Consider the following 116,369-nt stretch of genomic DNA (forward strand, 5'->3'; position numbering starts at 1 on the left):
AAATAAAAATACCAAGTGAGCCGCTGCACTTGGGAGGCAGAGACAGGAGGATCCTACAGGTTGGAAGCCAGCCTCAGCTGGCTTAAGAGACCTTGTTTCCAAATAAAATATAAAATAGGTCTGAGAGTGTAACCTGGAGATAGAAGGCCCCTGGGTTCCATCCCCAGTACCACCCCCCCAAAAAAATTATAATCTCCACACTTGAGAGGCTGAGACAGGAGGATTGCACAGGTTTAAAGCCAGGCTCAGCTACTTAGTGAGGCTGTCAGCAATTTAGTGAGACCCTGTTTCCAAATAAAATAGGTCTTGGGAGTATAGCCCGGAGGTAGAAAGCCTCTGGGTTCCACCCTCTGTATCATTAAAAAAAAAAAAATTACCAAGTGGCTGGGTGTGTTGACCCACACTTGTAATCCCAGCATTCGGGAGGCTGAGACTGGAGGATCGCGGTTCACAGACAGCCTCAGCTACTTAGTGAGGCCCTTTGTGTACCAGTATTGGGTAGAGGCTTCAAAATGTATTAATGTACCAGTACTGGAAAAGATTTTAAATATTTTAAATATATCTTTTGGAGTAAAGATGCCAGGAGCTTCTGAAAAAGAAGCTGCAGGATTCCAGGGACCAAGGGAGATTAGCAAGACAGTAGAGATAGTTTCAGGGCCTTTTCCATTATAAAGATAAGATTTCTCAAGGAAGTGGAAGGATGCCATAAACCTTCAGGTGGAAGGATGCCATAAACCTTCAGGAGATCCCAGACTTTGATAATCATGGGAGGAGGCCCGAAGCCTTCAAGAAAGACCAGAATCCCATGATCAAATAACACATTTGGGGGTCTGTGCTGAAAACAGGAAAGACTGGCAGGAAAGAATGCCCCCACATCAAAAGGGCGGGCCCTAGAGGGGACGGGTTTGGTTAAGGACTGACTATAAAATACTGTGTATCCAGGAATTATCGGTGATTTCATTCGAAGCACCCCCTCAAGTTACCCCTTACTTAGCTCAGGACAAGAACCTGCGGCTTTAGGGGAATAGTCTTGGGGAGCCTAACGAAGGTCCCCAGGGACAGTTTCCCAAATCCTAACAGTCCAGAAACCGTAACACTTTGCAATTCAGTGAGACCCTGCTTCAAAGAAAAGAATAAAAAATAGGGCTGGGGGGTGTAACTGGGAGATAGAATGCCCCTGGGTTCCATCCCCAGTACCGCAAAATAGATAAATAAAAATAAATTACCAAGTGCCAAGCACTGTGCTAGGGGCCACGTGACGGTGGGAATGGCTTTAAATCTCCTTAAAAGGAGGGTGCCGCGGCCCGCAAAGGTGTTGCTGAGGGGTTCCCGGCGCGGGAGGAGTCTGTGCAGACGCAGCACTCAGCGCCCGCCCCTCTGACAGATCCTTCTCCGAGGAGACTCTGCGGCGAGCTAAACTACAGTCAAGATGGCCGCGCCGGCCCCGGCTCGGCGCCCCGCCCCCGGCTCGAAGCCCCGCCCCGGCTCGGCGCCCCGCCCCCGGCTCGGCGCCCCGCCCCCGGCTCGGCGGCGCGTGCGCAGTGCGCGAGCGGCCCCGGCGTCCTCAGCGCGCCTGCGCGGCCGCAGCGCCCCCCGTCCCCCGCGCCCCAGCCGCCGCCGCCGCTCCTGCCGCACTGACGGCCGGCGCTCGCGCCTCAGGTGAGTGAACGCCCGGCCGGGCGGCGCGAGCGCCCTCGGCTCCCTGCCCTCCGCCCCCTGCCCTCCCGCGGGCCGCCGCGCCGCAGCGCCGGGGTCTGCGTGCCGTCCCCCACTGGGCCCCTGCGCGCTCCGCTCTCCCGGTCACCCCGGCCTCCCGGCGCTCAGCCTGCAGCGACAGCGTGCGGTCGGGGGTCGAGCCCCCTCGGGGCGCCCCCTGCTGGCACCACCCCTGCTGCTGCGGCCGCTGCCCTGCGGGCTGCGGAGCCCCGCGGCCCTCGGGCTGGGCATCCCTTCCACCGGCCGCCCCGGAGCCCACGGGGCGTGAGGAGGGGCCTGCGCTCGCCCTGGGCCCGTGCGGTCCTGAAGCAGCCGCTGTTGGAGCCCCACGACCACCCTGCGGGGAGACCGCGTCTTAGCCCCGCTTCACAGTGGGGCGGAGGAAACTGAGGCACGGGTTGGTGAAGAGCAGTGCCCAAGGATTGTGAAGTGCGGTGCCCAAGGTCACGGGGTTGACAAGTGGTGGCTGATGGCTGTCGAACTTAGGGACTTGGGCTGTCAAGGCCAGTGTAGTTGGGATTGATCTCGTACCTTTACATCTTTTGAAATACACTTGTGAGGTGTTTAAGAGAGTTGTTCTTATACGTCATCGGAGTGGGCTGCAGACTGGAATGTCTTCTTGATGGGGTACAATTGAAGTGTTGCTGTAATACTAAATAGTAATGATATTAATAAGAGCTGACGTTCATCCAGCTCTTGCTGTGTGCTAGAAGATCCTGCTAAGCATTTTTATTAAGATCATCTCAGTACCTCAGCGCTCCCCAATCCAGTGCTTCCCCTTCCTTTTCATGAAACCTTTATCCCCCTGCCCCTGCAGTGCTGACCTCCCTGTCGCAGGTATACTAGAAGCCTCAGGGCTTATAAGGCAGGGAAGCTCTCCCATGGTGGCTTAGTGGCAGAACCAGGTAAGCCTTGCCTGCTGTCTGCACATTTCCCCTCATACTGGCCCTCAGAGGGTATAATTAGCCTTCCTAGCTGCCAGGAGAGCAGGATTGGGCTGGTTACAGTTGGAGGTGACAGAGCAGATTTGGCCAACTCTCACCTCATCAGGGACTTTCTGGTTCTATTCCAACATTGAACTGGAATATTTCAGTATTTAAGATAAAGTAAGAAAGAGAAAGAGCATTGACCCAGTGGTGCTGAATCTAAGAAGCCTCCTTTGATTTGAAGTCCCAAATGAGCAGCTATAAAAATATGTGAATGTTTTGCCTCTAAAATAACTAGCTCAAATTGCCTTTTTCTCCCTTAACAAATCCTCCTCCACACTTCAAAGGCTCCACTAAATCACCCCCTTCTGTGTGGAGCCTTCCCTCCTTGATTTTCCCAATTAGAATTAAACACACACAACAGGGTAGATGCCTCTGTCTTAACCTTAGGAGTCTTAGCCCCTTGAGGCGGGGGACTGTCTTTGCAGCTCCAAATGCCTGGCTCATAGTAGACTCTTGGTAAAGACTCAGTGAATTTCCACTGCTCCTTTTCATTACTCAAAAGGTGATGTTCAGCCGGGTGTAGTGGTTCACACTTGTAATCCCAATACTTCAGAGGCAGAGACAGGAGTATGGCAGGTCTGTGCCCAGCCTCAGCTACAGAGTGATGCCCTCCACAACTTAGTAAGACCCTGTTTCAAAAAAAATTAGTAAATAAGGTGATGTTCTCTTGCTGCCTTTTGTTTTTTCTTTTACCCTTCAGTTTTGTTCTCTCTCTTTTTGTGTGTGTGTCCTCTTATATTTTTTATTTTTGTCTTTTTTTTTTCTTTTTTGGTACTAGGGGTGGAACTCAGGGGCTTTCTACCTCTGGGCTGTACCCCTAGCCCTGTTTTCCTGTTTTATTTTTTATTTAAATACCACACCCGGTTTTGTCTTTTTTTTTTTTTTTCCCCCAGTATTGAGGATGGAACCCAGGGGCATTCTACCTCCAAGCTACATCCCCAGTCCTATTTATTTTTGATTCTTTATTTTGAAACAAGGTCTCACTAAGTTGCAGATGACCTCATTAAGTAGCTCAGGCTGTCTGTGAACCCTTGATCCTCCTCTTACAGCCTCTCAAGTACTGGGTTTACAAGTGTGTCACCATGCCCGGCTTGTTTTTTTTCTATTTAAAAAATTTATTGGTGCTATACTACACATGATAGTGAGATTTATATTGATACTTTCATAAAGGTACGTAACATTATTTGATGTTTTCTTCCCCATAACTCCTTTTTCCCTTCCCTGAACCCCATCCACTATTCTCCAGTTTCTCTTCATTTTTACAAGGTCCCTTTTTTCTTTTTTCTCTCTGGCTTCCACATATGAGGGAAAACTGTAGCCTTTGGCTTTCTGAGTCTGGCTTATCTCATTTAGTCTGATGTTCTCCACGTCCATCCATTTTCCTACAGATGACATAATATTGCTTTTCATTATTTGCCCTTCAGTTTCTCTTTGCTGTATCTCCTATTGGATTAAACTTCTCTCTGTGTGTGGTACTGGGGTTGGAACCCAGGGGCATTCAACCTCTGAGCTATACCTCAGTCCTATTTTTAATTTTTTTTATTTTTTATTTTTTTTTGGTGGTACTGGGGGTGGAACCCAGGGGCTTTCTACCTCCGGGCTATACTCCCAGACCTATTTTTTATATATTTTTTAGAAACAGGGTCTCATTAAGTTACTGAGAGCCTCACTAAGTAGCTGAGGCTGGCTTCGAACCTGTGCGATCCTCCTGTCTCAGCCTGCCAAGCGCGGGGATTACAAGCGTGCGCCACCACGTCCGGCTTTATTCTTTATTTTGAAACAGGATCTCACTGAGTTGCAGAGGGCCTCACTAAGTAGCTGAGGTTGTCCGCGAACTATGGTCTTCCTGTCTCAGCCTCCCAAATGTTGGGATTACAAGTGTGCGCCACCACGTCTGGCTCTCATTTTCTTTTTTTTCTTTCTTTTTCTCTATTTTATTTTCTTTTTTTGTACTGGGGATGTAACCCAGGGGCCTTCAACCTCCGGGCTATACTCCCAGACCTAGTCTATATTTTTATTTGGAAACAAGGTCTCACTAAGAGCCTCACTAAGTAGCTGAGGCTGGCATTGAACCTGGGCGATTCACCTGTCTCAGCCTCCCAAGTACTGGGGTTACAAGCGTGTGCCACCACGCTGGCTAGATTCATTTTCTTACATTCCTTTGCCTTATATAGCTGACTACCCCTGATGATATCAGTAATCACAGTTTTTACTTTATATCAATGCATGGTATTTATAATAAATATTTAGAAGGGCCCTTTGGGAGGCAGCGGTTATGTGCATAGGTTCTCCACATAAATGAATCCTCTGAGTGTTTTGTATTTTGGTACTCGAGATTGAACCCAGGGGCATTCTACCTCCAAGCTACACCCCCAGCCCTTTATATCTTTTGTTTTGAAACAGTCTCACTAGGCTGCTGAGGACCTTGCTATGTGCTGAAGCTGTCCTCAAACCTGAGATCCTCCTGTCCCAGCCTCCTAAAGTACTGGAATTACAAGCATGTGCCACCATGTCCAGCAAATGAAACATCTTAGAGAGTTTTTTCAAATAATTTTCTGCCACTATATTAAACTATTTTGTTTGTTTTTGCAATATTGAGGGTTGAAATCAGTGTCTCACACATTGCAAGCACTCCACCACTGGCCTATACCCTCCCACACCTTTTTAATTTCGGAGACAAGGTCTAAATTGCCCAGGATGACCTCGAACTTGTGATCTTCCTGTCTTAGCATTTCTAGTACCTGGCATTGAAGGTGTGAACCACCATGTTTGGCTTTGAGCTGTTATTAGGGTGCTGGGTATGGTGGAAGATTCAGAGTTGAATAAAACATGATTTCTTTTGAATTTATTAGCTAACTGGGAAATGCTGTATCTAACTATCTCCCATCAAGTCTAAAAAGTGCCATATTAGTATTATAAGGAAAGCAATATGAGAGTATAATGGAATAAGGAACTTTTTTTTTTTTTTGTCTATAGAGACTTTTCTCCACATAAATGAATCTTCTGAGTGTTTTGGTTTTTAGTACTCGAGATTGAACCCAGGGCATTCTACCTCCAAGCTACACCCCCAGCCTTTTTTTTTTTTTTTTTTTTTTGGTGGTACTGGGGTTCCTGGAAACTCTTCTACTTCAGGGCTACACTCCCAGACCTGTTTTATGCTTTTTAATTTGGAAGCAGGGTCTCTTAAGCCAGTGCGGCTGGCTTCGAACCTGCACGATCCTCCTGTCTTCGCCTCCCAAGCGAGGGGATTACAAGCGTGCGCCACCACGCCCAGCTATATCTTTTGTTTTCAAAAGATATAAAACAGTTTCAAACAGTTTCATATCCCTAGAAAAAGAATCCCAAGATTTTCCCTCCTTTGTGTTTTTGTCTTGTTTCTTCGTGGTCCATGATGCCAGCTGAGGTTGTCAATACAGTGAAACCAAACTGACAGGATGGGAGTACATTATTCTGCCATTTTTCTAGGTCTTTGAGCTGCACGTCAAATCTAAAGCTGATCAGGCCACACTTGTGTAACCTGCCTGTGAGGGTCACAACAGTTTTCCCAGCCCTGTGGTCATCGATGATTTCAGATTCGCTAGTGTAACCATGCTTCATTATTATAGTTAGAAACCGGTTGATAGGCCGGGCATGGTGGCACACGCTTGTAATCCCTGCACTTGGGAGGCTGAGACAGGAGGATCGCACAGGTTCGAAGCCAGCCTCAGCTATTTAGTGAGGCTCTCAGCAACCTAGTGAGACCCTGTTTCCAAATAAAATATAAAAAATAGGTCTGGGAGTATAGCCCGGAGGTAGAAAGCCTCTGGGTTCTACCCCCAGTACCACCACCACAAAAAAAAAAAAAGAAAAAGAAAAAGAAACCGGTTGATGACTTTGGAGTATGGCCTAATAAGGACCTGGTGTTTGCCTCTCTTCTCAGAATTGTTGATGTTCTTGAGAGCATCAGTCAGGACATTCATACACCAATATGGTGGCACAGAAAGATGGTGGGAAGAGGAGTAAGGGACATTTTATAAAACCTTGTATTATTCAAGTATGAGTCACAGAGCCCAACCTTCTGACTTTTATAGCCTTCATCTTATGAGGTCCAAGGTCATAGAACTGTGGCTTACTGCCTAAAATTTCAGGCTTTATCCATTAAATATTTGCCAGGGATAGGAAGCCGGGCGTGGTGGTGCATGCTTGTAATTCCAGCATTTGGGGAGAATCACGGTTTCCGGACAGCCTCAGCTACTTAGTGAGGTCCTTTGCAACTCAGTAAGACCCTGTTTCAAAATAAAGAATAAAAAATAGGGCTTGGTTGTAACTCAGAGGTAGAATGTCCCTGGGTTCCATCCCCAGTACCACACACACACACACACAAAAATGTCCGTTTATGAGCCAGGCACGGTGGCACACCTAAAAAGTAGAACTAGGGGTCTAGTTTGGAGGTAGGATGTCCTTGGATTTAATCCCCATTTAAAAAAAAAAAAAAAGAGGAAGAAGAAGGAGATGAAGCTCAATGGTAGAATGCCCTGGATTCAATTCCCTGTACCAAACCCCCTTTAAAAAGAAAAGGAAGAGGAAAGCACTTTGAAGCAGAATGATAAAACAGAGAGGGTAACAATTCCTGCAACATTTAGGGACAGGAAAAATGGTTTCATTATATTAGAACAGAGGTTCTCAACCTTTATTGTGCACCAGTTACTTGGACAGCTTACTAGCACTCATGTTGTTGGGCCCCTCATCCAGAGTTTCTGATTCAGGAGGTATGGAGTGGGACCTGAGAATGTGCAATTCTAACCAATTTCCAGATGATGCTGATGGTACTTGTCCAAGTACCACACTTTGAGAACCATTGGGTTAGAAGACTGTTGGGAGGCTGAAACAGGAGAATTGCAGGTTCAAAACCAGCCTCAGCAATTTAGCAAAGATCTCAGTAATCTCCTGAGACCCTGTTTCCAAAAATATATAGAATTAGGTTGGGGGAAAGCTTGGAGGTAGAATGCCTTTGGGTTCAATCCCTAGTACCAAAAAACACAGACAACTTGTTTAAAAAAAAAGGAAGAAAGAAAGAAAGAAAGAGTTTGAGCAAGGTGTGGTGGCACATGCTTGTAATCTCAGTACTTTGGAGACTGAGACAGGAAGAACACAGGTTCAAAGCCAGCCTAGGCAACTTAGTGAGGCTCTCAATAACCTAGTGAGACCCTATTCCCTAATAAGAAATAAAAATCGGGCAGGGATGCAGCTTGGAGGTAGAACGCCTCTGGGTTCAGTCCTCAGAACAACAAAAAAGTGTGTGTGCATCAGGCGTGGTGGCGCACACTTGTAATCCCCGCGCTTGGGAGGCCGAGACAGGAGGATCACACAGGTTCAAAGCCAGCCTCAGCTACTTAGTGAGGCTCTCAGCAACTCAGACCCTGTTTCCAAATAAAATATAAAATAGGTCTGGGAGTATAGCCTGGAGGTAGAAAGCCTCTGGGTTCCACCCCCAGTACCAACACACACACACACACACACACACACACACACACACACACACAAAGTGTGTGTGTTTTATGCTAATATGGGAGAGTTCTAGAACATTGCATACCAAATCATAATAGTAATTATTTCTAGAAATGGGATTTAGGAGGTTGTGGGATTCACTTTTTACCTTATACCTTTCTGTGTTATTTTTGCATCATGCACATAAGGCTTTTCTGTTTTAAAAAGAAAAATAAGTCCATTTTGAAGTTACATACTAAAATATTTATGGATTTAAAAAAAGAGCTTGCTAAAGTAATCTAGTCACACACAAACATTTTTAGGGTATTTCTATATGCCAGATGCTGCTAGCTTCTGGAAACACAAAGCCTTTGCTAAAACTTGCAGGCTGGCGATCAAGCTCTGCAGATAACAGCTCTGGTTTGTGTCTGTGAGCTTCCTAGGAGCAGGGACCAAGATGTAGCTCTGTGCTTTGCTGATAATAGATAGGCACTTGGGTAAGTGGTGAGTGAATGAGCAAATCCAGGCAAAAGGTGAGGACATGAAACAAGAAAAGGACAAATTGGAGATTCTGAAGGGAAAAAAATTGACAAGTTAGTGGGGCGTGGTGGCACACACCTGCAGTCCCAGTACTTGGGAAGCTGAGACTGGAGCACTGCAGGTTTAAGGCCAGCCCCAGCAATTTAGTGAGATCCTGTTTCAAAACAAAATAGGGCTGGGGAGCCAGCCATCATGGCGCACGCTTGTTATTCCAGCATTTGGGGGGCTGAGACAGGAGGATCCTGGCTCAAAGACAGCCTCGGCTACTACTTAGTGAGGCCCTTTGGAACTCAATGAGACCCTGTTTCAAAAGAATAAAACAGGGCCAGGGGTGTAGCTCGGAGGAATGCCCCTGGGTTCCATCCCTGATAACACACACACACACACACACACACACACACACACACACACACACACACACACAATAGGGCTGGGGGTGTAGCTTAGAGGTATTAACCTCCAAGTGCCCCTTGGTTTAATCCCCAGTAATGCTTACATGCGTGCGCACGTGCACACACACACAGACACACAAGATAGACATGATGAAAGGAAGGCATTCGTCAGAAAGGACTCTAAAGTTCGAAGATTGATAACATTTTCGGTTTAATGCAAAACAGGGTGTCAAATCCATTCAGAAAGACAGTTCCACCTGTCTTTGGCATACCCCTGTAATCCCAATACATAGGAGATTGAGACAGAAGCATCACAGGTTTGACCCCAGTGTTCCATAATTTAGCAAGACCTTATTTCAAAATAAAATATAAAATAAAAGCTGGGTGTGGTGGTACATGTTTATAATCCCAGTGGGAGGCTGAAACAGGATGATGCAGGTTCTTGGCCAGCCTCAGCAACTTGTGAGGCCCTCTGCAACTTAGTGAGACCCTGTTTCCAAATAAAGAATAAAGTAAGGCTGAGGTGTACTTCAGAGGTAAACAGTTGTTTTTTTTTTTCTCAATAGTAGGGATTGAACTCAGGAGCATTTTACACCCCCAGGCCTTTTTTTTTTTTTTTTTTTTTTTTTTTTTTTTTTGCGGGTCTGGGGATGAAACCCAGGGGCATTCGACCTCCGAGCTATACCCCCTACCCTATTTTTTTTTTTTGAAACCGGGTCTCACTGAGTTGCAGAGGGCCTCACTTAGTAGCTGAGGCTATCCGCGAACCGCGATCCTCCGGTCAGCCTCCCAAATGCTGGGATTACAAGCGTGCACCACCACGCCCGGCTCCCAGGCCTAATTTTTTTTTTTTTTTTTTTTTTTTTGGTGGTACTGGGGTTCCTGGAAGCCCTTCTACCTCCGGGCTACACTCCCAGACCTATTTTATATTTTTGAAACAAGGTCTCTGATGCCAGCGCGTCAAGGTTTCTGAAGCCAGGGTCTCTGGCTTCGAACCTGCGCAATCTTCCTGTGTCCGCCTCCCAAGCACGGGGATTACAAGCGTGCGCCACCACGCCCAGCTCCCAGGCCTATTTTTTTATCCTTTATTTTGAAACACGATCTCACTGAGTTGTGGAGGGCCTCACTAAGTAGCTGAGGCTGGCAGCGAACCTGTGATCCTCCTGTCTAGGCGTCCCAAGTACAGGGATTACAAGTGTGCACCAGCCATGCCCAGCTAACAGTTTGCTTCTCCTTCATTACAGAGCTAATTCTGTTGAGTTTGTAAAACTTACCTGCCATTTTGCTGTTAGTTGTTCTCTTTATGTGCAATGACTGATATATGGATGATGTTTTTTATTTTATTTTATTTTTTGCGGGTTTGGGGATGGAACCTAGGGGCATACGACCTCTGAGCTACACCCCCTGTCCTATTTTGTATTCTTTATTTTGAAACAGGGTCTCACTAAGTTGTGGAGGGCCTCACTAAGTATGCTGTCCACGAACCGTGATCCTCCGGTCTCAGCCTCCTGAATGCTGGGATTACAAGCGTGCGCCACCATGCCTGGCACGGATGATGTTTTACATGCTACACCAAAGTGGGTGCTCTTGAGCTGGACGTGTAGCTTGATAGTACAGCATGTGCTTAGCATGCACAAAGCCCTGAGTTTGATCTGTAGCATCACACACAAAAAAGTGGTATTATGTCTTTTGATCTTACCTCTCCATTGAGAGGGATGATAGAGTTGGTTCAAAATTCTGTGATGTTTCCCATAATGCTTGACAAGAGTTTGACATGTTATTAACTCTGAATAAATATTTGTTGTTAATGGCTGAATGGGAATGGGATGCACTTTGGGAGGATATATGGCTTCTATGCATGCTGAGTTTAATTCTATATAAACACTAATTATAGTACCAAACAGGCTATTTGTTTTATTTTTACTTTTTGGGCACCAAGGATGGATCCCAGGATCATTCAACCTCTGAGCTATACCCCTAGCCCTGTTTTTTGTTTTTTTGGGAACAAGGTCTTGCTAAGTTGCTGACGGTCTCACTAAATTTCTGAGGCTGGTCTTGAACCTACGGTCCTTTTGTCTGAGCCTTTCAAATACTGGGATTACAGGTGTGCACCAACACATCTGGCTCAGATTATGCTATTTAATTTGATATGGAGCTTTGTATTATGGAGCCTGTGTTCTTCTTGGATATGGGAAGAGCATATGATACAGGGCCATCATTCTCCCCAACTTTTTGCACAATGGTGCTATTTTCTGTCTTCCCCAGAGACTTAATATAGGGAGCATACAGGGTGGCTTTCTTCAGGTTTTTTATTGATCAAGAATAAATTCTAAGCTGGGCATAGTGGCACACGCTTGTAATTCCAGCATTCGGAGGTGGAGAGCTGAGGATAGCGGTTCAGGGACAGCCTCAGCTACTTAGTGAGGCCCTTCGCAACTCAGTGAGACCGTTTCAAAAAATAAAATAAAAAATAGGACCGGGGGTATAGCTTGAGATAGAATCCCCCTGGGTTCCATCCCCAGTCCCGCAAGGGAAAAAAAAAAAATTTGAACTGGGCATGGTGGCTCACAGTACGTAGGAGACTGAAATGGGAGAACCACAGGTTTGAGGACATACTCAGCAGATAGTGAGACTCGCATCAACCTAGGGAGACCCTTTCTCAAAATAAAAATAGAGTAGGGTTGGGGGTGTTGCTCAGAGGTAAAATGTCCCTGTGTACAACCTCTAGTGCCATAAAAATAAATAAAATTTCAAAAGGACTGGGAGCTGGGCATGGTGGGACATGCCTATAATCCCAGTACTTGGGAGGCTGAGACAGGAGGATCTCAGGTTCAAGACCAGCCTTGACAATTCAGCAAGACCCTGTTTCAAGATAAAAAATAGCCAGGCGTGGTGGCACACCTTTGTATTCCTAGCATTCAGGAGACTGAAACAGGAGGATTGTGGTTTGCGAACAGCCTCAGCTACTACTTAGGCCCTTTGCACTCAGTGAGACCCTATTTCAAAATAAAGAATAAAAAATAGGGATGGGGGTATAGCTCAGAGGTAGAATGCTTCTCAGTTTCATCCCCAGTACCACAATAAATAAATAAATAAACAAGTAAATAAAATAAGGCTTGCGGGTATAGCTTGGAGGTAGACACTCCTGGCTTCAATGCCCAATACCAATACCACATACACAAAAGGGAGCAGGGTATATATATAGAGAGAGAGATATATCTCAGTGGTAGAGTGCTTGCTTAGCATGCATAAGGCCCTGGGTTGAATCTCCAGTAGCTCCATAAAAAAGACTTTGCTACTTCAAGTTTTAGGGTAATAGCAATCACTTTTAGGGAACTTTTAGTAAGATGTCCTACAAAATCATAAATCCAACATAGTATGAAATAGTTTCTTATTTCTAAGGATAGTTTAAGATGTGAAATCATGTCAGCCATTTAAATTTGTAATTGTCATGTGGTAATCTTTCCAGAAATATTCTTTCAAAACAGACACAATTTATTTAAAATTACATTTTTATTCTTCTAGTACTTATAGGTGTTTAGGTCTAAAGTTTTTCACCTGTGGATAAAAGTTGAGTGGGGTTAGGGTGTAGCTCAGTAGCTTAGCATGCTTGAGGCCCTGGGTTTACTCCCTACCACCACACAAAAAAAAGTTGAATGACTTTTTTTTTTTTTTTGTGTGTGTGTGTGTGTGTGTGTGTGTGTGTGTGTGTGTGTGTGTATGGTGCTAAGAATTGAGACCAGGGTCGTTCTACCTCCTATTTACACCCTCAGCCCTCTTTTTTTTTTTTTTTTTCCTGTTAATGAGAGTTGCTAAGGCTGTCTTTGAACCTGCTACACTCCTATCTCAGTCTTCCAAGTACTGTAATTACAGGTGAATAACACCAAGCCCAGCTGAATACCTTTTAAAATCATGGGATCTTAGCTTCAGAAGTGTTATATGTTAAACTAAACCCATAATACTTGGCAGAGAGGAGAAATAAGAAGAATCAGGTTATTATCTATCTCTGTGGTCAGAAAACTTTGGGGGCAGGGCTCCCACAGTTAAATTTTTTATTAAAAAAAAAAAATATATATATATATATTTTTGGAAACAGGGTCTCTTAAGCCAGCTGAGTCTGGCTTCAAACCTGCGCCATCCTCCTGTCTCAGCCTCCCAAGCATGGGGATTACAAGCATGTGCCACCATACCCAGCTATAGTTAAACTTTTGAAGTCAGTCTGTCTTTCTTTCTTTCTTTCTTTCTTTCTTTCTTTCTTTCTTTCTTTCTTTCTTTCTTTCTTTCTTTCTTATTTGCGGTACTGGAGACAGAACCTAGGGGCATTCTACTTCTGAGCTACACTCCCAGCCCTATTTTTTTTTTTTTAAACTAAGTCTCACTGAGTTGCAAAGGACCTCACTAAGTAGCTGAGGCTGTGCATGAACCATGATCCTTGGGTCTCAGCCTCCCAAATGCTGGGATTACAAGTGTGTGCCACTACTGCCAGCATTTTTTCTTTTTTAGATACTGGGAGTTGAACTTAGAGGCATTATACCTCCAAGCTATACCCCTAGCCCTATTGTATTGATTTTTTATTTATTTTTATTTTTATTTTTTGGGGGGTACTGAGGATGGATCCCAGGGGCTTTTCTACCTCTGGGCTATACTCCAAGACCTATTTTATACTTTAGTTGGAAACAGGGTCTCACTAAGTTGCTGAGAGCCTCACTCAGTAGCTGAGGCTGGCTTTGAACCTGTGTGATCCTCCTGTGTCAGCTTCCCAACCTCTGAGATTGCAAACCATACCCGGCCTGATTTTTTTTTTTTTAAACAGGATCTTGGTAGGTTGATGAGAGTCTCACTACTTGCTAGGCTGTCCTCAAACCTGTGATCCTCTTGTCTCAGCCTCCCAAGTATTCCCAAGTACCCACAGCGGGCACCACCACACCTGGCTGTGTTTCTTCTTTTAAGTCATTGGGTTGGGATGATTTTTATCAGTGTTGACTAACCTGTAACTGTGGGTGATTAGACTGTTCACAGCTAGATTGCCTTTCCAATCTGCATGGGTGCTTTTCAGGTTTTTTATTTTGTTTTGTTTTGTTTTTGTGGCACTGGGAATTGAACCCAGGGGAATTTTACCTCTGAACTACAGCCCCAGCCCTATTTTTTTTTTTTTTTTCTTTTGGTGGTACTGGGGTTCCTGGAAGCCCTTCTACCTCCAGGCTACATTCCCAGACCAATTTTACTTTTTTTTTTTTTTTTTTTTTTTAATTTGGAAACAGCGTCTCTTAAGCCAGAGAGACTGGCTCTGAACCTGTGTGGTGATCCTCCTGTCTCTGCCTCCCAAGCGTGGGGATTACAAGTGTGCATCACCACGCCTGGCTATTCTTTTTTTTTTTTTTTAAGCAGGCTCTCACTAAGTTGCGGAGGGCTTCACTAAGTAGCTGAAGCTATCCACAAACTGCAGTCGTCCTGTTTCAGCCTCCCAAGAACTGGGATTACAAGTGTGGGCAACCACACCTGGCTTTACTTTTCAGTTTTCAAAATTCTTTGATTTTAAGATCCTGGTAAAGTTCAGAGACCAAACCTAAGAACACAAGTAAAAGAATTTTATTTCTTTGGTCAGTTGGCAGCAAGTGGGAAGTCTCATTATAGAGGTCTGTCCAAGCTCTGAGTGCCAACCATTCAGGCTCAGATTCTTGCTCTGCTTCTTGTAGCTCTGTGGCCTTTGGTAAATTGCAAAACCTTCCTAAGCCTCAGTTTCTCTGTTTGTAAAACGGGGACGATCACAGTAACTAGCTTATGAGTATATTGGGAAATAAAAGGAAATAATAAATGGATAAAGGGCTTACCGTGGTTCCTGGCGTAGTGTGAGCACTCAATAAATCTGGCAGGGATGAGTATATTAAGTACTGCATTTTAGGGCGCTTGTTTGTCCTTTACCTCATTTAGATTGTCTCAAAGAACAAATTGTTTTCAGGGATTCTGCCTTACAGCTCATGGGAACCCGGAGGCCATCCAAGAGCCTGTCCCAGGGCCTCGCCAGCAGTACTTTCCTAATGTCCTGCGCTGCATCCTTCAAGGGTGGAAGGCAGAAGATGTGTTTCTGCTTCCAGAGTTACTTAACTGTGACCTCCATGTTAAAACTTCAGCTGGTTGCCGGTCTGGGATTAACAAGAGAGCTCCTGTATGGGAATTGCTTTGTTGTAGCAGTTATCCATATGAGGACCTTCGAATGAGGAAAATGAATATATAGGCCAGATTCAGATTCCTTTCTGGCAGAGCCTGCAAACCTCCCATTTACTACTGGCTAGAACTCAGGAGTGATGGAATAGGGGAGTGTGGGCCTGTAGTAGGGGTTGTGGGTGGCCTTTATTCAGAGCTGAGGAAGAGCAGGGCTGTTTCCTGTTAGAATGAGGATCTGGGAGTGTGCCTGGCAGCCGCCTTTGACCACTCCCACCTCACTTCCTTGCCTGCACCTTTTGCTTATGTTGGTTAGGGGGATAGCATCCCTAAGTATTTGTTTGTTAAAGAGGTACCCAGACTTTCCTTTCTGCAGTGAAAAATCTGAGTGAGCTTTATTTTAAAATCATTGTTTCTTTCATGGAACTGGGTGGTTTGTTTTGTTTATTTGGCTTCCTGGTGAGTCACCTGAGATCTTTTGCTTTCCTACGGGCTCCCAGGAGACAGCAATGAAACCAACATCCATTACCCTAGACACTTGAAGGGATGCTTAAGTCAATATCTTTATGACTAGATTAATTCAGTCTTTAGCCCTGACAAAACTTAAGAGCCAAGTCATCAGATAATTATGTTTCTTATGGACTGAAGTATGGAATCTAGCCTAGTACTCTGGAATATCTTCCACAATACTGAGCTAGGAGTCCAGATGTTAGTCTCAGCCCCACACCCAACCAGCGGTGTGAATTTAAGCAAATGACTTAAATTTTCTGAGTCTTTTTCCTAATCAAGAGGACAAGGGCATTATCGTAGACCAGTGTATACTTTCTAAGTTCTTAAGCTCTCAACAAGATGATCACGTTGTATACAACTGAAAAAGTTAAGTTTTTATGTCATTCTCCCCAGAACCATCAACGGTGGTGCATACAGTACAAAAAGCATACATGTGTGCTTTTTGTGGTACTGGGGATCTAACCCAAGGGTGCTCTACCACTGAACTGCACCCTCAGCCCCCTTTTTTTGAAATAGGGATTGAGGGGAAATTCTCCCTCCAAACTATACCCAGTACCCCCTTTTTAAATTTTTTACTTTGAAACATGGTCTCATTTTGTTGCTGAGGGTCTTGCTAAATTGCTTAGGCTCACCTTGAACCTGTGGTTCTTCTGTCTCAGTCTCCCAAGTACTGGGATTATAAGTGTGTGCCACTAGGCTCAGCTCCCTTTTTATTTTGAAACAAAGTCTCACTAAATTGTTGAAGGTCCCACTATGTTGCCCAGGCTTGCCTGGAACCTGGAATCTTCCTGTCACAGCCTCCCAAATACTGAGATTACAGGAATATGCCACCATATCTGCCTTTATGTGCTTATGTTGTGATTCAACCTACTTTTGTAGCTTTTTTTTTGGGGGGGGCAGGTCTGGGAATTTAACCCAGGGGCATTTGACCTCCGAGCTACACCCTCTGCCCTAGTTTTTAATTCTTTATTTTGAAACAGGGTCTCACTAAGTTATGGAGGGCCTCACTAAGTAGCTGAGGCTGGCCACGAACTGGGATCCTCCGGTCTCAGCCTCCCGAATGCTGGGATTACAAGAGTGCGCCACCACGCTCGGCTGCAGCTTGCCGTCTTTCCTGGTTACATTGCTCCTGGTGTCTCCAGGCTATCTTGTGTACATTTATTTCTTTCCCACCCTGAGTATCCTCACTTGGAATGTTCTTTCCTTCCTTCTAGCTATCTAAAACATCCTTCCTGGGTCCATCATCCTCACCTCCTTTGGGAAACACCTCATTATCCTCTCCCTTAGTTCTCCTTCCCCTCTGCACTGGGTCCAAGCTTTTCAGTTCTGAGAATGTGTTCTGAACACTAGATTTGTATAAGACAGGATAATTCAAGCATACCTCTGTCTTCTTGGGAAAGTGGGATGTCTTTGACATCTTGTATTGTTGGCTATCTCATTCTGTGTATATATATCTTGTGAGTTAGTTGATGGATCAGCTACCCATGACCTGCCTCCAGCTGTCATTTGTAGCCTTATTTCCTTTTCCTTTTCCTTTTTCTTTTTCTTTCCTTTTTTTCTTTTTTCTTTTTTTGCGATACTAGGACTGGAACCCAGGGGCAGTCTACCTACAAGCTATGCCTCCATCCCTATTTTTTATTCTTTATTTTGAAACAGGGTCTCACTGAACTGCAAAGGGCCTCACTAAGTAGCTGAGGCTGGCTGTGAACCCGGATCCTCCTGTCTCAGCCTCCTGAATGCTGGGGTTACACGAGTGCGCCACCACGCCCGGCTCTTATCTCCTTTTTCTAATAGGAATCCTATGCTTTTGCCAAAGTGGAACATCTTCTGGCAGACCTTGTACTTTATCTCCTTGTCTTTGAATTTTGTCCTCTCTCCCCAGAATTCCTTTTTTTATTCATCCTCACATGTAGAAATTGTGACTATTCTTCATGTTACAGTTCAAACATTACCTCTTTCATAAAACTTTCTGCATTGACTGACTTTTGCCCTACATCTCTGTAACCAGGAGAGCAGTGGTTCTCAGTGGGGTGATTTTGCCCCACAGAGGACATTTGGTATCATCTGGAGATATTTTTGATTGTCACAGCTATTGGGGGAGAGTGCTGCTGACATCTAATTGTGAAGGCCAGGAGCACTGCTAAACATTCTCCAGTGCACGCACTCTCTCCCCACCCAAAAAGAGAATGATCTGGTTAGGTATGAACTTGCATACCTGCTGTAATCCCAGCCACTCAGGAGCCAGGCAAGTTCAAGGCCAGTCTCAGCAACTTAGCAAGACTCTGATTCAAAATAAAAAGGGCTGGGGGTATAACTCATTGCTTGCCTAGCATGTGCCAAGCCCTGGGTCCAATTCCCAGTAGGGAGTGAAGGAAGATCTAGCCTAAATCAACAGGGTGCTGAGGTTAAGAAATTGCCTTTGAGCCAGCTCACACTTGTAATCCCAGTACTTGGGAGGCTGAGACAGGAGGATCGCGGGTTCATGGCCAGCCTCGGCTACTTAGTGAGGCCCTCCGCAACTTAATGAGAAGTTGTTTCAAAATAAAGAGTTCACATAGAATTGGAGGTGTAGCTCAGAGATAGAACACTCCTGAGTTCAATCCTTAGTATCGCAAACAAGCAAAAAAAGAAACTGCCTTTGAATTCGTCCAGTTCATAAGTTTATGTGTATACTGAGTTATAGTGATTTGTTCATACTCTGTCTCCCCCACTCAGTCAAACCAGTGGGTGAAGACGGACTCTAATCCCAAGTCCGTACTTTCCCTTCCCTCCCTTCCTTCCTTCCTTCTTTCCGTCTTTTTCTTTCAAGATAGGGCATCACATATGTTGCGTGATGCCACAGGATGGTCTTAAATTCATGGGCTCAAGTGATCCTCCTACCATAGTGATAAGTAAAATAAAAAATTAAATGCGAGTAAAATAAAAATAAGTGAGTACGGCGGAGTGTGAAAAACACGAGAGAGGTCCGGTACACGTGGCATGTAAAGTTTTAATGGCACGGCTCTCCCGGGGATCAGGGCGAGGCACCATGGGGCCCGCACGCCTGTCCGAAGCTTGAGGACGCGGGCTCTCCTTTTAAAGGCATGCATCTCGCGAGATGGGGGTTTACTCGCGGGAATGCCCAATTCTCGCGGGGTTTTCAGCCCCTCCCTTGCCCTGCAGAGGTCATGTGACACAAAGTCACATGAGTGCAGGACCCAACTTAACATTCCGGCCTTTTGATGGTAGGGATAATGGATGACGATTGGACCCTCTAGCTTCTTCCTGCTGTCAAGGGGCGTCGTCAGGGGCCCCAGGCCGGGAGGAGTCGGGAGTTCAGTCCCCCAGAAGGGGGTGCAGGTGGGTGCATAGCTGCAGTGCGAATTGGAGGTTACCCTGGACAGCTTAGTGATGTGCGCTTGAGGAGGCTTGAACAGGCAAGGGCCTGAGCTGGCAAAGAGGATGGAGGTTGAGGGATCCAGGAGCTGTCAGTCTTCAGCCAGGCTGAGTAGAGCCAGCGGCAGGGCCTGGTCTGGAAAGGTGCTCCCCCTGTGTTGAGGCACCTGGGGCTCAACGTTTTCCTAGGGCACTGTTCCAGTGGCCCTCCTGGCCACACGCCGGGCACAGTCTGATTGGTGGGCGTGGCTTCGCCCCACTTCAGGCAGGCTCCTGGAAGTAGTTGTTGTTGCAGTCCTCCACACCTAGGTGGCGCTCCAGAGGGCTGAGCCGCCACCGCCAGCTGAAGGGCAGCTACCAGGGATCTGCTTTTTGGCAAAGTCGGAGTGTATGCTCCATTTCCGCCTGTTTCTCTCTGGAATTAAAACTTAGATACTATGTTAAGGTTCTGTCAGCTGTGACGGACCTATACTCACAAAGAGCACTTCCAGGGGCTGGTGTCTGGCAAGAATGGCAACGCATACTCCCCACGGGCAGAGGGTGTCGCCCCAGCCCCGGCGTTTCCCACAGCACCTAGGGCGCGCCCACGCGGGCCGCCCAGCAAAATTGCAGTCTGGCGCGGGCCAAGATGGCGACTGTGACATCACCAGGCAGCGACTACGCGCCATCACAAAATGGCAGCTGGCGGGAAAATAAATGGAAGCTGATGGGGGAGAGCATTTGGAGGGATACCAGACCGCTTATAAAAGTTCCTAACTATTCCTGGGCCACCGCAACCTATTTCCCAACTCGTATCAAGGCAGACAGGCTCTCAGGGCATCTGCTAGTATAAAGGTTCGACTCCTCATAATTGGTTCGCGGGCGGAAACGAAGAACAGGAAATGGGCGTCCCCGATTTCCCTGCTCAATCGTTCGGAAACAGAGGTTAAGAGATAGGGAAGAACGTCTTCATTCCTTCTCAAAACCGGAGGATGACCTGGTCATCCGCAGGGTGGTCCCAGTGGACCGGGGGACAATGGGTCACCAAGCGCTTGGATTTTTGGGTCCCAGTGGACTGGAAGACCCAAGTCCGGAACCCGCTAACCAAGGGAAGGAGGCAGTTTACCGGAGTGAAGTGTTGCCAGCCAGCGCTGGCTGCGACAGAAGCGCTGAGAAGCTGCTGGGAGCGTGGTGGAGCTGGGGCGCGTGGATGCCGGTGGCTGGTGTGGACGGCACTGGCGGCTGGTGGGATCAGTGGGGGCGCGCAGGCGGCGTGGCTTGCCGGGCCCGCGGCGTGGAGACAAAATGGCTTCCAGGCACGCGCCAGACGCTGAGGCTGGGCCCCGAGGAGCACCGCCAGTGAGCCTGGCTCGGGGCGGGTGGGGCAAACCGGCCAGAGGTCCCGGCGGTGACCGGAGAACCAAGCTGGAACGGTGCTTTAGGAGGTCCAAGCGGCAGGCAGAGGTCCTGGCCCGCGCAGGCAGTTGGCAGGCAGAGCAAGTGCCAAGCTGCCTGGCTCGGGCCGGAAAGATGGCCACCGACTCCTAGGATTGGTTAGGAGTGGAAAGTGGGAGGGATTAAAGATTGTGAGGCCTCCAGTGAGGCCATGAGGTGGGAGAGGTTAAAGATGGCGAGGCCTCCAGTGAGGCCATGAGGTGGGAGGGGTTAAGGATGGCGAGGCCTCCAGTGAGGCCATGAGGTGGGAGGGGTTAAGGATGGCGAGGCCTCCAGTGAGGCCATGAGGTGGGAGGGGTTAAGGATGGGGGGCCTCCAGTGAGGCCATGAGGTGGGAGGGGTTAAGGATGGCGAGGCCTCCAGTGAGGCCATGAGGTGGGAGGGGTTAAGGATGGGGGCCTCCAGTGAGGCCATGAGGTGGGAGGGGTTAAGGATGGCGAGGCCTCCAGTGAGGCCATGAGGTGGGAGGGGTTAAAGATGGTGGGGCCAAGATGGCGGCCCCCCAGTGATTCCACGTGTCCAAGATGGCGGGCCAAAGCTGGCGACCCCCCCCCCCAGTAATTCCATGTGGCTGCTTACCGGAATGGCCAGGCCCAGGCAGCAGGGGTGGGCAGGCACAGGGTGAAGGGCGCCAGGGCGCGAGTCCGAGTGGAGGAACCAGCTGGAGCGCGGGCTGGACTTGGCGGGCTGGGGGCTGTTTAGCAGAGTGGCGGCCGCCTAGATGGAGGAGGCAGGCGGCCTCGGCAGGCGGGTCTAAGCAACGCCAGGCGCGGAGAAGACATAGGCGCGCAGTGTGGCGCAGTCCGCGGGCGGCATGGTCCCATTCCAGCGGCGGGCGGCGTGGGCAGGCGGGAACGGCGGTTTTAGGAGGTCCAAGCAGCAGGCAGAGGTCCTGGCCCGTGCAGGAGGTCAGCAAGTAGAACAGGTGCCAGCATCACCCAAGGAGCCTGGCTCCGGGCGGGTGGAACTAGCAGCCTGGCGGCCGGTGGAGCCTGCACGCCCCGGCGGTGGTGGCCGCGGAAGATGGCCGCCGGCGCTCCGGAAGAGAGCACATGGGCGGGAAAAGATGGCCACCGGCTCTCAGCAGAGCGCGGGGCTGAAAAGATGGCTGCGGGCTCTCAGCAGAGCTCGGGGCTGGAAAGATGGCCACCGGCTCTCAGCAGAGCTTGGGGCCGAAAAGATGGCCGTGAGCTCTCAGCAGAGCTCGTGGCTGGAAAGATGGCCGCGAGCTCTCAGCAGAGCCCGGGGCGGGAAGAAGGCCGCCGGCTCTCCCGGAGAGCGCGGGGCCGGAAAGACGGCCTTGAGCTCTCAGCAGAGCGCGGGGCCGAAAAAATGGCCGTGAGCTCTCAGCAGAGCTCGGGGCTGGAAGAAGGCCGCCGGCTCTCCCGGAGAGCGCGGGGCTGAAAAGATGGCTTACGGTCCGGGCAGGCACGGGGCAGCAGCGGCGGCAGTGGTGGGAGCAACGCCTGCAAGCGGAGCGCTGGTGTGGGACCTCACAGTCGAGCTGCTGGCGGGTCAGAGAGTCCGGGGCTCAAAAAGAGAGTAAAAATAAAAAGAGAAAACAGAAAAAAAAAAAAAAAAGGAAAAAAAAATGCGGAGGGACCCAAGAGTTCTCCCGGTTCGGCACCAAATGATAAGTAAAATAAAAAATTAAATGCGAGTAAAATAAAAATAAGTGAGTACGGCGGAGTGTGAAAAACACGAGAGAGGTCCGGTACACGTGGCATGTAAAGTTTTAATGGCACGGCTCTCCCGGGGATCAGGGCGAGGCACCATGGGGCCCGCACGCCTGTCCGAAGCTTGAGGACGCGGGCTCTCCTTTTAAAGGCATGCATCTCGCGAGATGGGGGTTTACTCGCGGGAATGCCCAATTCTCGCGGGGTTTTCAGCCCCTCCCTTGCCCTGCAGAGGTCATGTGACACAAAGTCACATGAGTGCAGGACCCAACTTAACACATAGCTTCCCGCATAGCTCGGACTACAGGCCTGGCCCAATCCATGCTTTTTGTGTGTGTGTGGTACTAGGATTCCTGGAAATCCTTCTACTTCCGGCCTACACTCCCAGACCTATTTTTTTACACTTTTTTGATTTGGAAACAGGGTCTCTTAAGCCAGCAGGGCTGGCTCCCAACCTACGCAATCCTCCTATCTTCGCCTTCCATGCTTTTTTGTTACTCACTTTGTGTCAGGATTTACTCCTGAACTTGTGGCTTGATAGTAACTGTTTAGTGTAATTTAGAATCAGGGATAAGCTGGGTGTGGTGGCACAGGCTGGTAATCTCAGTACTTGGGAGGCTGAGACAGGAGGATCTCATGTTTGAGGACAGCCTCAACAAGTAGTGAGACTTACCAGCCTAGTGAGACCCTGTTTCCAAATTAAAATAAGTCTGGGGTTGTAGCTCAGAGGTAAAATGCCCCTGGCTTAAAACCCCAGTATTACTAAACACACACACACACACACACACACACACACACACACTCACAAATAAAGAAGTCCTCATCCTGTGTGGGTGTGATAATCCCGGGAGCTGTTAGATGTGACAGTCAGAATTCTGGGTTCTCAAGTGCTGTTACGATTACTCTTTATCAGTGTTCATAGTTTTGTAGGTATGGTGTTCATAGGAGAGCATGGGTCTGCTTGCTGTGGGGTCTCCTGGCCGCTTCTGCTGCTTTAGCCATGAAGGTTCAGAAGCAGCAAGCTGACCTCCAGCCTGTTCTCCCTGGTAGCATCCCCCGTGCATGCTGCCTTTATTCTCTTGGGTAGTCTGTTTGCAGTCTTGCTGGAACCCACAGTTCTGCCTCTGTCCCTTGAATAGGAACTGGTGCCTGGTGTCAGTACATCCTGCCAAAGCCAAAGGTAACAAATCCCCTTCCTCATGGGAGAAAGCTACAAAATAAGACAGCTCGTGGTTTAGGAAACCAGTGCTTACTGTCCTTTTGAAAAGCAGTGCTACTCAGCACTGAAAATGTGCAGAGTGGAATAAAAGCCTGAAGCCGGGCGTGGTGGCACACACTTGTAATCCTGGTACTTGGGAGGCTGAGACAGGAGGATTACAGGTTCTTGGCCAGCCTTTGCTACTTAGCGAGATCCTGTTCCAAAATAAAGAATAAAAATAGAGCTAGGGTGTAGCTCAGAAGTAGAACCTGAGTTCAAAACCAATACCGCAACAAAAAAAAGAAAAATAAGATAAAAGCCTGAGACTCAAACGTGCCTGGTCAGGCCCAGTGATCTGCTTAGTGAGTGAGTGAGTGACCTTCGGCAAGTCATCGAACTTACCAGGTTGGAACCGGGTGACCTCTTAGGATTGGAATGAGGGCCATATGAGGCAACAAACAAGAGGAAGCACTCAGCCTGGGGAAGAATTAAAGTATTCGTTCATTTATTTACTTATGGCACTGGGGATAGAACTCAGGGACATGCTACCTCCGAGCTATACGCCAGCCCTGTTTTATTTTTTTATTTTTTAATTAATTAATTAATTTAATTAATTTATTTGGTGGTACTGGGGTTCCTGGAAGCCCTTCTACCTCCGAGCTACACTCCCAGACCTATTTTTACATTTTTATCTGGAAACAGGGTCTCCCAAGGGCATTCGACCTCCAAGCTACACCCCCTGCCCTATTTTTTATTCTTTATTTTGAAACAGCGGCACACTAAGTTGCGGAGGGCCTCACTAAGTAGCTGAGGCTGTGCACAAACCGCGATCCTCAAGTCTCAGCCTCTCGAATGCTCAGATTACAAGCGTGCACCACCATGCCCAGCCAGAGTCCATTTCTGATATACTTAGGGGCTCCTCCATAGAGTCCAGGCATCTCTGGACACCCATTTTCTCTAATGCAGGGTTTGCTTTGCCTTCTGTATCATTGGATCTTGTTTGTTCTGTGGTGGTGGTGGGGGGGGGGAGGTGCAGGAGATCAAACCTGGGCAAGGGCCAAGCAAGGGCTCCACCACTCCTCCCCTAGTCCTGTATCATTAGACTCTATTCTGCAGGGCCTTATTGATCTCACCACCACTTCAACAGAGCCATAGTGCTTTTTTCTGTTTTCTATTCCAAAGGTTGGTTGTAAAACTTAAAAGTTGTTGGTCTTGATTATGTTTAAAAGCTCTCGCAGTACTGACCCTTTGTATATCAAAGATCACTGTTGGCCGGGCGTGGTGGCTCACGCTTGTAATCCCAGTATTTGGGAGGTTGAGACAGGAGGATCGAGGTTCGCAGATAACCTCAGCTACTTAGTGAGGCCCTCTGCAACTTAGTAAGACCCAACTTCAAAATAAAGAATAGATGACCGTGGTGGCACATGCTTTGTAATCCCAGCATTTGAGAGGCTGAGACCAGAGGATCAGGGTTCACAGACAGCCTCAGCTACTTAGAGGCCCTCTGCAACTTAGTGAGACCTTGTTTCTAAATAAAAATATAAGCCGGGCATGGTGGTGCACGCTTGTAATCCCCGTGCTTGGGAGGCTGAGACAGGAGGATTGCACGGGTTCGAAGCCAGCCTCAGCTACTTAGGCTCTCAGCAACTTAGTGAGACCCTGTTTCCAAATAAAAATATAAAATAGGTCGCCGGGCGTGGTAGCGCACGCTTGTAATCCCAGCATGTGGGAGGCTGAGACAGGAGGATCACACAGGTTCAAAGCCAGCCTCAGCTACTTAGTGAGACCCTGTTTCCAAATAAAATATAAAATGGATCTGGGAGTATAGCCCGGAGGTAGAAAGCCTCTGGGTTCCACCCCCAATACCACCAAAAAAATAAAAATAAATAAAAAATAAAAATAAATATATATATGTGTGTGTGTGTGTGTGTGTGTGTGTGTGTGTGTGTATGTATATGTATATATATACATACATATATATATATATATATATATATATATAATAGGTCTGGGAGCCGAGCGTGGTGTCACACACTTGTAATCCCCGTGCTTGGGAGGCAGAGACAGGAGGATCGCGCAGGTTTGAAGCCAGCAGCACTGGCTTAAGAGACCCTGTTTTCAAATAAAAAAGTATAAAAAATAGGTCTGGGAGTGTAGTCCAGAGGTAGAAGGGCTTCCAGGAACCCCAGTACACCAAAAATAAATAAATAAATATAAATAAATAAATAAATAAATAAATAAATAAATAAAATAAGGTCTGGGAGTAGAGCCCAGAGGTAGAAGGCCTCTGGGTTCCACCCCCAGTATCACAATCAATCAATCAATCAATCAATCAATAAGATAAAATAAATAAATAAAATACAAAATAGGGCAGGGGGTGTAGCTCAGAGGTCAAATGCCCCTGGGTTACATCCCCAGACCCACAAAAAAACAAGAGAGAGAGAAAAATAAATAAATAAAAATAGGGGCAGGGGTGTAGCTTGGAGGTCGAATGTCCCTGAGTTTCATCCCTAGACCGGCAAAAAAAAGAAAAAAAATTATTGTTACAAGGCATAGTGACCCATTCCTGTGATTCTGGTACTTGGGAGGCTAAGACAGTAGAATCGCAAGTTCTTGGCCAGCCTCATCTAGTTTACTGAAACTCTTTTTGGAAGAGGGAAGGGTGAAAATTAATATAATTTTTCTCTATGTCATCTTCACTCTCTATAAAAGATAGGTATGGCTAGGTGTGGTAGCGCATACCTATGACCCTGGTAGGTGAGATGCTGAAACAGAAGGATCAGAGGTTCAGGCCAGTCTCAGCAACTTAATAAGACCTTGTTTGAAAAATAAAAAATAACAAGGGCTGTAGCTGTAGCTTGGAGATAGAATGTCCCTGGCTTCAATCCCCAATATAAAAAATAAATAAGATGGTTGCTAATGATCAAGGCTTTCAGCTCTTCACTTTCTCATCTCAGATGATCTCTAGTCCTCCTCAGCGACTAGGTAACATAGTGGACTGTCATCATCAGTAGTGCTAAGAGCCCTGGAAGTTGTCTGTACACACACATTTGAACCACACTGTTCTGACTAAGTGAAAGCTAGCCATTGCTTCTGAGATTGGACACCAAGTCAGCTGGAATTCCATTTCTCTTTTCTCTACTCATCCCAACTACCTACTGAGATACATCTGGTGTGATGGCTCAGACCTTCATTTCTAAGAAGTCTGAGTCATGGTTAGTATGTGTAGGATTGGTTTAGGTGGCCACAGCCTTTACCCCAGGGGCTGCCATGGAAAGGAAGGAACTTGCTCAGGTTTACATAACCAGCAGGTGGGGCTGGCACAGACTTTTCGTTATATGGGGGAAAACAAAGGTGTTTAAATCTTTGCTTGATTCCTTAGATGGTGGATTTTGGAAAAGCTTTTTTTTTTTTTTTTTTTTTTTTTTTTTTTAATGGTACTGGAGATGGAACCCAGGGGCATTCTACCTTCAAGCTACATCCTCAGCCCTATTTTTTATTCTTTATTTTGAAACAGGGGCTCACTAAGTAGCTGAGGCTGGCTTTGAACCTACACAATCTTCCTGTCTCAGCCTCTCAAGCACGGGGATTACAAGCGTGGGCCACCACGCCTGACTCCCAGCCCTATTTTTTTTTTCTTTATTTTGAAACAGGTCTCACTAAGTTGCAGAGGGCCTCACTAAGTAGCTGAGGCTTCCTGAAAACCTACAATCCTTGTGTCTCAGCCTCCCAAGTACTGGGATTACAAGTGTGTGCCACTACACCCAGGTCCCCCGTCCCTCAGTACTGGGATGAACCCAAGGCCTTGCTTGTAGCTAGGGAAGCACTGAGCTACATCCACAGCTGTATTTTTACCCTTTACTCTGAAACAGGGTCTCGCTAAGTTATTGAGAGTCTCTCATTAAATACTGAGATAGCCTTGATCCTGCTGTCTCAAACTCCCAAGTACTGGGATTACAGGTATGTGCCACCATGCCTGACTAGTCTTTGAAAATATTAATAGCCCTCCATGCCCGAGTGAGACATGACAGCCATTTGTGGAGATGCCAAAACTGCAGGCTGCAGATTCCCCAGGAGGGAGCCTGTCTGTGCAGCTAAGAGATTTGGAGATGGAGTTTTCCACCATGTAATATTCGTTTTCTTATAGAGGTTATAAAACTCTTCTTTGACAAGGGCTCAAGACTGAAAACTGGGGGAAAATTGTGTCTCCAGAAGAATGCATTAGGTCCCCTAAAATGTGGAAGGTGAGTGACTGCTGTCTTGCTGCCAATTCCCAAGTCACCCTGGAGCTGTTTACTGTCCTACCCAGCATTGAGCCTAGCTGGCAGAGACAGCTTTCTCATTTAATTTGTGGTTTAAGTGCTTGCTAGCACAAACATCACGTGTTTTTTTTTTTTTTTCTCCTCATCTTTTATGTGTGGGGAGTGCTGGGAATTGAACCTAAGGTCATTCTACCTCTGAGCTACACCCCCGGCCCTATTTTTTATTCTTTATTTTAATACAAGGTCTCACTAAGTTGTGGAGGGCCTAAGTAGCTGAGGCTGTTCGTGAACCGCAATTTTCAGCCTCCTGAATATTGGGATTACAGGCGTGTGCTACCACGCCCGGCTTTTTTTTAACTTTTTATTGGTACATTGTAGTTATACATCTTAATGTAGTACAAGATGATGGAGACATACATGCACTTGAAGACTTTCTCGATTCCCACCAATTATAAGTAATTTCTCCAGATGTGGTAACACATGCTTATTTTCCCAGTACTTGGGAGGCCATGGCATGAGAATCCCAGGCTCCAGGCCAGCCTCAGCATCTTAGCAAGACCCTGTCTCAAAATAAAAGGTAAGAAGGGCAGTGGGTATAATTCAGTTGTAGAAGACCCCTAGGTTCCATCGTTAGTACCACACGCGTGTGTGCGCGTGAATACACACACGCACACATACACACACCCCTGCGCGCACACATAGTAGTTGCTTTTTTAAATTTTTTTTTGCAGTACTGGGGGTGGAACCCAGGGGCATTCTGCCTCCAAGCTACACCCCCAGCCCTATTTTTTTTTTCTTTATTTTGAAACAGGGTCTCACTGAGTTGCAAAGGGCCTCACTAAGTAGCTGAGGCTGTCCACAAGCCGAGTTCCCCTGACTCAGCCTCCCAAATGCTGGGTTTATAAGCATGCACTACCATGCCCAGCTTGTAATTGCTTCTTATTTGAACTCTTCGGCTCTTTTTATCATTTTTAGATCACATCATCTCTACTGTTTAGTAAGCTCCTGGAAAGAAGGGACCATCATTGTATCTCCCATACTGCTTTGCACAGCAGGTCTCCAATAAAGTTGATTATTGAATGGCTAAATCCTCAACTCATTGAATGAGCATTTTCCCTGACATATGTGGTTCTGGGCCCAGGCAAAAGGAATAAAGCCTGAAGTCTGGGTGGGAATCATTTACCTGCAGTTAGGTTTGCAGCGTAGCCCCATAGCTTCTTCTACAGTAGGGTGGAGGAAGGATTTCTGGTTAATTACCTTGTCCATCTCCCTTTAACTTCCGTCGTCTCTCATTCTCTGATCTGTTCCCTCTCTGTATTGGCTATTGATTTATATGTAATAAATTACTCCCAAACAAAATTCTTTGTCCTCCTATGGTTTCTGTGGGCCCTAAATTTGGAAGTAGGCTTGATAGGGTGATTCTGGTTTAGAGTCTCTTGTGTGGTCACAGTCATATATCTCTGGGGCTGCAGTCATCTGAACTCTTACCTAGGGCTGGAAGATCCATTTATAAGGTGGCCTGTGCATGTGCTGGGCAGGTTGGTAGTGGCATGTGCTTCCTCTCCTCATGGACTTCCAGAGGGCTATTTCAGTGTCCTGATAATACGTCGACTACCTTCCTGTAGAGGTAGTAGTTCAAGACCACAGCACCTGGAGGCAGAAATTATAATGCCTTTGTAATGCAGCTTCAGAAGTTATGGATTATGCCTGGTGTGGTGGCACACACATTTGTAATCCCAGTACTTGGGAGGCTGAGACAGGAGGATCATTGAAGCCAGCCCCAACAACTTTCCAAATAAAAAAAATAAAATGGAGCCTAGGTATGGTGGCACATGCCTGTAATCTCAGTATTTGGGAGGCAGAGACAGGAGGATCACAGATTTGAAGCCAACCTCAGCAATTTAGGCTCTCAGCAACCTAATGAGACCCTGTTTCCAAAGGGGGGGGAAAAAAATAGGTCTGGGAGTGTAGCCTAGAGGGAGGTATAAGTCCCCTGGTTCCATCTTCAATAAAAAAAGAAGTAGTCACAGATTTTTGCTTACTCCATATTCTGTTAGTTTTACAGGCCATTCTGATTTACTTGGGTGAGAATAATGAATATCAGGAGTCAAAGACCACTGGACTCAGGAGGCCATCGTAGAGGCTGGCTTCCATACTCTTTATCCCTGTTGGGATTCCCCAGAGAGTGTCACTGAGCTTAGCCTTGGTTTATTTCCTTCTTCATTGCTATTGTCTTTCCTAACTGAAGGCTTTATCCCATAACTTTAACCTTCAGCTTTTGGCCCCCCTTAACCCTTTCTCCAAATTGTTGCTTCCAGAAGCATAGGTCTGAGCATATTGTTCCCTTACTTACCCATCTTCAGTAACTAACATGTATACTCCATGAGGGCAAAGACTATTGTATTAATTATATTACTCCATAAAAGTAAAGCCTCAAGTCAGCCATGGTGGTGCACACTTTTAATCCTAGTATGTAGGAGATCGAGACAGGAAGATTTCAGGTTCATGGCCAGCTTCAGCAAATTAGCGAGGCCCTCCACAACTACATGAAACCTAGTACGACACATACAAAAATAAGAATCTCAAACTTAAGGCCGGACGTGGTGGCGCACGCTTGTAATCCCCGCGCTTGGGAGGCAGAGACAGGAGGATTGCACAGGTTCGAAGCCAGGCGCGTGTGCTGGCTTAAGAGACCCTGTTTCCAAATAAAAATACAAAATAGGTGTCTGGGAGTGGAGCCCGGAGGTAGAAGGGCTTCCAAGAACCCCAGTACCACAAAAAAAAAAAAAAAAAAAAAAAAAAAATCTCAAACTTAATGGCCTAAAACAGCACACATATTATCTCAGTGTCTGTGGATAAGGGTCTGGCACAGGTTGGCTGGGTGCTCCCAAGGCTGCATCACAATGTCAGGGCTGTCCTCTTATCTGAGGCATGACTGGGAAAGGGCCCATTTCAGGCTCATACAGTTGTTGACATACAGTTCCTTGCAGACTGTTGGGTTGAGGGTCTCAGTTTGTCGTCTCAGTAGGAGGCTACCTTCAGTTCCCTACTATGTGGCCCTCTCATGACATGTCATCTTCTTCAAAGCTAGCAGTTTGAAGTGTCCTTTAGCAAGACAGATTTTAAAATAGTATGCATCCTGGCACGTTGGTACACAACTATAATCCCAGTACTTGGGAGGCTGAGATAGGAAAATCACAGGTTTTAGACCAGTCTCAGCAATTTAGTGAGACTCTCAGCAATCTAATGAGACTCTGTTTTAAAACAAAAAATAAGCCAGGCATGGTGGCACATGCCTGTAATCCCTGCACTTGGGAGGCTGAGACAGGAGGATCACACAGGTTCAAAGCCAGCCTCAGCTACTTAGTGAGGCTCTCAGCAACTTAGACCCTGTTTCCAAATAAAATATATATATAAGCCGGGCGTGGTGGCGCACACTTGTAATCCCCGCGCTTGGGAGGCAGAGACAGGAGGATCGCGCAGGTTCGAAGCCAGCCGCGCGCGCTGGTTTAGGAGACCCTGTTTCCAAATAAAAATGTAAAAATAGGTCTGGGAGTGTAGCCCGGAGGTAGAAGGGCTTCCAGGAACCCCGGTACCACACACACACACACACACACACACACACACACACACACACACACAAATATATATATATATATATATATATATATATATATATGTCTCAGAGTATAGCCCAGAAGTAGAAAGCCCCTGGGTTCCACCCCCAGTACCACCACACACACACACACACACACACACACACAAAAAAAAAAAGTAAAAAGGACTGGGGGTATAGCTCTGAGGCAGAAGGCCTTGGGTTAAATCACCAGTAAAGCATACACACACACACACACACACACACACATATATACAGACATAATTATATATGTGCTAGGTGTGTTGGCACATGCCTGAAATCACAGTAATTAGGAGCCTGAGGCAGGAAGGATTGCAGGTTTGAGGTCCGCTTCAGCAATTTATCAAGACCCTCTGCAACTTAGCCCTGTTTTTTTTTTTTTTTTTTTTTTTTTTTTTTTTTTTGGTGGTAGTACTGGGGTTCTTGGAAGCCCTTCTACTGCCGGGCTACACTCCCAGACCTATTTTATATTTTTAAATTTGGAAACAGGGTCTCTTAAGCCAGTGAGGCTGGCTCCGAACCAGCGCGATCCTCCTGTCTCTGCCTCTCAAGTGCGGGGATTACAAGCATGCGCCACCACGCCTGGCTGGCCCTGTTTTAAAATAAAAAAAGGTGCCACGCATGGTGCCGCACGCTTGTAATCTCCACACTTGGGAGGTGAAGACAGGAGAATCACGCAGGTTCGAAGCCAGCTGTGTTGGCTTAAAAGACCCTGTTTCCAAATAAAAAGTATAAAAATAGGTCTTGGAGTGTAGCCCGGTGGTAGAAGGGTTTCCAGGAACCCCAGTACCACATACATACATACATACATACATACATACATACATACATAAAATAAAGGCTGGGACTGTAGCTTGGAGATAGAAAGCTCTGGGTTCAATCCCTAATAACAAAAAAAGGTAATATGACCATGTATAGGTACTCTATGTTCTATTCATAGTCTGTTGATTAAAAGCAAGCCAAACTGAGCTTGGTGGTGCATGCTTATAATCCCAGCATTTGGGAGGCTGAGACTAGAGGATCATGGTTCTGGGACAGCCTCAGCTACTTAGCAAGGCCCTTTGCAAGTCAGAGAGACCCTGTTTCAAAATTAAAAAGACTAAAAAAATAGGGCTGGGAGTGTAGCTCTGAGGTACAATGCCCCTGGGTTCCATCCCCAGTACCGAAAAAAAATAACCATATATATATATAAGCAAGCCATAGGTCTCTCCCACATGCAGTGGGGACATTGTACAAGGGTGTGAATATCAGGAGGCAAGGACCATGGAGGCCACTTCAGAGTGTGTCTGCCTTCACCACATGTCTGCAGCACCCTGAGTAGTATGTGCTACATAAAGACTAAGTTCTAACATTTGAATGGGTGTAGTGTGAATAATATTATGTTTGCAACTCCTGGCTTAAGCCTTTTTTGTCTCTTTCTTTGTTTCAGAGTTACTGATTTATTCTTGAGGCTCATCTACCCTCATCTGTCATGGATGAACTCCAGGATGTTCAACTCACAGAGATCAAACCACTTCTAAATGATAAGGTAAAGACTACTCTATATTCACAAAAATATGCATGTCTTTTTGTCTTCTATTAGTTCATTTTCTATGTCATTTGAATTATAACTCAAAATATTTAGCTTGACTTTCATGGGGGGATACTTTGTTTTCAGTACTGGGGATGGAACCCAAGGGCATTCTACCTCTGAGCTACACCCCCAGCCCTATTTTTTTTATTCTTTATTTTGAAACAGGGTCTCACTGAGTTTCAACGGGCCTCACTAAGTAGCATGGGGGGTACTTTTTAAAAATATATTTCTTAAGCCAGGTGTGGTGATGCACACTTGTAATCCCAGTACTTGGGAGGCTGAGATAGGAGGATCTGGGTTCTCGGCCACCCTCAGCTACTTAGTGAGGCACTCCACAACTTAGTGAGAATTTGTTTCAAAATAAAGAATAAAAAAATCAGGCTAGGATGTAGCTCAGAGGTAGAATGCCACTGGGTTCAATCCCCAGCACCACACACACACACACACACACACACACACAAACATACACACACACAAAACATACACACACACACACAAAAACATACACACACACATATACATATATGTATATACACACACACAGACACACATTTACATATATATAACTTACTCTTGGATGTCTTCCCTTTTTTCTTTCTTATGTCTGTAATTGGGCAAATTACAGTCAGTTTCCTTTGAGATTCTTCCATTTTACAGATAGAGAGTCAAAGGAAAAAGCAATATGACAAAGTTAAGTAGACCGTATGAGGGTGATGTTTGACTTAGAATCCAAGTGCCTGGACTTTCAATTTCTATAAGGGAAATTTAACATGCGTGGCTGGTAAGATACAGGCTGCAACACTCTCCTTAAAGTTTGTCAAGTCTGCGATGTCAGTAATATACTTCATTTTTATGATATTTAATGCTAGAGGACTTCATGACAAGCAGCGTAGAGGACAGCCACCCCGACTCTGAAGTAGAATGCTAAATGTTAAGACAGGCTGATCTCTCTTGTGCCTCTGTGTTCAGTAACTGTGTTTGAGATTCCTGCTCTTTCATCCTGTTCTTTGGGCTTATTGTCATTGTCATTGTCCCCCATTAAAGTAACCTTGTCGCATTGTGTGAATGGGCCCATGGCATCCTTTTGAGGGAAGAATTGACGGATGTGTGGGGGCACAGGGTCACCAGAAGATGCTGTTGCTTATTATCTTTTTTTGCCCAAAGCAAGGCCTCTCACAACTTCCAGGGATGCTTATTATGGGTTGACTGTTTTGCCATTTAATCCTGCCATCCCTGTTTCCATCCCCTTGACTTCTTCCTATCCCTGTTGCTACCTCTTCCATTATCTTTTTAAACCTCTTCCATCACCAGGCATGGTGGCCCACGCTTGTAATCCCCGTGTTTGGGAGGCGGAGACAGGAGGATCGCGCAGGTTCAAAGCCAGACATGCTGGCTTAATAGACCCTGTTTCAAAAAATAAAATCGGTCTGAGAGTGTAGCCCAGAGGTAGACGGGCTTCCAGGAACCCCAGTACCACACACACACACACACACACACACACACACACACACACAAAAGTTAAACCTCTTCCATAAACTTTTTAAACCTCAATATGGCTTCTCCTGCTGATTTCCCTCATGTTTCCAGAAAACACTCTCCTTTAAATAACATCTTTTTGTGAAGGGCTATCCCCAAAAAATGATGTGACATGAAGAGGAGGAAGAAAATAAAATATGCATCTTTAAAGCATATATATAGCTAGAGACAAGAATACTTACAAAGCAGGTGAAAATAAGCAATTTAGCCTCAGGAATGCTGACGCTTTTTTCATACCTGAGATCCTCCTGTTTCAGCCTCTTAACTACTGAGATTTCAGGCATGTAGCACCACGTTCAGCTTAAATGATACTATTTTTAATTTAGCAGGTGAAAAATCTGACTGAAGCTGGGCGTGGTGGCGTAAGCTTGTAATCCTAGTGCTTAGGAGGCTGAAACAGGAGGATCGTGGTTTTCGGACAGCCTCAGATACTTAGTAATGCCCTCTGCAACTTAGTGAGACCCTGTTTTAAAATAAAGAACGTTGCTGGGTGTGGTGGCACACGCTTGTAATCCCTGCGCTTGGCAGGTGGAGACAGGAAGATCGCACAGGTTCAAAGTCAGCCTCGCTGGCTTAAGAGACCCTTTTTCCAAATAAAAATATAAAATAGGTCTGGGAGTGTAGCCCGGAGGTAGAAGGGTTTCCAGGAACCCCCAGTACCACCAAAAATTAAAAATAAAATAAATTAAAAATTAAAAAATAAAATAAAGACCATAAAATGGGGCTGGGAGTGTAGCTCAGAGGCAGAATACTCTAGGGTTTCATCCCCAGTACAGGGGGAGGGGGGGGGAGTGCAAGGCTGGCTTGCCTGTCCAGTTGGTGGCAGCTAGAACTGAAACCCAGGTCTTTCCTATTCTAAAACCTGACCCTGTAGACGTTTTGGTGTCACCTCTGTGGCCTGCCCTGTCTCTTTGAGGAGAAGCCTAGAAATGTGCAGTATTTGACCCCATCTTTCTGTACCCTCTTCTCATAAATATACTCTTGGCCAAAGATGTTGCTGTACCCAGGCTTCGGGGAGCTAAGAGAAATCTAGAGCCAACCTGTTAGAAAAATTTGTCCTGAGATGACTAAAGAAACATTCCCAATATAGCTCTTGGGGAGGATGATGTTAACTTGTCTCTTGTCATTTGTTGGTATTTTGCCCATTTTATTTTAGTATGTCTAGAATTTGTCTCCAGCTCAGAATTGTCAAGAAGTGGGTGATTTTGCCATTCTTGTTTTGGTTCCAGTGATAAAAGAAGCAACTGCCAGTGCTTATCTTGTTGGGGGATAGATATTGCACAGATGTATGAAATGAAATTTTAAAAATAGAATTTAATAATTTAGACTATTTTCCTACATTTATTAGTATCCTAAACTCTTATTAAGTAAGTATTGAGGCATTTTTTTTCTGCAGTACTAGGGATGGAACCCAGGGGCATTCTATCTCCAAGCTACCATCAGCCCTATTTTTTATTCATTTTGAAACAGGGTCTTGCATTTAAGTTGCAAAGGGCCTCACTAGCTGAGGCTGGCCATGAACTGCAATCCTTCTATCTCAGTGTCTCAAGAATGGGGTTACAAGCGTGTGCCACCATGCCCAGCTGAAGGCATTTTTAAATCCGTTTTACATAGGAGACTCGTAGAGGTTATGTAACTTGTCTAAAGCTAACATCTATGGCGCACACCTGTAATCCCAGTCCTCAGGAGGCTCAGACAGGAGGATCAAAGGTTTGAGGCCAGCTTCAGCAACATACCAAGACTCTTTGTACTCTACCAAGACCCTGTTTTTAAAAAAATTAAAAAGGATGGAGTTATAGCTCGAAGTTAGAATACCCTTGGTTTTAATTCTCAGTACACTGTGGGGGGAAAAAGCAAAAGAAAAAGAAAGTTTGTGTTTATATATATAATTTGTGTGTGTGTGTGTGGGGGGGGTACTGGGGATTGGACCCAGGGACATTCTACCTCCAAGTTCTACCCCAGCCCTATTTTATTTTTGTTTAATTTATTTATTTTATTTTATTTTTTGCGGGTCTGGGGATGGAACCCAGGGGCATTCAACCTCTGAGCTACACCCCCTGCCCTAATTTTTATTCTTTATTTTGAAACCGGGATTCACTGAGTTGTAGATGGCCTCACTAAGTAGCTGAGACTGTCCGCGAACCGTGATCTTCTGGTCTCAGCCTCCCGAATGCTGGGATTACAAGCGTGCGCCCCCACGCCCAGCTTTTGAAACAGGATCTCAACTATGTTGATGAGAATCTCAGTATTTGCTGAACTGTGCTCAAACTTACAATACTCCTGCCTCAGCCTCTCGAGTACTGTGATTATAGGCATGTGCCGCCATGCCTAGTTATTGATATATTTAAAATATAAACATACACACATACAAAATTTTTCACTTTTGTTTCTGGATTATTAGCTTGAACAGGTTTCTCCATTAAAATGTTTTACATCAGGCATGGTGGCACGTGCCTGTAATCTCAGCTGCTCAGGAGACTGAAGCAGGAGGATCACAAGTACAAGGCTAGTATGGGCAACTTAGTCCCAGTCTCAAAGTAAAAAACTAAACAAAACTGAGAGAGCCAGGCGTGGTGGTGCACACTTGTAATCCCAGCATTCGGGAGGCTGAGACAGGAGGATCCCCAGCTATTAGTAATGTACATCTAGACTCCTAGATGTACATTAGATTACGATTATATAGTTTTTTCTTAGGGTGGAGGCTGATATTAAGAATTGAACCCAGGGCTCAATTTTTTTTATTTTATTTACTTTTGTGTAAATGATACTAGCGATAGAATCCAGGGGCATTTTACCTCCAAGCTACACCCCCAGCCCTGTTTTTATTCTTTATTTTGAGACAGGGTCTCACTGAGCTGCAGAGGGCCTCACAGCAGCTGAGGCTGGCTGGGAACCTGCAGTCCTCCTGTCTCAAGTGCTGGGATTACAAGCGTGCGCCACCACGCCTGGCCTTTCACTTTTTTATTTTGAAGCAGGGTCTAAACAAGACCTTGAGCCAAATTGCTGAGGGTCTTGCTAAGGTGCTAAAGCTGTCCTCAGACCTGCAGTTCTGCTCTCAGCGTCCCGGGCGCCAGGATTGCAGGCATGCACCACTATGCCTGTTTTTTTGGGGTTTTCCTTAGCTACTCAAACAGGGCAGCTTGAGCTTCTGGAAGTAACTGGCTATTTCTGCTTGTGGCACTGCCCCTTGTGCTCTTCTCTGTACCTGTGCCACACCGAATGCCTCCTGGCTGTGATCCCCTGACTGAGGAATAGGAATCCATGCGCACATGACAGCTGCTTCCTGAAGGGCTCATCAGAATTATGGCTCTCTATTCCATGACCAAGATTTTAATTCAGACTGGTTATTTTCTTTAATCTTTCTAAATAATCTCTAAAGGAAATCTGGAAGCCCTATAAGATTTCAGCCCCAATATCGTCTGTTTCAACGTCATATAAATTATTCTTCAAAAGATTAAATGAGTCTTTAAATCTTTTATTACAAAATACTAAGTTGTCAGTGTTTTTTTTAACCAAAAATTCTTATTTTGTAATTTTTTATAGAAGGGGAAGCACATGGTCATTATAGAAAAATAAATAGTAAAAATAATTTTATTTTTATAAAATAATATTTTTTGTGGTACTTGGGGGTGGAACCCAGGGCTATACCCTCTACCTCTGGGCTACACCCCTAACCTATTTTATATTTTATTTGGAAACAGGGTCTCACTAAGTTGTTGAGAGCCTCACTAAGTAGCTGAGGCTATGATCCTCCTGTCTCAGCCTCCCATGCATGGAGATTACAAGCGTGCACCACCATGCCTGGCTATAAAATATTTTTTATAAAATAATTGCTCATAATCTTTCTAAGCAGACACAGTTGTAATTGTTAATGGCTTAGCATTTTTCTCCCTTTTTTTGTACTGTGGATTAAACTCAAGGGCAGTCAGCCTCTGAGCTACACGCTCAGCCCTTTTTTATTTTTTATTTTGAAACAGGGTCTCATTAAGTTGCTGAGGTTGGCCTCAAACCTGTGACCCACTTGTCTTAGCCTCCCAAGTAGAGGGATTCAAGATTTGTACCACTGCACCTGTCATCGTTCAGTATTTATTTATTTATTTATTTATTTATTTATTTATTTAGTGGTCCTGGGGTTCCTGGAAACCCTTCTACCTCCGAGTTACACTCCCAGACCTATTTTATACTTTTTTATTTGGAAACAGGGTCTCTTAAGCCAGTGCGACTGGCTTCAAACTTGCGCAGTCCTCCTGTCTCTGCCTCCCAAGCGCGGGGATTACAAGCGTGCGCCACCATGCCCAGCTTCTCTTTCAGTGTTTCTAATGAGTATTTTGTTATAGTTCAGGTCAAATTATAAGGATCATTTTACATCCTTCTTTTTTCCACTGGATAGAGCTATATTTTATCTTATACTGGAACATAATATAGTTTTTTGGTTTTGGCTCAAAATTTTAACAAAAAACCCTCACCAATTAATTTTATATTGATTTGTTTGTTTTGTAAGTCTATATCAACTGCCTAATTTCTACAGTTCCCTGTACTCGATTTGGAGGAAAGTGTAAGTTGAATTAGGAAACAGAAGCTCACCTGCTAGTCATTTATGTCCTATTGAAACCATCTATCCTGGTCTATGAGAGGGCCCTTCATTATGTTTTTCATAGTCTAACTGGAAATTCAGCACAGTGACTTCTGAAGAAGCTCTCAGATGTCTCATGGAACTGCTGGGAGCCATAGAACACAGTGATTCTTTTCACCACTAGCAGTAGCGTTGTTTGGAATGTGCTATCCAGCACCATCTGTACAGCATCAGATTTTATTTTTGTGAATTTGGTTGCATGTTAGAAATAATCTTCATGACCATGTTGATCTAAATTTCTAAGCTACTTTTTGTCTGATAAGCCAGCTAGAAAAAAAAAAAAAGAAAGAAAGAAAGAATCTTCAGAGCCAGGTGTGGTGGCACATGCTTGTAATCCCAGTACTTGGGAGGCTGAGACAGGAGAATTGCAAGTTTGAGGGCAGCCTCAGCTACTTGGTAAGGCCCTCCACAACTTAGTGAGACCTTGTTTCCAAATAAAGAAGTAAATAGGGCTGGGGATGTAGCATCTGCAGTCTCTACAGTTAGTGGTCTACTCTGCCTTTACTGCCACCTTAAGAAAAACAAGGCTATTCATTCATACCTTACTCCTTCAGAAGCTTTCAGTCTCCAGATCAGTGCTGCCCAAAAGAAATTTATGTGGTAATGAAGTGTTCTGTATTTGTGCTTCTCAAGAATATGAGCACTTCAGATATGGCAAATGCAGTGGAAACAGAATTTTTTTTTTTTTAACTGAGAATTGACACCACGTCAATTCTACCTATACCCCTAGCTCTATTTTATTTTTATTTTGGGGCAGGGTCTCACTAAGTTGCTGTAAACCTGAGATCCTTATTACAGGTGTGTGCTACATGCCAGGCTCAGCAGACTGACTGACTTTCTTTCTTTCTTTCTTTCTTTCTTTCTTTCTTTCTTTCTTTCTTTCTTTCTTATGTACAGTACTGGTGCTGTAACACTGAGCCACAATCCCAGCCCTTTTTGTTTTTTTTGTTTTGAGACAGAGTCTCATCAACTTGCCCAGGTTATCTTCAAACTTGTGATTGTCCTGCTTCAGCCACCCAAGTTGCCATGATTGCAGATGTGGGCCAAGCACCTGGCCAGTTTTTTTTTTTTTTTTTTGGGGGGGGGTGGAACTCAGGGGCATTCAACCACTGAGCTACACCCCCTACCCTATTTCTTATTCTTTATTTGAAGCAGGGTCTCACTAAGTTGTAGAGGGCCTAAGTAGCTGAGGCTGTCCGCGAACCACAATCCTCCAGTCTCAGCCTTCGGAATGCTGGGATTACAAGTGTGCGCCACCACACCCGGCTTCAGTTTTTTTTTTTTTCTTTCCAAGTATACCACTTGTTACCCTTTTTGTATTCTTATTTCATACTCTTACAACTCTGACAACTGAAATGCTGCAGAATTGCCCGAGTTATCACCACTGATTTCTTTTCTTCAAACATTACTACCATATGAGACAGGTATGGTGGTGCACGCTTGTAATCCCAGCACTTGGGAGACTGAGACAGGAGGATCGCACAGGTTCCAAGCCAGCCTCAGCTACTGAGTGAGGCTCTCAGCAACTTAGTGAAACCCTGTTTCCAAATAAAGTTTAAAAAAGATCTGGGAAGCTGGGCGTGGTGGCTCATGCTTGTAATCCCCGAGTTTGGGAGGCTGAGACAGAAGGATCACACAGGTTCCAAGCCAGCCTCAGCTACTTAGTGAGGCTCTCTCTCTCTCAGCAACTTAGTGAGACCCTGTTTCCAAATAAAGTATAAAATAGGTCTGGGAGTATAGCCTGGAGGTAGAAAGCTTCTGGGTTCCACCCCAGTACCACCAAAAAATAAATAAATCATAATAATAATCATAAATAAAAAAGATCTGGGAGTATAGCCTGGAGGTAGAAAAGCCCCTGGGTTCTATCCCCAATACCACAAAAACAAAACAAAACAAAAAATATTACTACCATATCATCCCTTTTTAGAAGGTTAGTGGATTTTCCTTGGATCTTTTGACTATGTTCTACTTTTTCTTTTTTCTTGATACTGGGGATGGAACCCAGGGTCATTTTACCTCCAAGCTGCACTGTAGCCCCCCTTTTTTTTTTTAAACAGGGTGTCAGTAAGATGCTGAGGCTGATCTCAAACCTTGCAATCCTCTTGTCTCAGCCTCCCAAATACTAGGATTACAGTTGTGTGCCACCGCCCACTTTTATGTTCTACTTTTGTGTGTGTGTGTGTTACTGGGGATTGAACCCAGAGGCATTCTACCTCTGAAGTACACCTCCAGCCCAATTTTTTATTCTTTATTTTGAAACAGGGTCTCACTAAGTTGTGGAAGGCCTCACTAAGTATTTGAGGCAGGCCGCAAACTTGCAATCCCCCTATCTCAGCCTCCCAAGTACTGGGATTACAGACATGTGCCACCACACCCGGCTTTATGTTGTATTTTTTAAGTGAGTCAGTGATTTGTCCTCTTTTTCCTATCCCTGGTTTCGTAGGATGCAGCAGACATGCCAGTGTATTAGGAGCCCTGTTCTATCTTTTCCTTCTCAGGGACCCTGCTTTTCTTCTTTGTTATAGTTCAAGTCTTCTATTTTGGATCCGTCCGTGGCTTTGTCCTCTTCTCGATCCCTTCTCTAATTCCTAGGTCTGGGCTCCCTGGCCCCTGCTGTCCCTTTCAGGTTGGCCTTTAGCACCTTCCCTCCCAGGCACTTCCCATGTGTGTGAAGTGGGTGCTCTCAGCCCTGATCCATGTTTCACTCTCTTCCCACAAACTCTTCCTGCTTTCCTTCAGTAGGGAGGCATGAAGGTATTTACTGAGAAGCTGGGCTCCTTCCCTTCATCTTCACAGTAAGCCCATCAAAGCATCACCTCATCTCTGAAGATGTAGGCAGGATTAACACATCAGTAGCCCACCCTGCTTCTGAAGCCGTTTGATGAGAAGTGTTTTAGTTTTCTAGTAACCAAGAGGCTGCACTTGGATAGCTTTCACTGTGAACTGAATTTGCTGCACATTTGGGGAAACCACATGGGGAAACTGACTATGTTTTTTGCCTTTTGTTGACAGAATGGTACACGAAACTTCCAGGACTTTGACTGTCAGGTAAGGAGGATCTCTGTACGGGATCTGTACGGATCTCTTCACAGGATCTCTGCAGCGCCTCCCTTCCTGTGTGTGGATCTCTTTCCCTAGCTTGTCGTGGCTTCTTAATACTCTTTTGGTCATTGAATCAAGTTTATTCTTGATTTTTGCTATGGTGTTCAAAATTGCTAGGTGCTTGTTTTATGACTGTATGCTAATGGTTTGAGCTGTCTCTGTGATTAAGATCTCTCTTAAAAAAAAGAGAGATCTCCTTTCCTCAAATGGTATTGGAAGCTCATTTGTCACAGCTGGCAACTGGAGTGGTGTCCCCTTACTGAGAGAAGGTCGGGAGTGCACAGTTCAGAGGAGAGGCAAAATTTCCTAAAAGAAAAGGCAGGCTGGGCGTGGTGGCGCACGCTTGTAATCCCTGTGCTTGGGAGGCGGAGACAGAATCGTGCAGGTTCGAAGCCAGCCGCACTGGCTTAAGAGACCCTGTTTCCAAATAAAAATATAAAAAAATGTAGGTCTGGGAGTGTAGCCCGGAGGTAGAAGAGCTTCCAGGAACCCTAGTACCACGAACAAAAGGAAAAAAAGAAAGAAAAGGCAGAATTGCTATCAAAATGACAGTTTCTTTTAACTTTTTGTTTGGAGATGCAAAATTCAACCTGACTCATTAGTATCTTTCTAAAGGCTACCACTTTCCTAGCCTGCTGGTAGTTCTATTGCCAATTTGTTGGTTTTTATTGTTTTATTGTTTGTTTTTGTGGTGCTAGGGGTGGAACCCAGGGGCTTTTCTACCTCCAGGCTACACTCCCAGACCTATTTTATACTTTCTTTGGAAACAGGGTCTCACCAATTTGCTGAGAGCCTCACTAAGTAGTCGAGGCTGGCTTCAAACCTGTGAAAGCCTCCTGTCTCAGCCTCCAAGCGCTGGGATTACAAGTGTGCACTACCACGCCCAGTTTTGATGATTTAAAGAAGTTTATTAAAAGATAGAAATACAGAAGATAGGTACAGCTCCATACCAGACTGGCATGGAGGGGTGATTCGAATGGATACACCCCTTATTGCCAATTTGAAAATCAATAAAATTAACCAGCAATTCTCTGTCTTCCTACTTTATTAAGTGGCCCTAAAAGAAATGGAAGAAAGAACGAGTACATGCAAACCCAGGCAGCCCAGCCTGCCCAGTTTGGGGCTAGATGCCATACCAAGTGACATGAGGTAAACTCAAGGGTACTCAGAGGAAAGGAAGAAGCCAGACTCCTTGCTTCTGGTAGTCAACCATCCTGTACACCCACAGGCAAATTGTGTGTTTGTTTACAGTACTGGGAATTGAACCCAGGGGCATTTTACCTCCAAGCTACACCCCAGCCCTATTTTTTTATATTTTATTTTGAAACATGGTCTCACTACATTGCAGAGGGCCTCATTAAGTAGCTGAGGCTGGTTGGGAACCTGGGATCCTCCTCTCTCAGCCTCCCAAGTACTGGGATTACAAGCCTGCACCTACACAACTGGCTCAAATAGTTATTTTCAAATATGCATTTTGTGAAGTCAAGTATGGTGAAACACACCTATAATTCCACTACTTGAGAGGCTGAGGCAGGAGGATCGTAGATTGTGGTCAGCCACAACAAATTAGCAAGACCCTGTTTCAAAATAAAAAAATTAAAATAAAAAAGTTTGGAAATGCAGCTTATAGTTAAACTGACCCTTGGTTTAATTCCCAGTGTAAAAAAAGAAAAAGAAAGCTGAGGGCGGTGGCGTACTCTTGTAATCCCAACCTTTGGGAGGCTGAGATAAGAGGGTCAGGGTTCATGGACAGCCTCCGCTACTTATTGAGGCCTTTTACAACTTTATGAGACCCTGTTTCAAAATAGAGAATAAAAAATAGGGCTAGGGTTGTAGCTTGGAGATAGAAAGCCCCTGGGTTCCATCCCCAGTACCACCACCAAAAAAAAAAAGAAATGCACTTTATGTTACATGCAGTGGAATCTCTACAGCAGTTTTAAAAGGAAGAATAATATCTGTCTAATAGGCAAACTGGTTTTATCATAATAATTTGTAAGATGAGCCAGGTGTGGTGGCTTACTTTTGTAATCCCTGTGCTTGGGAGGCTGAGACAGGAGGATCACACAGGTTCGAACCCAGCCTCAGCTACTTAGTGAGGCTCTCAGCAATTTAGTTAGACCCTGTTTCCAAATAAAATATAAAATAGGTCTGGGAGTGTAGCCCAGAAGTAGAACCCCTGGGTTCCACCCCCAGTAACACCAAATAATAATAATAATAATAATAATAATAATAATAATAATTTATAAGATACCTACTATAGTATCTCTACTAGACATGGATTATCTCCAATCCTTAAAGCATTACTAGAAGGTAGTTTTTATTATCCTTGTTTCCTGGGTAAAGAAATTGAGAATCAGGCCTTATAACTTGTTTGAGTGGTTGGGATTGAAAAACACCATTCTTTCTGAATCCATTGCCCATTCTTGACCACTGGACATGTCCAAAGCAGAGATGTAAGGTCCTTAGCAAGACAGATGAAATTCACTGTGGAAGCAATAAACTCACAGTGTTGTTACAGATTTCTGGATCCTAGTTCCAAAAACCCCTTGGTATAACTATTTGGTTTTTATGTGTAGACACAACTTAATCAACCTAGTGTTGCTAGGAAGTCATTTGCTATAGGTAATGGTTCCTTTACTTAAAACTAAAAAGCCATATTATAGCCAGACATGCTGACACATACCTATAATTCTAATACTTGGGAGGCTGAGTTAGAAAGATCACAGGTTTAAGAGCAGCCTCAACAACTTAGTGAGAATCTAAGCAACATAGCAAGACTCTGTTTCAAGACAAAAAAACATAAAAGGTCTGGGGGTGTATCTTCGAGGTAAAATGCCATACACACCAGAAAAAGTCTTTTGTTTGTTTGTTTGTTTGTTTTGTTTTGAGGTACTGGGGATAGAACCTAGGGGTATTCTACCTCTGAGCTACACCCCCAGCCCTATTTTTTATTCTTTATTTTGAAACAGGGTCTCACTGAGTTGTAAGGGCCTCACTAAGTAGCTGAGGCTGTCTGTGAACGGCGATCCTCCTGTCTCAGCCTCCCAAATGCTGGGTTTACAAGTGTGTGTCACAATGCCTAGCCAAAAAGTCCTATTGTTTTTGATAAGTAATGGTAAATAGGAGTAATCAAGTTGGGTTAGTTGCTTTTGATTTGATCTAACTTCAGTTATGGTTTGGATCCTAGGTTGAACCAGTTGAGGTTGATTGCTGTTGATATTTGATATAATTTGCCTAGAAGGAGGTCATTGAGAAAGGGTGACAGGAAGATTCAAGGTGAGGTACTTCAGAAATAGTATATGAATATTCCTATCTGATTGTGGGGAAGCATTGATTTTTATCAAATTGAACATTTCTCCCCCCAAAATAAAATTGGAATATAAAAAGTACATTTGTTGCAAATAAATTTAAAAAGTAAATAAATAAAAATAATTTATTATCCAGTCATGTAATTCCAGTATTTGGGAGGCTGAGACAGGAGGATCGTAGGTTTGCAGCCAGCCTCAGCTTCTTAGTGAGGCATTCCTTCTGCAACTTAGTGAGACGTTGTTTCCAAATAAAAAGTAAAATAGGGCTAGGGGTGCAGCTTGGAGGTAGAATGCCCCTGGGTTTAATCCCCAGTACCCCCACACACACATCACCTATTATTTTACCAGTTTTAATTATATCTTTTGAGATGTTTTCATACATAAATATAAATTTAAGTAAAATACAATTTAATATTAAGGCCTAAAATAGTCTGGCTAAAATGCTTGATACTTTGGGTGAAATTTTAGTATAATGACGTGTCCTAACCTCATGAAATACAACTTTCAGGTCAGTTCTGATACAAACAGAATGATGGCAAGAGTTTATCGCTGTCGTATATTTGTCTCTAGTTCTGAAAGTATAGATCATTTGAATTACAAAGAAGAAAAGGCATAGGTCCTTCTCTCTTCGTCCCCTGGCACACATGAGCACTCCTCTGTCTCCATTCTACACTGTCTTCTTGTCGAGGCTTACGCATTGTTCTAGGGAGAAGGAACAGGTGGGTCAGAGTGTAGCCATAGGTTGATAGGAGACCAGGGAGGTGGGAACTGTGATATGCACACTCTATCTGAAGCTTCTCAGACATCCTCAGGAATCTGTAGGCAGCAAGGCAGAACAGCCGGGCATGGGGGCACACACTTGTAATCCCAGCATTTGGGAGGCTGAGACAGGAAGATCGTGGTTCTCAGATAGCCTCAGCTACTACTTAGTGAGGCCCTTTGCAACTTAGTGAGACCATTTCAAAAATAAAAGAAAGAAAAATAGAGTTGGGGTTGTAGCTTGGAGGTAGAATGCCCCTGGGTTCCATTCTCAGTACCACCAAAAAAAGAGAAAGAAAGAAAAAGAAAAAACCAGCACTGTCACTAAATGGGAAGATAATCCTTTTATATCCGTGGTATTCTTTAACACAGCTGTGTCCTGGGGGTGACCTGAAGCAAATCAGAACTTCCTTGGGGTCTCGCCTCCAGAAAATCCTTAGGGAACCTTTGAGGATAGCCTCCAGGAAGTTATCTCATCAGCCAAGCTCACAACCTGAATCTAAACGACTATTTTCTTTTCTAATCAACTACTTGATGTTTCTCAATAATAAAATTTAATTACAAGTATACAGTTTCTCTTGGTTCTTTGATCGTCCTAAGTGTTGTCATTGCTGTATAGCCTAAGGCAAGCAGTAGTTAAATATTACGGATATGAGTAATGAGGAAAGGGAACAGTTCAGGGTGACATGCTTGGTGCCGTGGCACACACCTGTACCAGAGGAACCAAGTTCTCGGTCAGCCTCAGCAATGCTGTTTCAAAATAAAAATAAAAATAAAAGTAGTTGGGTGTGGTGGTACATGTCTGTAATCCCAGAACCCAGGCTGAGACAGGAGAATTGCAGGCTTGAGGCCAGCCTCAGCAACTTCAGTGAGATCCTGTTCCATAATAAGCAAAATAGGGCTGGGGGTATATCTCAGGGGCATAATGCCCCTAAGCTCAATATCAAGTGCCGGAGATAAGTAAATTTTAAAAATAGGGCTAGGGATGTAGCTGAGAGGTAGAATGCTCCTGATACCACAAGAAAAAATATAAATAAAAATAAAAGGGTGACATGCTTGGAATTGATGAGAAAGGAGGAAAGAGCTTCCTGCGAATGAATTGAACCAGTGGCTTCCCGCCGTCCACTCTCCTACTCGTGCTGCTGGACCCTCTGCTCCTGGTGAGGCAGCCTAGAGTTTGAAGCTAGAGTGGGACAGATGCCGTAGCTTTTTTGTATATATATAATACCATGCAAAAACATTTTGTGAATAATCAAAAACAAAGTTAAAAAATTTAGAAAAGCATAAAAATAAAGGTTGCCTGTAATTCTGCTACTTGGAGATATCTATATTGTATTATATTTCTTTTCAATTCTTATTTTCTTATTCTGGTTATCAAAAGAGTACATGCAGCCAGGCTGGGTGGCACATGCTATAACACCAGTTACTCAGGAGACTGAGGCAGGAGGATTGCAGGTTTGAGGCCAAAGCCAGCCTGGAGGACTTAGACCCTCAAAATAAAAAGTAAGAATGGCTAAGGTTATAGCTCCTTGCTAGAGTGCCCCTGGGCTCAATCTCTAGTATCACACAAAGAAAGGGGGGGAGCCCAATTCAACTTCATGCTTCTCCCTTAGCCTCGAAGGCTGCCAGAATGTGGTCCCCGACTACCTTGGAGCCTCAGTCCTGTGGTGTCCCTTTATCCCCCACCAGGGAAGCTGGAGCTGTTGCTGACCTACCTTCACTTCCACTCGCTGCTGCTCACGGTTCATGAATAGCCTTTGTTCACTTTTTTTTTTTTTGGTGGTCCTGGGGATGGAACCCAGGGGCATTCTACTTCTGAGCTACACACCCAGCCCTACATTTTATTCTTTATTTTGAAACAGGGTCTCACTGAGTTGCAAAGGACCTCACTAAGTGGCTGAGGCTGTCCCTGAACAGTGATCCTCCTGTCTCAGCCTCCCGAATCCTGGTATTACAAGCGTGCGCCACCGCGCCTGGCTCTTTTGTTCACAGTTTTTCCCTTTGGATCTCTCCTGTTGGTTTGCAGATTGTGCCATGGCACCTTGACTGCTAGGCAAATGCTCTGCCACCGAACAATATCTGAATGTTCCCTTTTATTTGAAGCAGTACTGAGAATTGAACACAGCCTTGCGCATGCTAGGCAAGCACAAGTGCACTACCGTTGAGCTATATTCAGTCTTTGTTATTTTAACTTTTTTTAGACAGAGACTCACTAAGTTGCCCAGGCTGGCCTTGCACTTGGTGATCCTTCTGTCTCAGTCTCCTGAGTAGCTGGAATTATAGATGTGCTCCACATGCCCATCCTGAAGTTGTTTTTTTTTTTTTTTTCATTTCTTTTTTTTTCTTTTTCTTTTTTGCAGTACCAGAGATTGAACCCAGGGGCATTCTGCCTCTGAGCTACACCCTCAGCTCTATTTTTTAATCTTTATTCTGAAATAGGGCCTCACTAGTTAGCTGAGGCTGGCTGTGAACCTGAGATCTTCCTGTCTCAGCTTTCCAAGTACTGGAATTATAGGCATGTACCACCACGCCCAGTGTGTGTGTGTGTGTGTGTGTGTGTGTGTGTGTGTGTGTGTGTGTGTGAAGAGGGGACTAGGACTTGAACCTAGGAGCATTCTACCTCTGCACTATACCTCCAGCTTTATTATATTTTTATTTTGAAACAACTGCACTAGGTTACTAAAAGGCTTGCTAAATTGCTGAGACTGGCCTTAAACCTGTCATCCTCCTGTCTCAGCTCCCAGGTACTGGAATTATAAGTATGCACCACTATGCTTAGCTCTGGGGTTGTTTTTTGTTTGTTTTGGTGGAACCCAGGGGCTTTCTACCTCTGGGCTATACTCCCATACCTATTTTATATTTTATTTGTAAACGGTCTCACTAAGTTGCTGAGAGCCTCACTAAGTAGCTGAGGCTGGCTTCGAACCTGTGCGATCCTCCTGTCTCAGCCTCCCAAGCGCGGGGATTACAAGCGTGCGCCACCATGCCTGGCTTTGGAGTTGGTTTTGAAAGAGGAAGATACAGATTTCAGGTTGACACTACTGCAAAAGAAGTCTTCAGATGAAGAATGTGCTGTGTGACGATGCTAAGAGTAATGGGTGGTTGGTAAAAGTCGATGTCTAAAAGCACTGATTGAACCAGGCTGGAAGGTTTAAGAGGAAAAGGAGAGAAAGGTGAGGCTAGAGTCAAGGAAAATATATTATAAAACTTTAAAAAGGAAATCCGATCTACCGATAGGCAGAAAGCTATCAGTAGTCACTGGTGGATTGTTTTACTGTGAGATAACACAAACGAACTTTCTACCTCTGCACGTGGTTAAAGTAGTGAGAATATTATATGGAGAAAGCATTCTGACGCTGGCGTGGTGGTACACACCTGTAATACGAATACACAGGAGGCTGAGACAAGAGGATCACAGGTGTGTGGCCAGCCTCCACCATCTGAGACTTTCAAAATAAAAAATAGCCAGGCATAGTGGCACACGCTTGTAATCCCAGTATTTGCGAGGCTGAGACAGGAGAATCCAGGTTCTAAGCCAGACTCAGCTTAGTGAGGCCCTCCACAATTTAGTGAAACCCTGTTTCAAAGTAAAATATAAAAAATAGTGCTGGGAGCTGGGCATGGTGGTGCACGCTTATAATCCCAGCACTTAGAAGGCTGAGATAGGAGGATAGCACAGATTCAAAGCCAGCCTCAGCTACTTAGTGAGGCTCTCAGCAACTTAGTGAGAACCTATCTCCAAATAAAGTATAAATATAGGTCTGGGAGTATAGCCCAGAGCTAGAAAAGCCCCTGGGTTTTACCCCCAGTACCACATACACACACACACACACACACACACACACACACACACACACACAATAGTGCTGGGGGTGTAGCTTGGAGGTAGAATGCCCCTGGGTTCAATCCCTAGCGCCACTAATAATAATAATAATAATAATAATAATAATAATATAATAATAATAATAAGCTGGGCATGGTAGTGTATGCTTGTAATCACAGTACTTGGGAGGCTGAAACAGGAGGACCCCAGGTTTAAAGCCAGCCTCGGCAACTTAAGCAAGGCCCTTTGAAACTTAGTGAGACCCTGTTTCCAAATAAGAAATAAAATCTGGTTGGAGGTATAACTTCCAGATAGAATGCCTGCAAGTACCCAAAAAAAAAAAAAAAAATCCCAGTACCAAAAAATATATAAATATAAAATAGGTCTGAGGGCCGGGTGTGGTGGCGCACGCTTGTAATCCCCGCGCTTGGGAGGCGGAGACAGGAGGATCGTGCTGGTACGAAGCCAGCCCCGCTGGCTTAAGAGACCCTGGTTCCAAAAGTAAAAAAGTATAAATAGGTCTGGGAGTGTAGCCTAGAGGTAGAAGGGCTTCCAGGAACCCCAGTACCACCCCCCAAAAAATAAAAGGTCTGAGGGTCTAGCTCAGAGGCTACACACACATACACTCTCTCCTGTATATAAATATAAAATAGGTCTGAGGGTATAGCTTAGAGACAGAATGCCCCTGGGTTCAATCCCCAGCATATCTCTCTCTCTCTCTCTCTCTCTCTCTCTCTCTCTCTCTCTCTCTCTCTCCCTTTCTCTCTCTCTTTCTCTCTCTCTCTCTCTCTCTGTCTCTGCCCAGCTAAAAGAAAAACATCTTATAATTAAAACTATACCCAAAGCTCGTATTGTAGCCTACAGTATAAAATTCCATACTAATAAAAATGTCGGAGCCGGCCGGGTGTGGTGGCGCACACTTGTAATCCCTTTGCAACTCAGTGAGACCCTGTTTGAAAATAAAGAATAAAACATAGGGCTGGGGTATAGCTCAGAGGTAGAAGGTCCCTGGGTTCCACCCCCAGTACCACAAAAAAAAAAAAAAGAAAAAAAATGTTGGAAGCCAGGTGTGGTGGCACACGCTCGTAATCTCAGTACTTGGGAGGCTGAGATAGGAGGATCATGCAGGTTCAAAGTCATCCTCAGCTACTTAGTGAGGCTCTCAGCAACTTAGACCCTGTTTCCAAATAAAATATAAAATAGGTCTGGGAGTGTAGCCCGGAGGTAGAAAGCCCCTGGGTTCCATCCCCAGTATCACCCAAAAAAAAAAAAAAATGTTAGAGCCGGGCAAGGTGGTGCACACTTGTAATCCCAGCATTCGGGAGGCTGAGACCGTAGGATCATGGTTTACAGACAGCCTCAGCTACTTAGTGAGGCCCTCCACAACTTAGTGAGACCCTGTTTCAAAATAAAGAATAAAAAATAAAGTTGGGGGTGTAGCTTCGAGGTCGAATGCCCCGGGGTTCCACCCCCAGACTCACACACACAAAAAATGTTGGCATTTCCTAGGATATTTTACAAGCTTACCTAAATTATTTTAGACTGGCCAGCAAGGGGAAATAGTAGTAACAAGTATGAAATAATCATAATTTTATCAAGTTTTGAGATACAAGTCAGAATGGATCATGCTACTCAGCTGAAGGAAGAGGACTAAAGGAAAAGGTAAAAGTGGCTATTATCAAATAATGGCAATGTCCCTAACTCCTTAATTCTTAGTTTTTCTTTAATGGTAATAGGGATTGAACCCAGAGACATTCTACCTCCAAGCTACATGCCCAGCCCTTTTTTACTTTTTGTTTTGAAAGAGTCTTACTAGCTTGCCAAGAGTTTCACTACCTCACTAAAGCTATCCTGAAACCTGTGATTCTCCTGTTACATTCCCAAGTACTGGGATTACAGGTGTGCACCATCACACCCAGCCTTTTAAATTCTTAAGGGGACTCCGATTAAGACTATATCTGTAGCCGGGCGAGGTGGCGCACGCTTGTAATCCCAGCATTCGGGATGCTGAGACAGGAGGACCGTGGCCCACAGACAGTCTCAGTTACTTAGTGAGGCCCTCTGCAACTCATTGAGACCCTGTTTCAAATAAAGAATAAAAAATAGGGCAGGGGGTTGTAGCTTGGAGGTAGAATGCCCCTGGGTTCCATCCCCAGACCCACACACACAGAAAAAAGACTACATCTGCTGGGCGTGCTGGCGCACACTTGTAATCCCAGCATTCGAGAGGCTGAGACAGTAGGATCGCGGTTTGCGAACAGCCTCGGCTACTTAGTGAGGCCCTTTGCAGCTCAGTGAGACCCTCTTTCAAAATAAAGAATAAAAAATAGGGCTGGGGGTGTAGCTCAGAGGTAGAATGCCCCTGGGTTCCATCCCCAGTAACCCCCCCCCCACACACACACACACAAAGACTACATCTTTTTTTGGGAGGGAGAAGCAGCCCAGGGAAAGAAGTATCGCAAGCACCTATATGATTTCAGATGTCTTATAAGCCTAGGGAATAAACAGGTCATATTACAAAGTACACAGCCTTGGAATTGGTAACCAGAGCCTGTGGCAGAACCTTGGGCTCTGCCTTGGACCCAGGCTCATTGTGGGGTCACACTCTAGAATGCTGGGGAAGGATGTGTCACTAGAGAAAGACCCTGTGAGACAGATGATAGTGGACCAGAGCATAGGGTGGCAGTAGCTCACTCCTGCATTGGCCTAACACTGAGCCAGCTTCATAGCCAGCTTCGCTGCCCCTCATCATACAGACTCTTCAAGGTGTTCACGCTCAAGTTTACAAAGGATGCTTATAGACATTTCCACAGGGGTGAGTGCCTCCTTTCTCTTCGTTCTCTATTCTGCTCAGATTTTTGTTTTGGTTTGGTTGTTTTGGTGGTGCTGGGGGTAGAACCCAGGGACATGTAGACTACCTTCAATCTACATTCCTAGCCTTATTTTACTTTTTATTTGCCAAGGCTATTTCAAATCTTCGATCTGCCTGTTTTAGCATCCCAGTTACTGGGATTATAGGCCTGTGCCACCATGCCCGGCTAGAACATTTATATTTATGTGCTTAGAAGATGAAGAACAGCTTTATAAGATGTTGACCGCTATGTGCTGCTCTAGAGAGGGCAACAAATAGAGCCTAGCACTCTTGGCCCTTAGACACTTTGGTTTACATGAAGGCTTGTCATTGTGGGAGTAGGGGCTAAGAGCTCCCTAAAAGGTTAGGATTTGGTAAGGAGCTAACTCTTGTATGGAGTGGGGAGGTCCTGAGGATTGAACCTAGGGGCATTCTCGAATCTACACCCCCAGCCCTATCTTATCATTATTATTATTATTATTATTATTATTATTATTATTTTATTATCATGATGATGGTGGTGGTGGTGATGCTGTACTAGGGATGGAACCGAGGGGCATACTGCCTCTGAGCTATACCCCCAACTGTTTTAATTCTTTTTATTTTGAAACCGGGTCTCACTGAGTTGCAGAGGGCCTCACTAAATAGCTGAGGCTGTCCGCAAACTGCAATCCTCCTGTCTCAGCCTCCCAAATGCTGGGATTACAAGTGTGCACCACCACACCTGGCTCAGTCTTTTTATTTTTGAAACAGGGTCTCACTGATTGCGAAGGTCCTCGCTAAGTAGCTGAGGCTGTCTGCTAACTGCAGTTCTCCAGTCTCTGCCCCCTAAATGCTGGGATTACAAGCGTGCGCCATCATGCCTGGCCTTTTTATTTTTATTTATTTATTTTTTAACTTTAGAACGGGGTCTCACGAGGTCATGAGAGCCTCACTGCTTGATAAGGCTGTCCTTGAACCTGTGGTCCTCCTCTGTCAGCCTCCCAGTACTGGATCACAGGCCTGGCCCTCCACAGCCAGCTTTTATTTTTCATTTTGAAATGATCTCACAAAGTTGCTGAGGGTCCCCCTCAGTTGTTGAGGCTGGACTCGAACTTGTGATCCTCCTGCCTTAGCCTCCCAAGTAACTAGGATTATAGACATGTGCCACTATGACCGACTGTTTTCTTTTTTTTCTTTTTTTTTTTTTTTTGACATTATCAGGATTGCAGTACCCATCTTTTTTGTGGTACCAGGGATGGAACCAGGAGCATTTTACCTCTTGGATACACCCTCAGCCTTATTTTTTATTCCTTATTTTGAAACAGGGTCTCACTGAGTTGTAAAGGGCCTAAGTAGTAGCTGAGGCTGTCAGCAAACTGCAGTCCTCCTATCTCAGCCTCCCAAATGCTGGGATTCCAGGCATGCACCACCATGCCCGGTTTGCAATGCCCATCTTTGCACATGCCTTTTGTGTGTGTAACCATGTTTGAGAATTTATCTAGATTATACCTAAAGCTAAAATTGGTGTAGGGTAGGCACTTTCACTAGAAATTACCAAGTTGTTCTAATTACAAGTTATAATTGTTCCAGTTTAAATACTTACCAGTAGAGTGTACGAGTTATTACTTTTCAACATTATGGTGTGTGTTAAACAGCATCTCATTGAATTTAATTTGTACTTTTCTGATTGCGAAGTTAATATCTATCTTAATTTTGTATCACAGTACCCTATTTTTGTGTATCTATATGATTGACTATAAGGATTGAATATAAGGATTGAATCCAGGCGCATTCTACCTCTGAGTTACATCCTCAATCCTATCTGAGTCCTATTTTTTTTTTTCTTCTTTCTTTTAAACATGGTCTTGATAACCTGCTGAAACTAGCCATGAACCTGTGATCCTTCTGTCTCAGTCTCCCAAGTACTGGGATCACAGGCTTGCACCACCATTCCGGCTCCTTTTTTTTTTTTTTTTTGTATTATTACAAGCTATTATTATGGGTTGGTTTGTGCGTGTATTCATTGTGTACCTCCCTATCTAGAACACAATATTTATAAAGGCAGGAATCACATCTCTCTGGTGTGATGTTTTATTTTCAGAGGTTAGTCCAGAGTCTTCCAGATAGTAGGGGTTCAATAAATAATCTTTTTTGTGTGTGATACTGGAGATTGAACCCATGGGCGCTCCACCTCTGAGCTACATTCTCAGCCCTTTTTGTTTTTTATTTAGAAATGAGGTCTCACTAAATTACCGTGAGCTGACCTGATCACTGTGAGGCAGTCCTCCTGCCTCAGCCTCCCAGATGTGCACTACCATGCCGGCTTCAATAAGTAAATATTTAATGAATGAACCTGGGAGATTAACTGTAAGAGAAACACTCTTACAGTAACAGGAATTTATTCAGTAAGTCTGGAATTACTGTAAGAGAAATATTTATACAGTAAGAGATTTATTTCTTTATATTTCTCCTAACTCCTATGCTTTTTTGCATGTCCAATTCACAGTGGCTGATTGTTCATCTCTTTACTTTCCTTGTTAAAGCCTTTGAATAGGAGGCATTTGTAGCAGAGAATAGCAGAAACATTGAATTAAGCTTGATTTGATAGAAATATCTATCTGCTTCAGCCTAGGGCCTATCATTTGTGATATACTAATGTCCAGATAGCCTGAGATTTTCTTCTGTGTCTCACATCATAGAAGAAGCCAGAGCTCTGATGAGGTTTGTTATTAGATAAAAAATTAAGTTGGAAGCTCAGAGAGTTAATCTTATCTAATCTGAGATTTTCTGAGATAGGTTCGGACTTTGTCAGCAAAAATTCACTGGGCTAAACATGGCAGTTTATTTTTTAGAAATATAAGAGTTGGCTAGCTGGGCATGGTGGCACATGCTTGTAATCCTTGTAATCCTAGTACCTTGGAGGCTGAGAGATAGGAGGATCACAAGTTCACAACCAGCCTCAGCTACTTAGTGAGGCCCACTGCAATTTAGGCTCTGTTTCAAAATAAAGAATAAGAAATAGGGCTGGGAGCGTAGCTTCTAGGCAGAATACCCCTGGGTTCAATACTCAGTACTACAAAAAAAAAAAAAAAAAAAAAAAAGTTGGCTAAGCATGGTGGCACAGACCTATAATCTCAGTGCTTAAGAGGCTGAGATAAGAGGATTGTAGGTTTGAGGCCAGCCTCAGAAACTCAGTGAGATCCTCTTTCAGAATAAAAAACAAAGAATTTTGGGGGTATAGCTTAGAAGTAGAATACTTCTGGGTTCAATCCAAAGGAGGGAGGGAGAGAGTTGGAGAGGACTAAAATAGACTCAGCTCTTTTTTCTAGAGAGGACTAGACTGAACTCAGTTCCTTTTCCTGGAAAGGACGAGAATAAACTCAGCTCCTTTTTCTGTGATTCCTTTCTTTCCAGCTCATCACTCTTCACGCTGCAGCCACTCCCAGCAGCACTGACATTGAGCTTTCTTTAGTTCCCGGACTCTGCTTTGAGAATATCTTAAGCCTTACTCATCGCTCTGGCTAGAATCCTCTGGGGTCCAGGGAACAAGCCCACCCGGTCTAGCTTAAACCAGAGGCGATCCAGGGATGGCTCAGGCTTTAGGAGCACACACTCAGCTAGAACCCAGAGTTGGAATGGTGGAAATGCCCACTAAAAGCTCCCAAGTTTACTTGTTTTTTCAAGAAAAGAACCAAGCTGAAGACCGAATTTCTTATTCCCAATTACAAATTCTGAGGGAACAATTCGGGCCCAGCATGATAGTTACTTTCCTGACTCCAGGAAGTTATTGCCAAAATGTGGTGTACTATAAACATGACATCCAAAAGCCACTCCTGTTGGCAGGTACACCCATAGGTTATCCATTGCTGAGTGTGTGTTCAGAAGCTTCGAAGCCTCTGACATTTTATTTTTATTTTTATTTATTTATTTTATTATTATTATTATTTTTTTTTTTTTTGGTGGTACTGGGGGTGGAACCCAGAGGCTTTCTACCTCCGGGCTATATTCCCAGACCTTTTTTATATATTTTATTTGGAAACAGGGTCTCACTAAGTTGCTGAAAGCCTCACTAAGTAGCTGAGGCTGGCTTCGAACCCGTGCGATCCTCCTGTCTCAGCCTCCCAAGCGCGGGGATTACAAGCCTGCGCCACCACGCCCGGCAGCCTCTGACATTTTATCCAGCAACTTCTTTGTATCTTCTGTCTGCTTGACTTTTCTTTCCCCAACTCTTACCTGGCTCCTTGACCAACTTGCTGATCTCCTTTTTATAGCCAGTTGCAGGTGTGTTCTCAACAGATCCCTGACTTTCAGACTCCTAAGAAAGCTTTGAAGATGACAAAGTGTATTTTTTGTCTATTTATTTGCTTATCTCTCTGTTCATCTAGAATGGTTCAAAAGTACAAATCTAGGTATAGTACAACATCTTTCTGGTGTGCTTATAGTGCATTAATATGCCCCAGCTAGTAAAAAGTGATGAGGAGGCAGGAATGATGAAACTTGGGCAACCTGGAGAGTTTATTCTGCCTTTGCCTGAGACCTTACGTTCTCTTGTTACAGGAACATGACATAGAAACAACTCACGGTGTGGTGCATGTCACTATCAGAGGTCTGCCGAAGGGAAACAGGCCAGTTATCCTGACATACCATGATATTGGGCTCAACCGTATGTATTTGATTTTATACCTCCCCTCTTTTTCATAATACTTAATCTTAGCCAGGTGTAGTAGTAGTACATGCTTGTAATCCTAGCACTTGGGAGGCTGAGACAGGAGGATCGCAGGTTTGAGTCCAGCCTCAGCAACTTAGTGAGCAACTCAGCAACCCTGTTTCAAAATAAAAAATAAAATAAGGCTGAAGGTGTAACTCAGAGGTAGAATGTCTCTAGGTTCAACCTCCAGTACAAAAATAGCAGTAATAATACCTAATCTTTATATAATTAAAAATAATATTCTAGACATAGTGGTGCATACGTGTAATCCCAGTACCTGGAAGACTGAGAGAAGAGGAGTATGATTTAAGGACAGCCTCTACAACAGAGACTCTCAGCGACCTAGCAAGACCCTGTTTCAAACTAAAAACTAAAATAGGGTGAGGGAGAACTCCCCCGCGTCAATTCCCAGTGCCACACACACACGTAAATTGTATTCTAATCAAACAGGTATTCCCCTCTGTCTTAACCTTCCCTCCTTATCACTGTCTTCATTAGTGGCAGGGTTCAAGTTTGTGGGCAGTATACACGGAGAGTGTTTTGGAGGATACTGGAATTATAGCTCAGCTTTGTGTCGTATCCTATAAAGGATTGAAAATTATATGCAGAATTGATTAAGAAAGTAGAACTAAACCAGTCATGGTGCCGCACACTTGTAATCCCAGCATTTCTGAGGCGGAGACCAGAGGATCCCAGTTCGTGGACAGCCTAAGCTACTTAGTGAGGCCCTTAGCAACTCTGTGAGACCCTATTTCTAAAAATAAAAAAGGCTGGCTGGGCGTGGTGGCGCACGCGTGTAATCCCCGCACTTGGGAAGCGGAGACAGGAGGATTGTGCAGGTTTGAAGCCAGCCGGGCTGGCTTAAGAGACCCTGTTTCCAAATTTAAAAAATATAAAAATGGGTCTGGGAGTGTAGCATGGAGGTAGAAGGGCTTCCAGGAACCCCAGTACCACAAATAAATAAATAAACAAACAAACAAACAGGCTAAAAAATAGGACTGGGGGTATAGCTCAGAGGTAAAATGCCCCTGGGTTTCCATCCCAGTACTGAAAAAAAAAAAAAAGAAAGGAAGGAAGGAAGAAGGAAGGAGTAGCAGGGCATGGTGGTGCACGCCTCTAACCTCAGTACTTGGGAGGCTGAGACAAGAGAATCACAGGTTTGAGGACAGCTTCAGCAACTGAAAGTAGAACTGAAGTCATTTTTTTTTCAAGTTTATACTTTGGTTTTTTCATGTTTAGGTTAGAAAATCCAGTTTGACGCTGGGTGTGGTAGCACATGCTTGTAATCCTAGTACTTGGGAGGCTGAAACAGGAGGCTCACAGGTTCAAAGCCAGCATCAGCAATTTAGTGAGACTGTTAGCAACTCTGTGAGACTCTGTTTCTAAATAATAAAATAAAAAGGGCTGGGATGTATCTTGGAGGTAGAATGCTCCTGGGTTTAATCCCCAGTACCACCCAAAAAAAAGAAAGAAAGAAAAAGAAAATTGTTATGGGCACTTCATTGAATTAGTAGAAGCATCCTTTCTCTAGCCTGTGATCAGTGACTTTTAGTGGCCTTATTTCTAGATGATAAAGGTCTTAAGCATCCCTTCTCGAAAAATTCAAAAGGCAGAATGCTCCAAAGTCTGCAACTGAGTGTCAACATGTTGCCACAAGTGGGAAAGGCCCCACCTGCTCTTGTGTGATGGGTCCCAGTGTACACTAAATACTCCAAAATATCATATATAACTACCTCCAGGCTATGTATATCAGGTGTATATGAAATATGAGTTTCATGTTAGACAAGATATCTCATTACATAAGTGCAGATATTCTAAAATCTTAAAACCATAACACTTCTGGTCCCAGGTATTCCATATAAGCACAGAAGGTAGAAATTAAAAGAAGCTGCTGGCCGGGCGTGGTGGCGCACGCTTGTAATCCCCGTGCTTGGGAGGCAGAGACAGGAGGATTGCGCAGGTTTGAAGCCAGTCTCTCTGGCTTAAGAGACACTGTTTCCAAATGAAAATATAAAAATAGGTCTGGGAGTGTAGCCCGGAGGTAGAAGGGCTTCCAGGAACCCCAGTACCACCAAAAAGAAAGAAAGAAAGAAAGAAAGAAAGAAAGAAAGAAAGAAAGAAAGAAAGAAAGAAAGAAAGAAAGAAAGAAAAGAAGAAGAAGAAGAAGAAGAAGCAGCAGCAGCAGCTGCCCCTTCTGGCATCCTAGCAGTTTTGTCAAGGACAAACTCCCACCTTGTGAATATAAGCAGCTCAAAATATTCACTCTAGCCATGCTCCTGGGGTATAGTGAGCGTGTCTTCATAGATAGCAGAATAAGGTACATGAGAAATAGCAGCAGTGTGAGGTTGATCATTGTGTGTAACACCAAGAACCAACAAACATCCACAAGGTGGTTCCCATTCTGTAGCTGTTGTGTGGAACTGAGAACTAGGTGTTTTCAGGTCATCTGAGGTGCTGCCAACTCAGCCTCAAGGGCAGCCGGCACCAGATGGCTTGTCAGGCACCTCAATTTAGTGGAGTGGTGAGTAAAACAAACTGAAAGAAATATGATAGAGCATTGACTGAGTGGAGGGAAATTGAAGAGAAATGGAGGGCCTGGGACTCATGGGTATTTTTTCTTGTAGATAAAACCTGTTTCAACACATTCTTTAACTTCGAGGATATGCAAGAAATCACCCAGCACTTTGCTGTCTGTCATGTGGATGCCCCAGGCCAGCAGGAAGGTGCACCACCTTTTCCAACTGGGTAAGGCCGTAGACAAGACCTTCTAAAAAGCAAATGACCGAGATCTTTTTGGGGGGGTTGGTACTGGGGATGGAACCCAGGGGCATTCTACCTCCAAGCTATACCCCCAGCCCTATTTTTTATTCTTTATTTTGAAACAGGGTCTCACTGAGTTGCAGAGGGCCTCACTCAGTAGCTGAGGCTGGCCATGAACTGCAGTCCTCCTGTCTCAGTCTCCCAAATGCTGGGAGTCCAAGCGTGCGCCACACACCCAGCTTATGACTAGGCTTTTGTAGGAGCCGTAGTGTGTGCTTCCCTCCCACTGGATTTTAACACAGCCAGCGGGTCATGCTCATCACCCCACTGTCCTCACGTTTTGTCTCATTGGTTTGAGAACTGTAGCTTCCTCTGATCCCAGAAATATTTGGGTTCTTTTACTTTCTTCATAGCGTGGCAGTCACAGAAAATACACAGCATGCCACAGTCCTTTCCAAGTGCCACATCACTCCCTTTGAGCCTTTGGTAAAAGGAAATATGTTTCTCAGCCTCCTGTACTGATGTAGCTCTTCTAGTCCCGGGTCTGCAAGTGCTCTCTAACTCAGCAGGCTTCCTTCTGGATTTCAGGTATCAGTACCCCTCGATGGATGAGCTGGCTGAAATGCTGCCTCCTGTTCTTACCCACTTAAGGTAGGTTTATTCTATAGTCTTTGTTTGTTTTGCTATGTCAAGGATTGAACTCAGGGCCTCAGTGCTTTACCAGTGATCTGTTTAGCCCCATCATATGTTTTTTGGTTTTTTACTTTCTACTTTGTGTTTGTTCCAGCAGATACAATGATGAGCCAAACAGAATAGTCACTATTCTCATTGAGCTTTGTTGAAGGGGGCAGTTAACAAATAAACAAACCAATAATCGAGCCGGGCGTGGTGGTGCACGCTTGTAATCCCAGCATTCGGGAGGCTGACACCGGAGGATCGCAGTTCGTGGCCAGCCTCAGCTACTTAGTGAGGCCCTCTGCAACTCAGTGAGACCTGGTTTCAAAATAAAGAATAAAAAATAGGGCAGGGGGTGTAGCTTGGAGGTCGAATGCCCTGGGTTCCATCCCCAGACCCGTTAAAAAAAAAAATCATAAGCCGGGCGTGGTGGCGCACGCTTGTAATCCCCGCGCTTGGGAGGCGGAGACAGGAGGATCGCGCAGGTTCGAAGCCAGCCGTGCTGGCGTAAGAGACCCTGTTTCAAAAATATAAAATAGGTCTGGAAGTGTAGCCCGGAGGAAGAAGGGCTTCCAGGAACCCCAGTACCACCAAAAAAAAAAAAAAAAAAAAAAAAAATCATAAGCCGGGCGTGGTGGCGCACGCTTGTAATCCCCGCGCTTGGGAGGCAGAAACAGGAGGATCGCGCAGGTTCGAAGCCAGCCGCGCGCGCTGGCTTAGGAGACCCTGTTTCCAAATAAAAATGTTAAAAAAAATAGGTCTGGGAGTGTAGCCCAGAGGTAGAAGGGCTTCCAGGAACCCCAGTACCACCAAAAAAAAAAAAAAAAAAAAAATCATAATAGTGGGAGGAGCTGAGTGTCCTGGTGGCACCTGTGATACCAGTACCAGGAATGCTGAGACAGGTGGATCACAGGTTCAAGGCCGGCAGCCAGAAGTAACTTAGGAAGACCCTGTTTCAAAATAAAACAGGGCTGGGGGTAGAACTCAGAAAACACCCCTGGGTTTACTCCCCATTACTACACACACATATAGATACAAGTCATCAAGAGTATTCTGATAGAAGATATCTTATGATGTCGAGCGTGGTGGCACATCCTTGTAATTCCAGCATTTAGGAGGCTGCAACAGGAGGATCGCAGTTCATTACTTAGTTCCCCGGTACCACAAACACACACACACACACACACACACACACACACACACACACACACACACGGGGAGAGCGTGAACACGAACCTCAGCTACTGAGTGAGACCCTGTTTCAAAAAAAAAAAAAAAATAGGGCTGGGGATATAGCTCAGAGTTAGAATGCCCCTGGGTTCCATCCCCAGTACCAAAAAAAAAAAAAAAATCTTATGATGAAAAAGTAGAATACTCATAAATAAGGCTAGTGAATGCCTCTCAAAGAAGGTGTCATGTAGGTTAAGACCTGGAAGATAATAAGCTACCTAGAGGGCATGTCAGGATGAGAGGACTCCAAGCAGAAAACTAACAAGCAGAACAAATTAAAGAAGGTCTGGGGTGAGATTCAAAAAAACAGACAAGGGCCAAAGTACATGGGTCTAGCAGATCAGGTGAGAATTTGTAATTTTATTCATAAGTATAAAACAAAGGCACAGAAGGAGTTTAATCAGAGGAATAATATACAATGTACTCTTTTTTTTTTTTTTTTTTTTCTGTACTGGGGATGAAACCCAGGAGCATTCTAAAGTGACACCCCCAGCCCAGCCCTATATTTTATTCTTCTTTTTTTTTTTTTTTTTTTTTTTTTTTGCGGTACTTGGGATAGGACCCAGGGGCATTCTACCTCTGAGCTACACCACCACCATCCCTATTTTTTATTCTTTATTTTGAAACAGGGTTTCACTGAGTTCCAAAGGGTCTCACTAAGTAACTGAGGCTGGCTGAGAACCGTAATCCTCCTGTCTCAGCCCCTCAAATGCTGGGATTACAAATGTGTGCTACCACGCCTGGCTACACAATTTACTCTTTTAAAATAACTCTTAGCTGGGCGTAATCTCAGCATTCGGGAGGCTGAGACCCGGAGGATCGCGGTTCGCGGACAGCCTCAGCTACTTAGTGAGGCCCTCTGCAACTCAGTGAGACCCTGTTTCAAAATAAAGAATAAAAAATAGGCAGGGGATGTAGCTCGGAGGTTGAATGTCCCTGGTTCCATCCCCAGACCCGCAAAATAATAATAATAATAATAATAATAATAATAGTAATCCCCGCACTTGGGAGGCTGAGACAGGAGGATCGCGCAGGTTCGAGGCCAGCCTCAGCTACTTAGTGAGGCTCTCAGCAACTCAGTGAGACCCTGTTTCCAAACAAAATATAAAATGGATCTGGGAGTATAGCCCAGAGGTAGAAAGCCTCTGGGTTCCACCCCCAGTACCACCAAAAAAATTAAAAAATTAAAAATAAAAAAAATAAAATTGAACTTACCAATTTTAAGGATGAAAACTAACACCACACAATTTAATATGAACTGGCTCAGTTTACATAAGGATTTCTATTTGGAAATAAAGTTGGCAGAATCCATAAAAAAGGATTTTTGTGTGTGTGTGTGTGTGTGTGTGTGGTACTGGGGGTGGAACCCAGGGGCTTTTCCACCTCTGGGCTATACTCCCAGACCTATTTTATACTTTATTTGGAAACAGGGTCTCACTAAATTGCTCAGATTCCTCACTACATAGCTGAGGCTGGCTTCGAACCTGTGCGATCCTCCTGTCTCAGCCTCCCAAGTACTGGGATTACAAGCGGGAGCCACCACATTCAGCTCAAAAGAGAAAACTTTTAAAAAATTGAATTTGAAACCAGGTGTGGTGGCGCACGCTTATAATCCCTGCGCTTGGGAGGTGGAGACAGGAGAATTGCACAGGTTGGAAGCCAGCCGCGCTGGCTTAGAGACCCTGTTTCCAAATAAAAATATAAAATGGGTCTGGGAGTGTAGCCCGGAGATAGAAGGGTTTCCAGGAACCCCAGTACCAACAAAAAATAAAAAATAGATAAATAAAAATAAATAAAACAAAAATTGAATTTGAAAGTAAGTCACGGAACCGAGCATGGTGGCGCACACTTGTAATCCCAGCATTTGAGAGGCTGAGACAGGAGGATCCACACCAAAAAAAAGTAAGTCGTGGAACCTGGGCATGGTGGCACATACCTGCAGGCTGAGATAGGAGTATCACAAGTACAAAACAAGCCTGGGCAATTTAGCAAGACCCTGATTAAAAAAATAAAATGGAGCCAGGCATGGTGGTATGTTGCTTGTAATTCCAGTACTTGGGAGGCTGGAACAGGAGGATGACAGCTTCACTGCCAGCCTCCGCAACCTAGTGAGATCGTTTCAAAATAATAAGATAAAATAAGGCTGGGTGTATAGTGTAGAGATAGAATGCCTCTGGGTTCAATCCTCAGTGCCACAAAAATTAATTAAATTAAAATAAAATGAAGCTGGGCATAGTGGCACGTACCTATAATCCCAGTACTTGGGAGGTTAAGACAGGAGGATAACATGTTTGAGGACAGCTTCAGCAAATAATGAGACTCTCATCAACCTAGCAAAACTCTGTTTCAAAATGAAAATAAAATAGGGCTGGGGGTGTAGCTTGAAGGTAGAATGCCCCTGACTTCAATCCCCAGTACCATACACACAAAAATAATTAAAATAGGTACGGTGGCACACACCTGTAATCCTAGCCTTGGAAGGCTGAGACAGGATTACAGGTTCAAGGCCAGTTTCAGCAACCTAGTGAGACTCTGTTTTAAAATAAAAAATAAAATAGGACCGGAAGCTGGGTGTGGTGGCACATACTTGTAATCCCAGTACTTGAGAGGCTGAGACTGGGGGATCACTGTTTCACGGACAGCCTCAGCTTCAGCTACTTAGTGAGGCCCTCTGCAACTTAGTGAGATCTTGTTTCAAAATAAAGAATAAAAAATAGAGCTGGGGGTATAGCATGGAGTTAGAATGCCCCTGGGTTCCATCCCCAGTACTACAAAAAAAAAAAAAAAAAAAAAAGAAAGAAAGAAGAGAAAGGCCGGAGGTGTAGCTCAGAAGTAGAATGCCTCTGAGTTCAATCCCTAGTACCAAAAAAATAAAACAACATAAAATGAACTGGAGACATAATTCAGTAGTAGAGTGCTTGCCTAGCTTGAAGGCCCTGAGTTCAATCCCCAGTACCATAATAAGTAATATAAAAAGTAGGCCATGGTATCCTGATTTTATGGGTAGGAATTGATTCATGAGGGAGTTGATTTTTTTGTGTGTGTGTGTGGTAGTGGAGATGGAACCCTTCTACTTCCAGGCTATACTCCCAGACCTATTTTATATTTTATTTGGAAACATGGTCTCTTAAGCCAGCAAGGCTGGCTTTGAACCTGCGCAATCCTCCTGTCTCCGCCTCCCAAGCACGGGGATTACAAGCGTGTGCCACCAGGCCTGGCACTTAGAGAGTTTTAAAAGCTTGCCCAGAGCTGGGTGTGGTGGCACAGGCCTGTAATCCCAGTACATGGGAGGCTGAGACAGGAGTAGAGTAGGTTTGAGGACAGTCTCAGCAAGTAGTGAGACTCATCAACCTCATGAGACCTTCTTTCCAAATAAAAATAAAATTTTTATTTTTATAAATAAAGAGGTAGAATTCCCCTGGGTTCAATCCCCAGTACCACCAATAAATTAAAAAAAAAAAGGGCTTGCCCAAAGGAGCCCAGATGGACATCTGTCCAGTAGGTATTGCTATCTACAAATGAAGTTGAATTGCTTTATTGTCTGTCTGTCCCATCCACAGTCTGAAATGCATCATTGGGATTGGAGTTGGAGCTGGAGCCTACATCCTCAGCAAATTTGCAGTAAGTATGGCAGATTAGTCTCAATACCCTCGAGGTACTGCCTGGATCGCAGCCATTGCTGCTATGTTAAATAATCAGGCACCAGCCTGGTGTGGTGGTGCACGCTTGTAATCCCAGCATTCGGGAGGCTGAGACCGGAGGATCGTGGTTCGCGGACAGCCTCAGCTACTTAGGCCCTTTGCAACTCAGTGAGACCCGGTTTCAAAATAAACAATAAAAAATAGGGCAGGGGGTGTAGTTCAGAGGTCGAATGCCCCTGGGTTCCATCCCCAGACCCGGGGGGAAAAAAATAATAATCAGGCACTGCTTTGGGTCTTATGTCAGTTTTTCTGATTCTGTCAGATTCTATCAGCTCCAGATACAGATTTGTATAAAGCCTTACTTTGTGCTTAAAAGACAGGAAAAACCATAAATTTGGTTAGTATATTGTCTGTAAAAATGCCTAGATACAATTTATGATGGAGTTCTGTATAGTCATTAGAGCATATAATGACACATGACTTGTATATATTATAATGTAGCAAAAAAGTTACAATACAGGTTCACATAAAGTTTACCATAGTCATAGGAAAGGACTGGAAAGAAATGGACCAAAGTATTAATAGGGACTGTGAGCAATATGATGTGAGATTTTATTTCGTACTTCTTATTTGTTTATCAAACTCTAGTGAACATAATCAGTGTAATCAGAGGAAAAAAGTAAATGGAGAGTTTTAAGCTTACAAGGATGTGTTCCTATTTAAGGAACCTTTTTTGAAATATTTCCTGGGTAATGGAGAGTATTTTGGGGATTGTGTCACCTATTCAAATGGTTTCAGAAAAAATAACCTCAGAAGCCCTTATTGGGGAAAAAGATGAGTAAGAAACATCCCATGAGCCTGAGCAGTTTCTATGCCAGAAGTTCTAGGGCTTTTCCACCCAGGGAGACCCACTGTGAGTTCAACTGCTGCCCAAGTGAGAAAGTGTCATAGGTAGAATGCCTCTGGATTCAATCTCCAGTACTACAAAAATAAAATAAAAAACTGCTTTCCAAATGCTAAGTCAGATTTCAAAAGCTATTTTCTACATATTCTTCCTAGCACCTTTCTATAGTCTTACTTTCAGACATAAAGCATTAGGCATAGTCTAACAAATGGGCTGGGCTTATAACTCAGTGATAGAGTCTTTTGCCTACTGCAAAAAAAAAAAAAAAAGGAAAGAAAATTACAATCCATTGTGCTGCAGCTGTTTTAGAGGAATGGTGGGAGTGGGAGCCTCATGCTGTCGTCTTTGTCTCCCCCTTCAGCTCAGTCATCCAGAGCTCGTGGAAGGCCTGGTCCTCATCAACGTTGACCCGTGTGCTAAAGGCTGGATTGACTGGGCAGCTTCCAAAGTAAGTACCAAGTGAAGAGAAGCATCATTCCCTCTCTTGGTCCCTTCTGAAAACAGCTTAACTTTTCCTTTTCCTTGAGGCAGATGTACGGTTAAGGACAAAAAGATTTAGATATACAACTTGATGAGTGTTTACATATGTAATCACCACCCAATCCGTATATAAACTGTTTCCAACTCTCTCGGGGTCTCCTTGTGACTCTTGCTAATTGATACTTCTTCCCATAAATAACCTTATTCTGTATTTTTTGTATGTGTGTATGATACTGGGGATGGAATCCAGGAGCAGTCTACCTCTGAGATATATCTCCTAGCCCTATTTTTATTCTTTGTTTTGAAACAGGGCCTCACTAAGTTGCAGACGGTCTCACCTAAGTAGCAGAGGCTGGCCATGAACCTGCGATCCTCCTGTCTCAGCCTCCCAAGTACTGGGATGACAGGCATGACAGGCATGTGCCTCCTGCCCAGCTTTTTTTTTTTTTTTTTTTTTTTTTTTTTTTTTTGTGGGGTTCCTGGAAGCCCTTCTACCTCTGGGCTACACTCCCAGACCTATTTTTATACTTTTTTTATTTGGAAACAGGGTCTCTTAAGCCAGCCTTGCTGGCTTCGAACCTGTGCGATCCTCCTGTCTCCGCCTCCCAAGCGCGGAGATTTCAAGCGTGCGCCACCATGCCCGGCCCGGCTTTATTTTTATTTTGAAGCAAGGTCTTGTTGATGAGCGTCTCAAGGCCTGCTGAGGCTGCTCTCCAACATGTGATCTTCCTGTCTCAGCTGCCCAAGTACTGGGCTTACAGGCATGTATTGCCACACCTGGCTTTATTCTGTCTTCTCTAACCGTAGATTGGTTTTACTGTTCTTAAACTTCATAGAATGTGTATTTTGTTCTTTAATTTCCTCCACTCATCATTGTCTGTGAGACTCATCCATGTTGTGGGTAGCATTAGTTAGTTCTTTAAAATTGCTATTTAAGAATCTATATTCAAAATATATTATTAGTTTCTATTATTTGGTTGTTATCAATAAAGCTTATTGTACATATTCTTTTTTATGTCTTTTGGTAAATATGTGCTTTCATTTTTCTACATTTATACCTAGGAGTGAAATTGCTGGGTCATATTTATTTACTTGTTTGTTTTTAGGTTTTTTTTTTTTTTTTAGTATTGGGGATGGAACCCAGACGCATTCTACCTCAAAGCTGCATCTCCAGCCCTATTTTATATTCTTTATTTTGAAACAGGGTCTCACTGAGTTGCAAAGAGCCTCACTAAGTAGCCAAGGCTGGCTTCGAACCTGCACAATCCTGTCTCAGCCTCCCAAGTGCTGGGATTACAAGCATGTGCCACCGTGCCTGGCTCCCTATTTTTTATTGTGAAACAGATTCTCACTGAGTTGCAAAGAGCCTCACTAAATAGCTGAGGCTGTCTGTGAACCACGATCCTCCTGTCTCATCCTCCCGAATGCTGAGATTACAAATGTGCACCACTGCCGGGCGTGGTGGCGCACGCCTGTAATCCCCGCGCTTGGGAGGCAGAGACAGGAGGATCAAAGCCAGCCGCGCTGGCTTAGGAGACCCTGTTTCCAAATAAAAATATAAAATAGGTCTGGAACCCCAGTACCACCAAAAGATAGATAAATAAATAAATAAATAAATAAATAAATAAATAACAAATGTGCACCACCACGCCCGGCGCTACTTGTGTGTTTACTTCCGTGCAGATATGCTAGTTTTCCAGTATGTTTGAGCGATTTACTCACCAGCAATCTGCAAGTTCAGCTGCTCCACATCCTCACTGACATTTGATACTATCAATTGTTTTCATTTTTATAGAAGATGAGTTTTATTTGTCACATTAGTTTGTTTTTATGTGGTCCTCATCACCAACATAGCTTCAGTAACAATTTTTGTAGCATCCTTTTTTTTAATGCTGGGGAATGAACTCAGGGCCTTGCACATACTAGGCAAATATGCTCTACTGCGGAAGTATGCCTTAGCTCCATACCATCTTTTGGGTTGCTTTTGTTTTTGTTTTTTTGGTGGTGCTGGGATTCCTGGAAGCCCTTTTACCTCCGGGCTACACTCCCAGACCTATTTTTTTATATTTTTATTTGGAAACAGGGTCTCCTAAGCCAGCGCTGCTGGCTTTGAACCTGCGCGATCCTCCTGTCTCCGCCTCCCAAGTGTGGGGATTACAAGTGTGCGCCACCACGCCTGGCTATCTATACCATCTTTTTAAAGTTGTGCATAAAGGTAAATAATACTTGGGAACCTGAGACAGAGGAGGATCATAGGTTCACGGTCAGCCTCAGCTGTGAACAAAAAAATAGGGCTGGTAGTGTATATCAGAGATACAATGCACCTGGGTCCCATCCCCAGTACGGGGGGGGGGGGGGGGGGCTGGGGTGTAGCTCAGAGCTAAATGTACCACGCCAAAAAAAAAAAAAAAAGCCTAATTTATAAACCTCATTTTTAAGGAATTCCTACTTTTAAAGACTTTTTGAGCCAGACATGGTGGCACACACTTGTAACCCCAGTACTTGGGAGGCTGATCCAAGAGGATCGCAGGTTCAAGGATAGTCTCAGCAAGTAGTAAAACTCATCAACCTAGCAAGACCCTGTTTTTTTTGTTGTTGTTGTTGTCGTCGTTTTGCGGGTCTGGGGATGGAACCCAGGGGCATTTGACCTCTGAGGTATACCCCCTGCCCAATTTTGTATTCTTTATTTTGAAACCGGGTCTCACTGAGTTGCGGAGGGCCTCACTAAATAGCTGAGGCTGTCTGCGAACCACGATCCTCAGGTCTCGGCCTCCCAGATGCTGGGATTACAAGCGTGCGCCACCACGCCCAGCTCAAGACCCTGTTTCAAAATAAAAATAAAATAGAATTGGCAGTATAGCTTAGAGGTTGAATGCCCCTAGGTTCAATCCTTAGTGCCACAAAATAAATAATTTTGTGGTACTGAGGATTGAACCCGGGGCATTCTACTTCCAAGCTATATCTCGAGTCCTATTTTATAAATACTTATTTATTTATTTATTTATTGCGAGTCTGGGGGTGGAACCCAGGGGCATTCGACCTCCGATCTATACCCTCTGCCCTATTTTTTTTTTTTATTCTTTATTTTGAGACAGGGTCTTGTTAAATTGCAGAGGGCCTCACTAAGTAGCGGAGGCTGTCCACAAACTGATCCTCTGGTCTCAGCCCTCAAATGCTGGGATTACAAGCATGCACCACCACGCCCGGCTTATAAATACTTTTAAGTTACCATAAATCTTCATTTAACATACCAATGAATAGCTGGTCGCCGTGACACAGGCTTGTAATCCCAGTACTTGGAAGGCTGAGACGGGAGGATCACAGGTTCCCAGCCAGCCTTAGCTACTTAGTAAGGCCCTCCGCAACTTAGTGAGACCCTGTTTCAAAGAATAAGCTGGGTGTGGTGGCGCACGCTTGTAATTCCCGCGCTTGGGATGCAGAGACAGGAGGATCGCGCAGGTTCGAAGCCAGCCACACTGGCTTAGGAGACCCGGTTTCCAAAAAAAAAAAAATTTTTTTAAATAGGTCTGGGAGTGTAGCCCAGAGATAGAAAGGTTTCTAGGAACCCCAATACCAAGAAAGAAAGGGAGGGAGGGAGGGAGGGAGAAGCTAGGGGTGTAGCTCAGAGGTATAATGCCCCTGAGTTCCATCCCCAGTACCACACCAAAAAAAAAAAAAAAAAAAAAAAATCATGCCATTCGCAAGATGATGGAAAGATCTGGAGAACATCATGTTTAGTGAGATCAGCCAAGCACAGAAAGAGAAGGGACATATGTTTTCTCTAATATGCCCAAACTAGGGAGTATTGAGGATGCCAGAGGGACCCCAGATAATGGAAGGGAAATCTCAGCAAAGCTAGAATGGAAGGATAGGAGGGGAAGAAGGCTGAGATTAATTAATAGAGGAGCTACATCCGAATATGTGTAAAAGTATGAATATAGCACGGTTAACCTGGACATTCATTGTTGGGAGGGGGAGGGGAATGGGTGGGAGGGCACCAAGCACAGACTAAATAAATAAAATTTAAAAAATAAAAATAAAGCCAGGCGTGGTGGTGCACGCTTATAATCCCTGCACTTGGGAGGCTGAGACAGGAGGATCTCACAGGTTCGAAGCCAGCCTCAGCTACTTAGTGAGGCCCTGTTTCCAAATAAAATATAAAATAGGTCTGGGAGTATAGCCCGGAGGTAGAAAGCCTCTGGGTTCCACCCCCAGTACCACCAAAAATATAAAAAAATAAAATAAATAAAAATAAAAGCCAGTCATAGTGACACATTCCTGTAATCCCGGTTCTTGGGAGACTGAGATAGAGGATGGCAGGTCAAGACCAGCCTCAGCAATGTAGTAAAACTTTCAGTAACCTAGAAGACCTTATTTCAAAATAAAAAATAAAATGGGGTTGGGGATATAGCTCAAAGGTAGAATGCAACTATCTTCATTCCCTGGTACCACATAAAAAGTAAAAAGGGCTATGGATGTAGCTCAGTGGTAGAGCACCTCTGAGTTCAATCCCAAAATCTTATCTTTCCTCAAAAAAAAAAAAAAAATTACACACACACACACCAATGAATGAGATATTCTCCAAAGTACTACTGGGTAACAAAATTTTGAAACAGCCATAGAATAGAAGAGTATAAATGAGCAATAAACTTAGAAATTTGTCTATTTAAGGAAATGACCTTGGCATGGTGGCAAATGCCTATAATCCCAGTAATTGGGAGGCCAAGACAGGAGGATTGCAGGTTTGTAGGCAGCCTCAGCAATTCAGCAAGATCCTAAGCAATTTAATGAGACCCTATTTCAAAATAAAAATGTAAATATGGTTGGAGGTATAGCTCAGAGGTAGGATGCCACCAGGTGTAGTGGCCCGTGCTTGTTATCCCAGAGACAGCAGGATCACAGATTCTCATCCAACCTCAGCTACTTCCTGAGGTAGTCTACAACTTAGTGCGACCCTATTTCCAAGTGAATAAAAAATAGAGGTGGGGGTGTAGCTTGGAGGTAGAATGCCATTGGATTCAATCTCTTGTACCATAAAAAAAGGAAATGAGAAAATTATTATATTAAGTGCAAAATGGACATAAAATCATATAATATGATGGCAATTTTGTTAAATACATAGAAGGAGGAAAATAATATGTTACTAGTGGTTACAATTTTGGCTGTTAGTATTACAAATTATTTTTTCATTTTCTGTTTTTCTGTGATGAGCACATATAACATTTATTTATTTCCCTATTTATGGTACTGGGATTGAATCCAAGGGTATTCTATCTCTGAGCTATACCCCCACCCCTATTTTATTTTGAAATAGCGTCTAAGTTGCAGAAGCCCGTGCTAAGTTGCTGCGGGAACTTGCAGTCCTCTTGTCTCAGCCTCACAAGTACTGGGGTTTTAGGCATGTGCCACTGTGCACAGCTGTATTACTTTTATTATAATTAAATAATCTACCTACCAGCAGACCAGATTCCAAACAGTTTTCCCATCTCTTCCCAAATTGAAGGTATGGAGATGTGATGTATTCCCTAGGTTTGGTTGATATATATTAACAATGCTATTGCCAGATCTATGGAAATTTTTTCACAACTTAATTTCTGTAAAATTTATTCTAATCTACCATGTGGATATACGAACACTTAAAGTGAACACTCAAAAATATGTGACACCCTGATAAAATTATATAAGATTTCAGATTTAAGAGCATTTATGAACACTTATGTGAATTGTGTGTCAAACATAATCGAGTTTATTTTTTTATTTTATTTTATTTTTTTGTGGTAGTGTGGGTGGAACCTAGAGTCTTTCTACCTCCAGGCTATACTCCCAGACCTATTTTATATTTTATTTGGAAACAGGGTCTCACTAAGTTGCTGAGAGCCTCACTAAGTAGCTAAGGCTGGCTTTGAACCTGTGTGATCCTCCTGTCTCTGCCTCCCAAGCACAGGGATTACAAGCATGCGCCACCACGCCGGCAAGAGATTTTTTTTTTTTTTTTAAACAAGGGATTGAGTCCAAGGGCATTTTACCTCTGAGCTATACCTCCAGCCCAATTTTTTTATTTTTCTGATGCTGAGGATTGAACCCCACAGGCTTTTTGTTTTTGTTTTTTGTGGTACTGGGAATTGAACCCAGAGATATTCTACCTTCGAGCTACACCCCCAGCCCAGTTCTATTTTTTATTTGGAAACAGGGTTTCACTAGGTGATGAGAATCTCAGTACTTGCTAAGGCTGTCCTCAAACCTGTGATCCTCCTGTCTCAGACTCCCAAGCACTAGGATTGCAGGTATATACCATTACACCCGGCTTATTTATTTTGAAATAGAGTCTTATTAAATTGCTGAAATCCTCACTAAATTGCGAGGCTGGCTGCAAACCTGCAGTCCTCCTGTCTCAGCCTCCCAGATTACTGAGATTACAGGCATGCACTACTATGCCCGGTCAGGATTTGTTTATTAATTTATAATCTGTGCATCCCTGACACCCATAGGAAGATTTCAGGACTTCTTTTTTTCCTAATCTTTCTGGGACTGTATTATCCTGCTTCACCTATGTCCATGCCTGTCACCCTCACCCACTCTTCTCTTATTTCTCTGATCCAAGACTGCAGTAGAAATTTCATCACAGAAAACCAAGGGAGAAGACCCAAGAGGAATCAGCAACACAGTTTGAGTTGGAAATTTTTCTGAAAATTAACAGCTGGGCATAGTGGCACATGTTAATAATATTGGGAGGTAGGGACAAGCAGATCAGATCGCAGGTTTGAAGACAGCCTCAGCAAGTAGTGATACTCTCATTAACCCTGTTTCAAAAATACCAAAAAAAAAAAAAAAAAAAAATGCCAGGCGTGGTGGCACATGCTTGTAATCCCAATACTTGGGAGGCTGAGGCAGGAGGATCACAGAGGTTTGAAGCCAGCCTCAGCTGCTTAGTGAGGCTCTCAGCAACTTAGTGAGACCCTGTTTCAAAATAAAATATAAAATAGGTCAAGGGTGTAGCCCAGAGGTAGAGGCCCCTGGGTTTTATTCCCGGACCACAAAAAATAAAAATAAAAATAACACACAAAAAAAATAAGCCGGGTGTGGTGGCACACACTTGTAATCCCAGCATTTGGGAGGCTGAGACAGGAGGATCATGGTTCCTGGGCAGCCTCGGCTACTTAGTAAGGCCCTTAGCAACTAACTCAGTGAGACCCTATCTCAAAATAAAGAATAAAAAATAGGCCTTTGCAACTCAGTGAGACCCTGTTTCAAAATAAAGAATAAAGCTGGGCATGGTGGTGCACACTTGTAATCCCAGCACTTGGGAGGCTGAGACTGGAGGATCACACAGGTTCGAAGCCAGCCTCAGCTACTTAGGCCCTCAGCAACTTAGTGAGACCCTATTTTCAAATAAAGTATAAAATAGGTCTGGGAGTATAGCCTAGAGGTAGAAAGCCCCTGGGTTCCACCCCAGTGCCACATACACACACAAAAATAAAATTAAAAAATAGGGCTGGGGGTGTGGATCAGAGGTAGAATGCCCCTGGGTTTCATCTCCAGCACTGCAAAATAATAATAACAATAATAATAATAGTAATAATAATAATATAAAATAAAGTAGGAATGAGAATATAGCTTAGAGGTAGAATGCCCCTGTGTTCAATCATCAGTCCCCTCTCCACAAAAGTAGATTAACAGTCGCAGATTTACACAGATTGCTGCATTTATTAAACCCTGGGATGCATCATTTTTAAATGGAAAGAATCAGGAGAAAAATGTTCAAAATGCAAGAACATTCTGTAAATATAGCCATTTCCTCCCACACCCTGAAATAAAGATAGCAAAAACTGGCAGGAAAAAAATTTGGTTTGTTTCTTGGATGGCTTGAGAGTGGTTTTCAGTTGATCCTTATTCTTTATCGATATAGTCTAAATGCTCCCAGCATTTGGGAGGCTGAGACAAGAGGATGAGAGTTCACAGACAGCCTCAGATACTTAGTGAGCCCTCCACAATTTAGTGAGACCCTGTTTCAGAATAATGAATAGCGAGGCATGGTGGTGCACGTTTGTAATCCCAGCATTCAGGAGGCAGAGACTGGAGTATCCTGTCGCGGACAGCCTCAGCTACTTAGCAAGGCCCTTCGCAACTCAGTGAAACCCTGTTTAAAGCCAGGCGTGGTGGTGCACGTTTGTAATCCCTGTGCTTGGGAGGCTGAGACAGAAGAATCTCACAGTTTCAAAGCCAGCCTCAGCTACTTAGTAAGGCTCTCAGCAACATAGTGAGACTGTGTTTCCAAATAAAGTATAAAGTAGGTCTGGGAGTATAGCTTGGAGCTAGAAAAGGCCCCTGGGTTCCACCCCCAGTACCACCAAAAATAAAAATAAAATAAAATAAAAACTAGCTGGGCATGGTGGCGCACGCTTATAACCCCAGCATTCAGGAAGCAGAAACCGGAGGATCACGGTTCGCAGACTTAGCGAAGCCCTTCGAAACTCAATGAGACCCTGTTTCAAAATAAAAAGACATAAAAGTAGGGATAGGGTTTGTAGCTCAGAGGTAGAATCCCCCTGGGTTCCATCCCCAGTACCACAAAAATAAATAAATAAATAATAAAAAAATAAAAGACTTAAAAACAGGGTTGGAGATGTAGCTTAGAGGTAGAATGCCCCTGGGTTCCATCCCCAATACTGCAAAAAAAAAAAAAAAGAATAAAAAAAATTTAAATAGGGCTGGGGTATAGCTTGGAGGTAGAATGCCCCCTGGGTTCCATCCCCAGTGTCACAATATATATAATTTTTTTTTTTTTTTTTTTTTTTTGTGGTACTGGGGTTCCTGGAAGCCCTTCTACCTCCGGGCTACACTCCCAGACCTATTTTTACATTTTTATTTGAAAACAGGGTCTCCTAAGCCAGCGCGCATGGCTGGCTTCGAACTTGCACGATCCTCCTGTCTCCGCCTCCCGAGCGGGGATGACAAGCGTGCCCACCACGCCCGGCTTATATTTTTTTCTAAATGCAGAAATACAGGCAGGAATGAAATAACAAATAGCCATGAGTTCCCGGTTTCAAGTTTTCAAAGGAGTAGCTCACGTTAATTCCAGCCTCCCATTTTCCTTCTTTCTTTCTTTCTTTCTTTCTTTCTTTCTTTCTTTCTTTCTTTCTTGTTTTTTTTTTCCTTTGTTTTGAAACATCATCTCACTGTATCACTGATTCTGGTTTCAAACTCCTAGTTTTAAGTAATACTTCTGCCTCAGCCTTACAAGTAGCTGGGACCACAGGTATGCCCTACCACACCTAGCTCCAGCGGCCTGTTTCAAAGCATGCTGTTATTAACCTGGAAGGAAAGCATATTTTTTAACTTATTTTTCCCATGTTCCTTTGAAACATCATCTTATAAAAATGTTTGACATTGGCCAGGCATGGTGGCGCATGCTTATAATCCCTGAGCTTGGGAGGCAGAGACAGGAGGATCGCGCAGGTTCGAAGCCAGCCTCGCTGGCTTAAGAGACCCTGTTTCCAAATAAAATATAAAATAGGTCTGGGAGTGTAGCCCGGAGGTAGAAGGGTTCCATCCCCAGTACCACCGGGAAAAAAAAAATGTATGACATTGAATTGCAGGTTTTGTTTGGGGGGATAGTACATTGACCTGAAGTGGACAGCTTGGTAAATTTTTACATATGCTTGTTTGCTTAAGAGAATTTTTAATCTTTTTAGCTCTCGGGCTTGACAACCAATGTTGTGGACATTATTTTGGCTCATCTCTTTGGGCAGGTAAGTGCCTACACAACCAAGAGAACTGGGTTTATTGGCTTGCATGTGAAGCTTTGGTTTACCTTGGGAGAGAAGGGATGATTTAGAGTTTATCTGATCTTAGCAGATAACGCTTTAGGGCAGTGTGAAATGCATAGGCACTTGAGTAAGGCGGGCCTTACAGGAGAGGCACTCATCAGTGCCACGCGGCTCTTGGCATTCAAAGAGATGAGATGAAACAGTGTGTCCCCCCACCTGTCCCCGTCAGTTAATTAACAGCCATCTGTTAATGTGTGACAGCATCACCTGCCTCACCAACATCTTCAGAGCCCTCAGGAGGTCTGGGAAAGGTGTCACAGGAATAGAAATTTTAGAAAACAAACAAAGAAAAAAATCATGAACTATTACTGCTAAAAGAACCTTAGAGATTATTTTCTTCAATCCCATGAACTGGGAAAGAAACTGAAGTCTACAGAGGAAGTGACAATTGTCGTGTGTATAATTGTTGTTAAGGAGGGGACTTAGTAGGTTTGAGACCACTTTTAGCAACTTAGCAAGACCCTCTTTTGAAAATTAAAAAGAAAAATAGGCCGGGTGTAGTGGCACACACTTGTAATCTCAGCGCTTGGAAGGCTGAGACAGGAGGAGCACAGAGGTTCAAAGCCAGCCTCAGCTACTAAGTGAGGCTCTCAGCAACATTGACCATTTCCAAATAAAATATTAAAAAATAGGTCTGGGAGTATAGCCCAGAGGTAGAAAAGCCCCTGAGTTCCACCCCAGTACCACAAATAAATTAAATAAATAAATAAATAAATAAATAAATAAATAAATAAATAAATAATAAGGGCTGGGGTGTAGCTTGGAGGCAAAACATCCCTGGATTCAATCCCCAGTATCACAAAAAGTAAATCTGTAAATAATATTTTAGCCTTTCAGCCTAGAATGCATTAGTAGCTCTTAGGCACTACCCCAATTCCTATCATGGGCAGTAAGAGCTGGCTTTTGGCACTGAAAATGCAAAAATAGCCAGGCACAGTGGCTCACTCCTATCATCCTAGTACTTGGGAAAGTGAGACAGGAGACTCACAGGTTTGAGGCCTGCCTCAGCAACTACCCTGTTTCAAAATAAAAATACAAAAGGCTGGGGGTGTAGCTCAGAAGAAGAAAGCCTCTGGGTTTTAATCCCCAATACCAAGAAACAGAAAAAGAAGATGCAAAAGTAAGGTGCATGCATTCTGCAGCTCACAGGTGTACTGTGTCTTCTTTATTAGGAAGAGCTGCAGGCCAACCTGGACCTGATTCAAACCTACAGGCTGCACATTGCCCAGGACATCAACCAAGAAAACCTACAGCTCTTCCTGGGTTCCTATAACGGGTACGGTTACTTCCTATTCCTTCACTTATCTATAGAGCAGATCTAAACTGAGATTTAAGGGAGAGGGGCAGGGGGATTGAACTACTTCTCCTATGTTCTGTGGTGGGGTTGTCTTTGTGTTGTTTCACCACAGTAGGTGAGGAAGGGCTCTAAGGAAGCTTTGAAAACAGCTCTTAGGTAATGCATAAAGCGAAAGCCATTTGGGAGCCGGGTGTGATGGTGCATGCTTGTAATCCCAGCGTTTGGGAGGCTGAGACAGGAGGATCCGGGTTCTTGGCCAGCCTCAGCTACTTAGTGAGAGGCCCTTGCAACTCAGTGAGACCCTGTTTCAAAGTAAGAAATAAAAAATGGGGCTGGGGGTGTAGCTCAGAGGTAGTATGCCCCTGGGTTCAATCCCCAGTACCGCAAAAAAACAAAAAAATAGAGCTGGGGGTGTAGCTTGAAGGTAGAGTACCCCTGGGTTTCATCCCCAGTTCTGCAAAAAAGAAAAAAGGAAAAAAAAGAAAGCCATTTGGGATGGGTTCAAATACTAATTGTAACTTAAAATGTTTTAAGACAACTGGTTGGGGAGGCACACTTGTAATCCCAACACTTGGGAGGCTGAGACAAGAAGATCTCAGATTCACGCCTCAGCAAATATTGAGACTCGTCAAACTAGTGAGACCCTGTTTCAAAATAAAAGCAAGTCTGGGGGTGGAGCTCAGAGGTAGAATGCGCCTGGGTTCAATTCTCAATACCACACAAAAAAATTGTTTTTAAAGTTGTTTTAAGATGCCAGGCACAGTGGCGCACGCTTGTAATCCCCGTGTTTGGGAAGCTGAGACGGGAGGCTCACGCAGGGTCAAAGCCAGCCTCAGCTACTTAGTGAGGCTCTCAGCAACTTAGTGAGACCCTGTTTCCAAATAAAATATAAAATAGGGCTGGGAGTATAGCCCAGAGGTAGGAAGCCTCTGGGTTCCACCCCCAGTACCACACACACACACACACACACACACACACACACACACACACACGTTTTGAGACATAGGAGCCTGAGTTATGTACATGCAGAAAAGCATACAAGTAATGCAAGGTAGCCCAGGAGAATGCTGTTGGGACTCAAAGGAGAGAAGACTTGGGCCTTGACATAGCTGCTTCTTTTGATACCTTGTTATCGGGCAGAAGCAATTTGTGGACACTTCTTTTTGCTTCTTAAAAAATTATCTGTCTCATCTCCTACTCATGGGCAAGGTGAGGGGAGATCAGTGGTTCTCATCTTGGAAACAGCTTCTCCAAGATGAAAATGTTAGCTCCTTCACGCTTTCTGGAAACCTGGAGGTAGACTGAGGAAATAGATCAACCATGGCTTTCCCAGAGCTATGCAGGCAGTAAGGAGTAAAACCAGGTTTTGGTCTCTAGAATCTTACTATTTTTAGTTGGAATAAGAAAGGTAAAGTCCTGTGCTCAACTGTTACAAAGAGAATGCCCCCTCTCCAGAAAAAAAAAAAAAAAAGTAAATCTTTCTCTTAAGGAATTTATTTCTGTAAACTGGTTGTGAAATTAAACACACACATGTAACAGTGCAGAATCCCTCATTCCTGCTGTATACTCAAGATACCACTTACACTGCTGTTCAGGAAAAAAGTTCAGGGCCCCTTCCCTGCTCAGGTGTGAAGGAAAGACAGTTTTAACAGTCTTTAATGGATTTGGTTTCCATGACCAAGAAATAACCAAGTTTGCATTTATTTACTTAAAAAATGCATTGATTCTGCTTGGTTTTTCTAGACGCAGAGACCTGGAGATTGAAAGACCCATACTGGGCCAAAATGATAACAGATTAAAAACATTAAAGTAAGTCCCTCAGTTTCTCTCTTGAACTGCTATGTCTCTTTGCCTGTCATGGTTAATTCAGTGGTTCAGCACAGTAGATGTGCCTATTTTCTGAATGACAACTCTTCTTCTGCTGGTACCTAGGTGTTCTACTTTACTGGTGGTGGGAGACAATTCACCTGCTGTGGAGGCTGTGGTAAGTATGTCCTGATGTGAAAGGGAGGAGATCAAAATGTAGAAAAATGTATATAGCACACCATAAACAGTTGGTAAATACTAGCTGTGTGTGTGTGTGTGTGTGTGTGTGTGTGTGTGTGTGTGTGTGTGTGTGGTACTGGGGATGGAATCTAGGGGCATTCTATCACCAAGCTATAACTCTAGCCCTTTTATTTTTTGAGACCAGATCTCGCTAGGTTGCCAAGAGTCTCCCTAAAATTGCTGAGGCTGGCCTCAAACCTGTGAGCCTCCCAAGTTCTGAGACTACAAGTTTGCACTACCACGCCTAGTGCTTTTAGTTATTTCTGATTATATATATTAGGGTTTGCTCTTGTTAGACATTTTGGAAAAATTTTTTCAGTCACTAGGTATCATCAGATCGGATCAGCGTCACCTTGATTGTTTTATCCCATGCACTTCATTTGGGGCAGGTAGTACAATAAAACACCAGTTTTGTTGGCTTGTTTGTTTGTCTTTGCAGAACTAGGATTTGAACCCAGGAGCATTGTAGCTCCAAGCTGCACTCCCAGCCGCCCCCCTTTTCAGTACTGGGGATGGAACCCAGGGGCATTCTACTTCCGAGCTACTATTTTTTATTCTTTAATAATACTATTTTTTATTCTTTATGTTGAAACAGGGTCTCATTGAGTTGCAAAGGGCCTCACTAAGTAGCTGAAGCTGTCCTTGAACTGGGATCCTCCTGTCTCAGCCTCCCAAGTACTGAGATTACAAATATGCACCCCTACACCTAGCTAAAACACCATTTATTTATTGTCATATTTCTGGCAGCCTTGGCTTTCAGTCTGAAATAGATTACCACTATAAATCTAGCAGGCTGGGGGCTGTCAAAAGCTTGCGTGTTTATCTCTACCTCTTATTTATTTATTTATTTATTTTTTTGGTGGTGGTACTGGGGGTGGAACCCAGGGGCTTTCTACCTCCAGGCTACACTCCCAGACCTATTTTACATTTTTTTTTGTGGTACTGGGGGTGGAACCCAGAGGCTTTCTACCTCCGGGCTATACTCCCAAACCTTTTTTTTAATTTTATTTGGAAACAGGGTCTCACTAAGTTGCTGAAAGCCTCACTACGTAGCCGAGGCTGGCTTCGAACCTGCACGATCCTCCTGTCTCAGCCTCCCAAGCGCGGGGATTACAAACGTGCGCCACCACACCCGGCATTCCCAGACCTATTTTATATTTTATTTAGAAACAGGGTCTCACTAAGTTGCTGAAAGCCTCATTACGTAGCTGAGGCTGGCTTCGAACCTGTGAGATCCTCCTGTCTCAGCCTCCCAAGTGCAGAGATTAGAAGCATGTGCCACACCCGGTATTAGAAATTGTATCCAGGAGCATTCTACTACTGAGCTACATTCCTAGCCCTTTTTATTAATTTTTTGGTACTGGGGATTGAACTTAGGGGCATTCTACTTCCAGGATACCTCCTAGCCCTATTTTATTTTATTTTGAAACAGGGTCTCCCTAAGGTGATAAGAGTTTCAATACTAGCTGAGGCAGTCTTTGAACCTGCGATTTACCTGTCTCAGACTCTCAAGTAGTGGGATTACAGGTGTGCCACCATGCCAGCTTTTCTTTACCTCTTTATCAAGTGAATAGTACAGTAATAAATATGATATATGCTTATTGTGCGAAAAATATGAAAAAATTTAGAAATAGGAGTGAGGAATTATAATCCCATTATACAAACACAACTTTTTTTTTTTCAGTACTGGGGATAGAACCCAGGGGCACTCTACCTCTGAGCTACACCCCCCAGCCCTATATTTATTTATTTATTTATTTATTTATTTATTTATTTATTTATTTATTTATTTTGCGGATCTGGGGATGGAACCCAGAGGCACTTGACCTTCAAGCTACATCCCCTGCCCTATTTTTTATTCTTTATTTTTATTTTTTATTTGCTTTTGGTGTTACTAGGAATGGAACCCAGGGGCCTTCTACCTCCAGGCTATACTCCCAGACCTATTTTATATTTTATTTGGAAACAGGGTCTCTTAAACCAGCTGAGGCTGGCTTCGAACCTGTGTGATCCTCCTGTCTTAGCCTCCTAAGCACGGGGATTACAAACCAGCGCCACCATTATATTATATTATATTATATACATTATTTTTTATTTTGAAACAGGAGCTCACTAAGTAGCTGAGGCTGTCTACAAACCACGATCCTCCTGTCTCTGCCTCCCAAATGCTGGGATTATAAGCATGGGCCTTATTTTTATTTTTTATTTTGAAACAGTGTCTCACTGAGTTGCAAAGGGCTTCACTAAGTAGCAGAGGCTGTCTAGCAAAAAACTAGATCCTCCTATCTCAGCCTCTCAAATGCTGGGACTACAACTGTGCACCACAACACCCAGCTACAAACTATTATTTTTAACAAATATCTGGATTATATTAAATATGTGAAATTGAGGAGCCTGATTACTTAATACTGTTGTTATTTTGTGAGTGGGGAGGTACTAAAAGACTAAACCTAGGGGCATTCTACCTTTAAGCTATACCCCAGCCCCTTTTTTTTTTGTTTTGTTTTAGTGGTACTGGGGATTGAACCTAGAGGCATTCTACCTCCAAACTATACCACCACCCCTATTTTGTTTTTTATTTTGAAACAGGGTCTCACTAAGTTGTGGAGAACTTCACTAAATTGCTAAGGCTAGCTGCAAACCTGTGGTCCTTCTATCTCAGCTTCCCAAGTACAGGGATTACAGGCGCTCACCACTGCACCCACCTGGTCCCCAGCCCTTTTTATTTTATTGTTTGTTTGGAGTGGTGCCAAGTACTGGAATTGCAGATATGCACCACCCTGCTCAGTTCATAATACTTTTTTTCTTTTTTGGATACTGAGAATTGAACCCACGGGCAATCTACGTCCAGGCAGTACCCCCAGCCTTATTTATTTATTCATTCATTCCTTTTTTTTTTTTTTTTTTTGAGGGTCTGGGGATGAAACCCAGGGGCAATTGACCTCTGAGCTATACCCCCTGCCCTATTTTTTATTCTTTATTTTGAAAATGGGTCTCACTGAGTTGCAGAGGGCCTCACTAAGTACCTGAGGCTTTCCGCGAACTGTGATCCTCTGGTCTCAGCCTCCCGAATGCTGGGATTACAAGCGTGCACCACCACGCCTGGCTTGCCTTATTTATTTTTATTTGGAAACAAGGTCCTGCTAAGTTGCTTAGAGCCCCACCAAGTTGCTGAGGCTGGCCATGAATGTGATCCTTCTGTCTCAGCCTCCCTTCAAGTACTGGATTACAAGCATACACTACCACGCCCGCTTACAAGATTTGAAATACATTTTACTAGATTATTTTCCAAAGAAAATGTGCCAATAAGTTGCCATCAGAATGAAACAGGGTCTCATTGAGTTGCAAAGGGCCTCACTAAGTAGCTGAGGCTGTTTTTGAACCGTGATCCTCCTGTCTCAGCATCCCAAGAACTGAGATTACAAGTATGCACCCCTACACCTAGCTAAATGTTTCATTAAGAGTGGCTCTTTAGAGCCAGGCGTGGTGGCACACACTTATAATCCCAGCATTCGGGAGGCTGAGACCAGAGGATCGCAGTTCGCAGACAGCCTCGGCTACTTAGCAAGGCCCTTTGCAACTCTGTGAGACCCTGTTTCAGAAATAAAGACAGCCAGGCATGGTGGCGCACACTTGTAGTCCCAGCATTTGGGAGGCCGAGACAGGAGGATCGTGGTTCACGGACAGCCTCAGCTACTGCTTAGTGAGGCCCTTTGCAACTCAGTGAGACCCTGTTTCAAAATAAAGAATAAGCCAGGCGTGATGGCGCACGCTTGTAATCCCCGCGCTTGGGAGGCTGAGACAGGAGGATCATGCAGGTTCGAAGCCAGCCTCTGCTGACTTAAGAAACCCTGTTTCCAAATAAAAAATATAAAATAGGTCTGGGAGTGTAGCCCAGAAGTAGAAGGCCCCTGGGTTCCATCCCCAGTACCACCAAAAAAATAAAAATAAAAAATAGGGCTGGGGGTGTAGCTCAGAGGTAGAATGCCCCTGGGTTCCATCCTCAGTACCGCAAAAAATAAATAAATAAATAAATAAATAAATAAATAAATAAATAAATTAGGCCAGGTGTGGTGGAGCACGCTTGTAATCCCTGCGCTTGGGAGGCAGAGACAGGAGGATCGCGCTGGTTCGAAGCCAGCCTTGCTGACTTAAGAGACCCTGTTTCCAAAATAAAAAATATATGTATGTGTGTGTGTGTGTGTGTGTGTGTGTGTGTGTGTGTGTGTATGTCTGGGAGTGTAGTCTGGAGATAGAAGGGCTTCTGGGAACCCCAGAACCACCAAAAAATTAAAATAAAATTAAAAGACTAGCCAGGTGTGGTGGCACACGCTTGTAATCCCAGAATTCAGGAGGCTGAGACAGGAGGATTGCTGTTCAAAGATAGCCTCAGCTACTTAATGAGGTCCTTCACAACTCAGTGAGACCCTGTTTCAAAATAAAGAATAAAAAATAGGGTTGGGGGTGTCACTCAGAGGTAGAATTCCCCTGGGTTCCATCCCCAGTACCACAAAATAAAATTCAAATAAAATGCCTAAAAAGAAATAGAGATGGGAGCATAGCTTAGAGGTAGAATGCCCCTGGGTTCTGTACCCAGTACCACAAGAAAAAAAAGACTGCCTTTTTTATTGTACCCTGTTCATCCCTAGATTTTTTTTTTGTTGTTGTTTAAGTAGTGTTTTCCTTTTGTGTGTATGTGGTACTGGGGATTGAACCCAGATTATACCTCTGAGCTACCCCATCAGCCCTATTTTATTTTTTTATTTTGAAACAGGGTCTTACTAAGTTGTGTAGGGCTTAAGTTTCTGAGGCTGGCAAGGAACCTGCGATCCTTCTGAATCAGCCTCCCATACTGGAATTGCAGACATGTGCCACCACAACAGGCTAAATAAGTAATTTGATAGGCTAAAAAGAATATCTCACTATTTTAATTTGCATTTTTTTATTAGAAAGGAAGTTAACCGTTTCCCTTGTGGCTGTTTATTTTACTTAAGGCATGTGTGAAACGACCTGGTTTTCTTTGTCAACCTTCGCTTCTGCCTGTCCGGAGCAGAATGCTGAGGAGTGAGGCTTTTTGGAAAGGGGGCTGATAACCAGAAGTAGAGAGAGAAGGGAGGTTTGGGGATAGAGGAGTAGGTGTGTTTGTGTGTGAGATAGTTGTGAAAATAGGATGTACCTGCGCCTGTAAGTCCAGTACTTGCAACACTGAGACAAGGGAATCGAAGTTTGAGACCAGACTCAGCAGCCCAGCAAGATCCTGTTCAAGACAAAAAGTAAAATAGGACTGGGGTGTAGCCCAGAAATAGATGCCCCTGGGTTCAATCCCCAGGACAAAAAATAAAAAATAAAAAGAATATATTCCCATCTCCCTGAATTGACCTGTAAGATATTCTGTGCCTGGTATAAAATGCATGGTTTGAACTGTGCAGAGTCAAATAATTCAATTCCCAACCTTCCTTCTAAAAAGTTTCTCAGATGAGTCAGGCATGGTGGCACACACTTGAAATCCCAGTACTTGGGAGGTTGAGACAGGAAGATCGCAGGTTTGCAGCCAGCCTCAGCTACTTAACGAGGCCCTCTGAAATTTAGTGAGACCCTGTTTCAAAATAAAGAATAAGAAAGAATAGGGCTGGGGGATATAGCTCAGAGGCACAATGCTTCTGGGTTCCATCCCCAGTACTGATAAGGTTATAATGATGATTAAAATTCATCAAGGAGCCAGGCGTGGTGGCGCACGCTTGTAACCCCCACGCTTGGGAGGCAGAGACAGGAGGATCATGCAAGTTCGAAGCCAGCCGTGCTGGCTTACAAGACCCTGTTTCCAAGTAAAAAAAAGTATAAAAATTGGTCTGGGAGTGTAGCCTGGAGGTAGAAGGGTTTCCAGGAACCCCAATACCACCGAAGAAAAGAAAAAAAAAACCATCCAGGAGTTCTAAGCCAGCCTAGTTTTTAAGATTATAATTTAAGCCAAGCGTGGTGACCACACACCTGTAATCCTAGTACTATGGAGACTAAGACAAGAGGAAAGCAGGTTTGAGGTCTGCCTCAGCAACTTGGCAATATTCTCAGCAATCCAGCAAGAATGTTGCAAAATAAAATATAAAAAAGGGAAGTAGTATAGCTTGTAGGTAGAATGCCCCTGCGCTCAGCCTCTAATGCCTCCCCAAAACTATAATTTAATCACATAGAGTCTCTCATTCTGATTTCTCACCCCAGCATTTGTAGAGGCCTTCGGTGGCCGTGTCGTAGCGCGGAGTAGGTGCCCGTCTATTCACGGTCAGACCCTGCTCCCCCGCCAGCGCGTCTCATCTCACAGGCAGTAGGGCTTCGAGGGATAGCTGCGTGTGGAAGAACAAGAGCAGCTCCACCGTTCCTAGACAGATTGCCAGCTGTTCTTGCTCACTTCCTCATTCAGCATCATTTTTAAGCATCTCCTATATTCTCAGTGCTGCAAAATATAAAAATGAGTTGGATGGAGTCTGTGGGGAGTTGGAGAGAGAGTGGCCATGTCAACAATGATTGCAGGAAGATTGCACTTGGCCAACCAGATAATAAAGGAAAGCATGGTTTGTTATGTTAAATCCAGATATTTGGTAGTTAACTCTTCTTCCATAAAATATTTATAGCATCTCTACTTTATTCTGAGCACTGTGCCTGGCTGTTAAAATTCTACCTTCTAATTTAATGCATATTCTATAGTAAAGTGGTGCGTTTGTTTATCTCTGCCTGCATTGTCATTTATATAGAGCAAATCAAAACTCTGACTCAGTGAACCTGGCATTTAGATCATTCCTGATGTTAGAAGAGTTTTTACATACCTGCCCATCAGCAGTCCCCAGGTCAGAAGTCCTGCTGGATTACTGGCTCTTGCCTAGGTAATTTAATTCCACTCTAGCTGGCTCACTGCCTCTGCAGTCTGTCACACAGACTAAAACAAGTCACATCTGGTCACCTCAGAAACCTGTGGCTTCTTGCTTCCCACAGTCAGCTCCAGTCTGCTCTGGCCTCGCCCCTGTGTGTGTCCTCACTCCACACTTGCCTCTGAAACCTCACACATGCCCTGTGCGGACATGCTTCACCCCAACTCTGGAAGCCTTCAGACGCCTGCGTGTTCACTTGATCTGTTGGCAGAAGTTCTGCTCACCTTTCTGTATTCACTCAACTCAGTTGTAGAAGTGTTTAAAGTGATTTCATTTTGCTTTGCATTGCATGTTTTCACCTGACCAGACTCCAAACTCAGCACAGGTTTTATACGTGTGTTCTTGGCAAACATGTAAAAGAGGAGAACCAGTTGACCAAAATAGCCATAAAACACTGAGGGCTGAGGGTAGAGCTCTTGTCTAGAAGGCATGAAGCACTGGGTTGGAGCCTTGGTGCCCCCCCCCCACACACAAACACTGTTTAACGTGTGGGGCTGCCAGTGTGCAGCTCAGTTGTAGAGTACAAGCTTAGTATATGCAAGCTCCTACATGTAATCCCTAGCACCAATTAATAAATAGATTCTGAACCCAGAGATTATCTCTCCAAATCATTTTTCTTGAGACATAAGGATACAAGATTCCAAACACAAGCCGGGTGTGGTGGCGCACGCTTGTAATCCCAGTGCTTGGGAGGCTAAGACAGGAGGATCCAGATTCGTAGCCAGCCTCAGCTACAATTTAGTGAGACCCTCTTTCAAAATAAAGAATAAAAAATTGAAAAAAATAAAAAACTGGGCTGGGAGTGTAGCTCAGAGGTAGAATGCCCCTGGGTTCAATCCCCAGCAACACCCAAAAAAAAAAAAAAAAAATTTTTTTTCAAACATGTAAATGCAGCAGACTGTTGTCCTTAATTAAGATGACTTTTATGAGGGAGTGTAGCTGTAGATGGAAGAGCCAGTCAGGTTATAGAGACTTGAGGCTGGGGTATTGGTGGCACACACTTGTAATCCCAGTACTTGGGAACCTGAGACAGAAGATTTGCAAGTTTGAGGCCAACCTAAGCTACTTAGTGAGACCCTCTGCAACATAATGAGGCCCTGTTTCAAAATAAAAATAAAAGTAAGGCTGGGGATGTCACATGGAGATAGAATGCTGCTGGGTTCAATACCCAGTTCTGGAAAAAAAAAATAGGGCTCAGAGCCAGGTGTGCTGGCACACACTTGTAATCCTAGTACTTAGGAGGCTGAAACAGAAGAATCACAGGTTTCCCTCAGCTACTTAATGAGGCCCCCTGCAACTTAGTGAGACCCTGTTTCAAAATAAAGAAAAATAAGCCGGGCGTGGTGGCGCACGCTTGTGATCCCAGCATTTGGGTGGCTGAGACAGAAGGATCACAGTTCGTGGAGTGCCTCAGCTACTTAGTGAGGCCCTCTGTAACTTAATGAGATCCTGTTTCAAAATAAAGAATAAAAAATAGGTCTGGAGGTGTAGCTTGGAGGTAGAATGCCCTTGGGTTCCATCCCCAGTACCTCAAAAAAGAAAAATAATACTGGAGGTGTAGCTCAGAGAAGGTAGAATGCCTCTGGGTTCAATTCCCAGTACCACAAAAGGGGGAAAAAAAAGTAGTGCTGGGGGTGAAGCTCAGAGGCAGAATGCTCCTGGGTTCAATCTGTAATACTAGAAAAAAATAAAGAATGGTAAACCAAGTGGGGCCTGGTGGTGCACACCTATAATCCCAGTACTTGGAAGACTGAGACAAGAGGATCACAGGTTTGAGACCAGCCGCAGAAAGTAATGAGACTCTCATCAACCTAGCAAAACCCTGTTTCAAAACCAACAATAAAATAGGGCTGGGGTTATAGCTTAGAGGTAGAATGCCTCAGTCGTTACCACACACATACACACACACCAAAAAAAGAATGGCAAACCCACCACACCAGGGACCTGAGTAGGAGGCAAAAGGAAGTTGGGGAGAGGTGCACATGGCCCAATTGTTACAGACAGTCACGCTGGAAAGACATCACAGAGATCCCAGCAGCAGAGCACCAGATGTTCTGCAGCCAGTAGAAAGAACTTTTAGACTTAGCACTAGTTCTGTAAAGACTCTACTTGTAACAGATTCATAAAATGAATTAACTAGATTTTCAGATTTGCTCAAACTCTTAGATATAAAATGCATCACATGGACTAGGGACAGGTCAGTAGAGATGAGCTCAGTGACACACTTGCCTAGCACACACAAGGCCCCTGGTTCAGTCCCCAGCAACACAAAAGAATAAAATACATTATATATTTCTCACTGTATTTTGGTAATTTCTCTGGCTGATTCACCTATCACAAAACTGGGCAGTTAGTCTTGCAAGATCATTCTCATGATAAACTATTTCTTATTTTTCTAGCACTTGGTAAAACTGTTTTCTCCTTTTCTCCCTTTTAGGTTGAATGTAATTCTCGCCTCAACCCTATAAATACAACTTTGCTAAAGGTAATGTGTCTTATCCCCCTCACTGCCATTCACTTGTGAGTAAATTATATGAGCTTCAAATTAGTGTGTTTCCTGGAATAGTTGTCCAGAAAGTAGCAAAGCTTCTTTCTGAGTCTCTCATATTTTCCTGAATTCACCTCTGATTCATATTCATCCTATGTCTGTCTGTCTGTCTGTCTGTCTGTCTGTCTGTCTGTCTCTCTCTCTCTCTCTCTCTCTCTCTCTCTCTCTCTCTCTCTCTCTCTTGTTTCTTCCTCCTTCTTCTACTCCTCTTTCTCCTCCGCCTCTCTCCTTTCTCTTTTTTGGTACTGGGTATTGAACCCAAAGGCATTCTACCTCCAAGCTACATACATAACCTTTTCCATTTCTTGTTTTGAAACAGTCTCACTAAGTTGCTGAGGGTGGCTCAAACCTAGCCTCAGCAACTGATCAAGACCCTATTTCAAGATAAAATAGGCCAGGCCTGGTGGTACACACCTAAAAATCACAGAGTTCTTGGGAGGCTGAGGCAGGAGGGTAGCAAGTTCAAGGACAGACTCGATAAGTATTGAGACCCTGTTTCAAAAATAAAAATAAAAATAAATAGTGCTGAGCCGGGCGTGGTGGCGCACGCTTGTAATCCCCGCGCTTGGGAGGCTGAGACAGGATCACACAGATTCGAAGCCAGCCTCAGCTACTTGGTGAGGCTCTCAGCAACTTAGTGAGACCCAGTTTCCAAATAAAGTATAAAATAGGTCTGGGAGTATAGCCCGGAGGTAGAAAGCCTCTGAGTTCCACCTCCAGTACCACCAAAAATAAATAAATAAATAAATAAATAAATAAATAAATAAATAATGCTGGGGGTATAGCTCAGAGGTAGAATGCCTCTAGGTTCAATCCCCAGTACCACAAAAAAGAGGGGCTAGAGATATATCTTGGAGGTAGAACACACCTGAGTTCAATTTCCAGTACCATAAATAAAAAGAAAAGGATATGCCAGGCATGGTGGCACACACTTGTAATCCCAGCATTTGGGGGACTGAGACCAGAGGATCACGGTTCGCGGACAGCCTCAGCTACTTAGTGAGGCCCTCTGCAACTTAGTGAGACCCTGTTTCAAAATAAAGAATAAGCCAGGCGTGGTGGCGCACGCTTGTAATCCCTGCGTTTGGGAGGCTGAGACAGGAGGATCGCACAGGTTCAAAGCCAGCCGCACTGGCGTAAGAAACCCTGTTTCAAAAATATAAAATAGGTCTGGGAGTGTAGCCCGGAGGTAGAAGGGCTTCCGGGAACCCCAGTACCACCAAAAAAAAAAAAGAATAAAGAAATTGGTCAGGGGGTGTAGCTCGGAGGTTAAATGCCCTTGGGTTCCCTCCCCAGACCCTCAAAAAAAAAAAAAAAAAGATTAAAAAAAAAGGGCCAGGGGTGTAACTTGGAAGTAGAATGCCCCCGTGTTCAATTCCTGGTACAACACATACAAAAAGATAATAGAAGCCAAGCGTGGTGGCACATGCTTATCATCCCAGCATTGGGAGACTGAGACCGGAGGATCCAGGTTCACGGACAGCCTCAGCTACTTATGAGGCCCTTTGCAACTCAGTGAGACCCTGTTTCAAAGTAAAGAATAAAAAATAGGGCTGGGGGTGTAGCTCGGAGGTAAAATGCCTCTGGGCTCCACCCCTAGTACCACAAAAAGAAAAAAATAGATAATAGAAATTCTTTACATGCTAAATTCCTCTGTATTAGTAAGGAAGTTTTCCTTCCTCCCCCTCCTCTTATTTTCTTTATTTGAGTGTGTGTGTGTGTGTGTGTGTGTGTGTGTGTGTGTGTGTGTGTGTTAGTTACTGGGTATTAAACCCAGGGATATTCTACCTCTGAATCAAAACCCCAGCCCTACTTTATTTATTATTTGGAAAAAGGGTCTCACTAAGTTTAGAGGGCCTTGCTAAGTTGCTGAGGCAGGCCACAAACCTGTGGTCCTCCAGTCTGTTTCCCAAGTACTGGAATTACAAGTGTACCACGAAGCCCAACTTCAAATTCATTTTCCACTGCAGGTTTGAATTGACATTCAAAACCCTGCAATACCTTTTTTTTCTTTTCTTTTTTATTTTGTGGTACTAGGAATTGAACCCAAGGATATGTTACCTCCAAGTTACACCTCCAGCCCTTTTTAAATTTTTTGTTCTGAAATGGCCTCGCTACATTACTAAGAGTCTTTTACTACATTGCCGAGGTTGTGTTGAACTGGTGATCCTCCTGTCTCAGCCTCCCAAGTTTACAGGTGTGTACCACCATGCCCATTATATGGGAACCATTTTATGGTTCTAATCAGGTTTTGGCTCTAAAACTATGAAATAGAGCCTATGCCAGTTTGGTCTATATTTTTTTGTTTGGTTGGTTGGTTTTTTTTGCACTGGAGAGGGAACCCAGAGGCATTCTACCACTGAGCTACACCCCCAGCTCTATTTTTTATTCTTGTGTGTGTGTGTGTGTGTGTGTGTGTGTGTGTGTGTATGGTACTAGGGGGTGGAACCAAGGGGCTTTCTGACTCCAGGCTACCAACCCCCAGCCCTATTTTTTTATAATTTATTTGGAAACCGGGTCTCACTAAGTTGCTACAAGCTCCACTAAGTAGCTGAGGCTGGCTTAGAACCTGTATGATTCTCCTCTCTCAGCCTCCCAAGCGCTGGGATTACAAGCTTGCGCCACCACTCCCAGCTTTATTCTTTATTTTGAAACAGGGTCTCACTGAGTTGCAGAGGGCCTCACTAAGTAGCTGAGGCTGACTGCGACCTGCAATCCTTCCTATCTCAGCCTCCCAAATGCTGGGATTACAAGCGTGTGCCACAACACCCGGCTTGTTTCTCTTCATATGCCTAGAATTTTTAGGAGACTATTTCTTTTTAAGAAAGTTTTAATACCAGTGAGTGGAAACCATGGGGTTTGTTCCCCTTAAAAAAAAATGCACTGGGTATGGTGGTGCACATTTGTAATCTCAGTACTTGGGAGGCTGAGACAGGAAGATCACAAATTTGTGGCCAGCCTCAGCTACTTAGTGAGGCCCTCCACAACTTAGTGAGACTCTGTTTCAAATAAAGAAAAAAGAGCCAGGTGTTTTGGCGCACGCTTGTAATCCCAGTGCTTGGGAGGCTGAGACAGGAGGATCCCACAGGTTCAAAGCCAGCCTCAGCTACTGAGTGAGGCTCTCGGCAATTTAGTGAGATCCTGTTTCCAAATAAAGTATAAAATAGGTCTGGGAATATAGCCCAAACGTAGAAAAGCCCCTGGGTTCCACCCCAGTACCACACAAAATAATGATGATGATGGTGATGATGGTGATGGTGGTGGTGGTGGTGGTGGTGATGATGATGATGATAAATAGGGCTGGAAGCCGGTGTGATGGCACATGCTTGTAATCCCAGTACTTGGGAGGCTGACACTGGAAGATCATAGGTTCAGGGGTAGCCTCAGCTACTTAGTGAGGCTCTCCGCAACTTAGACCCTGTCTCGAAGAATAAAAAATTTGGCTGAGAGGCCAGGCGTGGTGGCACATGCATATAATCCCATCATTTGAGAGGCAGAGACCGGAGGATCACGGTTTGCAGACAGCCTCAGCTACTTAGCAAGGCCCTACGCAACTCAGTGAGACCCTGTTTCAAAAATAAAAAGACTAAAAAAAATTGGGGCTGGGGGTGTAGCTTGGAGATACAATGATCCTGGGTTCCTTCCCCAGTACCCCAAAAGGAAATAAAGAAAAAAAATTGGGCTGGGTATGGTGGCACACGCTTGTAATCCCAGCATTTGGGAGGCTGAGACAGGAGGATTGTAATTTAAGGACAGCCTCAGCTACTACTTAGTGAGATCTTTGCAATTCAATGAGACCCTGTTTCAGAATAAAAAGGAGCCGGGCGTGGTGGCACATGCTTGTAATCCACGGGCTTGGGAGGCGGAGACAGGAGGATCATGCAGGTTCAAAGCCAGCCTCGCTGGTTTAAGAGACCCTGTTTCCAAATAATAAAGATATAAAATAGGTATAGCCCAAGGTAGAAGGGTTTCCAGGAAGCTCAGTACCACCAAATAAATAAATAAATAAATAAATAAATAAATAAATAAATAAATAGGACTGGGGATTATATCTTAGAGGTAGAATGCTCCTGAATTTTATCTCCAATACCACAAAAAAGAAAAAAAAGAAAGAGAAAGAGAAAATACAAGCTCTTAAACCTTCTCCCAAATTCATTCAGGGGAGAAAGCGAGAGAGATTGAGATTGAGAGAGATTGCTCTGCCACTTAGCTACACCCTCAGCCTAACAGTCTGAGATGGTGTGTGTGTAATGTGCGTGCACACGAGCACATGGTACTGGGGGTTGAACCCAGGGCATTATATCACCAAGCTATACCCCTAGTCCTATTTTATTATTTATTTTGAAATGGGGTCTCCCTAAGTTGTGGAGGGCCTAAGTAGTTGAGGCTGACTAGGAATCTGCAATCCTCTTTTCTCAGCCTCCCATGTACTGGGATTACAAGCATGGGCCACCACACCCAGCTCACTGAGTTTTAACAAATAATTCCAGCACATACTCGTGAACCTATAAAAATAATCAATGTGCTGGACATGATGATGCATGTACTTGGGAAGCAGAGACAGGAGGGTTGCCGGTTCAAGGCCAGCCTCAGCAACTTAGTGAGACTCTTTCAAAATTAAAAAGTAAAAGTAGGGCTAGGATGTGTCTCAGCGGTAGAATGCCCCTGGGTTCAATCCCCAGTACCAAAAAGAAAAAGAAAAGACCCAGTGTAAAGGCTTATAAAATGAAACACAGCCCCATCAAATCCAGCCAGAGAGAAGAGTGACCAGGTGAGTCGGTGGGATTCGGTTTCAGCCCTTGATTGGCGGACTCCCTTTGCCATGACTGACAACACTGTGGAGCTGGAGGAGATTTAGCATAGAGCACTGAGAGGTCAGGGCGTGGCCTGCTTCACTATCTGCCCAACAGAAACTCCAGACCGTGGGCCTGAAAGCCAGGCCGAGCATCCTGTGGATAAATATGTGCATAAATATGTGCTGAATAATTGTGTGTGTGTGGGTTTGGGAATGGAACCCGGAGCATTCAACCTCTGAGCTACACCCTCTGCCTTATTTTTTATTCTTTATTTTGAAACGGTCTCACTAAGTTGCGGAGAGCCTCACTAAGTAGCTGAGGCTGTCCACGAACCACGATCCTCTAGTCTTAGCCTCCTGAATGCTGGGATTACAAGTGTGCGCCACCACGCCCAGCTTGAATAATTCTTTCAGATGTCTTTTTTTTTTTCTTTTTTTTAATTTCTTTTCATGGTTATTGTTAGCATGTAAGTCTTTGTATAAGGGCGTTGAAAAGATATGAACTTTGATACAGTTAACAGTAAGTTAAGGGACCTAGCATTCAGTTTGTCCTGTCTGAAAGGACTTGGGATGTTCAGAGTTCCCTGAAGTCCCAGCTGATTGATATATTCTTCCTCTTCTAGATGGCAGACTGTGGGGGACTGCCCCAAATAGTTCAGGTAAGAAAGGGTTTGTTTTATCTTGGTTTTTTGGCTTTTTGTGTTAAGAAAAAAGTACCCATTCAGTTCTACCTTTCTGCCTATGCAAAAGTTAATGCCTTTTTGTTTTGTCCCCAGCCTGGAAAGCTCACCGAGGCCTTCAAGTACTTCTTGCAGGGAATGGGCTACAGTGAGTAGCACACAGATTCCTATCGAGCAAAGATTTATCTATAGTGGGAACACTTTAACATCTGGGGGTCATAATTCTCAGGGTATAGCCTCTGAGCTTGCCAGCCTTGTCAAATGGAAACCAAATATTAGTGGAACATTCATTTGTGCTTATTTTTATGGTAAGCTGAAGCTAGGCATGGTGACACCTGCCTATGATCCCAGTACTTGGGAAGTTGAGACAGGATTGCTGGCTGGAGGACAGCCTCAGCAATGTAGGGAAATACTTGTCAACCTAGCAAGACTGTTTCAAAACAAAAAATAAAGCCGGGAGTGGTGGCACACACTTATAATCCCAGTACTTGGGAGGCTGAGACAGGAAGATTATGCAGGTTCGAAGCCAGCCTTAGCTACTTAGTGAAACTTTCAGCAACTTAGTGAAACCCTATTCCAAATAAAATATAGACGCCAGGCGTGGTAGTGCACACTTGTAATCTCAGCATTTGGAAAGCTGAGACAGGAGGATCGCAGTTCACAGACAGCCTCAGCTACTTAGTGAAGCCCTTTGCAACCCAGTGAGACCCTGTTTCAAAATAAAGAATAAAAAACAGGGCTGGGAATGTAGCTCAGAGGTAGAATGCCCCCGGGGTCCATCCCAGTACTGCAAAAAAAAATTTTTTTAATAATATAAAATAGGGCCGGGCGTGGTGGCGCACGCTTGTAATCCCCGCGCTTGGGAGGCTGAGACAGGAGGATCGCGCAGGTTTGAAGCCAGCCTAAGCTACTTAGTGAGGCTCTCAGCAACTTAGTGAGACCCTGTTTCCAAATAAAATATAAAATAGGTCTTGGAGTATAGCCCGGAGGTAGAAGGGCTTCCAGGAACCCCAGTACCACCAAAAAAAAAAAAAAAAAAAAAAAAAAAAAAAAATATATATATATATATATATATATATATATATATATATATATATATATAAAATAGGTCTGAGAGTGTAGCCTGGAGGTAGAAAACTGGGTTCCATCCCCAGTGCCACAATACAAAGAAAGAAGAAAGAAAGAAAGAAAGAAAGAAAGAAAGAAAGAAAGAAAGAGGAGAGAGAGGAAGGAAGAGAAAAAGAGAACAAGAAAAGGGCTGGGAGTATATCTCAGAGGTAGAAAGCCCCTGGGCTCAATCCTCAGTATCACAAAAAAAAAAAAAAAAAAAGAAAGAAAAAAAAAGAAAAAAAGAAAAACATTAAAAAAAAAAAAGCTAGCTAGCCGGTCATGGTGGCACACGCTTGTAATCCCAGCATTCGGGAGGCTGAGACAGGAGGATCACAGTTTGCAGACAGCCTCAGCTACTTAGTGAGGCCCTCTGCAACTTAGTGAGACCCAGTTTCAAAATAAAGAATAAAAAATAGGGGAGGGGGTGTAGCTCAGAGGTTGAATGCCCTTGGGTTCCACCTGAGACCGCGCGCGTGCACACACACACACACACACTAAAAAGCTGGCACTTACTTTCTGTCAGGCAGTATATATTCTTAACCTAAGAGGTAAGCTGTGCTATTAGTCCTATTTTATAGAAGAGGAAGCCATGCACATTTCTCAGGTGACAGTCAAGCTGCAAAGCCATGATTGGAACCTCAGCAGTCTGACTCTAAAGCCATGTTTTAACCACTGAAGCTTAGGCTGTCCAACCATAAGTCACAAGCTAGGGTTTGCATTAGTTACATCAGCTAGCTAATCATTGCTGGCCAAGAGAAACAAAATGGAGACTCCAGAAGAGAAGGACGGTGCCCTCAGTTAAAACTGTTCCAACTCAGGAGATAACTTGCAGGTATTTTAGAGTAAGTCCAACATGTGTTCACATCACCTGCTGCTGTCCTCATCTCATGTATTGTAAGGCCCTGACCTTTCTCATTTGTCACAGAAAACCCACACTTGCTCCTTTCTTGGAGTTTTAAGAGGAAAATTCCTTTCACCCAGGTACAGAGCTCTTTACCCAGAAGGGTAATTTTCCCATTTGGGGCACCTGTACCTGCAGGCCGACCGTGTTTGTCTCGTCTAGAGTGGCTGTGTCGTCCTGTCTGTGGGCTGCTACCAGCCGAGCAGTGGGAGAAGTCCCCTCTAGCCTGTGTTCTGTTTCCCAGTAACAGCTGATCTTGCAGCCCCCTTCTGACCCAAAGCAGAGTGACTGTGTAGAGTAGGGGAAAAACCGTTCTGGTCTAGTTGAGAGAAGTGACATCCAAGATGATACTGAAGCATCAGTCAGCCCCACCTCCTCTCTGGGACCTTAAACTTTCATCCCCACCATAGAGTTTCTGTCAGTGTCTTCTAGGCAGCCGAGGTCGCCCCTTGACACTCCCAGGTCACTAACCTGCCTTTTCCTGTGTCCATCCTGCTTCCAGTCCCGTATGTGCAGCTCAGTCACCTCAGCACCGAGTCAGGTACTTCCTCTGTGCTGGCGCTCCGGCTCCCCGCCGTGCCCTCCTGGCTGCCTGCACTGGCTGCCTGCAGCATGTCCGCGGTTTTCCTGTGCAGTGAGAGCCCGATAGAACGTGGCTCATTGTGCTCCAGGGCTACCACCTGTCCCGCCTGGCCCCCGGAGGAAGAAAGGATCGGGTCGTAACGCCCAGGCCTTTTCTCATCATCCTAAATCCAGGGTCATGTCAGGACCCTGGACAGGCAGAGCCCCTCTCCTACCAGCACCTATTACTGGTCCTGGGGTAGCTCTCAGACATGGGGACTGAAGGGCAGCCTTGCTGTAAATGTTAGCACCTGTGCCCAAGTGCTAACTCCACAGGTGATGGCATCTTCTGATCCCAGCATCGAAATGAGCTGGGAGGTAGCTAATACATCGGGATGACAAGCAGGGAGGTTATACCAGGTGTAAGGCCCTGTCCAGCCAAGCTTAGGGATCTTCTGGTCAAAGTAGTGGCAGAACAGGCATCTCAAGCAGGCACGCCAGAGCTCTTCCCTCCCAGGCAGCCTGAGCCTCATCCCTGTGTGGAGATCAGGTCCAGGCCTAGCTGCCCTCACCTCCACCCACACCTTCCTATATGTCTCTTCCCCGGACAGAAAAAGTCTGTGGACACCGATGGTAGTCTCGTTGTATCGGGCTTGCACTTGTGTTTGTGAAACACCTCCATACTTGTGTGATTTGTCTTTCTTTTCTTTTGGTTTAATCTTGCATGTACAGCAGGTTTTGGTTACCTGTGGGATCCCAAAAATTCCCTCCTAATCACTGTGTGAATGGCGTGGGCACAGCTAAGAGACTGTACTCTGAACTTAGGGCTTCCCATTGTTCTGCTGTGGACTAGAACAGCTGAGATTCCAGCCAGACCCAGCGAGCACAGCAGCCTTGCTATAGTCACTCACCTAGAGCAAATACTGCGCCTTGGGGATGGCCGTATCTTGTCCTGGGTCATTGTAAGTGGGTTGGGAGAGCTAGACGTAAAGCCTTTGGTGAAACGTGTAGGTGAGCTGAGCTTAGCCAGTGCTCCATCTTCCAGTCCTCTCGGTTCTTTATTGCAGTACCATCTGCCAGCATGACCCGGCTTGCCCGATCACGAACCCACTCAACCTCGAGCAGCATTGGCTCTGGAGAAAGTCCCTTCAGCCGGTCTGTCACCAGCAATCAGTCAGATGGAACTCAAGAATCCTGTGAGTCCCCTGATGCCCTGGATAGACACCAGACCATGGAGGTGTCCTGCTAAGCGGATGCTCCTCCTGGATCATGCAAGTCGACCCTTCTTCAGATGACACTCCATAATACAACATTTCATCCGTAAACTGGCCTCCACTATCTTTAACTCATGCATGGCCACCGAACCTCTCTCTAGTAGCCTGGATTTATCATTCTCTGCCCACCTACACCTTTTTTGTATGTACCAAGAACCACATCCATGCCATTACTGTAACATTCCAACACCTTTAGCTGATCCGATCTCCATACCTTCTCTTGCCAGCTTTTTGCTCCCCTAACTATGTATCTGATAAGATTCTTTGATCCCAACTCCATGTGTGTGCGAGCACGCGTGTCTGTGTTTGTGTGTGCATAGTTCTGTGATTTTAGACATGCTTTCTTGTAGCGCTTCTGCAAAAAACAAAAAAGGGACTCTTTTTGCATTCTCAATGGTGTTTTTAAGGGAAGTGTGCAGAACAGATGATGTCTTAGTGGGGTAAACCACTAGATTCTCTTTGGCTTCCAAATTGGTCAACAAGATTTGCAGAGTGATTTCTGGAGAGCATCTCCGAGGGATATGGAGAGCCATGATTACCGTTCGGGCCATCTGTTGATCGTGACCATGGAGGGTCGCTGCTGCGTAGAGAAGCAGGCAGAGTGGCCAGCCACCTCCTTCTGACCACATAGATTCATATGTACTGTCCTCTAAGTAAAAAGGAGAGCATTTCCTGCTGGAAACACATCGACAGTGAGGCTCTGGTGTACAACATGAGTTTTCTCCAAAGGCGTGGTTAATTACTATACTCTCAGCACAGGAAGGTAGAAAATAAAATGCCAGTCCTCCACTCTGCAGAGCAAAACTGCTATCACCACAGCATCTGATACCACTTCCCAGACGTCTACACATCTGCAAGAAGTGCCTCCCAGGTCTCTGGTGGAGAGTGGTTCTCCATCCCTCAACCCCACAAAGGGAGAGGTACGGCCTAAAAATCCTGTCGATGGTGAGGATATGAGGGGGGAGAGGAACAGCCATTAACACATTATCATGTCGAATAGTGTAGCCTTGGTTTCAGCAAGTGGAAGCTAAATTAAATTGATACCCATTTCTGAGAAAGATTCTGAATCCTCTATACTCCCTTTGTAGGAGGGAAGGGCCTGTCTGTAAGGGCAGCCCCACGCAGGTAAAGTTGTTTTTAACTTCCCATCTGCTGTCAGTGAGGGGGTCACAGTCAGCCAGGGAGCAGCACTGGGAGGAGGGAGAGAGAACCATGGAGAGAACGTGGAGGCGCCTGTTGCTCAGGAGCATGGAGATGCACGCTCAGGGCTACACAGTTCCAGATCTTGAGAAGAAACTTCATAGACACATTGTTTGCTTTCTGCTAAGATAAGGAATGCATCACTCTGCCAGAGTATGACTTTTTACAAATTATTAAATAAAGCTGTATATGTCTCCTTGTTACCTGATTGCTGGTGTTATTTCTCTCAAGCCACTCAGGGACTCAGAGAGGGACTGAGCTACTGTGTGCTGACTCTGCTCCACATTTTCACGTTTATGACCACTTACTCTGCCCTGACTGACACTGTTCATTTATTTTTATGTATGTTATTAGTCCTGGGGATTGAACCCAGAAGCATTCTACATCCAAGCTATACCCCAGCCTTAATTTATTTTTATTTTGAAACAGGGTCTCACCAGGTCGATGAGAGTCTCACTACTTACTGAGGCTGTCCTCGAACCTGTGATCTTTTTTTTTTTTTTTTTTTTTGGCAGTACTGGGGTTCCTGGAAGCCCTTCTACCTCCGGGCTACACTCCCAGACCTATTTTTACATTTTCATTTGGAAACAGGGTCTCCTAAACCAGCGCGCGCGGCTGGCTTCGAACCTGCGCGATCCTCCTGTCTCCGCCTCCCAAGCGCGGGGATGACAAGCGTGCGCCACCACGCCCGGCAGACCTGTGCTCTTAAGTACCTGTCTCAGCTCCTAAATACTGGGATTACAGGCATGCACCCCACGCCTGGCTGACATCGTCCACTTAGAGAGAGGAAATAAAGCTGCAAGATAACTTCCCAAGATCCCACAGCCAGTGAGCGCAGCCCGGGCTGAATGCCAGTCATCCAACATCCATCTTCCCTCAAGTCAGAAGTGGGGAGAAGCCTGATCATGTGTTTTTGTTCTGGGGTGTGTGTGTGTGTGTGTAACTGGGGGTTCAACCCAGGAATGTTTTGCCTCTGAGCTACACTAAGTTGCTGGGCTGGCTTCGAGGTTGAAATCCTCTAATCTCTGCCTCCCAAGTACTGGGATTCAGGTGTTGTGTACCGTCACGCCTGGCTCTGTCAATATCACTGGTGATGAAGGAGAAGCTGAGGTCTAGGAAAGGCTTCCACATCTCGGTTTTACTCTCCATGTGAAATTTCAAGACGCAGTGATTTGCAGCCACTTGTCTGGATTCCTGTAAGAGACCAGTCTGTATTTCTCCAGAAGTGGCTGTATTTGTCATTGTCATTGCTTTTGTGATACAAGGATTGCACCCAGGGCATTCTGTCTCCAAGCTACACCCCAGCCCTTTTTGATTTTTTGTTTTGAGACAGGGTCTCACTAGGTCACTGAGAGTGTTGCTCAACTGCTAAGGCTGGTCTCGAACCTATGATCCTCCTATCTCAGCCTCCCAAGTCCTGGGATTATAAGCATTCCTCACCACACAGTGCTATGAATATAATTAATGCAAACTAATTGCACATTTAAAAATTATTAAAGCCAGACAGGTGTGGTGGCACACATCTGTAATCCTAGTACAAAGGAGTTTGGAGACAGGAGCATCACAAGTATGAGGACAGCCTCAGCAACCTAGCAAGACCCTGATTCAGAATAAGAAATAAGAGCCAGGCATGGTGGTGCATGGTTGTAATCCCATGATCTAGGAGGCTGAGACAGGAGGATCTCAGATTTGAGAACAGCCTCAGCAAGTAGTGAGACTCTAACCTAGCAAAACCCTGTTTCAAAACAAAAATAAAAATATAGGGCTAGGGATATAGTTTAGAGGTAGAATGCCCCTGAGTTCAACCCTCAGTACCACATAAAAATAATAAAGCTGGAGCTGGGTGTGGTAGCCCACACTTGTAATCCCAGTACTTGAGAGGCTGAGACAGGAGGATCACAGTTTGTGGACAGCCTCGGCTACTTAATGAGGCCCTTTACACCCTGTTTCAAAATAGAGAATAAAATATAGGGCTGGGAGTGTAGCTCAGAGGTAGAATGTCCCTGGGTTCCATTTCCAGTACCGCAAAAAATTAAAAAATAAAAATAAAAATAAAAGTTGGGTGTGCTGATACATACCTGTAATCCCAGTACTTGGGAGGCTGAAGCAGGAGGATCACAAGTTCAAAGCCAGCCCCAGCAACTTAGACCCTGTTTTCAAATAAAAAATAAATAAACTGGGCACAATGCCCCTATCCCTCAGTTCAGTCCCTAGTGCCACAAAAAAAGAGATAGAAAGGAATCTTGCCAGGTACAGTGGTGTCACACCTGTAATCCCAGCTACTTGGAAGACTGAGGCTGGAGGATCATAAGTTCAAGGCTAGTCTAGGCCACTTAGACCCTGTCTCATAATAAAAAGGGCTAGATCTGGGTGTGGTGGTGCAGGCCTATAATCCCAGTACTTGGGAAATTGAGATGGGAGAAGGACAGGTTCCAGGCCTGCCTCAGAAACTTAAGACCCTGTTTAAAATAAAATAGGCTTGGAGGTCAAATGCCCCTGAGTTCAGTCCCTATTACCATAACCCTGCCATTAAGAAAAAAAGTCTAAAGCTCAGGAATTTCTGCCCCTGTGGAGTTGGAGTGTGGCACCCTCCCAGCACTTGGGTGTGTTCACCAACCAGGAAGCTCTGTGGATGTCACTTAGAGCTCTGAGTAGGTATGCGTGTCTTACACTGGGGTTGAACCCAGAGCATTCTACCTCCAAGCTACACCACCAGCTATATATATATATATATATGTATATATGGTGTGTGTTTTTTTGTTTTTGTTTTTTTGGTGGGGTCTGGGGATGGAACCCAGGGGCATTTGACCTCCAAGCTACAGCCCTGCCCTATTTTTATTTTTTTTTTCTTTGGTACTGGGAGTGGAACTCAGAGGGTTTTTTTTTTTATCTCTGGGCTACACTCCCAGACCTATTTGGAAACAGGGTCTCACTAAGTTGCTGAGAGCCTCACCAAGTAGCTGAGACTGGCTTTGAACCTGCATGATCCTCCTGTCTCAGCCTCCCAAGCGTGGGGATTAGAAACGTGCACCACCACACCCAGCTTATTCTTTTTTTTTTTTTTTTTTTTTTTTTTTTTTGCGGGTTTGGGGATAGAACCCAGGGGCATTCTACCTCTGAGCTACACCCTCTGCCCTATTTTTTATTGTTTATTTTGAAACCGGGTCTCACTGAGTTGCACAGGGCCTCACTAAGTAGCTGAGACAGTCCACGAACTGTGATCCTCCAGGTCTCAGCCTCCCGAATGCTGGGATTACAAGCACGCGCCACCACGCTCGGTTTATTCTTTATTTTTTGAAACAGGGTCTCACTAAGTTACGAAGGGCCTCACTAAGTAGCTGAGGCTGTCTGCGAACAAGGATTCTCCAGTCTCAGCCTCCCAAATGCTGAAATTACAAGTGTGTGCCACCACGCCCGGCTTTTTTTTTTTTTTTAACAGTCTTGCAAAATTGCTGAGGCCAGCTTCAAACCCTCTGCCCTCCTGTCTTAGCCTCCCAAATGGTGGGGTTACAGGCATGTGCCACCCCATGCGGTTTATGTTAGAGATTTTTTTTTTTTTTTTTTTTTTTTTTGTGGTACTGGGGTTCCTGGAAGCCCTTCTACCTCCGGGCTACACTCCCAGACCTATTTTATATTTTTATTTAGAAACAGGGTCTCCTAAGCCAGCGCGCGCGGCTGGCTTCGAACCTGAGCGATCCTCCTGTCTCTGCCTCCCAAGCGCGGGGATTACAAGCGTGTGCCACCACGCCCAGCTATTTTAGAGATTTTTATGGAGGCTTCTTCATGTAGGTGTAGCCCATTATTAACTTGACTTCCAGCTTCTCTCCTCTAAGGGTGGAAAGGAGGGACTGAGAGGCCCAAGCTTGTAATCAGTGGCTTGGTTTTCTGGTGACCAGCTCCCATCCAGGAGCCCACCAAGAGTTGGTCTGTAACCTGCAATCCTCCTTTCTCATCTTCCCAAATACTGGGATTACCAGCATGTATCACCACGTCCAGTTACTCTGACCAAAAACCCTCAGAGGGCTAGACATTGTGGCACACACGTGTAATCCTAGTACTTGGGAGGCTGAGACAGAAGGGTCTCAGGTTTGTGGCCAGCCTTTACAACTTAGACCCTGTTTCAAAATAAAGAAAAAATAGGGCTGGGGGTGTAGCTCAGAGGTAGAATACCCCTAGGTTCCATCCTCAGTACCACACACACACAAAAAAAAAAAAAAACCTAGCCGGGCATGATGGCACACGTAATCCCAGCACTTGGGAGGCTGAGACCCAGTATCGCAGTTTGCAGACAGCCTCAGATACTTACACCCTCTGCAACTTAGTGAGACCCTGTTTCAAAATAAAGAATAAAAAATGCCGGGCGTGGTGGCACACGCTTGTAATCCCCGCGCTTGGGAGGCTGAGACCGGAGGATCACACGGGTTTGAAGTCAGCCTCAGCTACTTAGTGGTGAGGCTCTCAGTAACTTAGTGAGACCCTGTTTCCAAATATAATAGAAAATAGGTCTGGGAGTATAGTCTGGAGGTAGAAAGCCTCTGGGTTCCACCCCCAGTATCACCAAAAAATAATAAAGAAAGGAAGGAAGGAAGGAAGGAAGGAAGGAAGGAAGGAAGGAAGGAGAAAGAAAGAAAGAAAGAAAGAAAAGTAGGGTAGGGGGTGTAGCTCGGAGGTGAATGCCCCTGGTTTCCATCACAGTGGCAGATCCTCCCCAAGTAGAAAATAATTATATGGTTATAATGTGGGATTTTTTTTTTTCATGGTACTGGAGATTGAACCCAAGGGCTTCACGCATACTAAGCACACTGTCAATGAGCTACACCTCTGACCCCTATGGTAGAATCTTTTAAGAGACCAGCACCTGGCATGGTGACACACACTTGTAATCCCAGTACTTGGGAGGCAGGAGGACCTCAGGTTGGAGGATAGCCTCAGGAAGTTGTGATCTTAGCAACCTAGTGAGACCCTGTTTTAAACATAAAATAGAGCTAGCCGGGCGTGGTGGCGCACCCTTGTAATCCCCACGCTTGGGAGGCTGAGACAGGAGGATTGCACAGGTTTGAAGCCAGCCTCAGCTACTTAGGCTCTCATCAACTTAGTGAGACCCTGTTTCCAAAATCAAATATAAATGGGTCTGGGAGTATAGCTCGGAGGTAGAAAGCCTCTGGGTTCCACCCCCAGTACCACCAAAATAAAAAAAAAAAACCATAGGGCTGAGGGTGTAGCTCAGAGGTAGAATGCCCCTCGGCTCAGTCCCCAGTACCACACACACACACAAAAAAAAAAAGACCAAAGAGCCAGGCAAGGTAGTATACACCTATAATCCCAGTACTTGGGAGGCAGAGACAAGAGGATCACAGGTTTGCAGCCAGCCTCCGCAATTTAGCAAGACCCTGTGTCCAAATAAAAAATAAAGTAGGACATGGGGTTTATATTGGAGGTAGAAAAGCCATGAATTAATCCCCAGTGCTAGACCAAAGGTGGCTGTCCTCTACTGCCTACCTCATTCATGGACCTCATCTGGAGACTAGTCTTTTAAAAATCTGCCTCTTAGCCGGGCGTGGTGGCGCACGCTTGTAATCCCCTTGCTTGGGAGGCTGAGACAGGAGGATCTGGCAGGTTTGAAGCCAGCCTCAGCTGGTTTAAGAGACACTGTTTCCAAATAAAATATAAAATAGGTCTGGGAGTGTAGCCCGGAGGTAGAAGGCCCCTGAGTTCCATTCCCAGTACTACTAAAAAAAAAAAAGTCTGCCTCTCACATCAGAAGATGAACATCAAAGGTGCCTGGGGTGGGGCTGGGCCATGCTCAGCAGCCAGACTGGAACTTCCTTGTGGAGGATGCGCCTCCACTCCTGCTGCTTCAGCTCTGCCACCAAGCGCCAGCAGAGTCAATATCAAACCAGCCTTCCCCAGGAGCAAGGGAGGCCGGGCGGCCAGCAGAAGACAGCCTGAGTGGGAGAACACTCTAGCTGCGGCCACCAGAAAAGGCTGCGGAGTGTGAGCGAGATTCAGTGCATGGAATATCTTGTGTTGAGTGGCTTGGTGGCGCGCACTCAATCCTAGTATTTGGGAGGCTGAGAAGGAGGATCCGTGGCAGGTTCGCAGCCAACCTTAGAAACTTGCCAAGGCCCTCTGCTATTGAGTGAGACCCTGTTTCAAAAGTAAAAATAAATAAAAATAAATAAATAGGCATGGTGGCGCATGCTTAAATCCCAGTACTTGGGAGGATGAGAAAGGAGAATCGCAGGTTTGTGGACAGCCTCAGCTACTTACGCCCTCTGCAACATAGTGAAACCCTGTCTCGAAGAATAAAAAATAGGGATGGGGGTGTAGCTCGGAGATAGAATGCCCCTCGGTTCCATCCCCAGTACTGCAAAAATAAATAAATAAATAAATAAATAAATAAATAAATAGGCTTTGGGGTGTAACTCAAGAGGTGGAATGCCACTGGTTCAATCCTCAGTACCACACCCAAACAAAAAGACCAGCTAGCTGGGCGTGGTGGCGCACGCTTGTGATCCCAGCATTCAGGAGGCTGAGACAGGAGGATGGCACAGGTTTGAAGCCAGGCTTCACTACTTAGTGAGGCTCTTAGCAACTTAGTGAGACCCTGTTTCCAAATAAAATAAAAATAGGTCTGGGAGTATAGCCCAGAAATAGAAAAGCCTCTGGGTTCCAGAGGTACCCCCAGTAACACACACACACACACACACACACACACACACACACACACACACACACAAAACCCAGCTGTCTCTAGGAATATCAAGCCCCCTAAGAGGGAGGCAGCTGGGAGGTGGGTTAAATTTTAATGAGCTGTGATAAGGTTTCTTTATCCTAACACCGGTGATTCTCAAGCTAAGGTATGCTGTCAAAATCGCCTTGAAGTGCTTTGGAAAAGAGATTGTTGAAGCTGGACCATGGTGACACACGCTTGTAATCCCAGCATTTGGGAGGCTGAGGCCAGAGGATTGTGGTTCACAGACAGCCTCAGCTACTTAGTGAGGCCCTTTGCAACTCAGTGAGACCCTGTTTCAAAATAAAGAATAAAAAATAGGGCAGGGGGTGTAGCTCAGAGGTAGAATGCCCTGGGTTCCATCCCCAGTACCACAAAAAAAAAAAAAAAAAAAAAAAAAAAAAAAAAAAAGAGATTGTTGGGCCCAACTTGCAGAATTTCTCATTCATTAGATCTGCTGTAGAGATAGGATTTGCATGTCTAATCAATGCTCAGGGGATGCTGAGGCTACTGGTCTGGGGACCATACTTTGAGAACCACTGTTCAGATTTAGGGACAAGAAACTGAGGGTTGAACCTCGCACTTTAGAGAAAGGGTAGTCCTCAAGCTGGGCCTTGTGGCTCTCAATGGTAGTCCTCAGGCCAAGCGTGGCAGCACATGTTTATAATCCCAGTATTTGGGAGGCTGAGACAGGAGGATCACAGATTTGAAACTAGACTCAGCAATTTAGCGAGGCCTTCTGTAACTTAGACCCTGTTTCAAAATAAGAAATAAAATTAGGTTGGGGGAGCCAGGCACGGTGGCACACACTTGTAATCCTGACATTCAGGAGGCTGAGACCGGAGGATCAGTTCGTGGACAGCCCCAGCTACTTAGTGAGGCCCTCCGGAACTTAGTTTCGAAATAAAGACCCTGTTTCAAAATAAAGAATAAAAAACAGGGCAGGGGGTGTAGCTCGAAGGTCGAATGCCCCTGGTTCCTATTCCCAGTGCTGCAAAAAGAAAAAAAAAAAGAATTTATAAAATGGTGGAAAAAAAAAAGAATTAAAAAAATGGGGCAGGGGGTGTAGCTCAGAGGTCGAATGCCCCTGGGTTCCATCCCCAGACCTGCAAAAAAAAAAAAAAAATTGGGTTTGGGTTAAAACTTGGAAGTACAATGCCTCTGGGTTCCACCACCCCCCCAAAAAAAAGAATGCAGAATCTTTTGTGTGTGTGTATGTGGTACTGGGGTTCCTGGAAACCCTTCTACTTCTGGGCTACACTCCCAGACCTATTTTATATTTTTTTAAATTTGGAAACGGTCTCTTAAACCAGCAGGGCTGGCTTTGAACCAGCGAGATCCTCCTGTCTCCACCTACCAAGTGCGGGGATTACAAGCGTGTGCCACCACGCCCGGCTGCGCCACCACGCTGGGCAGAGAATGCAGAATCTTAACAGGGCGCAGTGGTACATGCCAGTAATACCAGTGACTGGAGAGGCTGAGGCAGGAGGACCACAAGTTCAAGGCCAGCCTTTAACAAAATCTTGTCTCAAAGTGAAAAGAAAAAAAAAAAAAAGAGAACCAGTGCGTAGCTGAGCGATAGGATTCCCAGAGATTCAATCCTCAGTACCACACAAAGAAAGGAGACCAAGAGAGGAAGGGAGGGAGGGAGGAAAGAAAGAATGTAGAATCTTAGCCTGGCGTTGTGGCTCACACCTGCAATCCCAGTACTTGGGAGGCTGAGACAGGAGGATCACAAGTTTGAGGACAGCCTCAACAAGTAGTTGAGACTTTCATCAATCTAGCGAGACTGTTTCAAAATAAAAAATAGGGCTGGGGGTGTCACTCGGAGATAGAATGCCTCTGGATTCGATCTCCAGTACCAAGAGGGGGCATCTTTGGCCCCTCATCAGACGAACTGAGTCCAGATCTATAGTTTAGGGTGTGGCTCAATGGTAATGCGTTTGCCTAGCATGTGTGAGGCTCTGGGTTCAATCCCCAGAACTGCAAAGAAGAAAATTGAAAAACCAAGAGCCCCGGGTGACTGCTACCTAAAGGGTGAGGTTTGGGGGCAGCTTGGCGGCAGGGTGCTCACCGCGCATGCGCGCAGCCCTGGGTTCCATCTCCAGCACCACAAAAGAGAAAGTGAGAAGGCAGTACTCCCCAAACTGCCGAAGGCGTCTTTTGAAGAGTTCCAAGTTTAGATTCCTTGGCTTCCCCTCTGGCTTCTAACATTCAGAAGGTGGAACAGGATCCCAGAAACTGCGAAAATTAAGTTACTCCGGTGATGACTACAGTCAGGCCCGTTTCCTTCAGGTCTGCGTCCTCCACCAGACCAGGCCTCAGAGCCAGAGAGAGTCCTCCTGCTCCAGGATCGCTCTGCAGCAGCACCGGCTGCCCCCGAAACAGGAACTCGGGCAAGGGGCTCCTGGACCGTGCGCGATGCCGTCAGAGGAAATGGGTGGTTGTGGGAACCACCTCTGCAGATGGGAGCGGAGGCTGGAGGACCCGCGCCTGCGCCTCTGACACCAAGCAGTGCCGGCCGTGCTGCCCAGCGCAGGCCCTGGAGAGCCCAGAGCTCCTGCCCCAGCCCCATGCACAGACTGCTGACCACAGACAGTTGCTGAGCTACCCACGCTGGGACCAAGAGCTTCCCTGAAGATTCTCCAAGACGCAGAGAGTTCTAGGTGGCCTAGGATCAAGGGCATGGGCAGACTTCCAGAAGTACCCCCGAAGCCCTGAGCTGTCCAGCCAGAGTGTGTGTCTCACCCGAGTGCCTTCCCCAAACCTCGAAGGACACGAAACCAGTAAGTACGCTTGCTTCTGTTTTATGATGGACTCGGGCAGGTGGAAGAGTGTCTGCTCTGAGGCTGGGCGTGGGCAGTGTTTACTTTAGTATTTATTTTTGTTTTTTGGGGTACTGGGGACTGAATCCATGAGTATTCTATCTCCAAGATACACCCCCAGCCCTTTTTATATTTTATTTTGAAATAAGGTCTCACAAAGTTGCTGATGGTCTCACAATATTCTGAGACTGGTCTTTTTTTTTTTTTTTTTTTTGGTGGTACTAGGGTTCCTGGAAACCCTTCTACCTCCGGGCTACACTCCCAGGCCTATTTTTATATTTTTATTTGGAAACAGGGTCTCTTAAGCCAGCGAGGCTGGCTCCGAACCAGCGCGATCCTCCTGTCTCTGCCTCCCAAGCGCGGGGATTAAAAGCGTGCGCCACCACGCCTGGCTTGAGACTGGTCTTGAACCTGCAAACCTCCTGTCCTAGCCTCCCAAATGTTGGGATTACAGGCACGTGCCACCATGCCTGGCTCGAGAGTGGGCTTTATTTACAGTTAAGAAACAAAAGCTCCAGGGGGAGGGAAGTGGTTCTGCTGAGGCCATAAGAGGTTTCTGGGGTTGCAGAAGGAACCCAGGTCCCTCTACCCTTTACTCCCTCCTGAGACTTGTATTCTCCTCTTCAGCTTCTGGTTGTGTTTTGTGTTTTGTGTTTTGTGTTTTTTTTCTGCCTGCTCCAGACCCATCTTAGATAGCCATTTTCTTTTTTGTGTGTTTGGTACTAGGGATTGAACCCAGAGGCAGTCTACCTCTGAGCTACACCCCCTGGCCTATTTTACTTTTTTTTTTTTTTTGGTGGTACTAGGGGTGGAACCCAGGGGCTTTCTACCTCCGGGCTATACTCCCAGACCTTTTTTATATTTTATTTGGAAACAGGGTCTCACTACGTTGCTGAGAGCCTCACTAAGTAGCTGAGACTGGCTTCGAACCTGCGTGATCCTCCTGCCTCAGCCTCCCAAGCGCGGGGATTACAAGCGTGCGCCACCACGCCCGGCTTACTTTTTATTTTAGAACAGGGTCTCACTAAGTTGCAGGGGACCTCACTAAGTTGCTGGCTACAAATCTTGGATCCTCCTGTCTCAGCCTCCCAAGTACTGAGATTACAAGTGTGTGACACTATGCCCAGCCTGGCTAGCCATTTTCTGTGTGGCTCCTGGCCCCACACTGAGCCGCGGATGGCGGTGGGAGGGCGGAGGATTAGCATCCCTGAAGACAGCTTGCTCCCATCTATATAGTTCCTCTCAAAAGGGTGAGATTCTGGGTTGGAAAGGAGGGAGAGGAGTTGGGAATGTTGCTCAGCGGAGCCCTGGGTGCAATTCCCCTCTCCAAAATCAACAATTACAACGAAGAAGATAAACAAAAATAGGGAGACGCCTACCTTTAGCTCAATCCAAATTCATCACTCTTACCCTATCACTGAAAAATGGCCTTCAGAGCTGGACGTGGTGGTGCACACTTGTAATCCCAGTACTTAGGAGGCTGAGACAGGAGGATTGCAGGTTTGTGGCCAGCTTCAGCAACTTAGGTTATCCACTGCTTAGTGAGACTCTGTTTCAAAAATTAAAAAAATAAAATAAAATACACGCTTATAATCCTAGCACTTGGGAGGCTGAGACAGGAGGATCGCACAGGTTCGAAGCCAGCCTCAGCTACTTGGTGAGGCTCTCGGCAACTTAGTGAGACCCTGTTTCCAAATAAAATATAAAAAATAGGTCTGGGAGTATAGCTCAGAAGTAGAAAGCCTCTGGGTTCCAGTACCACCAAAATAAATAAATAATAAAATAAAATAGGACTGGGGATGTAGCTCAGAGGTAGAATGCCTCTGAGTTCAATCCCCAGTACCACAAAAATATAAAAATAAAAAATAAGTAAAAATAAAGACCTTCAGAAGCACAAGCACAGGGCAGAGTGGACGGTGGTCCGGCTTGTACTAACCAGCTGCCTGGACAGGGTCATCCTCTGGGCCTTGGTCTTGGATCTAAAATGGGACTCTAGTGAGACCATCAAAAACAGTGCAAGCAGAGAGCTGATCTCAGCTGCCTTTTTGTTTGTTAGTTTTGTTTTGTTTTTTGATGCTGGAGGTTGAACCCAGTAGCATTGTACTTGTGAGCTACACCCTCAGCCCTATTTATTTTTTATTTTGAAAACAGGTCTCGCTAAATTGCTGAGGGCCTTGCTAAGTCAGCTGCCTGTTACCAGCTCCTTCCTGTCCCCTACCAAATTTAACTGGCAGTAAGTCCTGTGTGGTTAATTAATAGCTTCCCACTTGTAAATATTGTGGCCAAAACCTCCCAGCCTTCCCCTGCTGCTGCCTGCTCTCCATACTGCAGAGCGTCCTGGGCTTGACCAAACAAGGCAGAGAAAGCGCAGAGTCCTAGAGAGGCGCCCAGCAGGTGTGCAGCTCCCCACCGTCCCTGCCCAACCCCCAGCCCCACCGGCCAGGAGGAGGCCTGGGGTTAGTGCAGCTGAGCACTGTGGTACTGCTGAAGGAGGGAAAGGAAACCAAGCCTGCCGGAACCTGCGCAGTGCCAAGCTCTTTCCATTCTCCTCCCAGCCCTGTGCAGTCAGGGTGTGAGCCCCAAACCACAGGTGAGACACAGAAGGCTCACTTGCTCCTTCTGCGGTCACAACGCTCAAACGAAGCGAGTCTAAATGAATCACCTATGCTTCACAAGAAGCTGCAAAGCACAGCGCTCGGCCTGTACCTCATACCCAAGGGGCAGTAGGAATACTGACAGCCTGAACTGAAGTGGTGGCCTCACAGTGAGGGATCAGAGTCCCAGATGGCAGCAACCCTGGCTCTCCCACCAACCTGCCACAGGACCCAAAAAGTCTGAGCAGGGCTGGGCGGGGTGGCGCATGCCTGTAATCCCAGTACTTGAGAGGCTGAGACTGGAAGATGCCGCAGGTTTGAGGCCAGCCTCAGCAATTTAGAGAAACCCTATTTCAGAATAAAAAACAAGCCAGGTGTAATCCCTGCGCTTGGGAGGCGGAGACAGGAGGATCACGCAGGTTCCAAGCCAGCCTTGCTGGCTTAAGAGACCCTGTTTCCAAATAAAAAAGCATAAAAATAGGGCTGGGAGTGTAGCCCGGAGGTAGAAGGACTTCCAGGAACCCCAGTAGCACCAAAATAAATAAATAAATAAAAAAAACAAGCTGAACATGGTGGCTCACACTTGTATCCCAGTACTTGGGAGGCTGAGACAGGAAGACTGCAGGTTTTCAGCCAGCCTCAGCTACTTAATGAGACCACTCACAATTCACATTTTAGAGCCTGTTTCAAAATAAGGAATAAAAAATAAATACGGCTGGAAATGTAGCTCAAAAGAAAGCTGAGAGCTGGACATGGTGGTGTACCCTGTAATCCCAGTACTTAGGCTGAGATACAAGAATCACAGGTTTTGTTTCTTGTTTTTGTTTTTTGTTTTTTGCAGTACTGGTGATTGAACCCAGGGTCATTCTACCTCTGTGCTACACCCCCAGCCCTATTTTTTATTCTTTATTTTGAAACAGGATCTCGCTAAATTTCCAAGGGCCTCACTAAGCGCTGAGGCTGGCAGAGAATCTGTGATCCTCTTGTCTCACCCTCCCAAGTACTAGGATTACAAGTGTGTGCCACCATGCCTGGCTCATCCTCAGCTACTTAATGAGGCCCTCCTCAGCTTATTCAAATATAAAGATCAGAGCCAGGCATGGTGGTGCACACTTGTAATCATGGTTGGCAGACAGCCTCAGCTACTTAGTGAGACCTTGTTTCAAAATAAAGAATAAAAAATGAGGCTGGGGGTGTAGATCAGAGATAGAATGCCTCTGGGTTCCATCCAAGTACCGAAGAAGGAAGGGAAGAAGGAAGGAAGGAAAAGAAAGAGAGAGAGAGAAGAAAAATTTAAAAATTGGGCTGGGAGTGTAGCTTGGAGGTAGAATGCCCCAGGTTCAATCCCTAGTTCCACCAAAAACACAAGAGAGAGAGAGAGAGAGAGAGAGAGAGAGAGAGAGAGAGAGAGAGAGAGAGAGAGAGGCAGGCCAGCATTAGCCAGGCATGGTGGTGCATGCCTATAACCCTAGTACTTGAGAGGATTAGACAGGAGGATTGCAGGTTTGAGGACAACCTCAGCAACCTAAGGAGACCCTGTTTCAAAACAAAACATAAAAATAGATCTGGGGGTGTAGCTTGGAGATGGAATACTTCTGGGTTCCATTTCTGGTACCACCAAAATAAAAATTTTAAAAATCAGCATTACTCTAGATACCTAGGGATGGACAAGACACCTGTCCAAAGAAATAATAATAACCACTCATTCATTCTGTTAATGTATGTCGAGTGCTTTCTGTGGGGCTCACTAGATGCTAAGGAAAGGGGCATGGATCTGTGATATAATACAGATCAGACACCTTTTCTGAGTGTGTGGTACTGGAGATGGAACCCAGGGACTTCTCTACCTCTGGGTTACACTTCCAGACCTATTTTGTATTTTGTTTGGAAACAAGTTCTCACCAATTTGCTGAGAGCCTCACTCAGTAGCCGAGGCTGGCTTCAAACCTGTGCGATCCTCCTGTCTCAGCCTCCCCAGTGCTGGGATTACAAGCGTGTGCCACCATGCCCTGCTCAGATTAGACACTTTTTGAATACGTAGATACATAGTTAAAACTTGGGAAGAAGCTGGGCGTGGTGGCGCAGGCTTGTAATCCCAGTACTTGGGGAGCTGAGACAGGAGGATTGCAGGTCCAGAACAGCTTCAGCAACTAAGAGAGACCCTGATTCAAAATACAGATGTGGTGGCACACATCTGTAATCCCAGCATTCAGGAGGTTGAGACCGGAGGATTGCAGACAGCCTCAGCTACTTAGTGAGATCCTGTTTCAAAATAAAGAATAAAAAGTAGGGCAGGGGGTATAGCTCGGAGATCAAATGCTGCTGAGTTCCAGCCCCAGACCCACCAAAAAAGAAAGGAAGGAAGGAAAGAAAGAAGAAAGAAAAGGAAGGAAGGAAGGAAGGGTAAGCCAGGCATGGTGGCACACACTTGTAATCCCAGCATTCACGGGATTGAGACAGGAGGATCTTGGTTCCTGGACAGACTCAGCTACTTAGTGAAGCCTTTTGCAACTCAGTGAGGCCCTCTCCCAAACCAAAGAATAAAAAATAGGGCTGGGGGTATATCTTGGAGATAGAATGCCCCTGGGTTCTATCCCAGTACTGCAAAAAATAAATAAATAAAAATAAAGAATAAAATAAGCTGAGTGTGGTGGTACATGTTTGTAATCCCAGTACTTGGGAGGCTGAGACAAGAGAATCTGGGTTCGCGGCCAGCCTCAGCTACTTAGTGAGGCCTTATGCAACTCAGTGAGACCTTGTTTCAAAATAAGTAATAAGCCGGGCGTGGTGGCACACACTTGTAATCCCTGCACTTGGGAGGCGGAGACAGGAGGATCACACAGGTTCGAAGCCAGCATCTCTGGCTTAAGAGACCCTGTTTCCAAATAAAAGTGTAAAATAGGTCTGGGAGTGTAGCCCGGAGGTAGAAGGGTTCCATCCCCAGTACCACAAAAAAAAAAAAGTAATAAAAAATAGGGCTGGGGGTGTAGCTTGGAGGTAGAATCCCCCCCCCCCCCGGGTTCGATCTCCAGCACCGCAAAAAAGAAAAAAAAGAATAAAATAGGGCTGGGGGTATAGCTAGAGGTGGAATGCCCCTGGTGTCAATCCCTAGTACTGCAAAAAATAAAATAAAAAAATAAAACTTGGGAAGAAACACAATAGGGAGAGGCCTCTGAGAAGTGACATTCAGGGCAAGAGAAAGGAAATGTAGGCCTCAGGCAGGCTTTCCAGGGCACTATCTGTGGGACCCATATGCTGGTTGCCCTTATCCCCATTTTTCAGTGGCACCGAGAGGGGAGGTGGCTTGAGAGCCCATCCGCAGAGCTTGCAAGTCATCGGTGTGTCACACAGCCTCCCACAAGGACCTGTGACACCAGTACTAGTGTGCTCAGTGTCAGCGCTGCTTGGGACACCAGATCTAAGCCCTTTCTGGTCCCCCCCTTGCCCGCCTCCGACCCCAGCCGTGGCTCCTGCAACGCCAGGAGTGGGCTGAGTGCCCTGCCATTTCCCCTGCCACCCAGAGGCAGAGCGGGCTCCAGGTGTGAGAAATAGCTCTGAGGGGGCCACAGGAATTCAAAGGAGGGTCAGCAAAGCTGAGGATTCAGGGTAACTCCTGGAAAAGGTTGGGATCCAAACAGGTGTAACGGGGAGGAAAGTGCAGGCAGCCCATGGAAGGGACAAAAGAAAGCCCGGAAACATAGAATGGAGCATGGCGGCAGCTTGGGAAAGATGAGAT

General features: G+C 44.9%; 2 protein-coding genes across 5 annotated transcripts; one reads left to right on the forward strand and one right to left on the reverse strand.

The window, feature by feature from the left end:
* Window positions 1–6,032: 6,032 nt before the first annotated feature.
* Window positions 6,033–6,695, reverse strand: LOC308277239 (small ribosomal subunit protein uS8-like; the record flags this gene model as incomplete). The annotated part of the gene is made up of 2 exons (XM_080716405.1): window positions 6,567–6,695; window positions 6,033–6,348 (listed from the first exon to the last, which is right to left on the reverse strand). Exons 1-2 carry the CDS (start codon window positions 6,662–6,664, stop codon window positions 6,033–6,035), a joined length of 414 nt encoding a protein of 137 aa, XP_080572531.1. The 5' UTR covers window positions 6,665–6,695.
* A 26,133-nt stretch (window positions 6,696–32,828) lies between these two features.
* NDRG3 (NDRG family member 3) lies at window positions 32,829–99,256 on the forward strand (the record flags this gene model as incomplete). 4 transcript variants are annotated; one of them, XM_080716637.1, is made up of 16 exons in its annotated part: window positions 32,829–32,885; window positions 42,112–42,147; window positions 57,482–57,587; window positions 60,257–60,377; window positions 60,981–61,043; window positions 65,858–65,918; window positions 67,204–67,290; window positions 77,015–77,071; window positions 78,322–78,425; window positions 80,190–80,255; window positions 80,379–80,430; window positions 89,850–89,897; window positions 95,379–95,414; window positions 95,532–95,583; window positions 97,949–97,987; window positions 99,075–99,256. In XM_080716637.1, 16 exons carry the CDS (start codon window positions 32,829–32,831, stop codon window positions 99,254–99,256), a joined length of 1,167 nt encoding a protein of 388 aa, XP_080572763.1. The 4 variants fall into 4 exon arrangements, with proteins under 4 accessions (XP_080572763.1, XP_080572765.1, XP_080572764.1 ...); XM_080716639.1 differs by lacking the exon at window positions 97,949–97,987; XM_080716638.1 differs by lacking the exon at window positions 42,112–42,147.
* Window positions 99,257–116,369: the final 17,113 nt, after the last annotated feature.

Source organism: Muscardinus avellanarius (assembly GCF_963383645.1).
Source record: "Muscardinus avellanarius genome assembly, chromosome: 19".
NCBI lineage: Eukaryota > Metazoa > Chordata > Mammalia > Rodentia > Gliridae > Muscardinus > Muscardinus avellanarius.